The sequence below is a fragment of the Strongylocentrotus purpuratus genome, unplaced genomic scaffold (genome assembly GCF_000002235.5).
Source record: "Strongylocentrotus purpuratus isolate Spur 01 unplaced genomic scaffold, Spur_5.0 spur5_scaffold_18, whole genome shotgun sequence".
NCBI classification, from domain to species: Eukaryota; Metazoa; Echinodermata; class Echinoidea; order Camarodonta; family Strongylocentrotidae; genus Strongylocentrotus; species Strongylocentrotus purpuratus.
The window spans coordinates 12,151,923-12,296,101 of NW_022145603.1; the positions used below are offsets into that span (position 1 = coordinate 12,151,923).

General features: G+C 36.7%; 2 protein-coding genes and 1 long non-coding RNA gene across 3 annotated transcripts; all 3 read right to left on the reverse strand.

The window, feature by feature from the left end:
• Nucleotides 1-3,615: 3,615 nt before the first annotated feature.
• LOC580849 (reticulon-4-interacting protein 1, mitochondrial) lies at nucleotides 3,616-7,906 on the reverse strand. The gene is made up of 2 exons (XM_003726409.3): nucleotides 7,832-7,906; nucleotides 3,616-5,316 (listed from the first exon to the last, which is right to left on the reverse strand). The coding sequence occupies exon 2, from the start codon at nucleotides 5,243-5,245 to the stop codon at nucleotides 4,019-4,021; it is 1,227 nt and encodes a 408-aa protein (XP_003726457.2). The 5' UTR covers nucleotides 5,246-5,316; nucleotides 7,832-7,906; the 3' UTR covers nucleotides 3,616-4,018.
• Nucleotides 7,907-12,648: 4,742 nt separating this feature from the next.
• LOC754098 (coiled-coil domain-containing protein 91) lies at nucleotides 12,649-25,230 on the reverse strand. The gene is made up of 11 exons (XM_001184407.4): nucleotides 25,046-25,230; nucleotides 23,381-23,558; nucleotides 22,816-22,928; nucleotides 21,787-21,954; nucleotides 21,050-21,298; nucleotides 20,553-20,732; nucleotides 19,946-20,053; nucleotides 18,579-18,740; nucleotides 17,911-18,087; nucleotides 16,384-16,497; nucleotides 12,649-14,791 (listed from the first exon to the last, which is right to left on the reverse strand). Exons 1-11 carry the CDS (start codon nucleotides 25,091-25,093, stop codon nucleotides 14,579-14,581), a joined length of 1,710 nt encoding a protein of 569 aa, XP_001184407.2. The 5' UTR covers nucleotides 25,094-25,230; the 3' UTR covers nucleotides 12,649-14,578.
• Nucleotides 25,231-31,378: 6,148 nt separating this feature from the next.
• Nucleotides 31,379-51,873, reverse strand: LOC105443921. The gene is made up of 10 exons (XR_004064710.1): nucleotides 51,806-51,873; nucleotides 44,061-44,093; nucleotides 40,706-40,714; nucleotides 40,100-40,102; nucleotides 36,310-36,318; nucleotides 35,237-35,248; nucleotides 34,567-34,578; nucleotides 34,137-34,163; nucleotides 33,825-33,942; nucleotides 31,379-31,630 (listed from the first exon to the last, which is right to left on the reverse strand). It is a non-coding gene; the product is annotated as an uncharacterized LOC105443921 (long non-coding RNA).
• Nucleotides 51,874-144,179: the final 92,306 nt, after the last annotated feature.

Here is a 144,179-nt window from a genome sequence, read left to right on the forward strand (position 1 = left end):
CTTTTTAACAGGTGGGGGCGAGGTGACATTCAGTGAGTTCTTCCAAGCAACTTGGGTAGCTAGGGTAACTAAGGTCTGACCATGTTGACCCCTAAGTTGGGGATGACCTTTTTAGTTGCCCTCCCCATCCAGGGTACGCCCATGGATGTTCCCTCTTTTCGAAAGCACACCCCCCCCCCCCTATCTCCGATGTAAAAGTCAATGACGGGCCGGACTTTGTCGCGCGAAAAAGTACCCCTTTAACAGAGATTTGGGGAACACGCATGAGGTCCCTCCGCCGCCCTGGAGTGGGGGCTCAATTGCTTTTTTTTTTTTTACTCAACCCCCCTCCCCCCGTTGAGTAAAAGAAAAAAAGTAAAATTGTGGCTACCATCTTTTGTTTCCAGGGATGGGGGCCCATCATCTTTAAAAAAAAAAACAAATTAGAGGGTAAAAATTAATGTTAACTTTTTTTTTTTGTAGAGGTATAGACCAGTTCTGGTCATGCGATTGTATTGTGGAAGAAACGTTGTGGGATTAATCGATCAGAAAAGGTTGATCATCTAGCATAAGTATATTGGTGTTGGACATAGACAGATTCTGTATCTCGACTATTACACAATGCAATCACACACACAGCAAATTGCTGTAACAGCCCGAGTTGAATATTTGCTCTCATTTTGCAATGTTTTTAAAACATCTTTGATAATTGCATTAATTTTTTAATATATTTTTTTTAATGAAAATCATATTGGGGAGAATGGCAAACAGCAATACCAGAAAAATCTCACAATTTCACATTACATTTCATTGCGCTTAGAGACTTTGGTGGTGAGCGCTTTATAAGCACCGTTTTTATTTTTATTATTATTAAGCAGCAGCTACTACCTACTAGCTACTTGTACATGCAAACAGATGTATGAATCTATCATTTCTGATCGAGTGAGAGTTCTCTTTCAATACCCTAACAAATGTCTTTTTGCAAGACACATTATTTATTTGGTTTTAATAAAAAAAAGAAAAATGAGAGAAGCTGATTTGTGACTGTACTGAACTAGCATTGCATTCACTACTGAACTAGCATTGCATTCACAGCTGAACTAGCATTGCATTCACTATTGAACTAGCATTGCATTCACTACTGAACTAGCATTGCATTCACAGCTGCACGCGCACAACATCCTTTTTATCGAAAACACGATAACACAATGATGATCCAGATGAGTCTTACGTGTGTATTTTAATTGTATTGCATTTATTTTCAAAGTTGTCTTGAAAAACTTAAACCATTGTCAAGGTGGTCAAATACAGTCATCATCAATCTCTAGTCTGCAAGCACAGACCCTAATTTGACACTTTCTCAAAAAATAATTGTGCCTTGAGAGAAGCCTAGCCAAGCTACCTACTGGTTGTGTCAATAGCAGCTATAGTACATGGCCTATAGTAGTCTTATAGTGCAGACTTACGTTTACGACTGACCAGGGTTTGTGCTTGCAGACTAATCAATCTCCATGAAATGACATTATGTACATCTTCCACAAAAGAAACTGATAGAACACTGTGTTATAATTTAGGATCAAGAGTCCGTAAAATCATATTATTCCATACAAATATGTTTTGTTCATGCACATGCCCTTCTAGGCTTCTACACAAGTCTGTAGTGGCTGATACCCTGCATGGTTACATCATGAGATAGACTTTGTGGACAGGCTTTTTCTAGGCAGAAAATACCTGTAGTCAGAACTGGAATAATTGTACATAATGACTTTGCAGCATCCAAAAGGGCAATTTGCAAGGACCAGAACAGTTGTAATGGTTGAAATGCACGTACATGTATGCATTGACAAGCTTAAAGGGAAAGTCCACCCCCAAAATAAGTTTGTTTTAATAGGAGTAGAAAAATGAGAGAAACAAGTCAGTGAAAGTTTGAGCAAATTCCGATTAAAAATAAGGAAGTTAGGATTTTTTAAGTTGTGATCAATCAAACACAAATTGGCAACTCTATGACGTATCATGCGAGCTCAACTTCCATTTGCTCAGTACTAAAAAAATCTAAAATTTTCATTTTCCCTCAAGAAAAATTTCAACCATACATGCACCCTAAATATAATAATTGCAAATATGTTTCTATACTCCCCCTGCAAGGAACAAATATATATTCCGTCATCAATAACGAAGAAAACATGATTTTATGGAATATTATGCACAAAGCAAATGGAGGAGAGCTCGTTTAATAAGTCACGGAGTTGCCAATTTGTATTTGATTGATCACAACTTCAATAATTCATAACTTTCTTATTTTCGTTCAGAATTTGCTTAAACTTTCACTCACCTGATTTTCTTATTATTCTGCCTCTATCGAAACAAACTTATTTTGGGGGTGGACTTTCCCTTTAAAGGCACACTGTCCTACTTGTAGCTACTTGCTCCCTCTTTATGGAAAACTTCCCCAATCGGTGCCTGTTGGTCCCCATGATCCTCTTTTTCTTATGTTAATGAGAGCTGAGTTAATGAAATAGCCACCTGTCACAGTGACCTCTCTGGCCGACTGGGTGGTCTAATCCCTTCTAGCTGAAGTAGAAAGGCCTGCCTTCAAAGATAAAGACCAGTTCTGATCATGCAATTGCTTTGTGAAAGAAACGTTGTAAGTAGTGTTGTGTACTTTAAGGTTCTGGAATCATCAAAATGATAAGAAATTTGGCCCAGTCTTGGTAAAGCTACAAGCACTGTACACAGACAGATGTATATGGGACTACGCGACACGTGCATGATTCGTACGCGATATCTATCAGGTCCAAATAGAAATAATAATGTACCAATTATATCAATTAGTAGGCGGTTTCCCGGCAAAATTTGTATCATCACATATTAGTCAAAACATATTCTTTCACATGATTGGTACCGTAATAAGAGCTTCCATTTCATTTTTTGAAAGGGGGCGTTTCCAAAACTGGTCTTTACCTTTAATACATTTGTTCGCACCCCTTGTCAAAGGGGGAGGAGGGGGAGGAGGGGGGGGGGGTGAATTTGCTCTCAGCGTTTTTTTCCCTTTTTCTGAAGACCAGGCACATAGCCACTGGGGGGGGGGGGGCAAGGGTGGGGGCAGGGGGGGGGGGCACATTCCCCCCAACAATTTCCAAGATCAGTTGAACTTTTTTAGACCCTTTTTGACCTCGATCCACTACATGTATGCATGTGCCCCCCCCCCCCCCCAAACATCAAACTCTGGCTACGGGCCTGCTGAAGACCATAATGCTTAGCATTTAGGACCACATGCTTTATGCACTATCGTGGACACTTTGTGGGAACAGCTTAGCATGTACCGTCCACGGTTCATTTATTTAATTATTCATTTCTATTTAAACCAGTTTATTGATAAGAAATCATCCCCGGCCAGATAGCCGAATTGCAGATTCTTTTACAATCATAGTGGATAAAATGGATGTATAAATTAATTAATAATGATACATTAACATCAGTGAAAATGCAACATTTTTTACAAACGACATTATCCATGATAATAGAGATTTATCATGATAAATATCAGGATATCAGGCATAGCAATAGGTTGTGAAAAATTAAAGCAAATTTGTCTTGTAACAACATAAATAATTCTACAACAGCTTGCACTGGGAATGAATTTGAATACATCTTTTAGTGTCATTCTACTTTTTTTAGTTTGTTGTTGGTTTCTTTTCTAATATTTCACTCTGGAATATTTCAGATGATGTTCTCGCAGCTACAGGACGTCAGACTTAGTTTGTTTCATAGCCTGTTTCATGACCTATAAATGGGTGACACTATGTTTCAATAATTTCTGACATTCCTGATATTACATACAGCTGCATTATATCAAATATCAATTGAGAAAGTATAATTAATAAAAACAATGCAGTTCTTCAGAACATTTGAAATCCACAATGTAAAACTCTTACAAGAGAAACCTGATTCTAAAATTCATATAAGATATGAAATAATTGTATTTAATTGGAAGTTTCCATGGTATTATGGTTGATAGTGAGTGTTTAGAGCCGTTTTCTTATTGTGACATGTAGAAATCAGCAGATTTGGGCACCTTTTTCTCTAGTCCGACAACATTCACTACAGTCTTCCCTCGCGCACTCCTTTTCTCGATATTTGCAAACGCTTCAGGCAACTCCGTAAAAGGAAAGATTTCCTCCACACACGGTCGAATCAGCTCATCCTCAACAAGTTTTGCCACTTCGCTCAGAGCGTAAGTACTGGGATTCGCAAAGGACCATCGGTACTTCCCGCCATATTTGCTGGCCTGCCTGGTCTTGTTAAACAGAGTCCAGCTAGCAGAGAGACTACCCCGCACCAAACCTTGCTTATCAGTTTCTACCATTAATGGTGAGACTAGCGTCACGTACTGTGCTCCTTTACCTTTGTTCATTGCCTTCATGGCATATTGCTCCGTATTTCCTCCTACCGTGTCCAGGATGAAATCAAAAGGACCGATTCGTTTCAGCTCAGACTCCACGTCCGATCTGTTGTAATCGACTATCTGGTGAGGGTTGAGACTGGATACAAATTCTCTGGCTTCTGCACTGCAGGTTGTTGTGACGTGAGCACCCCAGGCCTTCAAGAGCTGAATGGCGAATGATCCCACGCCTCCAGACCCTCCAAGAATCAATACTCGCTTGTCTGCAGCATTCTCAGGTCGTATCTTTGCCACAGCGTATACCGCACTCCACGTTGTGATGGCCGCATAGTTTATCGAAACCGCTTCAACGTGGGTGAGGTTCTCCGGCTTTTTAGAAAGGTCATTCTTTGTCACCAGGACATACTGCGCATGTGTACCTTGATGCGCTCCATTGACGTTGGCCCACACTGCCTGGCCAACATCAAATCCCTTTACAAGTCGGCCCATGTCCACGATCACCCCTGAGCAATCGCGACCGAGAGTAAGCGGGAGCTCATCACCTTCTTTAGTGACACCTCGTATACGGTTCAATAATCTAGCCCCATAGCCACCTCGCATACGAACATCTATAGGATTGATGCTTGTTGCATGGACTTTAATCAAGATCTGGTCTGGTTTGGTGATTATGGGCACAGCTTTCTCCACAAGTTTCATACGATCTATTCCACCGTAGGCATCGATCTGCCACGCTAGCATCTTGGTTCCAGTATCGGGCAGGGTTGACAAACATAGAGCTGTGTTTCTGCATAGTGAAGATGCACTGGCTTGGAGCAAACCCCTTCTTATTGTCTCTGTCAAGGCGAGTCTTCCTAGAGCAGTCATGGTTTCCGATCTTGATGCTGGAATCCGGTGAAGATTGTCCAAGGCTTGGTCGTATCTCAGCCACCAAATTCCTTCAAACAAACGAACAAACAGACAGAAGGTTTCATTTAAAGAAAAAGGTCATCATTCATTTATCCAATCAAAAACAACCTTAAAACATTTTGCTATATATTGATTTGCTGTTGGATTAATAGTTATTCACTGATTATCAATTGAGATAGATAGGGTACATATTGTACATAATGTACTAAAATAAGTTCCTAACTAGGAATAAGATCATTAAGATGAACTCATTCTGCTTCTGAAACTTGTCAAAATATTATGTTTTTCTTCTTGATCACTCAAATTGTTTTGAACTTGAGCCCTGCTTATCTACCTATCATGTACTCAATTAGACTTTAGACAAGAGGCGTTCCCCTGGAGGAGAAAGCTTGAAGGTAATTGTACTAATACAAAGTTTGGTATGGGGTCATGGAGTCAAATGAACATGTTGGAAGCATGTGCACTTTTACAATATTCAATGATCGTTGTCGCGGTTGAAATCGAGTCTAAAGTGTTGAAATTGTAAATAATAAACTCTTAATGTTGTATACAGTGTAGCTCCCTCTCAAGACTGACATTACGTCAGCTTTAAAACAATGTTTCTTGACTACAAATGACCGATTTGGTATTCCCGTCTGAAAATTATGTATCAGAACTGCATATTCTGAGATTTTCATGGTCGCAGCTACATGTACCATGGAATGGCCTTAGGCGCTATTTGAAATATTTTGATTATTCAATTTGCTCTAAAGCAGAAATGTTTTGGGGGCTAAATTTTCTAGTGCTCATTATTCCACAAGGGCATCCAAATATTTCAACATTTTAAAGAATTACTATCCATCCAATTTTCAAAATTTCTCAAAAATTTGCATTGATTGACCTATAAAGGCAAAAGTGGACTGACAAAGTGGCCAGATGTTTTCATCCATACTCATGTTTGTATACCGGTACATGTAGATAGTGTTGGAGTGATTGAATTCAGGGGCAGGAAGAGATCCTGTCTTTTACATTTTTTTCTAATTCATCTTAAAATATCATGTGACCCAAGAAACAAGGTGATGCATGGGGAGTTAGACATACAGGAAAGCAAAGGTACATGTATGCTAAATGCTTTCTTCAATTAATTTTGATGTAAAAGATATACGGTAGACAAGAATTGCACTGCATGTTTTTCCACAACAATGACCATACTTGTGCACATCACCGGAAATAAATAAGCACTTTTGTGAATAGGAGGCGAATCATTTGAAAATTTCTTTTGAATTACCTCTTTTTTCTTTTTCATTTCTCCCCCCCCCCTCCATTTTTTCCTTTTAAGTAGGTATCTTTTATGAAGCGCTTGAGACAAGTGGAGATTGTGCACACAATGTGTGCGGGCAAGCACTGAATCCAATGACCGGGGTAATAATATATTTGTAAAGCGCTTCGAGACATTTGTGATAAGCGCTACAGTATATAAAAGCTAAAATATTATTATTATTATTATTAAGTAGGCCCTACAGTGGCCGAGTGTTTGAGGTGTTAGACCTAAGATTTTTTGTTTACAATAGTTTAATCCTGCTTCACAGTGCTTGTACTAATTTTTCCTTTTTCTTACTTTTCTGTTTTCATTTCCCCTCCCCCTCTGCCTTTCTTTATTTTCTGTAAATAATATCGTTACTCGACGATCAACAGCTTACTTGTTTGATGTGATTTATATTCAAGGGAAAACTTTTGGAGTAGGTCTATGCATTTTAAGTACCGATACAAACACTATTGTCCAATTACTATACTGGTACGTTTAGTCCTCGAAATGGGTTTATGGATGCCTGTTTCAGTGTTTGTTAAACTTTGTGGTGTTGCTTATTCAACCTATGCAGCTTTCTGGCACCTTCTAGAGTCCACTATGCATTTCATTTCATATAAATTCATGCAAAAATGTAATTCCAGCATTCAACGTCAAGGCAGCCGCAGCAAGTACATACAATTATCTTTTTCTCATTGTACAATCTATTCTCTTCATCAAATAACGGATGATGGTGATTTACCGACAGACATAAAATCATCAACACAAAATTCAGTTCGGTGAGAGCTCCGGATGCCAGTGACGAGTGATGTAGACCCTATGACATTTGCAGATTGTCGAGACAACGAGAGAAGCCAGAAAAAGAAAAAAAGTATAGGCCTAGGGGGTCTAGGTCTACAGCCACGATTGCAGGAATATTACAATTATTTTTTTTACTTTAGTTTAGGCGCTGCCGTCTGGTGTATATCTTAATAGAAAAATAAAATAAAAAATAACACAGATGTTAATATCGATCAGACAGTTTCAATGTGAATGGCAGCGGCGCGGCGCCATCGCGCTCGCCAATCATTTATTCCGGGCCTACCCTGCGATTAAGCTGGGCCGGCGGACCAGGGCAGTTTTACACTAAACACTCGCTAAAAACACAGCCCAGGCCCAGGCTGCTTTTTACTCAATAACAATTGATTGCAACCGTTTACTTATTTACACGTTCAGTATTAATGAAAAAAGAAGCTATTCTATTGTTCATATTGACTCACCACTTTTTGTTAATCTAACGGCTGGAATGCAGTTGGTTTTAGGAATTTCTCATTCAGCAGTTAGATCTAGGGGTCTAGTTAGTCGGCGAAAAACTGACAGTGATGTACACATGCTGTATGTACGCGAGAGGTCACATGATCTAAGCGAAGAGCTGAAGCAAGAGACCAAAAAATCTTGCTTTTTAGCCCAGGCATTTAAATTATTGTCTAAATATGCCAATATCTTGTTTGCATTGTCCCGAAATTGATCAGTGTATGAAAACAAAAAGTGAATGATCAAATGAATACAATAACCAAGTAACGAAAAACAGTGTAATTTGCATTTGTAGATAAATAAATGAATAAATAAATAGATTAAAAAAAAAAAAAAAAAGGCATGTTATTTTGCCAGTTATCCACTGCAGTTTTCAGTTTTTTGTTTTCTGAAAACTATAAGTACAATATTAAGTATAAATCATATCAGATTCCCTCCCCCCCCCCCCCCCGGTTTCATAATTTTAAAAATAGCTAAATCCTTAGCATACAATTATATTTACATGCACAAATGCACAAATGAACAAAAACACAAAACAAACACAAATATCAATTTCTCTCTTTCTTTTATTTCCTACCACCTTGATTAGAGACAAATAATCTTGTTTAATTAAATCATCTAAACCAAACCTATACCATCTGACTATTACAGTCACAGAAGAATTCAGATTCTTGAAATCGATGAGTTGATGAATATTCATGATCACATACCACACAAAAGTCGTACAAAATGGAAGGGAATTACACAGCTATTTTCAAATTGTATGCATAAATCTTTGTGATGACGTGCCCGATACACATTATTTCATTCACCTCAGTCTTATGCATCACGATACTTCAATATTCAGCATGTGAATTGCATATACACTTGTTGTTAAATACTAGGTAGGACAAATAGTATGGATTGCCCTACCTAGCAACAACTAATGTATGCTGTTTGCACTCAGACTATTGAAATACAATTATTACGCGTAATGGATGAATGAAATAAGTTGTAACAAGGCAATTCACAAAGACTTACCGGTATGCATTACATTGATTACAAAACGAAAATTGTCTATTCAAATAAAGTTTATGCAGAGCTGTGCCATAGATAATTCATATCTAAGAGACAACTGCAATATGGCTTCAAAACTAATTCTCCCAAATAATGAAACTAATGAATTAAGTGATCTCTTGTAAACAGCAGAAGTATCAAGGAGTCATTTTCTTTCTACAAGTACCTGTACTTCCATTAACAAGTCTGCAAAAACCGCTTGTAGGCAGTCATAATATTTAACGGGACATTCTGCTCCACTGTACCAAATAATGGAAATTTCTTTGTCAAGCAAATCTTTTGTATGCGTTATTTGCTGCAATTATTTTTCAAAGTCTTTTTTTTGTGTGTGTGCAAGAGTCATTACAACTGGTAGCTGGAATGTATGCATGAATTTACTCTCATTACGTATAGGTATACCGTAAATATATAATGAACATACAGTTGGGATGATAAATGCAGTTATATAAGACGTTTGCAATCTAACATTTGCAATTTGTTGTAGGTTTTTTGTTTCTGACAAAACAGCCATCTTAAATGATATATCCATGAACTATGTTTTTCTTCTTTTAGCTGTTCACAGAGTTCTAATTGTAACACCATTTTACTTGCACTACAGTATATTCGGCACTCGAAAAGTACTAGGTAAGATAATACGCCAACGGCGGTCTGTACTATACTGGAAGAAGAAGAACTGGACACAACAAAACAAAAATTTAAACAATTTGCCTATGTATTCATATGTGTATAAACAAGGGTCTTCGATCTTGATCAACATGTATTTCTAAATATCTTATAAAGGAAAATATAGTCTGTTTAGAACCAGAGTGATGTTTCTCATATACTTTAAACGGAGTGTAAACTGACGAATACAGGGGAACGCCATCTACGTCTCCTTATGGACAACTGCATGTAAATGGACTTGATTAACAGTAGTCAGCGACTTAATCTCTACATGGTCAGCATTTGCGAAGAAAACCAAAGTTCTCCTTACGCTTCGGTTTTGCGTATGTTGCATGCACTTGATTGCTGCGGTCGCGTCGTCCGTATTTGTATAATACCCTATTGGCCCTGAGTCAGGCCATGGGAAAGACACAGTCTCATCAGTTACATGCCCTTTAACACAAAGTTAACGCACTATTCGCTCTGAAGTATTTATCGACATCTAATCTGGCAAACATGTTATTTCAAATATACAGAAATATGATAAATAATTAGATAACAAGCCTCCTCTTCTACTGAATCCACATCTGAATATAATGAATACAAAACTAAATACAATATTTGCTTATTACAAGCTACAATAGGAGAATATGATAACGTCACTATTTGTTAATGAAAAACCCCGGGGGTGTGGAGAGCATAATCTAACATGGAAAATTGAATAATTGGTTGGCAAACAAAGAACAGACTAAGTCTGCAGAGAAATTGAACTTTGAGCAGGCAAAGTTTGACCAGCTTGAATGGTATATATAGATCTGACTACCGGTAGAAGATATCCAAATAGATAATATACATGTATGTATGCCTTTAATGTGTACCACGCACCTACACAAAAATTTGTGTACTAATAGGGTATATAAAATAAACCTAAAAGAACTTTCACCCGGCTTTCTATGGGTTAACGGAAAAGAGTATTAAGGAGAGTAAAGATTAAACATAAATGTTAGTTCCGCATATTTTTAGTTTGTTATAACAATCAACATGATTTTCCCACGTATAAAAGATATCGTTTTCAAAATACGGTCGTTAAAGTAGAAACAGGTACATGTACATACCAGAGTTAAGACCCTAAATTAGACTCATCAAAATTCATTTGGACAATTTTTCACAATACTAGCGGTACAGAGGAGGATATATTTATCATACATGTTGGAAAAGTTGGTGGCACTATTAGCGTTATCTAAAGAAAGGATTGTTTTTCAAGCAATAGGAAAAACTATACCATCACATAACTAATTGTATTCATTGCTATTGAGAGATGCAGCTTGACTTTAAATGGCTAACTTCGAATCATTGGATCATCACGTCGGGTAGGGTGGTTGTGTTACCTGACCTTTTGTGAAAACATGTCCCTTTATTCAGGAAATGTTGGGGAAATAAACCCCTCTCATCTTCAAATGGTCTAGTCTGATCTACCCGACACTTTGTGAAAAACCTACGGCAAGTCTGTAAAAAGGTATTGTCACCTTCCGCTTTCGTTTCATGAAAGGTCGAGTAACGTGACCAACCGACCGGACGCGATGACCCGATGATTAGCAGTAAGCCACTTTATATGGATATATCATATGTTTACATAAGCCTAGGGCATAACTATATTCTTTATCATCAACTTAGAAATTGTATAATTACACCTATGCACTTTCTAATAATTACAAGCAATGATGTCGTACATAAGCGATATATATCTATTGCACTTTCAATAAATGTCATCATCATCTGATCTGTCTTTAAGGGGAGTCCATCCTGATATTAAGTTAGTTGTAATTGGAAAAGAAAAATGAGAGAAACAGATCAATGTAACTTTTTATAAATGTAATGTAAATGGAGAAATTTCAATTATTTAAACATATGTGTGGCTTACACCCAGTAAATAAGGTTGATTGATAAAATAATTAAATAAGGTCAGTGTAAGTTTGGATAAAAACGATTCAAAATAAGACAGTTATGCATTATTGACATGCGATCAATCAAAAACAAATTGGCAAGTCTGTGACGTATCTTGGGAGATCCCCTCCCATCTGCTCTGAACTTAAAAACTTCAAAAAAATGATATTTTCCCCTAAGAAAATATTAAATCATACATTCACCCTAACCATAATAATTGCAAAAATGTTTTCTATGCAACCCCTGTATGGATCAAATCTATTCCATCATCAATAACTACAAAAATGAAAGTTCAGAGTAAATTGGCGAGGAGCTGGCAAGATACGTCACAATGTTGCCAATTGTGTTCCACTGATGACAACTTAAAAAACTCATACCTTTCTTATTTTTCAATCAGATATTGCTCAAACTTTCACTTATTTGTTTCTCTCATGTTTCTGCTTTTCTTAAAACCTAAATTTACTTAATATCAGGGTGGACTTCCCCTTTAACTGGCAGTGAAGGACAGTAACACAATCAATACAAAATGTCCATTAATTAGAAAGGGGGAAATAATTTTGTTGACAAATTAATCCAACAATATGTTTGTACAAAAATTAAACCAACATAATCTTTTCCCTTAGGGCTTGTTCAGATATAATGCGGTAAATCACTGGAAGAAAACAAAAATTTCTGCAGCTTTTTTTGTTTAAGATACAGGTCCCTTTTGAAGCCAACAATGAATTCTGTAGAACGTTGCAGTAATTATGAATATGTCATGTATGTCCTATCTGTGAAATTTAAACGTTAGCAGTGTCCTAATATTCAAATTATGCAAGGAAACTTGTTTATTTGCTAGACTTCACTGTCAGACACTATTGAGTGACTGACTGACTTTTTTTCATCTTTGGTAATAACATACATAAAATGAGCTGTAAAGGGTACATGAGCATTTGTCTACATCAATAACCCAATTCTTGTAAAGGCCAAAATTAAACTGATGGAATCTTTGTGCAGCATAAAACGTACGACCATTCGGTACAGTGGTCTGAAAAATCAGACTATTACTTACTGGCTCTATAGCTCCTAAGTCAATTCGACAACTAATATTCGTTATTTTCCCCCTATTTTTAGGAAAGTTCTAAATTAGTATTGTCTTTCAAATGCCGTTGGAATTTAACCTTTTCATTTTTTTTGGCCTGCAAAAGGGACATAGTACCTTTGATGTGTAAATGAATAGCAACTGCGCACTACAAAGGTCCTATGCGTATTCACTGAGCTCTGTGTTATGAGATACAGAAATATGAAGTGAATTACAATTTTATGTCTCATTAAAAAACAGAACACTGCTGTTTACAGCTACTTATCTGATAGATTCTTACCCCTCAAAAGCAGTGATAAACATAAACATTATATTGCGGAAGAAAACATGATGAATACATTATTACTTGGGTCCACACACGAATAAACAATGAATTATGAATTAATTCAATAAAGTAAATAATTGAAAAATGTACATGCACGATTAAATAAATTTGAATTGTTGACGACAATGGATGTATGCGCTATTCATGACATGGAGATGAAATGTCCTATAAATGTATCTTTTCACATGGTTTGGTCCTCCCAATGCAGGGGCTCCAATATAGAGACTCACTTTATTGTTGAATACAAGTAATGTATTTCCATTCAACTGTTTGTTTAGGAAAGTTCCAAGGCAAGTGAACAGGTGTAGCAAGTTATTTATCTAATTTAAAGCTACCAGATTTGTCATCATATTCAATAATAAGAATTATAATGGTGGCTTCTTACAGTATATAATGCACAAGTCCGTCACTCAATGACACTCCAGGGGGGGGGGTGTTTCATAAAACTGGCCATCAGTGACAAATGACAGTTTTGTTATAAGCTACTGAAATCCTTGCTTCTGATTGGTTATCAGAAAATTTGTCAGTGATTTTTGGCATTGGTCATTGAACATAGGTTTTGTGAAGCGGGTCCCTGCTGGCGCTCCAAACTTATTATGCCTGTCAAAGCTGACGCTCTGGCATATCCGGTAACCATTTACACCTGGGTGGAGAGTGGCAAAAGTGGACCAATGCCTTGTTGGAGGATGTTAGTGCCAGGCTGGGATTTGAACCTCCAACCCTCGGATTGACAGTCAAGTGAATGAACCACTCAACCACGACCCCTCCACGTTTCAGCCAAATAGTTTTTACATATCACTTGCATTGACCCGCTGGCAAATCCCTTTTCCAATATGCCACTGATATAGTGGTGCATTTCTTTGATGTGAATCAACACCAAGTGCTCATTACTTGCACGATGATGGATAAAATAGATAAAATTCTTCTATATTTAGATCATTGTGAACTCAACTGCTACTGGCAAATACCCTAATGAGGTGGGGGGAATGGTTCTCGAGCAGCTTGATGTCAGAGTTGTATATTCATAGATTCCTGTAGATTTCTAGTTCACATTTTTCATGTGCTCATTCACTTAAAGCCCCTCTGCACTAGTTTGGCCAGGAGGGATTAGACCTCCCTGCATGGTCACTGACAGGTGGTTATCTCATCAAATCAGCTCTCAATTAACATAAGAAAAAGAGAATCATGGGGGAACAAGGGTCACCGATTAGGCGTTGTTCGCGATATAGAGGGCGCAAGTAGCTATAAGTAGTGCAGTGGGGCTTTAAAGAGCGACTGTTTCAGTCATCATAAATACATGTACCTAGTTGAACAATCGTTGTGTTGATCCATAAATTATCCTTGAAAAATATCTTGGTTTACTTACATTACAATCTCATGATCACGTTATCAAATTTATCAGTAGCCTAAATAGCCTATCTAATAAATACTGTTTCTCCATTCACTGTGCTGCCAAATCCTTTGCCAACCCTTCCTAAGGCCCATCCTACAAAGAGTTACGATCAATCCAAATCAATCGCAAGTCCTCCAATTAATCGCAAGTTTGCAGTCTCCTATCTCTTAAGTACATAGTTGCGATTGATATCAACTCTTTGTAAAACAGGGCCCACTGGTGACTACATTCCGTGAGATCGTAACACAATCAAACTGCATAGTTCATAATCATCATGACGAGGAGTTTGTAGCTCCGTTGCTGTTTGAACCTTGACCTTGATGGCCGCTGCTGCTTGACTGCGACGAGGAAGAGGAGGACGATGACGGATGATTTTTGCCTAGTTCAGATGTTCCCTGTTCCCGAAGGACCTGCAGTTGTTTACGCATGCTCTCCAAGAACAAGTCCATGGTGATGAACGAGCGCTGCCTCAAAGAGTCATCAGCCTGTAGAAGAACAAAACAGGTATGTATAGGCTTAAAGGTATAGACCAGTTCAGGTCATGCGATTGCAGTGTGAAAGAAACGTTGTGGAATCGATCAGAAATGGTTCATCATCTAGCATATATTGGTGTGTAATGCAAGGTTCTGGAATCATCAAAATGATAAGAAATTTGGCCCAGTCTTGGTAAAGTTACAAACACTGTACACAGAAGGATGTATATGCAATATCTATCCATTCCGGATAGATATAATAATTTACCAAATATATCAATTAGTAGGCGGTTTCCCAGCAAAATTTGTATCATCACGTATTAGTCAAAACATATCATCATAAATTATATCTCCGTCAAAACATATCATCATAAATTATATCTCCATCATAAATTATATAAAATATATCAATTAGTAGGCGGTTTCCCAGCAAAATTTGTATCATCACGTATTAGTCAAAACATATTATTCACATGATTGGTAATAAGAGCTTCCATTTCATTTTTTGAGAGGGGGGCGTTTCAAACTGGTCTATACCTTTAATCTTATATAGGTTTATTGCCATTTGATCTACAACCCGTTCGTCTACTATCCATAATTTTGCAAAGCCATAATCAGCCTTTTCACACACAGCTAAAATTAATCGTATCTAGAGATGATTAGTATAAACGTGTTTCAAGATAAACCTGAGTTCTGGTAAAAAAAGAAAATGAATTCTCACAAAATCTAACAAAACTTGCACTGAATATTCAAGATTACAAATAAATGTCATGTGCCAAACAATTCTGGAAGAAAATGTATACTGGCTGAGTAATGAGCATATAAAGATAAGGAAATCAGGGTAGTACTAGCCCCGACACCATGTGTGTTGTCCCATATACATCTTTCTGTGTAAGTGATTGTTACTTTACCAAGACTCTGCCAAATTTATGATGATTTTGATGACTCCAGAACCTTGCATTACACACCACTACTTACATGCTATATGATCAACTTTTCCGATCCATTCCACACCTTTTCTTTCACAATGCAATCGCATTACCAGAACTCAAGTTTATCTTTAACTCAACAGTTTTAAACATGTTTATAGAAAATTTTCCGTGTGAACATCGTTATAACGATGTTGGGATAGATACGAAGTCGCGATTCATACGCCCCTAAAAGCAGGCTGCAGATACGAAGTTCGTATCTAGACAGCTTGACATTTTGTGTGTGAAAGGTTATTCGTGTTTAAACGTGTTTCAGACGAGTTTAAACAGGATGGAGCGTGCGCTTTGATTGATATGACATGACCTTCAATGCGCAATGGCACTACTGCGCATTTTACGAGCAGTAGTTAATCACGAAACGATGAACGATCGCACCGAAATTTCTGTGTGTGAATGATGTCGTATGTTCAGGTGATTAGTTTAAAGCCCTTTAAACTAATCATGTTTATAGAATTTTAGCAGTGTGTGAAAAGGCTGTATGTTGCACAAAGCTATTCCATCAATCAGTGCCTATAATCATATTGTGCAAAATTGCATGTGTGGAAGACGAGCGACTGTGCAGAGAGGCGACCAAAGCAATCAGAGGGTTAATCAAGAACATATCTGTAAACAAACCTTTTGTTGATCCCTGCAGTATTGGATGGAATCGTCTCTTGTTTGCTCTACCACTCTCTTGATGGCTTCTTGGTGATGACCTCTCTCCTCTTCTAAAGATTTCTGAAGTGCTTCCTGAGAAACAAAGACAGAAAGGAAATTCAATTGTCGGACATGACGGAGAGAACTGAGATCTTGCAGGATATAAAGAGTCTTAATGATTGGAGGTTTCATTTGCAAGCACTTCGTATACATGACTGGGGAAGGTGTATGGTACAACTTAAAAGTTCGCCAATTTATCAATCAATCAGTCATTCAGACCATTAATGTCACCAATCAATTTATTGTACTCATCCATCCTTTATTGATAAATCAACAAGTCGTGAATCCATTAATGGTTAACCATTTAATCCATCTAGCAAACCACCCAGTTAAATATCTCTATTGATGGATTGATCTGTCAGTCGACCTCTGAAATATCATCAACAAATCAATCTATCAACCATTCTATCTATCAAGCCATGAATCCCCAATCCATCCATTCATCTTTCCACCCACCAGTTATCCATCCTTCCATCCATCCCACCTCTATTCTATCATCCTTCTCTCACCCAATCCACCTATCCATTCATCCATTTGTTGATCTCTACCATCGCCAATCTGTTAATGAGCCATCCTTCAAATCAATCCTTTAATTAATCAACCCTTCCAGGACAGGATTTATTTTGCGGACTCAATTGATCACATAGTGTCCTTCAAATTGGCAATAATAAATATTTTCCATTTATTGCTACATTAGTAAAATAAAATCTTATGTCCCTGAAAACAGTCATGGGCAGGAATATTGTCAAAAAATTGAAAAATTGCCAATTTAGATTAAAAAAATTGATTTTTAATTTATCATTGTGTTGCCAATTTAAGGATTCTCAAGCTTATTTTCCTTTTTAAAATTCTTTACATCAAACACCAGATAGTCATGAAACAAAAATAGGTGCAGTTATGCAGAGATGCCAACCTTCTTCAACAAAAAAAAGTATTCATAAGAGCAAAAAACAGTATTTTTGAAAAAATCTCTCAACTTAACATATCGCCCAATCGAGCAGCTTAAAAAACCCGGCAGTACCACGTATACGTACCCAGATCGGAGCGCGACGTGCATACATTACAGGTGGGTTGTTCGCAATGTGCGCAGTTTGGGGCCCGTATCACCATCCTGCGTATATCGTTTGAAGATGTAGGTGCATAATACACTTACGACACAAAGCCCATGATCAGAAATTAAGAAAAACGTCACTAAAAAAAAAAAAAAAAAAAAAATGTAACAAAACATACAAAAAAAGTACTGCCGTATTCATAGCGAAAAAACGGAACAAATACGGCAAAAACGGAACAGTTGGCATCTCTGGTTATGTGCAGAGTTTTTTGCACTTTCTGCTCATGCATCTTGCATATTTTTTAGGGCTCTAAATCAAAAGTTATTTTACCAAAGCATGAAATGTGGATTGATTGTCGCAAAAGGGTTGACCTAGCAATCAACAAGAGACTCACCCTGCTTTTCAGCCTCTCCTCTGTCAAAGCCTTTTCTATCGTCTCTCTCTGCTTCTTCTGTTGTTCTTCATTCCTTTGCCTAACCTCCTCCAGCTTATCTTCTATCATTCCTGAGTATTTAGTTGTTTCTACTCCCAAAGCCGCTGCCATGGCTGTTTGACTCTCTGCCTGGGCTTCCTGAAAGATATGTCAAACGGAAATGTACACGTCTTTTACTTTTGTTTTTGAAAGGAAAGAAAATGTAAGATTTTTTGTTCTTCATACTCATTATCAGTTAGCCAATAGAATGCCGGATGAAGATTTTATACATTCTAGCTGTACACAAATTATTTTATTTGTATGTGATTTGTACACTTTAAAGCCTTTTCTGGGCAAGTCTAGAACAAGCTACCCTGAGATTTCTAGTCAGCACTAAGCCCTTCAAAAATTTCAAGCAAATAATTTTAACAAAATATACAATCAAACCTGTCCTTGTGGCAACCTGTCTGGAAAGGCCACCACTTTATAGTGGGTATGTATTTTGTCTCCCTTGAGAAAGAAATGTGCATTGTAGAACCTGTAAAGAAAGTCCACTTTTCTACAGTGGCAACATTTTCTGTTCCCTTGCGTGGCCTTTATAGACAGGTTTGAATGTAAATGAACTTTATTACCTTTAACCTTTACCTTACCTTTAATAATTTATTGACTTCAGCTCTACTCCTCTCCTGTTCTTCTCTTAAGCATTCAGCTATATGTGTTCTTTGAGTTTCTACTTGGGCTTCAAGTGCTTCCTCACTCCTTCTTTCTGATTTACTCCTCTCGTCCTCAAGAGCAGTCGCAAACCTCTGATGCTATAAACATATAAACGTCAAATTGAATGTTAAAGGCTGTCTGTACTAAATTGGCCAGAAGGGTTTAGACCACCCAGCGAGGTCACTGACAGGTGGCTATCTCATCAACTCGGCTCTCAATTAACATAAGAAAAAGAGGATCATGGGGGACCAACAGGCACCGATTGGGGAAGTTTTCTATATAAAGGGAGCAAGAAGCTTCAAGTCGCAAACCTCTGATGCTACAAACAAATAAAACATAAAACTGAATGTTAAAGCAATACGAGGAACTTTCTGCCCTAGCAAATCGTTTATTGCACAGCGCCATCTCATGGTCAACTTGCCAACAGTGCGTAAACCAATACCAATACCTAATTCCCATTTTGGGGATAGAGGACTTGAGGCAAGAGCCAACAGCGCAGCTAGGGGAGCAGGGAGTTACGGGCCCATACTGCTACAGCTGACCTGAGATGGCGCTAGAGAGGGCTTTGAGGCAGAGTCATCTATACACAGAGTTTGGCCAACTTGGTTTGACTGGGTCACAACATGGCGTATATTCTTTTGTTTTGTGCTTGCCCAACAAAGCAGCAGTCGCCATATTGTGTCCAACTAGAACCAGGTTGGCCACACTCTCCTTATCAATGACACTGTTTTGAGGTACTGTTTTGAGGTACTGCTTCTAGTATGGTATGGCTTTCAATTGAGTTGTTGAGAATGCCAAATGTGTGAACATTATTTCACATAAAGAACCACAAATACAGACAGGAGGCCATTTTAGTGACATTATTACCAAAAAGATCTGCTTTTCAAAAATAAATATAAAATAGAATAAATAAATAAATAAAATTAATTTATTAAATGAAGGACTGGATAATGGGCTTGTTAAAAGGCTTGTCACAAGACAAACCCAATAAATGCATGTTATTCAAAGTTAATTTTAAGGCTTGTCCAGATACCCCACAAAAAAGCTGTCACATGTTTTTTACATGTAAAATGTATGGTAACTGTGCGCAAGAATGTACTTGCGTATATTAACTACGCTCTGTGTCATAAGATGGAGAAACGTGATGCGTAATACACTATATATCATTAAAAACACTTTTTAAATGCTGTGGTTTCGCCGTTTCATATCTGAAGGAGGCTGCAATGTGACTAATAATCTTGGAACTTTGCCTATGCTGGCACACATAAGTAGATAAACGGCACCTGGTATACCGGTAACTCACCTGTTCTTGTAATAATTCTTGGCATTTCTCCATCTCTTTGCTGACGGCCATCTGAAGCTGCTTCTCACTCAATTCCTGTTGCTCAGCAACAGCACATTTACATAATTCCTGGAAACAAACAAACATTGTTTATAGCTTTACTATTTATGTAGGGTGGGTAGTTTTCTTTCTTATAAAACTAATATTACAACAACAAAATATCATTTACCCAGGGTAGCCTCATCAGTTTTAATACTATTCTCCTTGAGGGCCCTACATTATAACCCCGGCTTATGGGAAGCTACCATGAAAAGCGCTCAGGCATTCAAGGAATTTCTTCCTACCACGACATTGGACATTGGATAAATTCACGCTCAATTTGCACCATCTCTACTCCCTGGGAAGTATTCCTACTATATGTTCGCCGTAAGGGCTTATTGCAATAACTAACACAAAGGCTTTCGTAATCCTACCAGGTCCTCATTCCTCTCCTGGGTTTGGAGTGGCAAATGTAGATTAATGCCTTGCCAAAGGACATTAGTGCTGTGTTGGGGATTGAACCCACGACCTTTGCATTTCAAGTCAAGCACTTAAACCACTCGACTACGACACCTCTACTGATATTCACCTTATATTCTTCTACGATGACTGCCAAAGCCTGGTGACCTGCTTGTCTCATCTCCTCGAGCTCTCTCTCATGTCTGGCCTGTACCTCTCTATATCTGGACTGCTGCTGCTCAGATTCTAACCTTTGACCTTCGACCTCCTGCTCTAGCTCCCCTATCTTCCTCTGTAGCTCCTCTTTATCCTAGAATAATAAGAATCGTGATGTACTTGGTTAAGGTGCTATATGATGTACCGGTACCTAAGCATTTAAAAAAATATTGTTACCTTGGTCATCGGATTCAGGGAGGCATATACATGTTCAAACGTATATGAACATAATCTACATTCACACAAGGGAATCTACAATTTACAAGCTTAGCTATAAATACATATTTGTCATATAAGTCTCGACTGCTCTAAACACTAACACTAACACTAACACCCACTTGAAATCACTCATTGTCAACGATAGAAAAACTACCCATTTACAACTGCAACGGTTCTAGTGCAAGACCTTACCCTTTGCAAGCGAAGGGTCTCCCTCTCCGCCACCGACAAACTCTGCTCCATCTGGACCACCCTCTCAGTCAGCTCCACCTCCGCCCTCCTGGCTCCAGCATTGAGATCCAGGCCCTCCGGTACCTGGGCTGGTACCTGTGGTACTGGAGCTGGGGCTCCATGTGGACCGTCCAGGGCCGCCGCTGCCTCTGATTCACTGATACGACCGTTCTCGTGCGGAGCCATCATGTCGCTTGGCCTTGCAACCTCCTGTAGAGTCAAGTTTTTATTTAATTTGCGGGTCATATTAAATTTTAGAGGGTGAATGGCCCATCTAAAGGTAAAAGCATTCCCAAGATTACCTCCGGGATATGATTTTAATATTGCCCTTAGCAGCAGTAAACTGTTTATGAAATAGACAATCATCTGACGAAAATAGTATAGAGATATCGACTGCTTTGAGAGGCCTGGCTGTTTTATATGCTCAAGGGAAAGTCCGCACATCTTGCCATGACCCAGAGGCGTGTAAACCAATGGGGATCTGAGCACAATTGATTTATGTGGCCTGTTACCCTGGGCAATGGGCATCTTTAAAAAGACCATTGACCGGTAGGCGGGAATGAGGGCACTTTTCAAAAGACTATTGATTGGTAGGCAGGTATGAAGGGAATGGCTCAAATCACGACTGAAATTTCGACAAATCAGATGGTAGATTTCTAAAGAGAGGTATATAACATTTGACAGCACATAACTCTCACCTCTTCATCATCAAGACTGACGTCAATGCCTTCCAATATGTTAGCTCCTCCTCGGCCAAGAGGGCGTTCTCTGGGTTCGTTGAATGGGGCGCCCTCTACTGACACTGCTTCTGCAGCCGGTGTACCGTTCTGCAGGGCCTGTTGCTGGGCCTGAAGTGATGCCTCTGCCTGCAGTAACATTATGTGAGAAACAGTATAATAACAATTCCATAATGGCATTCGTATTAATGTATCATTTGACATTTCCGTATTATGTGCATTTTACTTTTACAATGCTTCATTAAGCTGAATCAACTCAATTCTCGTTCATCTGCTTACTTTTTTTTGTCACGAATTGAACTCTCTTTTTTCTTGTTATCCTTTCCCTCTCCCTCTCTTCCACTTTTCACTCTTTATTTCTTCTTTCTTCTCAATTCACTGACAAACTGATTATCATCATTTTATATCTTACAATCTTTTTTTTTCTTTTTCTTCATACTTTAATTATTACTAAATTTTTAATTCAACTGTTTTTAATGCATTTTTATATAATACAATGTGAGCAATGTACTTTAACTTATTACTGAATTTTTAAATCTACTGTTTTTAATGCATTTGTATATGATACATTGTAAGCCAATTATTGTTAGTCTTTGGACTTTTTATTTGGTATATTTGTAATAGAACCGAAATTGAATTGAATTGAATTGAATGGTACAAACATGTAAATGAAGAAAGAAGGAGCTTTTCCTCCTCCTCCCTATTGAGTTATTTTTGTTATAGTTCTACTTTTCTTCTTATTATTTCTCTTCTTGTTTTTCTTTTTCTTCATAATCTTCATCTTCATCTTCTTCTCGATCTTCTACAACTTCAAATACTATTAAAGTAACTATTACTATTATTAATACCACTACTACTGTAACTTCTAGTACTACTACTACTGTTACTACTACCACTACTGGTAACAATACTTCTACTTCTACTACTACTACTACTACTACTGGTAACAATAATACTTCTACTACTCCTACTACTACTCTTGCTACAAACCTGTGATGCTAGTTCCGGTGGAGGTACAGGATCAGCAAACGTAGGATCAATATCTGGTTGAGGCTGTGTTGGACGAGACTGCGCAATCACAAGATCCGGCTGGCATGCTGCACCTATAGTAATGGTAAAATTCATCATTTAAACTTCTGGTTACTGTAAACCACATCCAGATCATTCCATGGGGTTGGGGCAAAACATACAACACTGTCCATGCTTTTTACGCTAAACTCATTTTGAGCAAAAGTTGTTACAGTTGATAGGAGATGTAGTTTCTCACTTCTGGTATGTCGCAAAAATTGCCCCAACCCCATGGAATGACCTATCTGTAATATTAGACTGTGAATATGAAGCTTAAAAATCTGCCACATTATCATGATGGTATATCACACTTTTGTGACCCAACAGTTTGGACAGCCCAAATAAATTAAGTAAATTATGTAAGGGGATAACTAACTATTCCCTTTTTTATCCCTCCACTTCATTAGATTGACCATGTATCATTTTGTTCACTTTTATTTCATGTTTTGTGGAAATAAATTCAATTCAAATTTAAATAAGGTCTCACCCATTGAGAATGCAGCCCAAGGAGATGGGCTAGCCTCTACCCCAGGCCCCGGTGATTGTTGGCTAAGCTCTGGTGGAACGGGCGTGGCTCCTTCGAACCCTCCAAAGTCATCCCAGTCCTCCTCTCCACCACCTCCTCCACCTCCTCCTACCGCCCCTTGAGGTGCATCAGCATTACCCTAGAAAGATAACACAGTCATCAATATCGCATGATGTCTGGTGTTTTGGGAAATTAAACTGAGACACATTCTCGAGAGCAGCGTCATGAGCATGCATTTGAATAACATCAGGCTTCATTTTGTGTCCTAATTTATAGAAAACCCAAAGTCAACTCCTACATCAGTCCTGTGTAAGTTACTGATTTTGTGTAATGGAGTACAGTTCTGTGTAAGTTACTGACTTTGTGTAAAGGAGTACTTACATGTAGTTTGGTCATACTCGTAAATAGAAAAGACAAAGTAATTTCAGCGTGCTTCATTCCGTCATATGCAAGTTAAACCTGGCCTAAGGTTAGGTTGCCTTCAAGATCTATCATACATGTAGTCATTAGGTTAATTCCAAATCATTTTTTTTTCATGTTTATTAGAATTGGGATCTCAAAAAAGTTAAAACAAAATAGAGAAGATCGATGATCAGGATGATTAGAAAAGTGTAGACCTAGATCTCTAATTATAAAATTTAGTTTTAAAGAAGTCTAGGGTCTAGGCCTAGACTTAGCCTAGATAAAGTTGATCTAGAAAGACAATCTAGACTCGTCTCTAGTCTATTAAGTCTAGAGTTTAACTGCAATTTGTAATAATTCATAGAGTCAACATCATGATCTTTATTTTTAGCTAAACGTTAATTTTAAATGAAGATCTGGCGCTAGTTCAGAATTTTATCCAAACTTTGACCCGTCACCCCGGCATGGCCTACTAAAACATACCCAAAGTGAAGTAAATATGTAGACTATCAAATGTCCAAATAAAGGCCATGATTTAAAAGTTGATATTTTGTTACCTGTTTCGTGTCAGTTTTCTTATCTTTTTTGGAGTATTTTTCCTAAAGACAAAGAATTATAATAATGCAATTTCTCACAGGATTCTTGGCAAACTGCAGCACAATACAATTCCATACTTTAAGTTTACAACGGTACAGTGGGGTGTAGCTGCAGGCACGCGCGTGTGTTCAGTTAGCGACCGTAAACTAAGATTACAGTCGCTAACTTAACACACGCGTGCGCCCAAACACACCCGACCGCCGGGATGGTATGTAATTGTATTGCCTATTGGGCTTCAGTTTGCCGTGATTTCTAAGTCTTCGTTTTTCGGAAAAATACTCCAAAAAAGATATGAAAATTGACACGAAACAGGTAACAAACATATCGACTTTTATTCATGAGACATGAGACGAGTCATGACCTTTGTTTGGACATTTGATAAAATTTACTTCATTTAGAGTCTAGGGTATGTTTTAGTAGGGTATCTCCACGCCGGAGTAACAGGTCAAATTTTGGATAGACTTCTGAACTATAGCGACGAAGATCTTTAATACATGAACTAGCTGCACTCGCAATCAACAATAGGATTGATGCAGTGCACAGCAAATATCGCACAAATACAATCTACAGTCCCATTCGTTTCATTTGATGCTGTTACCTTATCAGATAGATTTCCAACTAACTTACCTCTGCCGGAGTATCACCAGCTGGAAAACTAGCCCAATTATCTGCCATTTAGTCGTTTTTTAAATGAATAAGGTGCCTTTTAAACTATTCCCGACGGAGAAAATGTGAAAATGATTGAGTAATCGTCAGATATTTGGCCGAGAATTTGTCCACACAAAAAGAGTAGCTGCAGACTCAATATTAGGTATCCGATATATTACTTCTATTCTACAAATTAGTATACGGAAATTGGAGATGTGGGGGGGGGGGGGGGCGGGCGGGGGCACACTGGTAGAAACTAGATGTATTCATCATTTCATTTCATTTGATTTTCTACTGTATTCATGTAAGTACACAGTTTTTCGATAACAATAATAGTTTAAAGTGCATAAGCATTTTTTCTGACAATCAATCATAAATAATCAACTATGAAAAATTGAAAATTGTTATTTTCAAAAACGAAATGATAAACTGTCATAAGTACTAAATTTCCTCAAACATTATGAAATTATTTGCAGAAGAAGGATTGTCATTGTAAGCAGATTGCTTGATAATACAACTGCCCCAATACAGTGGCGGATCCAGTATTTCTTGGACGCGACAACTAGCATCAGGCGCGTACGCGGGGGGGGGGGGGGGGGGGGGGGGGGGGGGGGGGGGGGGGGGGGGGTTGAACCCCCCTTATTTTTATTTTTATTTTTTGTAATTATTAAAAAAAAAAAAATAATTGTTGTAATAGGATGACCTCAGTGAAACGAAATATCGATCGGGCCAATTTTCGAATTTTTTTGGGGAAAAAAATGTCCTCTTACCCCCTCCCACCGCTTATTCAGCGGCTGGCTGAGACGTTGCAAAAATTTTGGGACCAAAAAATATATGTTTACATGTCCCCCCCCCCCCCCCCCCCCCCCCCCAACTTATTCAGCGGCTGGCTGAGCCGTTGTGAAATTTTCTCTTCTCTTTGTTGTGCCTTTGCATCACCAGGTACTCCCTAATTTATGTATTTTGCTTGTACATCTACTTAATTGTCAGGGCTCAAAAGGCATCAAGCTTTGCTTATCTTGGAGCCCTGGCCAGTTCTATTTGAAATTAGATCATATTTCTTTATGTATGTTGAAATGTATGTTTACTGATCTTTTTTTTTGTATGCATGCATGCATGCATGCATGGGACTTAATTGGTTTAAATAGACCTTTATCAGCCCCTCCAGATCCGCCAAACATTCTATTCACACTCAAGAGATAACATTTTCAATCGGCGAATATTAGTTCATGTTTAAATGGTTGGTTGGTCGGTTTTATTTTCCGGATTAAAATTAAAATACATACAAGAATACTATTTACAAATAATTATAATAAAAATCAAGAATTAAAAACGGCTGGAAAGCTCTATTCAGAGCCATTATCAAAATGGCTCTGTTCTTCCTAGAGGTCCAGAAATAATTAAACATAAACATAAAACACAAAATATTACGAAAATAAAACATTACAAACGCACTATCTACAACCAGCACATAGCCAGAGTTTGATGTTTTTTTTTTTTGGGGGGGGGGCACATACATGTAATCGATCGAGGTAAAAAAAAAAGGGGTCTAAAAAAGTTCAACCGATCCTGGACATTTTTTTTTGGGGGGGGGCACGTACCCCCCCCCCCCCCCCTCGTGCCCCCCTCCCCCGTGATTACGTGCCTGTCTACAACCCCCTCCCAAACCCTCTATACAACATTATGACTGTTACCATCCCTTCCCCCTCCTCGTTCACACCAAAAGTTTATACATCAAAATCTAGTATCCATTCATTTAGGCCATGCCAAAATTGAGTGTGTTCGGTCTACCTAATCGGCAATTCATTATACAATTTAGATCCGCGATAAAATGATGTTCGTTTACAATAATTAGTTTTAGGTTTGGACAAGACTAAGTTATCGACATTACTTAGGGCATAATTGGTTTCTTTGTAAAAGAGATTATTTTGAGTTAAATTGTTGAAAATCTTATACAGCATTATGAACATGTGTTTTTTACGTCTGGTTTTTAGGGATTCCCATTTTAAATACTTTAATAAAGTTGTAAATTTATGTTTCCTCGTCATAGTTTTTTTAATGAGTATTATTTCATCTCCTCTTTCCAATTTGTTGACGGTATTTTGAAGATTTTGTTTATGAAAAGCATTATCCAAAGATATTTTCTAGAGTAAGAAAAACATCAACAAACTATTGTCTTATATCTCCCATTCAGTTTTATGATGGTATCTCGAATTTTTTAATGAAAAGTATTGCAGATTGTTCCTGTCTTGCTATGTGTATTATTTAGAAATAGATCATGAAAACGATTGCTTTATAAATACAACCTTTGTCTGGCTTATACTTGTTTATACGTCTTGCTGTGGCTGCTGTGGCTGATAAGAATTATCAATGTTAATATTATCTTTGTATTGTTTTTCCCCTCTCTCTGTCTCTTTCTCTCTCTGTCTCTCACCGTGTCTATGTCTCTCTCTGTCTCTTTCTCTCCCCTCTCCTTCTCTCTTTCTCTCTACCTCTCCCCATCTCTCTTTCCGTCTCTCTTTCTCAACGCTTTTTTTTTTGTTCTCTTTTCCTTTCTCCTTGACCCACACCCCTCTCTCTCCCCCCCCCCCCCTCTCTCTCTCTGTCTCTCTACCTCTCCCATCTCCCTTTCTCATTGTTTTTTTTGTTCTCTTTTCCTTTCTCCTTGACCCACACCCTCTTTTTATCTCTCTCTTTCTCCAACACTTCCTTTTGGATTTCCTTTTCTGTCATCCCAGTTCCTCCTCTCCTCTCTCTCCGTTTCCACCTTTGTATATCTACAAGTTTACCAAAATTTGTTTTCTTATTTCGATGTCCCCCTTTCCGTTTTTTCCTTTCTCTTTGTGTAAGTTCTCTATAGATATTTGAAGGTGCATTCAAACACAAATTGACAACTCTCTGACGTATCCTGCAAGCTTCCCTTTTATTCGCTCTCGACTAAAACACCTCACAAAATTATATTTTCCTCTATTTACTATTGTGTTTCACTGACTTCACAACTTCAACAATTTCACAACTTTCATATTTGCAATGGAATATTGGTCAAACTTTCACTAATTTGTTTCTCTTATTTTTCTGCTCTTATTAAAACCAAATTAAAATCAGAATTGACTTCCCCTATGCTAGAATTGGTTTTACGGCGGAAGCGAGGAGGGGGGGGGGGGGGGGAGGGGGAGGGGGGGGGGCTCTGATTTGTATATCTTTATGTACATTGATATGTACATAATTCTGCAATTATAATGAAGTTTCTTTTTAAAGCTCAGACGAAAAGAAGACGACACAAGACAAGAATTCATAGTACTGCTGACAAGGATATATAAATAATTTATTTTTGCAGAAACATGAGAAAAAATTCTATGACGGAAAAAAGCTACCACACTATAGCAATAGGATACAGCGCGGAGTTAATGTTAATCTGTATTGTTATTTACATCATGTACAGGTTTCTTCTTTTTTATGAGAAAAACAAATAAGCGGAAAATAAATTGCACTAGCCTGAAATTAACGGGGTTAGAATATACATTTTTTATACAAAGTGTGTTAACAAAACAATCTTGGTTTGTCCTTAAAGACTACCGCATTACGAAGACACAATTGTTCAAGTTTTTTTTCTGAGTTGTTAAATTTACCCTTATTAAAACCTCATCTTAGGGCATGTGTCGAAGGAAAGAACATGCTGCATAAATAAAATTACTAAGAAACTTTGATAAGATATATGATATGATTTTACAAACTTTCTTCGGTTATCAATAAATTTGCAAGTTATATAATCTACTAGTACTATTCATCAGTAAAAAGAATTCCAGAACATAATAATTATCAGGATCGCATAATGCATTGGAAATAAAGCCAGTGGGTATTCATAAGTCAGAACTTTAGCAAGCTTTTTAGCCGTCAAGAGAAATTATTGTTCAACGGTATTCATCAAGTTTGTAAATAGGCTTGTTGCCCTTTTATTGATTTTTCGAAGGTTTTTGCGACGTACTAATATGATAACCGTGAGTAGCTAAATTATTCATGAGATAGCCACATCGCATTTTGCTTGCAACTAATGACCTTAAATTCATGGGCCTATATGATACGTTCCACCCTAGACAAATTCATTAACGTAAATATAGTTTGATTAATAATTATTCGTTTGTTAGGAGCCAGAAGGGCATCGATTAATATCATTATCATACAAAGCTAACGTTTTTCTGGCTCCAAAAGGATGATATTTTCTAAAAAGTGATCTGTTTAATATTGATGATGAATAACTTATACAAGCTAAACGTGTCTGAAACACGTGAATTGAGAAGGCATGCACAATGACAAAGCATGCATTGATTTTGTACTATATATAGATGAAAATATATTCCCGTAATCTCGTCTAAAGTTATACAAAACTTAGAGGATCTCCTTAAGATATGGCTTTGAATATTTTACACTACCCGATGCTTTACAGAAAAAGAGAACCGGAACCTTTCAACAGTTTTACGTTAACATGTTCCTTGGTCCTTATAATACATGTATTTTTGCTTTTATTTAGCCTTTTCCGGCAGCCATTGGTCACGTGAGAGTATGCAGATCAACATTTATTGGTTCAGTTTTAAATTGAAGATACTTATTCTGTTAGTTACTTCATTTTCATTTGTTTTGAAATTACACTGCCTGAAAGTGATCGAATCAATTAAAAACAAAGCCTCAACATATGTTTTGCACTGTGACATTTGCATTCTTTATTATTATGCTACATGAAATGGTATATAGAAATTAATATAACTTTCGAATACTTTGCTTTTATAAGCTTATGGATAATTTTATGTAATTTAGCGATCATGAAATTGAAGTTATTCTATATTGTTATGGCAATCCAAGCAAAATGTCAGATGGAATAAGTTTGTTTATTTAATATAATTTTTGTCTACCTCCTAAATATTAGCATCATCATTATCATCATCATCATTAGCAGCATCAACATAATCATCATCAAAATCCTCCTCCTCATTAGTATCAACGTAATTATACTCCTTCATATCATCACCATCATCATTATCATCATCATCAACATCATCATCAACATCAAAATCAGATTTGTAAAGGTTTATATTAACCAAAAATGGAACGTAATGTTAATTGTTTACATTCGATGTTGACTGTAATTGTGACCGCCATAACGCTTTCTTCACTAGACCGGAGTGGGATGGAACCAAATTTCTAAACTATTAACATGATAAGTATGCGAAGCAAGACATAATATTTGAATGAATAATTTACAAAATGAAACATTATCAATTTCATTATATACATCCTTACAACTCATTGATTCATTTTATCAATTTGTAAAGGATTTTTTTCAAACAAAATATCTATTTCATTTAAAATTTAACCAGTATCTTTTAATGTAATTACTTTACAAACCTTAGAAAATCTAAATCAATCTCTACATTTATAATCTAGTACTTTTATTGGCTTTGCATTTCCATGTCAAACCATTAAGGATTTTATGCAAGAAAAACATGAGAAGGACTACATTTTCCCCCTCATGAATAAGCGATGACGAGTCAATACGTTATTGGCCATTACAATAATTATTGATCTTAAATTCCAAGTACATTTATGCTAAGTCGTGTTTTTTTTTTGGTAATAGGCAAGCCAGAATGTCTGCATCATTTGACATGAAGGGTTAAAATTGAGCATAACGTATATCTGTGCACACTTATGTGAAATTTGAACCCCGCTTTTGATGTGTCCAATCTAACTTTCTTGATAAATAATCATCGATATAATTATGATGCTGGATGGAACATGAACATCAAATGGACGTTGTACGATGAGGGCGTCCTTCTCGAAACATACGACATGTATTGTATAATGTATACTTAGAAAGAATGCCTAGGAACGATCCGGGAATCATTGTCTGAAATTCAGTTAGAGGTGTAGCAAGCTTTTACAAAACTTCAAATAGGCTTCTAAATACTTCATGAAAACGCCGATGCTTTCACGTAAGTCAGAGCACTAAATGAATGTAGGAGGATTAACATGCCATAATGTGTCTCAACTAGCCACAAGGAATCGACTATTAAGAGGAGGGGGAAGAGGGCTAGGGAATTAGTCAAGCCTCATGACAACTTTGAGGTGAATCAAATAGGTAAATCAAGGGTTCTCTTTATTAAAAAAAAAAAGGGGGGGGGGGACAAATTCGAAAGTTCTGTGGCAAGGACAAATGTCATAAGCCAACAATTCTTTTTTTCCTTTTCTCTATTGTTACCCCCCCCTTTTTTGGGGGGGGGGGGGTTCGGATTAAGGGAAAGGGGGGGGGGGTGATGGGGTGGATGTGCCCCCTGTCCCTCCCCCCCCCCCGAAGATTCCGACACTGAACCATTAGGCTTATTTGAAAGGTCAGACAATGATTCCCGTTACGCAGTCATGTGACAACGGTCATAATCGGTGGCGCCGTGAAAAATGGTTGAAGTCACGTGACGTGTGAGTGCTGTTTCCATGGTGACAATGCAAATGCGGTCGGCTGGCTTGTAAAGAAACTTGAAGAAAGATATCAACTGCGGAGGTGTCCCAATAGTGTCCCTGTAAGGTGAACACAAAAACGAAGTTGTGTGTTAACATGTGGAATAGTAAAGGAATAGTATATTAAAGGAAGAGAGAGAGAGATAGGGACAGAGATAGTATAGGGGTTGAGACAGAAGGGGTGGGAAAGAGGGGGAGGGAAGGAGGAAGATAAGGAGAGAGAGAGAGAGAGAGAGAGAGAGAGAGAGAGAGAGAGAGAGAGAGAGACCTACAGCCAAAAATATATTAGTTATTAAGAGGGACAGAGAGCGATTAAGAGGGTGAGAGAGATAGAGAGAGAGAGAGAGAGACCTACAGCCAAACATATATTAGTTATTAAGAGGGACAAGAGAGCGATGAAGAAGATGAGAGAGAAAGAGAGTAAGAAATTAGATTCATATTTGTAACACCAAAGTTTGTGAAAAACATGCCAAACATCATGGATTCTTTTTCTTTCTTATGTCTTTTTTTATTTCATCACGAATGAATCGTTCGTTCGTTCGTTCGTACAAAGAATATCTTATTAAGCCTTATTAAGCCAACAGATTGTTTCATCATCGAGATCACGAAGTCCGGAAGCACCGTGAGGGGATTTGTAGATACGACAATCACCAATGAATCAAAAATCCTTAAAAAATACATTTGCATTATATCAAGTTTTAGCCAAAAAAATGTGTAACATATTTGAACAGCAAATTACGATGAAAGTTTAAAGGTAATACAAAGTTTTGGTATGGGGTCATGAATTCGGTTCAAATTAAAATGTTAGAAGCATATGCGTTCCTACAATATTCATTGATCGTTGTCGCGGTTGAAATCGAGTCTGAAGTTATGAAATTATAAATGATAAACTCTTTATATTGTATAGCTCCCTCTCAAGGTCAAGATGTTAATTTAGCTTTGAAACAATGTTTCTTGACTAAAATCGACCGATTAGCTATTCCCGTTTGGAAATTATATATTACAACTAAATATTCTGAGATTTTCATGGTCGCAGCTACCATTGTACGGCCATAGGCGCTATTTGAAATTTATCAAAATTTACCGGGAGCACCGGTAAATTTTTATATTCAATTTTTCTCAAAAACAGAAGTGTTTTAGGGGCTAATTTTGTTAGTGCTTATAATACATCCACAGGGGCATCCAAATATATCAAAATTGTAAAGATTCACTCTCCATCCAATTTTCAAAATTTCCCAAAACTTTGTATTACCTTTAATGTCGGATTACGCATAGTACAATTTCCTATACATTCGTGCACATATTGATACTGCTTGATTAAACGAAAAATTAATTCCTATCATTTGATTGCAGTGTTCATGTCTTGGTAGTCATTCTATAGCCAGGCAATATTGTTTCTAAAGGTCAATATTATTTTGTATTAATCTTCATTTACAACAAAAACATACGACGGTAACCTAGCAAATAATTGCTTCATTCAGAATGTGTACTGAAGTCCATATTTCAGTTAATCTTTCAAATCTTCGTCGGTCCTCATAATGATGTCGATTAATTAAGAAGGATGCTTAATGCCAGGCAACATGTCGTTTAGCCTTTTTGATAACATGACCCCTGCATCGAAGCAGTGACGTAGCTACAGGGGTTGAGGGTACGTATCCCAATCTAATGACTAAAAAATGGGCGAGGGGGTAGGGGGGGGGAGATAGTTAACGTGAAAATAAGATACAAGCCCCTCTCAATCGCCCCACCGAGTAAGAAGGGGGGGGGGGTAACCCTCCAATCCGTGTCCCATTAAAAGCTTGTCCAAATTCTACACTACTGCGTAAAAAAGGCTATCTTTAAATTTTTAGCTTCTCAAATCATCAGAAGGTCCTAATCATGCCAATGAGAAGGAAAAAACCAGTACATTCTTCAAAACCAAATCAATATAGTGTAACATATTAAATGAGAGAGAGACTCATTTACCTAATTTTTAAATTATACATTCAGTGTGCTACATTTCGGGTGTGAATAATCATGCCCTTTTAGCTAAAACATAGTTTCACAGCATTAACCATTTAAGTCATAATCTTATTTTCTTGTTAGCCGTGCAGTACATCAGAAATTAGGCGCGATCGAGTGAGGTCTCCCTCTTATTTTTAAAGTTCTGTGCTTTATATATTTCATTTCCTTGGAGGAGGTTGCTCTCCACCCCCCCCCCTCTCATCGCCCTTGATTATGCCATTGGTTTAGGGAGAAATAACGCAATACTTACCAGAAATAAATAGAAATAAAACCAAGGCAGATTCGTAGGTAAAACATCAGTCATGGTCGTTGGCTGCTGGGAGCCGAATTAAATCAGATATTCGTTTCCTTACGATGGCTTGTCGCTTCTGCAAAATAACAAAGATGAAATAAAGGTCAAAGGTTATGTTCATAGAATACAATTTCGAAGCTTAGCCATCACCATGATATTCTGAGAGGAGAATTACGTTGTTGAATATACTCATCGCAAATTCTGAAATTAAGGCACCCTATTCAAATGAAAGAATATAAGACCACGTGAAAGTTACAAAAATATACTTACTCGTCCGAACACATCATCTTGCCATTGCTGTGGAAGAAGGAGAGAGATAAAGGAGAGAGATACTAATCAGAATGTTTAGGATGTTTGTTTTGTATCTCTTGAGGACTATGTGTAAATTGAATGGTATAGGTATGACAAGGCTTAGACATGAGTTTATATTGCCAAACCTCTGCGTGTTTTCCATGCAGTATTACTTTTAAATTTATTATGATTGCCATTGCCTTTTTTCATGTCTACTGCTATTTTTTGTCAATTTCATTCTCATGTTGATCGTACCATCGTATTTAATGAACCATGCAGAAAATAATAACTAAATAAATGAATACATAAATAAGAAATAAATAATGTATTTTTGAACATTTTGAAGAACATCTTGAAAACGTTTTCCAGAGGAACATAGATAAAGTTCGACGTAATCTATTATACTCACGTTTGCGCAATTCTGTTCACAGCAAAAATTCGGGTAAAATAGAATAAAAGAAGGAGAACAAAAATACAATGAGAATAATAAAATGGAAACTGGAAGGATATACGAGGGCACGTGCCAATGTATGCAATTCTTTCATCTTTATAAATTCTTTCATCTCCATAAGCGCAAACAATCATGACAACAGAAAAAAAACAGTAAGAAAACAGTTTAAAAAAAGAGATATATTTTAGATCCTTGAAAGTTTAAAATGCTGTCTGACACAGCCGTAAATAAGTATATATTCATTTAGTGTTACTTGTAAGATGTGTCCTTCTCATCTAGAGCTATTGGAAAGAAAATTACCACCTTCTGGCGGAAGATTTGCCGTTTTCTCTGCACCAACGGCTATCTGTTACTAGTTCTCTAAATCATTTCCATACTCAAGCCATACGAGGCATCGATAAAGCATGAAAAAATACAATTTTGGACCAACAACTTTGCTTATTCTCATGATATGACATTACAAAAAGTGCTGACCAACAAATTTAACATGTCAAAGTAGTCGTTGGTGTGAATGTTTGAGCACCTTCTCTTATGGCGGCTCCCCCACAAGAGGGGGTGGGGGGGGGGGGGGTTGGTCATGTGGTCATCCGAGAGAACAAACAACAAACAACAAACATTAGATACTTACCGTTGGATGTATCTAGGATGCGAAGGGGCAGGCGGAGTCACATCCAATCAGGTGAGAGAGGGAAAAATAAATGAAAGAAAGCATCATTGGAAACAGCTGTACTTCTGGTCGCGGGCTTGTATTATTGCGAAGCATTGTTCTTTATGGTATTGGTTTGAGTTTGAAAGCCAATACCCAGTGCTTGAAAATGTCATAGTGGTCAATACATGTTTTCATTCCTGTAATGAAATATCTCCTCGCTTTCCATACCGTACTAGATTTGTCCTAAACCCTTTTCTCTACCTTATAACACAATCGTTACAAATGGTAAACAGACGCAGGTGTTCAGCGTGTCTGCACTACACAACTGGGGATCTACATACAGATTTTCGAAATAGGCTGCAGGTATATATAGCCCTTTAAAGATTAGAAGCTGAAGAATGAGACGAAAAACAAAATATAAAATAGACTTTCAGTATAAAAAAAAAAATACAAAAAACATCTTTCTCATACCTAAATATCGCCATTTCCCGAATAATCGTGACATTTTACTGAATAAATTTAATATTTTGATTGTGACTTGCATATTTTGTCAAGAAAGCTAGTAAATAGTTTTATACGATATTCCTAAAGATTTGTTGTGGGGGTCATAAACGGAAATATCATTATCTCAACAAATATATCAACAATGTTACTATAGGAACATTCTTCCACAATATTTGGTAAAATTCTGAGGAATTCTGATTTAAAAAGTGGTATATCCTTTCTGTCATTTTCAGTATTTACATGCATAACTGAGCCCTAATTTGTACGATGCAAACATTGACAAGCCTGGATACGTTATTGTCCCCATTTTACACAAATATTATTGTATATTCATTTTTGAAAATGGAAGTGCATTTTGCCCAATATCTTTGGTAATTAAAATGGGATCCATAATTGATATAATATCAGCAGCACAATAAGTTTGGCATAATTCTGTAACAATTTTTGTGCATCTTTTCACCCGTTTTCTTTTAAAATGAATAATTATTATTTACTCGCTGACTACAATGCCCCAAATAATGTAAACGGATATTAACTAAAATACATACCTGGCACATCTACACGTGATGCAGGATACGATAAGAGAAGCGGGAGGAAAATATTGAGAAAAACATAGAAAAGAAAAATAAACAAAATTAGCATCTGAAAAAAATATATTATATAAATTATCCTGTTCCTTAGAGTTAAACAAAAACATCAAGAATACGAAATTTAAAAGACTTGCAAATCCTGCTTATCATAGCAAAGTAATTGCACATATTCATCAACGTGGAATACATGATTATATCGGCTTTAATTTGCTTGAACTACAAATTAGTTCTTTTCTCCTCACTAATCCTACAATTTCAAGAAGTGTGTTTCTGTGTCAGCTGTTGAATTGTATAGTATTTATTTTCCGTCATTAAAAAAAAAAACATCAGGAAATATAAATTTACAATCATAAGGACACACTTAAAAAAAAGAAGACGGAGGGATGGCCCTACTCAGTGTTGTTAGTATAACAATGCTGTTTTACAGAGGGGTTCCTGTAGACATAGAAAACATGAAAATAGATAGTACAGAGTATAAGGAAAACTTACAGCAAAATAAGAACTTACAATAATGATAAGAGCAAATTGGAGTGAAACGAGAAACAAGAGAAATATTTACGATATATACAAGAGAGAAAGCTAGACAAGTAAATTAAGGGGGAAAAAGAAAATTGTAAGCAGATTGCTTGATAATACGACAACCCCAGACAAAACTCATGAAATAGATTAATACATTTATTGAGCAGAACGGATAGGTAATTGAAAATACACCGTTTATGGTGGTGATATTGTCTGTCGTTTCTGGATTCTGAAAAGATTCTGAATCAAATCTCTTATTTTGCATGTTGAGCCACAGTTTTCAAAGCGTTAAATATAATATTATTCACCAAAGCGGTATATGATAAGGTGAAAGTCACTGAGATTAGACTATTTTGCATATTTCTGAGACAAAATCGACTACCACGTCAACAAATCTCTTATTTGGAATGTTTAGCGATAGTTTTTTTTAATGTTCAAAGATAATATTATTCACCAAAATAGTATATTATGAGTAGAAAGCCACTGAGATTAGATTGTTTTGCATATTTCTGAGACAAATATCGACTACCACGCTAAACAAGGATAATAACCCAGACAGTTAGCTTATGTTTTTAACATGCTAAACCCCTGCGCTGATAACTGTCATAAATATCCTTACCAATAAACACATCACAAGAATCAGTGACAGAATTATAAGATCAATATACGATTTCAATATCCCGTAGAATATTTCAAATCGGTTTACATTAAAGCATCTTGCGCCATGTACAAATGGATAGTCTCGGATAGATTTGAAAAGGGGGAGGGGGTCCGAATTCGTATAATTTGCATACTTGGGGAAATTACAAAAGGTCTTATTTTATTTTCTTCGAGCACGCTATCTTTTACTTTCTATCAACACTTAGTAAGATTATTACCTTTCCTGCGCATAAATAATTGATTTTGTTTAGACACACAATATTATTCAAATATTGACTGATTTAGATCAACATAAAGTTATCCCACTTGGACAGCTTATGATCTGAGAGGTAAAAAAAGAGAAGGTTATCTCCTCTTTTTTTTCATCCATCACCGATCACGTTTTCCAACTCCAATTGATGACTTTCTCTCATCCCTGCTGATTGAAACCCTACACGTCAGGCGAGAATCCGTCTGGTATCCTTTATTCACCGCATCACCAACTAAGCCCAGATTCACCCAAATCCTCTCAGAAGCCTTTCCACTTCTCGCATTACTCTAATTCTGTCACGCAATGCAGGTAAAGCAATGCGCAGTTGGAACGTCGAGACGGGAAAACTTGTATTAAATGTAAGTCAATTCGCTTCTTAGAATCGGTAAAAATCCGTCTGATCAAAAATAGGCAAGAAGATGTCAAGATCAAGAGATGAAAACTAAATTTCTGTTTTCTTCGGTTGACAGACTTTTTGGACATCACTTTAAGATAAACTTTAATTATTTGAGACCTACCAGATCAATACACTTTATCCTCATCATATACCGTGTGAGTCAAAAAAAGGTTAACTTTAACAAAATTGCTATTTTAAAAAAAAAATCATCTATAAACAGTAACTTATTATACATCTTATGAAAGAGTGTCTTATCCCGAATCATTTGGTATCACCTTTGTGTGGTATGTGTTCACGCTTGGCTGAACAGGAGGCATTGTTTGCGATAGTGCAAAAATCGGCTTGCGCCAAAGTGATGCCTACAGTATGTATTATGTAAGGATTAACGGAGAGAGAGAGAATGAATTGAATGTACCAAATGAAATGCATTGCTTATGCTTTTTGTAGAAGCAAAGTCACACACACACACACACGTGCGCACAAAATGTTCGTTGATATTTGATTTTCGATATTTGATATGTGTGGCATGATTATTATTTGTTAGGGATGTTATTTGGATCTGCAAAGACCGAATTAATACCCAAATCCCAATTGTTTTATTCAAACATCACATAAGCAACTTTGGGGCAAGATATTGTATATAATTATTATTATATTTTTTTGTTAATGGTAATTACAACAAAATTTTCAACAGGTTAGAGGCAGTTTCAAGATGGCGGCGATTGTTGCAGCTCAGAATCAGACAGTACATGCTCGGGAAACGCAAAAATTGATCACATGACCAACGTACGTCAATTCCATGTCTAGTAATGCTAATCGCATTACGTGAAATTAGGTTAAGCTCATAATCACACGACATAGTCATTTACCGCCTTTGTAATACCTTAATCGAATCAGTATGGAAATAATGTCACTATCAGAGTTAAAAAGGGCCCAGCAAACTGAGTTCAACGCTGACGAGCGGATTTGGAAATGAAGCCCAGCTCATGAAATTAATTGGTTTTGGGATCATATCAATATAATGGTGTTATTTTTAAAAGCTTTCTCGTAAGGAAACCATCGTATAATTATAGAACGCTTAGCTACTTAATATATAACTCAAGCGATTGATCTGTATAAGGTGTTACGTCGTAAAAATAGTTTAAACAACATATTAAAGTGAGTTGACGGTACGTTTGAAATTTACTATAATTGGCAAGAGTTCAATATGTATCAAAGTTGTTCAGTGAAACCATTAATAGATTACTACGTTTCTTTTTGGGGGATATAAAAGGCCTAAATTTCACCGGCAAGCGTTTTAGATCTCTCTATTCATCCCTAACCCAACCAACAGCTCATCCTAAACATACCAAACAAACACACTATTCGATATTTGAATGACGTACAGTCGTACAAGAAATAAGGTAATAATAAATCCCATTCTTTCCGATAAGATTCCACTACAAATCGAAAATTACTTATCCAACCAGAACCTCAACAAAAGAGGTGGTATCATTGAATTTTAATAAAAACAACAAAGGTAGATTTTATGATGTCAGGTCATTCATACAAAATAAATCTCAACACAATCACATGCTTTCTAAGCATGCGTTTAAATTAGAAATCATATGACATGCGTCACATACAATAGTTGTATTTTTACAAAAACAATTGATAGAATACCGGGGTGTTGACGTCATATTCGCTCGTCGTCCAGGATACTTGCTCTTATCAACAGAGCCTGCGCATGAGGCTCACCGCATAATCACTCAAGCAGCGGGCTGAAGCAGGACAAATTCAGTGTTTGGGGCTGGTGTGATCAAAACACTATAGTTAACCAAAATATGATTGGAGCCAACAACCTTCACAACGTGACCAGTATGACGTCACACTTTGGTACTCTATCTATAGTCATTACATAATCAAAACATTAGGCTACTTACCCTCTACAAATGTTGAAGTTTCATGAATCAGCAGGAAGCAAATGGAAGAACAAAACGATTGAAATTAGTACTGGTAACTTATTTTCATCATAAAGGGGCGTACTTGATTTGTCATGCACTTCCGGTTCGTGGCAAGAAGGCCGTATAGAATGCCCCTCCCCCACCCGTCATTTTTATTTGAAACCCCCCTTAACAAAACAAAAAAATTGTTGCGAGGCACATGACTTGTAGAAAATGAAAGCAGGAAACCAAAAGCAATCTCAAAGCACCAATATCACTATCCCACCTAATGTAACCGCTCATGGTTGGAAGAAAACAAAAACTTGGTACCCTGTTCTTTATTTTAGGGTGACGAAAAATCTTATAATTATATTTAAACTGATATACTGTGCATCTTTACAAATTAAACAAATTTTCAAAAATAGTGAAACCTATTTAAGGACCGCTCGAGGGGGAAAAACCCAGTCTTTACAAGCAGGTGGTCTTTATGTACTGGTTCCTGTAATGTGTGTTTCAATATAAATAGGGAGACGGTCTTTAAATACAGGTGGTCGCTAGAGCAGGTTTGACAGTCCTTGATTTTGAGAATGTGTGAATATGACTTACCCGTCTTCCCTGCGATGGTAAGATGCCAGCGATAAAATGAAAAATAGGAAAGAGAGAATAAGAAATGAGATCATTAGATAAAGAATAATCAACAATATCAATACAATTTTGATTAGAAAGCTCTACAGTGAATAAATGCAGGTATCGTTGATTGTTTCATACATCATCTTGAATACAAACTCCATGGCAACTTTTCATATGAACACTAATCGATGCTTTAGCATGACTTAGTTTGAACATCAAAGTAAAGATTTTGAAAGATTAATGGCTTAAGGAGTGAGAATCAGTAGACAGAAATGGGGAGGGAGAGAGAGAGAGAGAGAGAGAACAGAAGGAGAGAGAGAGAGATAGAGAGAGAGAGAGAGGGGGGGGGGAGAGAGAGATAAAGGGGAGAGGGACAGAGAGAGGGACAGAGAGAGAGAGAGAGAGAGGGGGAGAGAGAGAAGGGGATCGACCAAGAAAGGCCATGTGGTAAAAAATAAACAGTATGAAACCACGAACTACATTTTGATGAGTTTAAAAAGAAGAAAATTGTGACAACGAAGCAATTGAATTAGACATGTGAAACAAAGCAGTCATACGAGGACTCGAAACACCCCTCCCTTCATATTCATAGTACAATAAATGAACCAACATGAACTGCTCAGTGAGTCATACATCAGAATCTAATATTGAGTGAAAATGAATAACTCTCGAAATAGTTTCATGAATTGTGTTTGCACGAAGCTGATCATACATGAGGAGTATTCATTCCATCCTGTTATCGCATACTCAAGGTTCCATGGCAATATGTTTCATTTTCTCTACCATGGCGTCAATTCTGTTTCGAGTGAATACTGGCAAAGGGTCAATACAATTCTACCGATGCAAATCCGAATATAAATACGCTTTGAGATATTAAACTAACAAAACTCTCCCGCTTGGAATGTGCGGTTTATACACCAATGACGTCTCTTTCTATTAGCTAAACTGTTTCACCTGGGTCTAGAACAAACGTCGTTATATACGCATGGGACTGCATGTGCTTACGATGGCCATTGAACGGTGTGCTTAATCAGACCAATACAAGGCAATGGCGGGTTTTTAGGTCCTATTCAGACAAGTGATAATTCGAGCAGAAAGAAAACGTGTCATCATAGAATAATGATGATGGCATTTGCTATTAATAACGAGCTGTTATTAACAAGTCGAGGTTAACCATAGTAAAACATATTTCAAGAAAAATATTCAGGAAAACGCATCACAGACATGGTGGATGATAGCACTCTCTGCGCTCATCGTATCAATGGCAAGATCATCCTTCGGCGCCTAAATATGCATCATAACATTATATTAATTTAAACAACATATATTTTCAAAATTCATCTTCGTTACACTTGGTCTGTCTTCTGAGAAAAAGCCACAGGCACGAATATAGATGAATAGATGATATTCAGTTGAAAACTGGTAGATTTTAGTGCAAAAATTGATTACACTTATATGTTACATTCCCATTAAAAAATCCGCCCAATTGGCGTTTTTGTTTAAAAAAAAGGATAAAGATCGTCTTCAAGAATGTTTCCTTAAGTAAAAAAAATATACCACACGCACACTATTTTGCCTCACACAGTAACTCATCCACCCTGTCACCCACACTCACACCTCCTGTGATGCAGAGGTTTACAAAAACACTCGTGCATACGCCCAAGGAACATAATATACTTAGTTTATTATTAATGATGCAGTAACCGAAAAAATAATCTAAAACAAAGAAGTACTATAATTTTTTAATGAGAAAGCCAAGTGAAGTACTTTTCAAAATGCAAAATATTTTGCACGAGCATCCGAATCTTTCTCCCGTGTAAAACTATCAAACAAAACCATTTTACAAGAAATGTCAAAGTCGTAAAATTATTCCATTCATGCAATTTTATTTTCGATTATCTTCGAATAAGAGCTCTTTCTTGGCACAAATACCAATAGTTTAAAGAGCATGTTAAAAATTCCACGAAGAGCCTCACAAAACAAATAGTATTCAATCTTGTAATACTACTCAGTCGAATTAGCCCTCTAACCTACATGCATATGATTATATTAAATGAATAACAGTGTTTTCCATGGTCAAGGAAAATATTTTTTGTTTTCGTTTTGAGGTCACCATGAATATCGAAGACGTTGTACCTTTATTCTTACATCACAATTCGAGAAAGAAAAAAGAGGAGAGAAAAAGAACTTGCGTAAAAATTGGCGTCAAGATTACATTTCGCTTGTAAGTGACAACGTATCCATTTTCGTGAATTTTTGACGTGGACCTGCAAATGACACATTAATTTCTTGTTAGAACCGAGTGATTCCTAATCGAAGGACGGACCTGAAAGCTTCAAAACAGCTCAAATTACATATCAAAGGCACTTCTCCCAGTCCCAGACGCTGTTCACATCAAGTTTGTGAAATGGCACTACGACATACAGACATTTTGTAGCACATGTTTGGTGTTATAGAGATGATATGTTGCGGAAAATCGAAGGAGAATTTAAGGTTAAGCACAACGTTTTTTCTTACAATGTTTGCTTTGGGGCGACGGTGAGAATATAAGCATTACTATTCATACAGAATATAAAAGTATGTTCGTACCAATGTGTAACCAATATCGTAAGAGTACATTACCGAAACTTCAATTTCTAAAGTTATCTGTACACATCCCTCTCGGCACACAAGCTTAGTTTCAAAATATAGCTTTCAGAATGGCGACACATGGTGGGAATGTAAACAAGCTTGCTGATTTTTCCTAGTACAGTTGGTTTTTTCCTGTTTTTAGCATCTTTAATATTGCTTTTGTTTGGACTATGCGTTTCCTTTCCATACTTTCTTATCATCTTTATCCTTTTTCGAGTATGCTGTATTGTAATGTTACTATTTTGTAATGTATCTCATTGCACTGTTTTTATTGGCATGTGGAAAGAAAACTTAAGGCTTGGAACTTAAATCCTTATGATTTTTTTTGTACTTTTCATTGTATCAACAAACATCACAAAGTGGGAACCACTCGTCTACGTCTATTTCATCCTTACTCTTAGGGTGATATTTTGAATTAGACATATTTCATCATGCACGAAATCATATTAAAGTTATGATTTACCAGAAGCACTTTTTTAAACACCGACGTAGAACATAGCCATTTCTGACAATTTTTTTTTGGAGGGGGGCAGTGTTAAGACATTATTATATTTCCCTACAGATTTATGTGTTTGGACTTTTGTACTTCCATATATAATATGAAATAAAATTCACAATAACGTTTATCATAAGGCGTTATGGTGATGGAATTTCATATTATATTAGTGACAGTGATATTTGAATCTAATATGATACTCACCAAATTTTTCTTTGCACGAATGTTTGCCGAATCCTGTGTAACGAAAGAAAAATAAAAGAAAGAATTATGAATATTTTACAGGTTTAGAGAGGCAAAGTTGGCTCAGTTGGGAAAAACGGCTGCCTGTCGAACCAAAGGTCGTGGGTTCGAATCCCACCCAGGCGGATGACTAAAGTCTACGTTATGCCCCTCTCCTCTGCCATTGACACAGTCTTTGTTTATACATGTACAGTGCAAAGCGCTTCGTCCCTCGGACAGGACGCTAAATGGAGGTCCTGTGTAGAGGAGAGTCACAACATGTGCCCGTTGAGAAACCACTGCACTATTCGTATAAGTATAGAATATAGGGGAACCCCGGTGTATTGGTCCACCTGCACATGTATCCCCAATTAGTTGTACTGGGAGGAGAGATCCAAGTGATTCGTTTCACTTTTCGCCTCCCAGGCACAGGTGACGCCAAATGCTTAATAATAATAATTACAGTGCTTATATAGCGCCTAACACTTACTTTGTCAGAAGTCTCTAAACGCTCTACAATAATGCAGCATAATTAATAATCATACAAATACTGAATAATATATGCATTCATGTATTAAAGTGAGACATTTCATTATAGGCTCTTGAACGTGGGGACCGTTGTTGAATATAATAACTTGACTTCATTTGATAAATGCCTCATTTACTGTACTATTCGTATAAGTATAGAAGTATGGGAACCCCGGTGTATTGGTCCACCTGCACATGTATCCCCAATTAGTTGTACTGGGAGCAGAGATCCAATTGATTCAGTTTACTTTTCGCCTCCCAGGCACAGGTGACGCCAAATTCTTAATAATCATACATATACTGAATAATATATGCATTCATGTATTAAAGTGAGAAGTTTCATTATAGGCTCTTGAACGTGGGGACCGTTGTTGAATATAATAACTTGCCAAATACTTAATAATCATACAAATACTGAATAATATATGCATTAATGTATTAAAGTGAGAAATTTCATTATTGGCTCTTGAACGTGGGGACCGTTGTTGAATATAATAACTTGACTTCATTTGATAAATGCCACATATATAAACTTTGTTACTACGGGACTGATGGGGACAGCATGTTGTGAAGATGACCGTAGACGTCTTGGTGGTATAAACAAATACTTTTTTGAAATACCAAGAAAAGTCAGGATGCTATGGGTGAAAAGAAGAAGAGAGGCAGAGAAAAGCGGCAATTTACACTCTCAGAATAGGTACAGCTCCTTTCACTACCACTTAAAGAGACGGATCTGCCTTGGAATGCGGTCAGGGAGACTGGGAGAGAGAGAGGTAGGAAGGTATTGATGAAGAGGAGAAAGAAGGAGGGATAGAAAAAGAGAAAGAGAGAGAGAGAGAGAGAGAGAGAGAGAGAGGAGGCCTCGACGAGGATGACGTCATCCACGAAAAGAATTCACGTCTCGTGTTTTGCCCGGGGCAGAGCATGACTTTACAATTTATCTGGGCCGCCTCACTCTCGCTACCACAATCACATCACAAAGCCAAAATGAACAATGACTCGAACGCCAGAAGGACATTAGGGACTTTTAGATTTGCACGAAGACAATGTGGATTGCTACAGTCGACGTCCCTTTAATGCACTGCCTTGAATGGACGTCACACGTATCAGTCCACGCCAATCTAAAAGTCCCTATTAAAGGGGAAGCTGACAACACTGTGACGTAACTTGGGAGCTCCTCCCCAATTGGCTCTTTGCATACAATTTCACAACTTTCATTTTCTTAGCTATTGATGATGGAAACATTATAATAAGGTGTTAGGTAATTCAGATATATGATTTGAGTGGGATATACATTACGATACTTGAATTGCCATAGGGTTGATTTCTCGAAAGTCTTTCCTATCGTGTTTCTCGTAGATTGCTTTCAACTATAACTGTACTCAATTTGACGGTAATAACCATTTTCAAATTGTAATTTAAACGTATACTTCTCTATAAAAAAATAATCCTACCCTGACAGGTTTGTTTCAGTTTGTTTCGAGATAAGATGCTAACAAATAAAATAACTTTCAAATAAGGAGGCTGCTTAAATAATAATAATAATAATTAACAACATTTGTATAGCGCTTATCACAAAATATGTCTCTAAGCGCTTAAGAAAAATAGAAATAGAAGGAATTACAGCCAAATATTAAGTTATACATAATAGATAGTGGACAATCGAGGGGGCTGCATATGCAAATGAAAAAGGCTATTTAACAAAAAAGTAGGTTACTCTAGCATATGTTTACATTCTTTGGTTGATATGAACGCTACTTATTTTGTTACGGCCAAATAAAATGAATACCTCGTCTCCTCCCCCTTCATCTTTTTCGACACGCCTCACTTTGTTTTTCAATATCTTGCTCTGAAATCGATACAATAAATATATCAATATATCAATATCTTTTCCTAAGGAGATCAAGATGGTAGCAAAAACCAATGTGATTTAACATAATCTTGTCTAGAGCCGCTGAAGTGCATGTACTCATTAACCAAATTTAATGCAATTTTGGTTGGTTACGATTGACCCATTTAAATTTTCAGGAACATGAAGACAACAAATATTAAACTATATAGAACCTATTCCTCCTCGTTTTAAAAATGCTGGATGGGACATCATGAATCAATTTTAGTTAGCCGGAAGGCCCTTTAGTTTTCAATATACGTTGGCGAGCGGGTAAATGGACTGTTAGGTAAATATTTCAATTCACAATACGTCTATTCATCGACGTATCGTGTAACACGGCGCCATTGTCCGAACTGATAATGGAGTTTACTTTGGGTTATCTTCGTCCAGTCGAAATTAGAAAATGAGATACTACACTAAATAATCATTTTAAATCGACGCTGTCAATCAAATAAAAAAAAAAGCGATATGAATTAAAGTTAATGGATGGTATTAGAAGGTAGATCCAGGATTGTCATATAAGGGGAGGGAAGGGGGCGAGGAGATCAAAAAACGCGGTAGTCCATGATCTTTTGTAGCATAGTTCAGTGGAGAGGTAATTATAGGGGACGAGCCGCCTGCGCCACCCTTTTTGATATGCAACTATCATACTTTCAGTACATAAGTCCCAAATTGCCCCCCCCCATTATTTTTGAGGAGACGCCCTTTGTGACGATGTTTTGGGCTTGTCAGCAAATTTAGGAACATTGCACCCCTCCCAATTTTAAGCGTTATTTATTTCCCCATTTTTTTCTTCTTAAAAACAACAGAATTCTGGACCCCCCCCCCCAGGTGTAGGATAGAAAACTATCTTTAAAACAAAAAATTTAAAAAAAAAAAATCGGTGGGGGCGGTTGATCTGTATATGAATACGGAATTGCATAGTAACGATGGGACATCCGCGTTGAAGAGAACAACAATAGCCGCAGTATAGGAGTAATGCTTAGGGGCGCAGAGAGATGAGATATTGATTCTGGTGGAAGAACCGTCAGAAATTGTTTTCAGGACGTTTTAGTGGTTGTTATTTTAAGTAGAATACTGCCTCGGGATAAAAGATGTCAGTTGGTCTTGAAATTGGATCCGACTCCTGCCTGTATTCCTGGGCGTTTGAAAGGAGTTATCTAACCAAACTAAAGTCTAATCACTGAGCTGTCGACAAATATTTTATCACTTTACATTCAATATAAGCCATGGGTCCCGTTCAAAGCCGTGTGAAACGTTTATATTTAATATGTTATGAATCATGGAAATCATTTTAATTACCTTTTTAGCATACTTGTATAATTATCATGATGCTCATATACACAGAACACGGATTATGTTCACATAATGATCATTATATGATAATAGCTTACTGCCTGGTTTACGTAACTCTTCAAACCGCTTCTTGACTTTAGACCAAAAATCATTAAAATCCCTGTTAACTAAAAGGGAAATCTTAAAATGATGATAAATATCATAATAATAATAATAATAATAATAATAATAATTTAAAGTTCACTCCAAATTTTATTAAGTTACACCGAAAATTGACATTCTTTTTGCCCAATTGATCGTGAGCCCGGCAGCCACTGAGCAGCGCCAGATCGACGTTGCCCTATCCCTTATTGTTGAACGCCAAACAAGGTAGCAGCAACTCCCATCTGTTAACGTCTTTTGGTATGACTCGGCCGGCGTTCGAACCCACGACCCCCCGGTTGTGCATGAGGCGGATGCTCTACTGACTGAGCCAACACACCGATATATTTGACTTCTAAATTGTTGAAGAAAATAATACTTAAACAGATATTAAAATGTTCTTTTCACTATAGGCGGTGTCAGACACAATTTTTCCCGATCCAACTTAAACTATCTAGATAATAGTTATCTAGATAATTCACTTATGTATATAACAGACAGGTGACAGACTACGAATTATCTAGATAACTATTATCTAGATAATTGGCCTCTGTCTGACACCGCCTTATGAATCGTATTCCACATTCATTTCTTTGCCTTAATGTGATTTCTAAAAGTAACGAACCGAAATTGGGATAAGTCCTATAAGTACATTATATCCTATTTTTGACTGGTCTTAAATTTAGGGTGACACTCGGGCCTTTCTCAATTGCTTCGCAAATAATAATAATAATAATATTCAGCTTATATAGCGCGAATTATGATTGAGTCTCTAAGCGCTTTCAAACGTGGAGATTTTTACCCCGGCTTTAGCTGTGCTGCCATTACGGCGCTCTAGCATTTAAAGGAATTAATTCCTGTCAGGCACCCATTAACATCACCTGGGTTGAATGTGGCAAATGTAAATCAATCAACATAGTATGTGTCATCTTTCATTAGTCCATTATCATTGTCCAGCAATTCATTATGGCTTGACATTTAAAGAGCATATACCTCCCCTCTCCTCTCCCCCTCTGTCTTCTCTCCCCTGTATCCATCTCGGCTCCTCTCTCTTCATCTCTCTCTTTTTTCCTATCTCAGTCGCGCTCTTTTTCTTCCTCCTTTCATTTTGTATTATTCCTGACGAATGTCTGGAGGCTTACTCTCACTCTCTCTCTCTCTCTCTCTTTCTCATTTTCTTCCTCCCCTCCTCTTTTTCTCTTTTCCCTTTCTTTCTCGCGGTCTCTCCTTCCTATCATTTATATTATTCCTGACGAATTTCTGGAGGCTAAGATTCTCTTTCTATCTCTCTCTCTCTCTCTCTCTCTCTTTCTCTCTCTCTCTCATTTATATTCTTCCTCACGAATTTCTGCAGGCTTACACATACTACATAGGGCCACTGTATAATAAATACTTCTATATTGTAAAATCGTAAGTGGGATGTTATTGAGCTATCTCCAGCGGATTGCTTTTACTGCCACTGGCATTGGTTTGCTTAACTCTTAACTGTGGTAATGCTTGATAATGTTGTACCATTCAGCATCTTAAGTTTGCACTGCATATAAATGTTATGCAAATACATGGGCACTCGAAGTTCGAATACGATCCACCTTCACTCTTTGAAGACTGTCACCCCTTCTTCAAGAGTTAAGATGCGGTGATAGTATCGTGAGCGAGATGAGAGGTAGGGTAACCGCCACTTCTATAAACTCACCAATAAAGTGTTCTCATCATTTGATGGCGCATGTAAGCTATCACATTTCTAAGTAATGAGTAAAGAGTAAATAGATACACATCGAAATGATTAAGTTTCCATTCCAGTCGCTTCTTACACGATGAGAGGTGTGTGTGGGCGACGGGGAGGGTGGGTGTGGAGTGCGTTCATATGTGGCTGGATGTTATTCTCCAAATTTTCTTTCAATTTAAAGATAAACTTGAGTTCTGGTAATGCGATTGCATTGTGAAAGAAAAGGTGTGGAACGGATCAGAAAAGTTGATCATAGAGCATGTAAGTAATGGTGTGTAATTCAAGGTTCTGGAGTCATCAAAATCATCATAAATTTGGCAGAGTCTTGGTAAAGTAACAATCACTTACACAGAAAGATGTATATGGGACAACACACATGGTGTCGGGGCTAGTACTACCCTGATCTCCTTATCTTTCTATGCTCATTACTCAGCCAGTATATATTTTCTTCCAAAATTGTTTGGCACATGACATTTATTTGTAATCTTGAACATTCAGTGTAAGTTTCGTTAGATTCTGTGAGAATTCATTTTCTTTTTTTTTAACCAGAACTAAAGTTTATCTTTAATATCATTAAAGAGTAAATCACATACAATGTAAGAGTTATCGTTGTAGTGTAGGGCTCTTATACTACGTTCTTCACATGAAAAATGTGAGAGGAGCTATTACATGCTAATATGAAACCTTTATTTTATTTTTCTCTTTTCATGCTATTGATTTGTAAAGGAATTAATAGTTTGGGTTAGTTTATCCAAGAAGTTACTAGCAACTTCTAGGTTTATCAGATACTTCCTGTAGGTGCGGAACATTTGCTACAGGTTACAAATCAAATTCAAGAAGTATGCCACATATTAATGGTAGCATATGGAAGATATGGAGATGCCGTGGTCTAGATTCTAGAGGATACGTCACTGGACTGTGGATCAGGTGGTTCGAGGTTCGAGTCCCGCCGCGGCACTAATGTCTTTTGGTAAGTCATTAGTCTACATTTGCGACAGTCGACCTAGGTGAGGTAAATGGGGACCTAGGTGAGGTAAATGGGTACCTCACAGGACTTGATCCCTTGAAATGCTAGATCGCCATAATGGCAGCCATGCTAAAGCTGGGATAATACATGTGGAGCGCTAGAATAGTCGAGTTTGACAGATACGGCGCCAAATTACAAGCCATTAATGTTATCATAAATATTGTTTTTATTGATATTGTTATTATTATCATTATAATTATTGTTATAAAATGGCTCTAGTATGTTACTATTATTATCATTTTAAAAATTAATATATCATTATCATTACTATTATTATAAAAGTAATTATTATGATAATAGTTATAAAAATAATGATAATAAAACAATAATAATATTATTGTAATCATTGTTATTTTTATTATTGAATAAAGTCTTATTAATAACGATATGGGAATGACGCTGTACAAGGTTTTTAATTTTTTTATGGAAAACAGTCTGGAGATATTACTCTCAATCGTCACATAATGTCATCATTCCTTGCATTATTTAATGAATTTAATATTGTCTAGACATGTAATCGCTTAAAACCCACTAAATCTACCAGTAGCTCGTTAATTATCTCATCAATAATGCATAATTTTATTCTGATCACGCTGCTCATAAAATCGCTTTGAAATCAGAAAACCTTGCAACATTAAATCTTGAATACATCAAGTGGTATCACATTGGACTTAATTTGATACCGTCATGATTGGATCAAAATTCAGAGATTAGAATTTAAACTTGAGTGGGTTTAAACATCGGATTATCCGAACTCCTCGTCACTAACTAGAATTAATCAGCCCTCTATGCTATAACTATTCTTGCCTCTCTGAATAACCATGGATACTAAGAAAGAGATAAAACTGAGACGTATATGTTTACCAAATTGTTTTATTATTATGATTATATTATGCCACATAAAATGATGCTTAGTGTACTGAGATCTCAAGTGATTATGAATATGTTATTATTTCTTGTTTTATGAGTTTATTTAAACATAATAAGAGATAGAGAGGAAGATATAGCATACGTTTGTTTGCGCCAAATTAACCCGCATTGCTCTACGAATATGCAACAATAAAAATTACTGATATGCTTTGCCGTAAAAAAAAAAAAAAATATATCGATATACTTACAAAAAAATTTGTCCTGGAGTTTCCATTATTACGTTGAAGCCATGGGTAAACGGGTTGTGCTCCTCCTGCAGAAAACAGACAAAATTGAAAATAATACTAATAACAACACGGATGATTAAGATGATGATGATGATGATGGAACTGCTGCTGCTGCTGCTACATTTACTACTTCTACTACTACTCCTACTAAGTATAACAAACAATAGTGGGTCATATTTTCCCCACTTGACACTTCTGTTACTCCACTAGATTTTCAACCTCTGCTAGGCAGGCAAGGGCCTACCCATTTAACTTCACCTGGGTCGAGTGTGGCACAAGCAGATGAATGACTTTCCAATGGCATTAGTGCCGTGGTAGACTCTTACTCCGTACCCTGTGATCCGTATTCCGGGGACATATCATCTAGAACATAAATTCCTACTACTTAAATTACTTAAATTATATATAAGTATATTATTATAGCAATCCACAATATTCTACGTGTGTTGCTGGTAATGTTTGTGAAGATTTATTTTGTTTCAGTCGTAACAGTTTTATCATGATTAAAATGTAGCAACATGATGAAACATTTTTGTATTGCTGCTTTGACTGATTTCAAGTGTTGCTATGACAACCATAACATCGAGTTTGCCAACATTTCACGCAGGCAGGTGCTAATAAATAAATGTGTTGCTTATGATTGGGTGAGTCACTTCCTCCATCCAAAGTTCATCTGATCATGGGCGGAAACAAATAATGTTTCTAGAAAATTGATTATACTTTATAGATTCAAGTCATCACACATTCATGGCGCGAGTACTTTAGTTACGCAGGATCTTTAAAATGCTATTATTAGAGAGTGAGAACCTTTTTCTTAGAAATTTCAGAAAAAGAAATGACGTCACCGCTAGGAATAACTCCGAACCTTTAAATGTATTTTTTTTAATTTCAAAATTTCTTAAAAACATATTCGTAGGAGGGACTTTACGTGAAAAAATACGCCATTATTTTTCATTCTAATACACGTTTAATACGGCATTTGCAAATATTCTGATTACCATATCATTTTGAACGGAAACCATGACGCCTCAAATCGGAGCCTTAACTAAATTGTCCCTTTAAAATTAACAAAATACTAAGAGTGGCACAGCATTGAATCGGCCATTGAGGGGTCACCGGCATCGGATGGGAGGGGGAGGGGGGAAGGGGGCGTCTCATCATTTTCTTTTTACATTCCTTGACCCCTCCCATGCATTTCCCATGATCTTTTCCTCATTTCTCTTTTTTTTACTATCCCCAAGCACGTAGACGAATTAAATTTTCAGCATGGTCGCAGAAAGATAAATACAGCCCAAGGTCATGTGACTAAACGCCCTCATCGATCGTTCACCCGTGAAATTAATCAACGCGCGTAAAGTAACGATTGCTATCGTCATAGTCTAATCGTGACTAATGAGGAGGAGCTATGGGCATCGTTTCACGTAACCGTCACAAGTACAAGTTCGGAGACATCCCATTGAAACGTGTATATTGCAATTAATATGCGTTCCAATGTGACGTCAGCGAAGTTGTACTTACGACAGTTTCGTGAAAAGATGCCCTGACACTTATGTCTGAAAGCATGGGATTTAAGACCAGCACTTCAACCTACTGTTAGAGAGGAAACGCCCTTTATATTTATTGACAGAGTTTGTTAAAGCCCATCTGTACTAGTTTGGCTAGGAGGTCACTGGCAGGTGGTTTATTCTCATCAACTCAGCTCTCAATTAACATAAGAAAAAGAGGATCATGGGGGACCAATGGTCACCGATTAGGCATTGTTTTCTATATAGAGGGAGCAAGTACCTACAAGTAGTAGCAAGAGTGGGCCTTTGAATCCATCTGCTTGGAACCAGCACTGCACTCACGCTGTTAAAAAATTAGTTAACGCCCTTTTTTTATTTAAACACTGTCACTAAATGTATTTCATATAGTCCTAGATGAGAATTCTAAGTGGAGTACTTTTCCTTTTTAGGGTTTTTTTTTACCTCATATATTACATTTAATTATGTTCGTCTACAAATGATGCTCATTTCATATCTACCTGCGATACTGGTATATGCTAAACTTCCTGTTCTATTGCATAGGCTTACAGCGAAGAATTACTTTTTTTGTAATAAATCGAACACTCTCGTGTTTTAACCGTTAAGCTCCCCAAAAGCTTATAGACTCGCACTGACAGCTAAGATATGGATTATTAATTGATTTATCACGTCGTTCAGAGTATGTCGATGCATGAATGATTGTATTGATCTATAGTCTAGTCGTTAATCCTTTAATCTAGTCCTTAATACCCTCTCTTCCAAAGATTTACCTCTGAACGAATACCCATGTCATCCACCTCATAATTACATAACGAATGCGATGGCCAGATAATGATCCCATCAAACTACAGATTATCGTAAGAATAGTTTCACCTTAAATTTGAAATAGTATATCAATTAGTAAGTGGGTGTGACAATGCTTGATTATTTGATAATCACTCGAGACATGCTATTCAGGGAACATGTCTTATTTGATGTTCTTCCACACTTGCATAATAAGAATGATGAACGCTCACAAATTATTTTTCACCTCTTCCCAGAACTCAACCTTCTCTTTAACCTGTTTAACCCGTACCAATATATTGCCAGCCATTTCTTTCTTTTTTCTTTATTTGTATATTGAGTTCATTTATTAATTTACGCTATATCTATTTTGATCAATGTGTTTATTCATTCATTTATTTATTTATTTATTCATAATCTATCTATGTTGGCTAAACGTTCATCATTCTTGCGGTAGTTTGTATAATTCTTTTAGTCCCCTGCCCTAAATCTTTAAAATTCATCGCAGCTCTAATGCAAAATAATCAATATGCAATCGGTTTAAATGAGAAGTCCTTGTAATTGAGCAATTAAAGAGCTCATTCGTCACTCGGTCATCAAATCGTTCAAAGTTAATTTTCTCCTCCTGAAAATTATTAAAAATGAAATAAAACTATTGCAGGGTACAGCAGCTACGTTGACGTTTCACAAGGTGTCCGGAAAATTGCAACGCTGCGTGGCATCAATTTTCAAAAGTAGGTTAATGTTTTGTGAAGATTGAGAGATTTCTATCATCACGTGCACGCTTGATATGTTGGCTAAATGACAGGAAATGCTCTGATAAACACAACGTAAGAATTTAAAGTGCAATGTGCAATGACCCTCACGTTGCCAATTGGTAGCACTTGTGTGCTACGGATCGAGTTAAAGAGGAAGCTGAGTTCCGGTAAAGATGAAGAACCAGGTGCGAGTTTTCTCATTCTTTGAATGCCAGTTTCATTTCATTTTAATTCATTCCAATCAACAACAAAAAGATCTTCACCAATAATAAAACGAACAAATCATGAAATATATATTTACAATGTTATTGAGGCGAGATTCCAAAAAGGCACGAGGCATGTTGTGGGGTCGCCATTACAAAACAGTCATATGATATACACAAACTACATAATAATCTAATAATGAAATAATGAAAGTTTCAGAAATATCGGATTCAGGATGAAAACTATATGAATGTTATTATCATGATATATGACGTCATACGAGTTACACAAAATCACAAATGTATTTTTGATATAATTATTTTACTGACAAAACAGAGAGTGCTTCTAGCCTTTACATGAAAGGATTGAAGAATGTATTTCTATAGAAACATCTTCGGAAAAAATTAAGATTAATCGCAAACGGTTAATATAGCACATATGTCATTATTTAAATTCTGCACGTCTACCCATAACTTACTACAAACGTACTCCAAACTGACCAATATTTATGCCGTTTGGGATAATGCAATATTTTTTCGGTTTGTAGTCGGTTTAGTGTCGGTTGTTGTGACTAAGTTAATACAAAAATCCAACCCTACATACTTTTAACCCTAAATCCTAAGCCTCGTTCAGATGTGACGCGGTAAACCGCCACAAAAAAAAAGCAACCGCGATTGTTTGCGTGTAAATGAACGGCGGGTGCGCGCAACAAAGAACTTGCGCGTATTCACTGAACTCTGTGTGATAGGATACAGGAATGTGAAGCGTATTACACCTTCGTCATCATTAAAAAACGCCGCGGTTGTGCCGCGACATATCTGAACAAGCCGCCACTCTAACACCTGATCCTTTGTTATGACAAGTTGAGCGTCGTTTTGCACGGGCGATAGTGGGCCAACATGAGCTGTTGAGGGTGACTGGGCTACATTACCATAACGTGTGTTAAAGCCCCACTGGACTACGTATAGCTACTTGCGCCCTCTATATAGTGAACAACGCCTAATCGGTGACTGTTGGTTCCCCATGATTCCCTTTTTCTTATGTTAATTGGAGCTGACTTGATGAGATAACCACCTGTCGGTGACTTTTCAGGGAGGTCTAATCCCCCTGGCCAAACTAGTGCATACGAGCTTTAAATTATATAGGTTAACGCCCCTCTGGCTCTCACCAGACGATGATACCTTCACCGCCCATAATGCCCTTGGACATTAGGGGAAGGCCAGATTAGATACAGCTGCTAACAACACATCTTATCAGATAAAAGAAATCTTAAATTCATCTTAAAAAATACAAGATTATTTACATGCACTCTATATATTAGAAACGAGGCATTTGTAATCCTGTACACTCTCCAGATATCTTTAACCTACATGCCATGCCCTTCTAGTCTCAGGAAAAGAACACAGAGCCTTTAGCTGATGTAGAATTATATTTTGCATATTTATGGTTTTGTTCATGCTTTGGGCAAAGAATCAAAGCTCCCCGACACTATATGAACTCGTTTTAGCAAAGATATGTATATCAATTCCCAGTTGCCACCTCAGTCTGTGAGTGTGGGTGCCAGATCTTAGTAGATATAGGTTTTGACCCACTTCGTTTGAAGCTAGAATTCAATTTGCATGACCTGCTGCGCTATAATGGATGAGATTGGTGGAAGTACAACCGGCCAGTATTAAGTACAATTGTCGCGAAGATGAGCGGTAGGTGCTGAGGACAGGCATATAGGATTTCCCCTATAGATGCATAGTGACTTTAGGACCTCAGGCACACCGACGAGACCGACACCGAAACCGAGATCGAATACAAATAAATATTGCAGAACTCTGACTTAAGAAGATATTGATAGTTTTCCATCAGGTCGGCGATGTGACGGTCTATATCTCTTTTGAACGTTACGTTCATAATATTCCAGTTTTACCAAACTGAATTTGTTAACATCCAACGAACACATTTATTTAATATTTTGGCAATGTACAAAATGTATGTTCTGAATTAAAGTTAAAAAACAAAAGACTGAAAAGGTAAAGTCTCAATTTAAGCACTAACTAGTTCAATAGGAACACAATACTAAGCTCATCTTATTTACAACATTATCTAGTTAAAATTATAGCTTGCAATTGTAGTAGCAAAAAAATAAATAAATATCATAATGACATAGGAATAAATAATGTGAAGCGAGTATATGGTATCCGTTTTTCATCCTAAACCGTTGCTCGTAATGTATTGAATATACTGCATAAGGTGAAAATACGTATCAAATGTGTCTTCTTTTCTTCTATGGAAACCAACAAAACACGTCTGTCGCATTTCTCTAATCAGGTGATGGTATTTCATAAATTATTGCAAGACGATGACTATGGCAGGTTTGGTAACAAGCACCTGTTAGCGTCTTTGGTTTTCTGAAAGATGTCTCTATTTACGAAATGAAAAGGATCACGCTTAATTTACGAATCGAATCCCCCTGCGCAATTATTGAATGTGAAAGTTGAGGTGTGGTTCGCACGCTCTTTTAAAACATATCTTTTTCACCTTTCCATGTTATTACAGCCTCCAAATGGTTGTCAGTTCTCATCATTTCATAGTAATGGATAGTAATATCCAAGAGAACCATGACCGTATCAATCCCATCTCTCATAAATTCCTATTACATCTTTGTATGACACACACATAAATAATCTTACTGTGTCGCATAGTATTTAACATGGGATAGATTTACAAAATGCTTCAAGATTATTTAATTATGTCGAGTGCAAGATAAATCTATACTGATGTAAAAAGCGGTTGTCGTGTACACCTAATCACGATATGTGCAATTTGGCAAATCCACCGTATTGCAGAAAGCAATCCTTTCATCTAACGATGCTCATTGTTTGGTGTGAAAAATGTACGTGTGGCAAACTGGCGATCGTCTAAAAGGGCGAAGAAAGCAACTGAAGAGTTCAAAATTAGATGTACCTTGCTTTCTATCACTTTGCTAAAAGTCAAGGCCAAATTATGACTCAAGAAGATTCACTGCTTAGGTATTCATATCAAAGAAATGGCTCGCTCTCGATCAAGATTTTTTTCTATTTCAATTTCAATAATGGTCTTTATTAAGTGTGCGATTAAATACCGAATTGAGCATGTTAACATTGTCCTGAATATATAATTCACATGATATCATACAACACGTGAATTACTTTACAATTTATATTTATATTGCATTTAAATAATTCTGTATTTCAAGTACATGTACCATTGGCATTTAAAATCTACCTACACGTAAAGTGAAATCATTGAAAATTGTACAACTCAACCGTGTCTAAAAATACTCAATATAAAAAATACAACACGTGGATTATAATTATTGAGGTCAGTTTGGAGCTATGCGTGAAATGGAGACTTATAGAGTACTGTATTGCGATTGAAGTATCAAATTTCAGTGGTGGCAAAGATACATACTTAATCATTTGACGAGGGATGATCATGATACGAATTGTAAATAATTCATCGCGATCATGAAATCACTCAAAAAAGTAAAAATCTATGAGTGACCGGTTTTACCATACTCATTTTCCCCAATAGACTGTAGTGCTATACAAACCGTTAGAAAAACGAAAAAATGAATTTTCGTTTTCCAATCATAGATATCTTGATAATCAAACAGGCGATCGGATTGTAAAAGTCATGGTATAATTCCTGACTGGTCTGAAGGTCTATAATTATGATTGCAGCATGAGCTAAATCTATGTTTTTTTTCTCAGAATCTGAGGCAATGTTTAATACAGAGTCACTTTCATATTTCGCACTCTTAAGAAAAATCGATAGAGGCAACTCAATTTCATACATACAGGGTGTACTTGAAGAAATGTCAAAATTGTCATGTTAATGGCATGAATAATTAACTAGTTAACCATAAGTGGCGGTAATACCGGTTCAGTAAATGTGAAAGGTGGGAGGGGGGTTGTGTAAAAAATATCAAAGAGCAAAACCAAACCCCATTCGGCATGATTTTCTAATATAAAAATAAGGGATTTCCACCCAAAATTCGCTTTCAGTTGCAAAAATGTAGGGGGGGAGGGAGGATAAGCAATTAAACTTTTTGAGAAGCTTTTGTGAGTTGTGAAGATGAACCAAATATTTATCATAAGTGTTTGCACCAGTCTTTCAAACAGAAACGTCGAAAACAGAAATTAATCTTATCCCTTTCAGAAGGGGATGGGAGGTGGTGGTGGTTGAGGGGGGATGGAGGGGAGGGGTAGGGAAGGAGATGGGAAGGGTAGGTGACAGTGATTAGGTTTTCATTGATTGTTTATCCTGTATCAAATTATTGTTTTGGAATTGCATGAACCGAAAATTAATTCACTACTGAGTCATACGGGAGATATTAGATTGGAGACACGCAACCACATCAGTTGCCATGGTAACAGAAAGAAGAACAGGTGATGGGGAATAAAAGATGATCATTCAGCGAAAATTATCTTTATGAACAGCTCCACCTGGGTTTCCGAAGTTGCTCTCATGATTGGGCAATTGGGCAATCATCATGTCTATAATTCATTGATAAAAATCGATTTACAGACCAACGAACGCATTTTAAGACGTCATCTTCGTCAATTATAACTGTTTCAATGCATCATTATACATTACTTTCTAAAGCACGTGGAGATGACAACATATTTTGCAACGGTACTTTCTTTACAAATGTACTTTTTATTAAGCGGATTCCAAGAAAAGTGAATATGGATTATATGGATTTTTAATTATTTTTTAAATTTTATTATGACTTTATGTTCAATATTGTCATTTCCAAATAGGGCCTCATGTAAGACTACTATTATTGGTAAAATGTACCAGCCTGTATACATATCAGACGGAAATTAAATAAATAAAGGACTTTATATAAAGTTTGGATAAATAGATAGATGAATGAATGAATAAACCAATGAAGAAATGAAGAAACAAAGTCAATAAATGAACAAACGTATATATAAATAAATAAATAAATACAACCAATGACTAAATTACTAAATCACTAAATTACTAAATGAATAAATGAAAAAGTGAATAAACAAATGAATAAATGAATAATCGATGAATAAGAAATATACATAACAAGCTATTCAACATTTGTGTCTTTGTTACCATTACTCATGTTCCGAGTCCCACGTGAAAGACGAGCATTTTCATACATGGCGATACTCCTACCACGGCGACTTCCATTTTTGGCAGACGCCGAAAAGAGACTTTACTTGTCTCTTATTGAATGAAATAACATGAAATTGCTCGGATTATAATTAGATCATGCAATGTATAGAGCCCTTTCACCCCTCTAAGGGAATGTATTCCTATAGCTCTAGTCACTAATGGAGTTGAGTTTCATCCTAATAACGTCATGAATTCTGAGTTGAGCTTCCATGCACTTAGAGGAGAACGTATGAATTTCCACATAGGTGAAAGCATTAGTATTAGTAATCCAAGATGTTATATATCTAAAGAGAGATGTCGTGGTCTAGCGGATACGTCACCAGACTGTGGATCACATGGTTCGCGGTTTGAGTACCGAGGTCTTTTGGTAAGACATTAATCTACATTTGCCACTCTCTACCAAGAAGTAGCGAATGGGCACCTGGTAGGAATGTATTACTTCAATGCTTTTAAAGGTAATACAAAGTTTTGGGAAATGTTGAAAGTTTGGTGGATAGTGATTCTTTACAATTTTGATATATTTGGATGCCCCTGTGGATATATTATAAGCACTAGAAAATGTAGCCCCTATAACACTTCTGAAAATTGAATATAAAAATTTACCGGTGCTCTCGGTAAATTTTGATAAATTTCAAATAACGCCTACGGCCGTACAATAGTAGTTGCGACCTTGAAAATCTCAGAATATGTAGTTTTGGTGTATAATTTCCAAATGGAAATAGCTAATCGGCCGATTTTAGTCAAAAACATTATTGTAAAGCTTGATTAATATCTTGACCTTGAGAGGGAGCTATACAACGTAAGAGTTTATTATTTACAATTTTATAACTTTAGACTCGATTTCAACCGCGACAACGATCACTGAATATTGTAGGATCGCATTATGATTCCAATATGTTCATTTGAACCAAGTTTATGACCCCATACCAAAACTTGTATTACCTTCAACGATTTAGGGCAGTAGGGCTCGAGCCAAGGTAATAATAGTACTTTAAAGTAGGTACATTGAGCACCCTAGGTTCCATGGGGAGGGTGGGTATAAATGTAGTAAAATTATTATCTTCTTTCCGGAAGTTTTTCGGATTCATGGATTTTCGAAATAACGACCACTTTTTCACTTTCAGAGTCATATACCCCCTGGTATGGGAAATTGTGCTTCGGAATAACGAACCTTCGGGAAAACGAGTGTCTCCCGGTTGATATCCGTCTCAAGGAAACTATAAACACGACATCATGAGAGCCTGACGCACAGCTAAGGTCAAGCTTTCTCAAAATGAAACGGCAAAGAAAGCTCCGAAGCGTACAGAAATGCATACACGCTTCCATATATCACGCAATGGAAGATGAGAGTATAATGTAAGCATATCGCCCTATACAATACATTTAATTCTGAAGAAGGGTTGGGGTTGGGTGGCCCTTCCTCAGAGAATACCGACCAAGCAAAATAAATACAGCCACTTTTAATATACCAGAAGGTAGTAGGTTTCTGTTACATTATATCATAATCTAATGATAGCCGAGTGACCAAGTGGCCTTGAATTTAAACTAATATCTTATTCAAATTCAATTGTTATCACACTCTAAAGGCTCGTTGAGACGCGGCAGACCCGCCGTTTTTTTATAATGACGTTAAGTGCAAAACGCATCGTATTTCTATATTTATAACACAGAGCTCTGTAAATATAAGACAGTCCTTTAATGCGCCCAGTTGTTTATCATATACACTGGAACAATTATTCCAGGCTTAAGAAGTGATTGAAATGTACAAGTTTAGAATGGAATCCAGGATTCGGGGGAGTCATAATTAGGGATCACTTCTAACGTAGTGTAATCAAAAAGAGTTTTTCAGCCACTACTTTTGGAGTGGATTTGATGTGGATTTACCTCTGAAGGTAACAATCCCCTTAGTCCCTAGAAAAGGTGTATTTTAACTACTCTGCATTAAAAGCGTAGATTTCGAGTATATTAAGAGTGGATGTAGAGGCATCTTGGACTAGTGGTTAGGTTGTTTGAGGATCACAAGAATCGTGGTTCGAGTCTCGCCGCGGCACTAATGTCCAACCGGTACGAAGGGATTATTAATTGCATGAGCACCGGAATGGTTAGCCTAGTAGAGCCAGGGTAGTATTAAAGCGCAATGGGAACCTTGCCTGGTGCATAAGTGCGCTGGAAAACTATGCAATATTATCATCATTATTAATGCCATTAGTATTATCGTAATTATTAATATTATTTTTTATAAGATAATGATTTTGGTTAAAAACCTTCACGTGACCAGGCATTTATTTACCTAACGCGTAATTTGGATAATGACCGGTCATTATCCAATTCTAATAACCAGTCATTAGTAAAATCATGTTTTAAAACATCATGTTATAAAACAAATAAAACATAATCTTATAAAACAAATAATACACATCATTTTGTTCGGGCATTAGTAAAATTACCCACACTCGGTACCTCCAAAGCAGTCCAAAAGTACCTTGTGTGGGTAATTTCTACCAATGCCCTCACTACTGTGTATTATTTGTATAGGCCTATTAGTATTACTATTTATTATTATTATCATTATTCATCATTATCATTATTACTATTGTTGCTGTTGTTATTACCATAATTATCATTATTTAAACTCCTTTGCAAAAGGTGAGTGAACCCTGGGTGTTTAGATGAACTCTCCCTTTAAAGTAGAGGGTTACGGAGTTGTACCTTGCACTTCACTCAATTGCATCGCAGATGAGCCGGAAAAACCCTCTTTACAAAACCAGTCTTGCGTGACGTTTAAACCATGAGCGATCGCGTTATACCAGAAAATGAACGCATAGATAATCATGGAATGAAAAACGTTACTGTTCATAAGTAGAGATGTATAATATGAGATATTAAAGGCCCACTGTACTACTTGTGGGTACTTGCTCCCTCTATATAGAAAACTATGCCTAATAGGTGACCATTAATAGTCCCCCATAATCCTCTTTTTCTTATGTTAATTGAGACCTGAGTTGATGAGATAGCCACCTGTCAGCGACCTCGCTGGGTGGTCTAATCTCTCCTGTCCACACTAGTACAGACGGCCTTTAAAGGGCCTGATGATTGTTATTTGGTATTGGTATTGCAAATGAACATTTTGAATGTGAAATAGTCAATATCCTGCTTTATCAGACCCTTGAGGGCTTTACTGATGCAGTAAATCAAATGTGCGTCGGTGTATAATTCAAATTATGTGCATGACAACGTACATGGGTGCAGTGGTGTATATTGATGATAACAAAAGCAGCGACAAACGCATTCTGTCGCTTTTGAAATATTGAGATGATGACATTAATGATGATAACGATGATGATTACGAAAACGATTATGATGATAACAATAGTATATTTGTAAAGCGCTTAGAGACATTGTATTAAACGCTATATAAAAGCTGAATATTATTATTATTATTATGATAATGATAATTATATTAATAATGACAACAATAATAATATCAATTATAAGAATGATATTGATGTTAATGATGATAATAATAACAATAACTATTTAATAAATAATAAAAATAAAAATAGTAACACATCATACCACTAACATGATAGAAGACATTTTCGTATGCAGAACGGTCATTGACTATAACCTGAAGACGAATAATCACAATATTTTTAAAGATATTTAAGCGTTTCGAACTAAACAATATTTTGCATTTGGGTTGAGTTTTCGCCTTTAAGTATAAAAAGGCGAGAGAAGGGAGGGGACCCTTCTTCAAAGTGACTCAATCGAGAAACCAACAATTCACTTTACAATTCAATACAGGGGACTCGCGTATTGGTCTTTTCAATAATTTATATTTTCCATTACCCTAACAAGATATTTATTTGAACCGAAAACAGAATTTTCCACCCTGATTGAGTTTGATCCGTCATATTCTCATCTTAAAGGCACACATGCCTTTAAGATTGGGGAAGAGAGGAAGACGTGGAGGCCACAGTATAAAAACTACTACACCAGGGTCATGTAAGAAACAAAAAAGGTCGACTTATAATAAATGTACGAACATTTCAAAGACGTAACGCAAACATGACTTTTAGAGGATATGGCAATCCAATTGGTAATTGAAATAACCCTTGAATTGAATTCTTGACAGTCTGTCGCATCGTGTCCATGTGACATCATCGTAATTGTCCACTATGATGCCTTTAAATGTTAGGGATACCAATTGCCATTGGGCTATTGTACATATGCGTTTAAAATACATGATATTCAGTAATGACCTCCTTCACATTTCTTTGCTGTATAACGTCAAGTTTAGCGAATATTATCCCCTGAGGATAAATCCTTTATTATTGGTTTCCATCTTTCGAATATATTCCAAAATACCGGTTGGGAAAGTCCAACAATGAATAATAAATCGATAAACATGGAGTAGGTGGGTAAGGGGTAAGCGAAGGGAGAAACTATGTAATAGGAGACGGATAGGCAGAAAAGCAGGTGGATTGAGACATACTTGAAGAGTCTGGTTAATAATAAATAATAATAAAAAAAAACGTTACTTGGTTCTAAAACATTCTACGTTCATTTAACAAGCTAATGAGGTGTTGCGGTCTAGTAGATACGTAGACGGACTATGCAGCCAACTTTATGGGGGTTCGAATCCTTGCCATGACTTACATGTTTATTGGTAAGACATACATATACCACTCTCTATCAAGGTGATTCAAGTAAATGGACACCCAGTAGGTAACAAAATGTTTGCAGAAACCACGAGTAAGCATGGCGACAGAGTATTAATATTCATGAGGCTACTGCAAGCAAATACAAACATTTTACTATTGTAAGCAAATATATATCCATCATTACTTATATCACTATTATTATCTTTGTTGTCATACCGCAAAATCGGACCTAGTTATTATTTCTGCTGTTATTTTTTATTATTGTTAAAGTTATTCCTCTTCTTCTCATCATTATCATTATTATAGTTAGCATAACTTGTATGATTATTATCATTATTATTATTGTTAATATTATTATAAACAATCACCATCACCGTTATCATCAACATCATCTTCATCATCGTCGATAACAATGTCATCTTTGCTATTGTTGTCGCCAAAACAATTACTATACTATGAGTATTATCACAATCATTATCGTTATTACACCATTTTCATATTTAAACCATTTCCTTACAAAGGCGTCCACCTTTTTCTCAAAGATCGACTTTTCCCTTAAGGGTCAATACCAGTCAGCCTATCAATAGTACAGTTACACATGCAGAGGTTGTCCGAAGTAAAACAATCCTTTGCCCCAAACCTCTTCGCTTTTGGCTCCAGCTCTATGTTTGTCGCATACCCAATCACATATGACCTTCAAAATTCAATGAATATGTCCAAAGCGTCCTTCCGTCTGGTATTAAAATGATCTATTTATACAATGAAGGCGAGCACTTTGCTTAACCATGACTATATTTCTGGCCACATTTCCGCCCTTTTCAGCTAACTTCCCGCCCCACGTCGGCTTTCAGCAAGAAGGCCGTTGCCGTTGTTGACAATGCATACTTGTTACGGCTTTCTTGTTCAAAGCCTATACCATCTTCGCTTTATAGCTAACTTTACTCTCATTTTAGACAATATACAATTCACCCTTCTATTTACATTCCACATCGCGTCGGTTGCCTGCAAGAAGACCGTTTACAACCATGGACAATAGAAAGTCCTTACGGCTTTCTTGCGTGCAGATGATATTCCCTTAACCAATTTTACCCTCTTTTATGCAATACACCACGCCGCGCTTTCTACACAATTGTAACGCACCTTAAACTAGCTCTACCCTAGATATGAAATGGTATGTTTGAGAGTTAATGAATTTAATGGGGAAAGGCTGGGGGAAAGCGAAATAGAGCAATTGATCAATCATTGTAGTACTATCCTCCCAAGGCCATGAAGTGAAAGGGCTTCTTGATGGGCTTTGGAGTTTATACGACAATGTGTCTGAAATGTAGGGTAATATTCATACTATGGAGGGAAAAATGATTGGATAGCTGCAATGTCCTTCAAATCGAGGATGTATTTTAGAGTATAATGTAATAGGGAAGCACATGCATGGAAGCCTTTTCAAGTTTGCCCTTGCAGCGATGTGCATACAAGCCTTGCCTATCATACTGACATGTGATATTTATAAAGTCACATTTATAAATTAGATTTAACAAAATAAATTCGGGCCAACCATGACCGGAATACCGATACGATTACTTCAATATCAAAATTGAATATACCAAGGAGGTATGTCTAAGCCCCTTTGGTATGCACACTTTCAAGAACAACAGGCTCGGTAACATTAATATCGACCTAGAGTCAATAGTCAAATTCGATTGAATATCAAATCTTGCTGCAATAAATTGATTGTCTGCCTTCTTTGCGTTATTCTCTACCTGTTACATGAACTCACAGTAATAAAGTTAACTAAAGATGTAACGATAGATTGACGAAATAATATTGAGGAGTTACAATAAATCGTCAATATTCATGTTACATGGGCCTCGGCCCCGTTTTTATAAAGAGTTGCGATTATTCCAAAACAATCACACATCTGCGGTCTCCTATCTCCTACGCAAATAAGTTGCAATTAATCGCAACTGTGTATAAGACGGGGCCCGAGTCTTTTCAATAATGCGCATAATATAACTCTGACACCCATATTGATATAAAAAAGGCAATGGACAATATTTTAATCAATTTTTGAATACATTTTCTTACTATGCAGAAATATCCTCGACCTTTTCACTTATACTTTGCCGAATTTTGAGATGCATGAGCTGCATTGGGGTTGTTACTTTTATCAAAAATATGATAGAGCTATTTGGTATTACAAGCGATTCTGCAGATGAGGTCTGTGATCTATTCGATTTTAACAAAATTTTAACAAGATTTTAACAAAATCTTTATTTGTCGCTTCTTTGCAAATGTTACATCTCAAAAAAATTCCACCATCAGATAAACTTAACTGCATGTTATTATATAAACTCAAAATACAAACGAATATTTGAACTTTGGTATTCAATTCTTAGCGCTTTTCCTCCCCTTTAACCGTGATAATTAAAACGCAGCTGCTGCGTATATTCCATAAATACCCATGACCGAAGAATATGTAATTCAGTGTGTCAGCTATAATTGATATTACTAACACTCAATTAAGTTACAGGATTAGAGAGGTTAACGTCGGGCGAATCCAGGGGGCATTTTTTTTTACACAGGTGCTCCTTCTCTCCTGATGAATTACAAACCCGGCTATAATAGTAGCAATTATTTGTTTTTTTTAGAAGCGATCAGCCTATAAAAGGTCATCTCCTCAATAAATACAAATCCTTTTCTTTTAAAAATACAATTGCTAAATACTTGCTCGCAATACGCCCCCACAACGTATGAAAATTAATTCTTAAACAAAAAAAAACACAGATATTACTCAAACCAGTTAGACTAGTCACAAGTTTGTCGATTGCGAGGTAATCTAGTCCTCCTCCTAACAGTATATAATTCACCTTTTCAAGGTTACAAAAGTGCGCATGCGCTGACATTGAATTACGAGTAAACAAGGTTGTTAAATCGTAATTTAAAATGGCGCCCGTGTCAATATCATGTGAGCGCTCAGCGCAGACAGTGACGCAACAACGCATGCGCATCTAAAAACATTGAGGACGCAATGTTTACTCGCAAATTAAAATGGCGGTCTTAACCGGGGAAGGGTGTATTATGGGAGCACTGTGAAGGTGATCCCTTTTAACACTCATACGAAAGGTTCTGGGTTCGATCCTTTTTAGTGCTTACTTCCGTAGATAAGGTAGATTTACCCCTCTCCATACTCATGTGTTATATAATAAGGGGTATCTATGAATGCGGGGGTAATAATAGTGTGTAGTGGTGGTTATTTTTCCTGACTGCTAAGAAAGCAACAATGCTTGTAAGTAAGCAACCAGAGGACCGACGGCTTTAGGTCCTCTTCCAGAGCCCTGGTATTGAGGATTAATGCCTTACCAAAGGGCACTAGCGCATCGCCTTGGTTTCGAACCGCCGGGTCGCCGGATTATAAGACCGCTGCTCTACCGACTGAGCTACGCGCCTCCTACTTTCAGTGCCCGAAGAAGGAGCAGTTTTAAAGGGGGGAAGTCCACCCTGATAACAAATTGGATTTAATAGAAGCAAAAAATGAGAGAAACAGGTCGGTAAAAATTTTAGCAGAATCCGCTTAAGGATAAGAGCTATGAATTGTTGAAGGTGCGATCAATCACACACAAATGGGCAACACGTCGTTTTACGAGGTCCCGTCACTTTTTGCTCTGTACTACAAAGTAAAAAAATACTCAATCAATCTATTTCCCTTTATAAAAAAAATGTGTAAAATTAACATACATTCACCCTAAAAGTAATCATTGTTTTTATACATGCAACCACTGTATGACACAAATCTATTCAGTCATCAATAACTAAGATAATATATCTACAGAGCAAATTGAAAAGGAACTCACAAGATCTGTAAAGAGTTGCCAATTTGTTTTCCACTGATGACAACTTAAAACGATTCTTAACTTTCCTTTTTTTAATCGGATATTGCTCAAACTGTCACTCATATGTTTCTTTTATCAGCTTTTATTCAAAGCAATTCTTATATCCCCTTTAATAGTGATGGGGCAACCCAGAGTTAATGAGATCCGATCATTATTAATCATTATTCTTTGAAGTGCTAGTATTAACAAACGAAGGTGAACCATACAATGAAACTAATAAGCACATAATTATTACTGGTTGCACGTATGCAGCTACTCGGGTAAATGTTATCTATAAAAAAAAAGGTCACAGCAACCATGAGAGCTCTAGATGCATGAGAAAAAGAATTATATGGCGCTAACGCCTTTGTAAATAATTTATGATATGATAATGTAATGAAACAAAGTGGCGTCGATCGCTATTACGGGAGATAGGTTAATTATTTTTTTGAAAGAGATACATTTTGATGTCTTCCGAATCCTTTTTTTTTTTTTTTTTTTACTTGACTTCTTAGGAAAATTAATTATTTTCCGAAATTTCCCCCGATTCAGAGATTCGATGTGTAATTCAAAGTGCACAAAACGGAGTTATTTATGATAGGTAGTGACGTGTGTGTGTGTTTTTTTTTGTGTGTGTGTGTGTGATATCTATCGAGGGGAACATTTTTTGAATTTTGGTGCTGGTTGCATATTTGAAGAAAATAAATCGCCTTTTCTCATCTATTATGATCATGAAAGTGTGGTAGAATTCTGTGGTATCCCCCATTTTACACATTGATTTAAATGCCGGCATATTGAGGGAGAGATGGAAGAGTGAGAAGAGAGGGAGAGAGAGATAGAGAGAGAGAGAAAGAGAGAGAGGGGGAGGACAGAGAGGGGAGGGAAATGGGAAAAGAAAAAAAGAAAGAGAGAGAGGCAGAGAGAGGAGATGTAGAGAAGACAAGGGGTAACAGAAATAGGAGAGAAAGGATGAGATAGAGGGGTAAAGAGAAGAGAAAGAAAGCGGAAAGAGAAGGGAAGAGAAGAAGGCAGGGAGATAAAGAGAAGGGGAAGCGAGAAGAGAAAATAAAATAAAAGAGAGATTTGCAGAGAAGAAAAGAAAAGGGAAAGATAAACGGATAAGAAGAAAAAAGGGAAGAAGAAGAAGAATGAGATGAAGAAGAAGAAGGAGAAGGAGAAAAGAACGAAGAATAAGATCAATTTAAACGAAAACAAAAAGAAGAAGAAGGAAAAATATATTAGATAAGAAAACAAGAAGCGAAAAAGAAAAGGAAAGAAAAGGAAGAAGAAGAGAGTTGAAGATGATTGCGGTGGGAGGAAAAATGTAAGAGGGGAAAGAGAATCACACAACTATCCATTAATACCATGACTATAATCGAAACGAAAGACAATACAACCCAAATACTAGACTTATTATTAAAACAAGATTTCGAGACTGGATTTTTAAATCCACAATGTTCGTTAATCTTTATCCAGATCTGTAACATCGGTAAGAAATTAATATTGTTTACTTCTTTTCATGCAACTGTTGTCAGCCGGTACCTGGTAGGATTTATATCTTGAAATTCACTTCGCACTGATTATAGTATTTGGAAATAAAGCCGGTGTAATGATTTTTCAAATCTCTTTTGAAATGCGTACAGAAGATATGACATAAATTGATATGTATTACATTACATTGATAAGTATATCAATAATCTCATTTACATTCATATTGTATACATTTAAGAACATTATATCCACCCTACATCTGCTTCATCTACAAAATTTAATTACAAGGTAAAATCCTAAAACGTGCTTATATTCTAGATTGAAAAGATGTACCATTGTCTCCAAAGCAGTATTCAATCATTTTAGCATATGAGGCAAAATGGGGGGGGGGGGGGGGGGGGGGGTGGTGGCTGCAGGTCCCAAATCATTTTAAAAAGCTACCAGCCGTCACCTTGTATCAGAAGGGGAAGCGAGAAGAGAAAATAAAATAAAAGAGAGATTTGCAGAGAAGAAAAGAAAAGGGAAAGATAAACAGATAAGAAGAAAAAAGGGAAGAAGAAGAAGAATGAGATGAAGAAGAAGAAGGAGAAGGAGAAAAGAACGAAGAAGAAGATCAATTTAAACGAAAACAAAAAGAAGAAGAAGGAAAAATATATTAGATAAGAAAACAAGAAGCGAAAAAGAAAAGGAAAGAAAAGGAAGAAGAAGAGAGTTGAAGATGATTGCGGTGGGAGGAAAAATGTAAGAGGGGAAAGAGAATCACACAACTATCCATTAATACCATGACTATAATCGAAACGAAAGACAATACAACCCAAATACTAGACTTATTATTAAAACAAGATTTCGAGACTGGATTTTTAAATCCACAATGTTCGTTAATCTTTATCCAGATCTGTAACATCGGTAAGAAATTAATATTGTTTGCTTCTTTTCATGCAACTGTTGTCAGCCGGTACCTGGTAGGATTTATATCTTGAAATTCACTTCGCACTGATTATAGTATTTGGAAATAAAGCCGGTGTAATGATTTTTCAAATCTCTTTTGAAATGCGTACAGAAGATATGACATAAATTGATATGTATTACATTACATTGATAAGTATATCAATAATCTCATTTACATTCATATTGTATACATTTAAGAACATTATACTCTCTTAATTTCTAGGACTTAAATTTTAAATCCATTTTGAGACTTAAAATATTTCAAGTCTTTAAGACTTAATAAATTGGGAATTCGACTAAAAGATTTATCGAAACCAGCTTCTAGATATAAATCTTGGAAAGACTTAAACTTCTCGCCAATAAGATGTGCATATTTCCAGTTGCACCTGTTGATGACTGACTGTTGGCATATTTCCAGTTGAACCAGCTGACACCAATTAATTTGCATATTGAATATGGGGTGCGTGCAGATCTATGTTTTTTTAACAATTTTTCTGAATTTACAGCATATTTCTTAATTACTGATGATTTAGGTATATGCAATTCATTTCGAAAATACTACAAATACAAATTACAAGTTATTAGAACATTTCGCTACTTCGTATGAATTCCATTTAATTAAACATGAATAAGGGAAACATTAACTATGAACTAAAATAATTTCAATAAAATACAAGTATATGAAAAAAAATTCGATTAATTAAATTATGTATAAGTCTACTTATTACCGATGCCTTTACATTGATAATACAGACGTACCAGTATTGAAGTGTTGTTGCCGTTCAATTGGTTGGAAGTTTTACCAAATGGTTCTAATGGCTTAGCTAGACCAGTAAATCTAAAAGACTTGAAATATAAATACAATTGACTTAAACTTTAAATCTTTCAGGGACTTAAAATTTTAAGTCTTAGCTTAGATTTATTTTTGAAATGAATCCAAGAAAGGTTTAAAATAAATATTAAAAGACTTGAAATATAAATCCAATTGACTTAAATTTTAAACCTTTTCAGGGACTTAAAATTTCAAGTCTTAGCTTAGACTTATTTTAAATCCCAAAGGGTTCGTCACTAATATCAGTCTCTGTTAGATTTAAAAGTAAGACTTTAAGATTTAAAAATAAGACTTTCAAATTTAGAGAGTATCCACCCTACATCTGCTTCATCTACAAAATTTAATTACAAGGTAAAATCCTAAAACGTGCTTATATTCTAGATTGAAAAGATGTACCATTGTCTCCAAAGCAGTATTCAATCATTTTAGCATATGAGGCAAAATGGGGGGGGGGGGGGGGGGGCGAGTGGTGGTGGCTGCAGGTCCCAAATCATTTTAAAAAGCTACCAGCCGTCACCTTGTATCTGAGCATCCCCACCCTCTCCCCAATCCGTATTCGGCATCGAGGTGGTTTATCTGTCTTTGGAGACGAAATTCCACTTCACTATCAGAAAGATCCAATACTTGTGTCCCCTTTTGAAATACAATTATACAGTAAAGTTGATAATCGGAAAAGAGAAGTCGCCCAACACCTCTCTAGGCAAAATTGTGCCCATACACATTACGATGCTTCTTCAATCTACCCAACCCAAAGACCCGAGTCAAGTTTCTTTGTTTTAGTTTCTACACTACACCACCGAATATTCTGCTCTCCTCCCCGCTTGGAAAGCAAAGAACATCAAATATATCGATGGTCCTGGCATTGCTGTGCGATAAAGAATACAATTTAGATCCGCAACACCTTCGTAATTGTTTCTTTAAAAAAAAATCCATTACCATAGATGTAAAGGATAGATTTTTGTGAAATTCTACAAAATAGACATACGTCATGAACGAACGTGAATGCCTAAAGCACTCTGCAGACTATAAGATCTGTCTACGATGCGATTTTTTTAACAATTCGTTATAGCACTCAATAGAATCATTCAAACATGTAAAATACTAATAATCTAGGTCTCTTAATGGTTATATAAATACTAAAATTCCAATTTCTTGTGATTGCAAGCTTTGTTGTCAGAGGAAAGGCTAAATCGGCTACGAATCGTAGAGTGGCGTCAAACCAGTCGTGCGATTGTTAACGATTTGAAGCCGATTGGGCCGTTTATTTGTCTAAAATACTTTCAATGCACTGAATTTTGGTTGTTTGTGTTAATAGCATCGTTGAGGAAGATTTTCTTTCTTCATGTCTACAATTGGCTTTCTGTTGGAATTAGATCGCAGTCGGATCGTACAGTTTGCCAAGAGGCTTAACATTTGTGTAATCTCTTATTAGAACTGACAGGTCTTCTCTTAAACATCGTTGACCTGTGATTGACAAACAGAGATATAATAAGTAAGATTTAATATTGATTCAAAATCTCTTACAAGAGAAAAATATGAATGCGCATATTTGTTGTGATTAGATTTGTGTTTCCCCTCACAAATTAGATGTATCTTATGATTATTAATCCAAATTTCATGAACCAAATCCCAGAGTATGGAATTTTGTCCTTAATTGGTTGATGAACGGTCGATGACGTTTGTAAACAATTATGTCTGATTATAGGCTAATCCTCTGGGTAGACTAATTTTCTTAGTCTCTTTCTCCAAGGAAAACTTGGTGACGAATTGGCGAAATGGTTTCGCCTACGTGTAATATGATATGACAACAACAAAGACGGTTTTCTGAAGGGTCTCCGTAGATGTGGAAAGTAATGGCAGGAAAGCATTTAACATCAGACATATAATTTCCTTCGGGAGAGCAGATCAAGTTGTGATGATTTTAGCTTACAGCTTACATTGTTAACATATGCATGAATGAAAAATAGGCCGGTATATTGTGGGGGTTGTCTGTCATTGACGCTATTGATGAATACATGTGACATGACAACCTTCTTAAAGGGACTGGGTAACATTGTTCGGATGAGCGAAGGTAGTGACTTCAATGTTATATATAGATGTACAATAAAAGATAATCTGAGCGTTTGAGTGAAAACGGACCATTATTAATGATTACAATTGAGAAAAACTGATCTAAACGATTCAGTAATTCTCCCAACTATAGTACGGGGTGCATTACAATTTGATTACATTTTAGGTGAATGTGAATCGTCACAAAGCAATGAAACGGCTCTATATACCATGCCAGAAACTTAAGTGTTAATAGATTTAAAAAAAAACCTGTCTTTTGTCTTATTTTCATGGAAAAACAGTTGGGAAAATCCAAAAATGGTTGGGATAATTTACTGTTAGACTTCAAAGAAAATCCTGAATATTTGTGTGGTTTGAGAATCTTTTCATGATTTCTTTCCATGTTATAGGGTTAGTACAGTAGAAGGAATATAATAAGAAGCATTTCATACAAAAATTAGGCAATTTTTTCATCGACCTATTTGAATCCAGTTCAAATATGAATTTTGAAAGCAGATGAAGTTGGGCTAATCTCAGCTTACAGCTTATATTGTCAAAATGTTTACGCATAACCCATGGTGTATCGAAAGCCTTCCACATGCATGTCGGGGGGGGGGGGGGGACCAGAACGGCGCTGCGTGACAATGATTAAACCTTCTCCTTTGTTTCTTTCTCTTCAGACGGAGGGGAGGGGAGGGGAGGGGAGGGAAGGGGAGGGGGTATCACGCATTGCTAATTGTATACGACCACACCAGTTAGGGTGTTCGCAACAATCTTGACAACGTATCATTTCACTAATGCTTCATCTATAGCTTGCCAGCTTGTATCAACCATTGCGCCAGTGAAATTGCTTAATAGTGCCTTGTTTTCCTAAAGGATGCCCAAGCAATTTCCGGAAACCGAAAGGCCAATTTTGAAGAAGAAAAAATCAGAACATGTGGGTTAGTGATTGATTTCAACTGTTTTATGTTTGAAGCGTTTCATAATGACCGCTCGATTGCGGGAAAGAACGATGGGTTCGATTTGGGCTGGAATGGGAGAAATCATTGCAAGATTATTGGACCATAAATCACGGCGAGACTGAGAGTAATTCATTACAGCCCGAGACACGAGGCAATGATGGATACTACAAACTGCCCGAGTCAAGAGCCATCGATCGGACGATCTGGTACTCCAAAACGAAAGTCTCCTACAACTTGAAATGCCTTTTAAGATTCAACTGACATTCTCCATAATAATGAATAAAACTTCCGTTCCATTCGGTGTTTTATAAGCTTCAACGAAAAAAAAATGTCGTATCATAATGTACCTTAACAATGTTTCGACATTGACAAATTTTTCTTCAGGCTTCATTCATAACATTCCCTTTTTGAATGTCATCTTGATTCTTAATGCCATTGAATCAAACAGAGACATTTATGAACCCGTCTTCAAATTTATGAGGATATAAAACGAGCCCTTCTGGAGTTGAACATAATGGTATGCAATAATGAAGTGCTGCTCTGCGTTGAAATGTTATCAAATATTTATGGTTATTTATCTCCATCGTCTCATTTGTTTTGGTAACCATGGTAACTAGGTAACCAAAAGTAACCCCAAAGAGAAGATGAGGAATGGTTTATAATGAATGAAATAAAAGTGAGTAGGATGCTAATGTTTTTTTAATTTTGTTATCCCTGAGCAGAGGGTGTTGCGTTTGAATTTGTACCTGATTTATTCGTGCAAAAATAATGTATTATTCATTTATTTTATTTATACTGCGCTTTTCCCAGGGCGGCCCAAAGCGGTTACAACAAAAGAAATTCTACACAAAATGAAAATGAAAACTTACAGCAACTTTAACATCTGGATTTAAAAAAAAAGAAATGTTTAAAAAAAAAAGAATAATACAAAAAGAATGATCACGAATGTCTGAACATACATGAACTTGTAAAACTGTACCATTGCTAAGAGCGAAAAGTGTATGTAAGCGCCCTTTTTAGGGTTGACACTTTTCGGAGTTGACACTCTTCAGAGGAATGGCATTATTCCTATTGTACCTGATTCGTTTCATGCAAAAGGAATAATCATGAATGTCTGAGCATGCATGAACTTGAAAACTGGACCACTGCTTAGAGCGGAAAGTGTATGTAAGCGCCCTTTTTCAGGCTTGACACTTTTCAGAGGAATGGCGTTATTCAGGATGACAAGTTTGGTAACGGAAAGGGAATTAGGTGAACATGATCTGGCGCTCTGCTGCAGCATGTCTTGGTATTTCGAAAATTGAGAGAGATCACTTTCAAGACAGCTTTCATTCCGGAACGCGTCTTTGCTTTCCACTCCTACACTGTTATTCAACTTCACTCCCCCTGCGGTAAAATAAGACCATGTCCTTAGGACTTTTGTGAGACGTTCCCATTGAGCGAAAGATACAGGCCCACCTCCCTCCTTTAACGTACCCTTAAAGCAGGAAATTTTCTTAAAGAACACATTTATATCTCATTAACTCCCTCCAGAGCCGCCACTGGTTTTAACATAAAATTTATTTCTGTTTATCTGGAAGCAATTGGAAAAGATATATTATGTAGCACATAATTGGTGTAAACCGTAAGGTTTTGGGACGATCGAATGGATACAACATTGGTCCAGTTTCGCGGAAAGTTGCATGCAGTGAGATAAATAGTATCAATTTGTTGTTCTTCCGAAGGTTGAATGAACTGTACAAGAAAATGTGTATTTTGCATTACACATACATCTAGCAAGGAAGCTTAGTCCAAAACTCATCCTTCTCTTAAAGGCAAAAGGATGCACAGGTTGGTAATGTGGTAGGGAATGGCCGAACGGCGACTCGGGGAGTAAACGCACGAGTAAGACGGGAGTGGGAACGTGCCCGTTATCCGTGGAAAAGCAATGCCAGCTCGAATATCACGGGTGTGTGCCCTACTCAATGCCGGGGATGGATTGAAACGCCATGCACTCCGCAGCTCATGTTTGACCAGTGAGTGAAACTAGTTGTGTTCACAAGGAACCGTCGTAGCTTTAAAGCCACACTGTACTACTTGTAGCTACTTGCTCCCTCTATATAGCAAACAATGCCTAATCGGTGACCATTGCTCCCATGATCCTCTTTCTCTGATGATAATTGAGAGCTGAGTTGATGAAATAGCCACCTATCAGTGGCCTCGCTGGGTGGTCTAATCCCTCCTTGCCAAACTAGTACAGACGGTCTTTAAACTTTATGTTAGCAACACCTCTAAGCAACAGTTCTAAGTAAAGATTCATGAAATGAAAGATTCAACGACGACCAGGATCACACGCGATACAAAAAGGTGTATTTAATAGAGATAAATCATGTATTGAAATATTTAACTCAAACCGTTCATCTTAACTACAAACTGGCGTCACCTCGGCGTTAATTGCCCCCGCATGTAATGGCATGAACGTCAAGTGAGGACCCCCACTGATCGAAGTTATCGCGCTAACCTCAACATCACTCGTGGTTTATAACTTCAATTTAAATTATCGTTTTGTAACCACGAGTGGTCCCTAACTACAGGATAACTTCGAAGTTAAAACTACGACCTAAATTTAAATTTAACGGGCTATCGTGTGAACTTAACTACTGTCTGCCGTGGCCTAAGCCGTTGAGTAAATCAAAACACGTTGCGTTGGGGTGAGTGGAAACTCCCCATGGCGTGTCCACCGGCTACACACGATCTGTTCCCGTATTATGTGGCTCCCGATCAGACCAGCGGTTTGAATGTCAAGCCAATGTGAAAGTCTGCTTGTTTCAGATTAAGAACACAGTTCTACATCAGGGCTTGAGAAAACTTAGCAGCATACCTACATGAAATGCACGATTCTTCAGGCAACCATCTTGCAATAACGATTTCTTTTTCAGGAATAAGGTTCTTTAAAAAAACAAATAAACATCTCTAGCTTATTAATACACAATGTGTAATGAAACAATATTTCAATATTAATGAGCTTTTAATTGAACAAATAATCTACTTGAATATGAATGTTCTTTAATAACCATTGTCTAATTCAAAAAAGAAATGACGATTTTCCCCTTTCGAATACAACTTTCTTTCTTTCGCTTCATCTGGCGTAGTATGTATTGCTGCAATGAGATTCGGCATGTCAAAAGAAACCATTATGTCTTTATTGTTCCCATAACATCCCCAGGGGACAGAATTAATTGCACCGCATTGAAAAAAACACGTCTTCATGTGCTTGGCCTCATCCGTTGTACAACCTTATACGAGACCGTCATAGAACTCCTCTGTTGCTGACCATTAGATTGGTAAATGACCATTGAATAGGCGCCATGTCACGTGTCGTGTCAATTGTGACGCCATACGGGCCAAACGGATTATCAGCCGTAGATATGAACCCAGTCATTGGTCGATATTATGACGTCACAATGCATCAAACAGAAGAAAATGCGTAATTCGGTATAGACACAGGGGGTAGCTTAATTAGGCTTAATCATTGCATAATCATCGGTCTACGCCGGCAGTCAGTTGACAGAGTGAGACCTTGTTAGTATCATTTCCTAATTACATGGTATAAATAGAAATGGAGAGACAGAAAGTGAGTGGGTAGGGAGAGACTATTAAGAGAGGGTGGGAGATGGATTGAGAGTGTGTGAGTGACAGAGGATGAAATCGAGAGATAAGTGACAGAGAGAGAAACCGAGAGGGGAGTGGTGTGAGAGGTCACGTCAGTGGAGAGGAGGGCGAGCGATAGGGATATAGTGAGTGATAGACTAGGAAAGAGAGAGAGAGAGAGAGAGAGAGAGAGAGAGAGAGAGAGACAGAGAGAGAGGGGAGAGAGAGAGAGAGAGACAGAGAGAGAGAGAGTGTGTAAAGGAGAGATAAAGCGAAAGATACTGAGAGAGAGTGAAGGAGAGATTAACAGAAAGTGACTGAGAGGGAGAGAGAGAGAGAAAGAGAGAGAGAAAAAAAGAGAGAGAGGGAGATATTGTGTGTAAAGGAGAGATAAAGCACTAGATACTGAGAGAGAGAGAGAGAGAGAGAGAGAGAGGTGACTGAAAGAGTGGGAGAATGCAAAAGCAAATTAATGGGCAATTAGGCTCTGGCAAGCATCCATAATGGATCTTAAGTTAGTGGAAGTTGAACATAATTACCACCATTTTAGTTATTAAATAACGATTATAGACAAATTTTCGATGAGTCGAGGGGGGGGGGGGGTGATATTACTGTAGGAAAAGATGCTGAATGGATACTATTAATAATAGCACGGGAAATGGGTGGAATTAGAGCAAAATAATTCATTTCTCATTGGAAGAAAGAAAACCCAAAACATCCGTTCCACTTATTAGAAGTATTCCTGAAATATGCTGCACTTTGTTGTCTTGCATTTAACGCGGTTTAATTTCCTCTCCACCGCGGTTGTCTTTTCGAGAATTGTGGACAAATCAGTCGGAACATTTCCACTTATTTTTAATTAAGAACATATTCTGGTTTGTCTAATTCCATCAATCTATCAAATTATATGCAGGGGCACAGTCTTCCAGCAGGAAAAGACAAGCACGATGGTTTTGTCAATGTTTGATCAGCAAAGTAATGAGGCCAGTCGGTATGTGTACTATCATACTGACAAGGGTATTAACCCCTAGCATAAGACCTTCGATTCAAATAAAAAATAATCATGACAACGGCAAAGTTAGAAGAAAAAGAAAAGAAAAACCTAAATGATTTCAGTTTGTAAAAAGTAGAGATATTTCAAGAGTTTAAACTCGAAGTGTACGCGCACGAAAATATTAAAACTATGTAGAATCTTCCAGAACTTTATAAATGTTCTGTAGGTGAAGTGGAGTTGTCCCCGGATTGTCAAGAAAAAGGTACAACGTTCGAATCCCTGCTGCTGCAGTAATGCTCTTTGACAAGACATTGTTGTATATTGGTTGGGCCACACCCGACTGAGGTGTAGTAAATGGGTACCTGAGTGATAAGGTTTATTTCTTGAATACACTGAGCACTGTAGCCATAGTAATAATGATATACAAAGTCTTTTTTAAACCCTAAAGAGACGTTAAATCACGTGATAAACGCTATGCTAGAAAGGAATTATTACTATTATTTACGATTATCATTCTTACTAAAGTAGACAGCAGGTGTATTCTTGAAAGTACTTTATTAAACTTCTTGAAAAGATTTTTTTTTTGTATTATGATAAAAGCACACACACCTGTCAATCAGTTTTATTTTATCAACAACATTACTAAAAACATAGGAAGCATCGATACCCCCTAAGGCGAAAAGCATAAGCTCATGACACGAGCTTTCAACCAAATTGATCACTTGTATTGATGGTAGTTTTACCGTTCGTTTCTTGAAACATATTATTCGCGCAAAATCTGTAACTCTTCCTTATTCATTGCTTCTTAACTTTGGAATTGCCCGAATGGAGAACTGCCAATCATCCACCGGAATCATTCCAGTGATTACTTGAGAAGAATGGAGCCCGACCACCCCGGGTGGCGTTAGGGTGTGAGGACGTGACACGTGAAGAGAATGGACGTGTTAGATGCCGGATTCAAACAGAGAATCAAAGGTGACGAGATGCTGCATAGACAGACGTGTTGCTGAGGAAACGTTTGGCATCAAATCTGCCAGCTTACTCTAGACCTTCGTTATACAACACTCACACAAAATATTCAAAATGGATTTTATTCCCTTGTGGCTAAATCCATATTGAAATACTTAAAGGAGGAGTCCACCCTGACATTTAGTTGTTTTTAATAAAACATTTACTCCACACACAAAATCTTCTTCGTTATAAATGATGGAAAAGATTATTTTCCATAGCAAATGAAAGGGAAAAGATCGGTGAAAGTTTGAGCAAATTCCGATTGAAAAAAAAAAGAAAGCTATACATTTGTGAAGTTTTGATCAATCAAACACAAATAGGCAACTCTGTGATGCATCTTGCGAGTTTCACTCTCATTTACTCCATACACAAAATCTTCTTCGTTATAAAAGATGGAAGAGATTATTTTCCATACAGGGGTTGTGTTACAGCGGAATATATCCATTCACCCATCTTTCTCCCCCACCCCCTCGCTCTCTATCTATACACCTCTTTCTCTTTCTTTATCTCTCTCTTTCTCTCTTTCTTATTCCCTCCTCTCTTTCTTTTTTCTCTACGAAATGAGTTACTGCGGTCTAACAATTTTTTGTAAATGTATAGACGAGCAGTTTGAGCGCATATACATTTTCAAATTATGTTCCTGTATGTATATGAACTATCTGAACTAAACTTTCATGAATGATTTCGGACATTTTGAACTGTGATGCATAAAGCTTTATCTTAATTTGCTTATTTTGCTCGTTATAAATTATTATTGATTTCATGTATGTTCGTTTCAATACTGCATCTGTAACGTTTGATGACAGTTTTCATTTGAACTCGGATGTCCACTCCTTTAATACAAGAAAAAAGAATGACTTCCATCTACCAAAATTCACTAACTCATTTCTGCAAAATAAATCAATTAGCTATCAAGGTCCTCGCAAATGGAACTCCATGTCAAGTCATTTAAAGGGTGTTAAGAACCACAACGCATTTAAACTTAAATTGAAAAGAACAATACTTGCCACTTATTGATTTATTGAAATACATAATTGATTCATATATTTTGATAGTATGTAATATTATTATTATTGTATTGTATTGTATTGTATCGTATTTCATCGTATTGTATTGTATAGTATCTGTATGTTTTTATGTTTGGGGTTGCTTGTTTACAACTTTTTAACTTATTTTAGCAATCCTGGTATTTATAATGATTTCATTTGTAATGATTTCATTTTGATGAATTTGAATTTGAATATGTTTATCAATAGTCGTCAGAATATATTACACCACTAAAGAAACACTATTCTTATAATTATTTTGAAATCGTAGTCATTTTCATTCTAACTTCCAGTCTTACCGTATCCTCCTTATCCCTTTTATAATCATTTCATCATCAGCGCTGTTAAAGTGTAACCATAGTGGCTTAGATTTTACTTAAAGAGAAAGTTGAGTTCTGGGAAGAGGTAAAAAATAATTAGTGAGCGTTATCAATGTTATTATGTAAGTGTAGAACAACATCAGATAAAACATTTCCCCTGAAAAAACATGACTCTTCAAATGCCTTCATATTCTAAATGGCATGTAACAGCATAAAAATCGGGACGGATTTTGATGCCACATGTTCGTTTAGTCCCATATACAGTGCCTGTAACTTTACCCAGACTGGGCCAAACAGGGCTCAAATTATTTTTTTGTCCACGGGGGCTCTTCCCCCGAAAAAAGAGCTCCCGTGAGCCTTCTCACGGGGGCCCTTTTATTACTGACGGGGGCTCTTTTTTATACCAATATCCATTGAATTGGTACCTATGATACTCCTCAATTATTTGCTATTTCATCATTATCATTTCAATCAGCATTTTCCCTCTTACAAATTTACAAGCTACATAGCTGTTACTGGCCTGTGTATATAATATATACGCATACAACACTGATCTTTATGATGTCTTTAACATGACATATCTTTTCTCCCCTTGCAAACGAAAAAGAAAACATGGTCATTAAAAGGGATTAAGCGACAAATAACGATTGTGATTCAAATTGATGCGAATATTTGTTTGAATAAGCACTGCTATTCACCCGAATCTTCTTTGTAAAAACAACTTTTACAAATCTCAGCCATGCTTACTGAGTTGAGACGTTCCATTAAATTTAAAATACCCATTACATAATACACTTCTCCTAATCTCAAAGTGATCTTACAGCACAGTGGCAGAATTGCATGGCTGAGATTTGTAAAAGTCGTTTTTACAAAGAAGATTCTGGTGAAAAGCATTGCTTATTCAAAAAAAAATCCTTGCATCAATTTGAATCACAATGATTATTTGTCGCATGGTCCTTTTATTAAATAACCTTGTTTTCTGTTTTGTTTGCAGAGGGAGAAGAAGCTATGTCACGTTAAGAAATCATAAAGATCAGTTGTATTATGCGTATATACATTATGATACCAGAACAAATGTTGATTATCAGAATGTCTTTTTGGAATACATCTATACAAATACCACATTGTCTTTAGTCCGTATCAGTTTTAGTATGATCCAATATAAAGCTATTTTTCTTTATTTAATTCAGTATAATGCTTTTCCTCAAAAATAGTTTTGCTATTTTTTTAGGGTCGAGACGCTAAGAAATGGTTTTAAATGTACATTACACGAACCCTGAACCATTGCAAAATGATGGTAGTTCTCTCTCTCTCTCTCTCTCTCTTTATTTTAATCATGCATTATCAACTACATATAAAGCAGCAACCAAAAACTTAGGGTTATCTGAGATAGGTGAAAGTAAGAGTTAAAAAGAAAGTCATGCTAAAACGGCGCTTCACTTCCCACATAATTTCTAAAATGTGAGGAACGACGGTTTCTAGATTTAATCTCCAATTTTTGATATTTTTAAAAGTCAATTCAACCTTTGTTATAAGTATGATATGTATGTGAAAGCAAAAATGAAAAAAAAAAAAAAAAACAGGGAGGGGGGGGGGGGGGGAACAACAGATTTTTAGAAATTGATCAGACGAATTCCCCAAAAACGGGACATCGATTTATTTTATTCAGGCATAGAATTTATCTTACTAAGGAGTGGTCCGTGGTTCGTTTGATAACCCGGACAAAACATTACATTTTTGAACTAACGAAAGAAGTTCTGCAGATAAAAAAAGAGAAATTAAGTGTACCTTGATTAAAAAGGTTTGATTGACGCCATGCATACAATTTTAAAGCTGGGCATTTGATTCTTCGGGGATCACATAAATATTAATCATAGTTCATTGCACTAACCTGTTAAATTGCTTTGCCCGGGTCTACATTGTAGTTTAATGTAAGTCACTATCAGGATTTGGATATTGTACTTAGTACTTTGAATATTGTAATTCCAAACACCGCAAATAATGGTATTGGGAGTCTCTCATATCCATACAAATATTGGATAGTCTGTATTTAGCTAATGTAACAATGTGACGGTATCATATTCGTAAAAGTGTCAAGTCTAAGTCTACAATATGTTAATGGAACCGTATCTTTTAAAAATAAAAGCTTCTTCCCATCAGTTAGACTTGTTACAAGAAAGATAGCATTCATCTACCTACTCATCCCCTTTGTAACTCATGCTTTACATTCGGTACAAAATGGATACCCTGAATAACACACGTGTCATATTGTTTTGATTTGTTGTATTACAAAAAAATACATCTTGCCTTTTGTAAATATCACCTAGGCCACTAAAATTCATGGAAACAAACATAAGATCACCCTGCATCATACATTAGTCTGTTTAGGAGGGGGAAGAAACAAAATTCATTTCAAACAAAGTCGAACCATTGATATTGTATCATTACAAATAGCTGTTATTTTTAATGTCATTTTATGTTACTAAAAAGCATTTTTCACGTTTTACCGAGTAATAGAAATATAATTACTGGAAATGAATTGAATTGAAGAGGAAATTCACGATGTTTAGTTTTCGAAAGTAGTTGTTATCATTTTTTTTAAATCTTGGTTTTACTTCCTTATCTGGTTGAAAAGGCTTGAATTTATTCTCATATCTCCTTTAAAGGGCCATTGCCATCCAAATGCAAGTTTATTCCTGCTGGTGTGTATAGTCCTGCATACAAATCATATTATATGTAAAGTTCTTAATCCGTTTCATAGATTTTAAAACATTTTTTTCTTCGAACTTGCTAAGCTCCACCCTAAAAATCCTCCAGATCTCATTCCCCTTGTGATATCATTTGTCAGTCATCAAGGAGCTTACTTGAGAAATTGGAATGTAACTTTGTCAAAGTTGACCGCCTGTTACAATACGTAATACAATAGCAACATAAAAGTGGCCATGATGATGTATTGTGAATGTATGAAAGGATGCAATTCTATTATCAGCGTGTGCTGAGCTGGAGAAATTTACATCCCATTGTCTATTGTAGAATATTTGTTTTAGCCGACTGTTAAGTCTGACACAGCAACTTATATGTTGTAACTTTGACAAAGTTACATTCCACTTTCTCAAGTTAGCTCATTGATGACTGACAGATGATGTCGCAAGAGGAATGAGATCTGGAAGATTTTTAGGGTGAAGCTTAGCAAGTTTGAAAACAAATATTTCAACAAATATTTTAACATTTATGAAATACATTCAGAAGTTTAAATATTGAAATATGAGTTGAATGCAGGACGGCACACCAAGAGGAATAACGTGTACTTGGATGGCAGGGGCGCTTAACCTCGAGCGCTGTAATGACAGCCATGCTAAATCAGGGGTATTAATCGTGGACGAGTGGATATGTGAACGGACTGTGGATCACAAGGTCCGCGGTTCAAGTCCCACGGCGGCACTAATGTCCTTTGACAAGACATTGATCTACATTTGCCACTCTCCACCCAGGTGTTAAATGGGTACCCGGTAGGATGCGAAAGTTAATGTGCTTAGATTAGCAAGTGTGCGCTTGTAAAAATGACGCCTGGCTGGAATGCTCCCCAGGGAGTGGAGAATGTGCATGCATTGTGTGCGGGTAAGCCTGAATCCGAAGACCGGGGTAATAATATATACACTGTCACTCATATAGTTGGAATATTTATGTTTTACTCCAATTTATGGAATTATTTAAAAAATAATTTAAAAATAATTGATCTAGATGATAGTATACTTTCTCAGATATTATTGAATAATAATTTGCCAATGTCTGTTTTGCGTGACTGCTAAAGCATGTGTATGCTACTATGCTTATCAACTAGGGGACCCACGCCCTTAAGTCATTAATGACAGTAATGAGGATTAAAGCCCCACAAAAGGGCACTAATATAGCACATCGACACGGTTTTGATCCAGGGGCTCCACAGTTACGAGGCCATTGCTTCGTCACTGAACCATGACTGTACGCAGCGGGGGCTAGGGTAGGGGGCAGTTTCCATAAATTAAAAAAAAAACAGAAAATGCAATAAATTTTCAATAATTTATTGCATGTTACCCCGGTCCCCATAATAAAAACAATCCTCTGGACCCCATGCATTATGGCTCAAGGCATGGACACACAGAGGATTTTTCTATGTTGGGAACCGGGGTAAAATGCAATAAATTATTGAAAATTTATTGCATTTTCTTTGTTTTTTATAGGGAGAACAGTGTCGACTGATGAGGCTACCCTGGGTAAACAACACATGTTATTATTATTATCATTATTATTATTGATTTATTCTTATTATAATCAAAGTGATTATTTTTTAATATTGTTATTATTAGGCCTACATAATACGGCATGTTCTTAAAGCGCCTGATTTGTCATTTTGTATTAATTGTGCATTTGAACTGCTCATTTCAATTGTAATGTCCTCTTGACTTGACAATAAATGATCCATAAATGTGAAAAATCTTTCCATAATTTGATTTTATCTAAGGCGTACGGATGAAAACAGTAGGCAGAGGGCTGACGGCTCTTCCACGAATGTTGATCTATTGCTTTTTAAGTTATTATATACTAATACCTTAGACACGTTGACATAGTGAAATGTAATTTTGTCGATAATATAGGAAATATTGGATTAAAACAAATTAATTCCTTCCCGTGAATATTGTTATACTTATAGTGACTCGGTAACATTGCCTCAGATTCTGAAACAAAATCCTGGATTAAGCTCATGCTGCAATCAAAAATATTTTTCAAAATGATGGACATAGTACCTTCTTGACAATTATCCTTCGTGTAATAATTTTGTTTAAGTAAAGAATACATATTGGCCAATTTATTATTTATTATGCAGCTTGCGTATTAAAATAATAATTACATTGGATATCGCAATAGAAGGAATATTATTGGTTATTTAATTTACGAGGAATCTATATTGATTTAGACAAGTTATGTCGTCATGGTAGTTAGTAATTTCTAGGAAACCTTTATATCAATCGAATATGTGTGGAAACGCATTGTCCTTAAACTTAAGGTGCGGTCACTATTTCCATCACGCACTTTGAAACATACATTAACAACATATCTCATCCACACCCTCATTGGTCCCCCACACATTAATTCATCTTCTTGTGTGGCTTAAACCACATCTGATTTTCGACAGGTTTATTAGACGTCCGGGATATTCAGTATGGGTCTAAGAACCTTGTTGCTAAAACCAAACTTAAATACATAAATTAAAGAGTCTGGATATAAGATTAAATCAGCGATCATAGACATCAGTCACTTCGCAAAACATACACACCACACCGAATTTATACCGACTGATTCTTTCACATTCGGGGTAATGCAAAAGACCATTTTCATAATGTAATCAAATTTAACGCATGAATCCTTAACAAGTGCTATGTTCAAAATTATTTCATTCACCTTTTATGAATGATTGTATTGCAATAGTCGGAACACGAAATGCATACACTCTTTGTTGCTAAGTGGGACACATATTATGGATTGTCTAGCTTCGTTACAACACGTGATGTAATACCAATCGCATCATGACTATTGCAATACAATACACCAGTTTACGGTTATGGGCGCCATTTTAATTTACGAGTAAACAAAATTATGATGACATCACTGCCTGCGCGCTGCGTTGTGCGCTCACATCATAATTTGCATGGGCATAATCTTAATTTACGCATAAACCACTGACCTCTAGAGGTCATTTGGTTTGTTTACTCGTAAATTAAAATGGCGTCCATGTCTGCGCATGCGTACTGTTGTAACCATAATCTGGTGTATTATCCGTAACAGGTGAATAAAGTTATTTGTTATGAGGCACTTAAATGCATTGCATTTGATTATATTACGAAAATGGAGTGTTCATTGTTTGGTCTTTTGTTGGTCTCTGCTCAACCTCAATGGTGTGACTTAAAACGCAATTATTGATTAAGTTAAGCCTTGAGTAAAAATCGTGACATGTTTTATGTCCGTTAAACACGACCTCTGCCGTCTAAATCATCACCATTGGCCCAGGGAAACTAATCCAATCGATTAGCTTTATGGCATCGACCGACCTTATTATGAGTCACGTTCACAAATTAATGAAAATAGAACGCTTTCAAACCGAAGGTAAAGAAACTGGAGTTAGGCGTCAGTGATAAAATAAGCACCGACTGCGCAGCACATCCTTATGATTGCGGTCTCCTGCCCTTTTCCAATAGAATAGTTCGGATAATACTTTAAATTTATGATCATATGTTATGGAAATAATAAGTTTCGTTATTATATGTACATATATTATGTAAAAAAACATTTTGACATGAAGAGATTATTGTTTGTTTATGTTGTATTATACCTTACATGTATATTATGTTCTTTGTTATTCAGTAGAGCGTCGCCTCACAACCGGGAGGTCGTGGGTTCGAACCCCGGCCGCGTCATACCAAAAGACGTTAAAAGATGGGAGTTGTTGCTACCTTCTTTGGCGTTCAAAAATAAGGGATAGAGCAACGTCGATCTGGCGCTGCTCAGTGGCTGCCGGGCTCACGATCAATTGAGCAAAAAGAATTTCCGTTTCGGTTTAATAAAATTTGGAGTGGACAATTAAGTTATTATTATTATTTATTATTATTATTATTATTAAATACAAAAAAATCAAATCAAATAAACATGGTATAGCCATGGAGCTATCTCTCTTATATTATAGCTCCATGGTATAGCCTAGACCCGTTTCAGCTACAAGCGTGAACTGTGTTCCATTTAAAGCCCGTCTGCACTAGTTTGGCCAGGAGGGATTCGACCTCCCTGCATGGTCACTGTCAAGTGGTTATCTCATCAACTCAGCTCTCAATTAACATAAGAAAATGAGAATCATGGGGGACCAACGGGCACCGCTTAGGATTTTTTTGTTGCTATACATGCAGAGGGCGCAAGTAGCTATAAGTAGTGCAGTGGGGCTTTAAAATGAAATTTTAAACAGTTCAGGAAAAAAAGTCAAGTTGTCTACAAAAGAACTCGTATAGACTTTGAAACGTAAATGATTAAGAACTAGAAGATGAGAAAAGAGGTATGTCGAGGAAGAGAGATCGTGGGAGAGACAGAGAGAGAGAGAGAGAGAGATAAAAACAAGAGAGAGAGAGAGTGAGAGTAGACAGAAAGAGAGAGAGAGAGGAAGAGAGAGGGAGGGAGTGGATAGAGAGAGAGAAAGAGAGAGTGAGAGAGAGGGGGAGACGGGGAGCGGAGAGAGGGGGAGGAGGGAGAGAGAGAGAGAGAGAGCGAGAGAGACAGGAAAGAAGAAGGGATGGAGAGAGAGAGAGAGAGAGAGAATGCAAAAGGCAGTGAAAGGGGGAGGGGGTCGTTATAATGCTCTTTCCACAGATTCCTTACGTCCCAACTCTGCACCGTGGATGACAATTAATTATCAATGTGAAGTTATCTTGATCCGACTTCCATGTGTATATTTTATTGGGAAATTTCAAGAACAATAATTATTGACATCAAGAGCACATAAAATCCCTAAATAGTGCCATGTAACATCTATAATCAATGTCTAGTAGCTAGCATATCTTAGACGAATACAATGTTATGACTCATAATAAATGATTCACACTAAAAAAACGAAGATTAATTTAAGATAAACATGCCACTAAGACAATCGTAGCTAGTTTTGACAAAAATCGAATGAAGGTAATTCAATGGTTGTGTACTTCCCATTTTGAAATGTGCGAGTAATATAACCATAAAAGCAAGCATTGGGTTCTCACAAATCCATATCTTGCGATACATTTCACCACTAATTGCGGCATTTCTCACTGAAAGCGATTAAAGATTCTAGAAAAAAATAGCTCAAGGAAATGCCTTCGCCATTAGCATTTTCAGCGATTAATATTTTCCCACTAGGCCCACCCGTGTAATGAAGTGTCGGTGTGGAATATTGGCTTTCCATGCGTTTTGGTCATATTTTATTCAATTTCCTTGAGGGTATGATAATACTATCTCACAAGCTACTGATTCATGTAATTATAGGGCTCTCAGAGAAATAGCGAAGTTCAGACTCATCGGGAACACAATCAGTTTGCAAACTCAGTTACAAACTCAGTTTCCCGGGGCAGGACTAATTCAAGAGGGAGAACCACATTACTGAGTTGATAGAAAAGGTTTCGTGAATAAGTGAGTAAGTGCAACAAGCTAACCCAACTTATAATAAGGAGATAAAATGTTTGAAACGCTCATTTCATGTGCATGGGGTATGAGCTGTCGCGGTGTAGTGGCTCATTCACTTGATCCCCAACCCAAGGGTTGTAGGTTCGAATCCTGGCCCGGCACTAATGTCCTTTGGCAAGACTCTAATCCACATTTCCTTCTTTCTTCCCAAGTGTTAGATGAGTACCCGGTAGGATCCAAAAGTCATTATAGTTTGCTCAACATTGTGGTTCACAGTCCGGCGAAGTATCCACTTGACCACGAAACCTATAAAATAAATCCTGTAAGGTATCCATTTCGAAACAACCGAACTCTTAGAAGTAATACGGAAACTAAGAAACAAGCAAAATTATAATTATTTGAAAAAGGGCTATCAACATTTTAGTGGGGACTATTTATTGTGACAATTTGGACATGTGAAAAACATTGAACTTATTTGAAATATAATTTATGTGAACATCCTAAGACAATCCGTGTCTTTCCTTGCAGAATATAAAAACAAAATAATATAGATGCATATCTGTGGATATCTTTCCTCTCGTTCGTAAAGAACCGCCCCAATGCGTTTACGCAATTGGTATTAATAGTTTTAGTGACAAACGCTAACTGAATTTTTTTTAAAAACTCGATGTGATTGACAAGTACAGGCCTTGCTTATTAGATTAGGATACTTTACCAAACTTGATATACTTCTTTAAAAACAAAAAATAATATAAAATAAAAAAAAGGAGTCTACAAGGAGGTTTAAACGGAAAGACCTTAATCGCAACGACATTTACTGTTTTGTTTGTTATTATTCGTATTTAAATTGACACCGGTGATTGTATAAGCTCGGGTAAGATCAGTGAAGTGGGAGGAGAAACGGTTTAAGATAAGACGTTAGGGATATTTGACTTTAAACGAATAATTAGGGGTGTTCGCGCAAATGTGGGTGTGTGTGTGTGGGTGGATGGTTGGGTGGTGGTTGTTTATTAAAAACACGCTTTTTATGTTTTCTTTACAGTGTCATATCATAGAAGTAAAAAGAAGGGGAGAGAGAGAGATAAGGAGGACTTGGTATCACTAGTTTTAGTGCCAACAACAATAATTGAAATTGTTTAAACTCGAAGTGAATGACAAGTATAGGCCTTGCTTGTTGGATTAGTATACTTTGCCAAACTTGATCTTCTTCTTTAAAATAAAAAAATGGTATAAGATGAGAAGAGGGAAAGGGTGTGTGCGTGAGAGAGAGAGAGAGAGAGAGAGGGAAAATGTCTAGTGTGTTTGGTTGGATGGGGTTATTTGTTTTATGTTACAACTGATTTCATTTTTGTTTTCATCAATTGTACAATCTATGTAATGAAAATGTTTTGAATTCATGTCAAGAAAAACATCTGTATTTTATTTCTAAGATTGATTTGTATTGTTTGGAATCAATAAAAAAAAAACTATTGAAGAAAAAAATGAGAGAGAAAGAGAGAGTAATAGGGAGAAAGGGGAGAAAGGGGAGGGGTAATTTCATATCAAAATTGTATAACGAATAATGCAATTTAATAACAACAATAATAATAATAATAGCCTAATAGTCCACTCCAAATTTATTAAACCGAAACGGAAATTCTTTTTGCCCAATTGATCGTGAGCCCGGCAGCCACTGAGCAGCGCCAGATCGACGTTGCTCTATCCCTTATTGTTGAACACCAAACAAGGTAGCAACAACTCCCATCTTTTAACGTCTTTTGGTATGACGCGGCCGGGGTTCGAACGCACGACCTCCCGGTTGTGAGGCGGATGCTCTACTGAATGAGCCAACACTCCGGTGCTTAAGGCTTTAAGCATACTTTATATTGGCACGCTTGATTTATGCAAGTTCGTGAAATATTTATCAAGGGCGACATCAGTTAAAAATGATGGATATTTTACTGAGTCCAGCACTGAACGCAGTCTTTATAGAACTTTGTAAATCCAAATATATTTCCACAATCATAGCTGCATCGATCCTTCTACTCAAACTGGGAAAGATACTAAATGAACAAATTATGAGACATCAACATTTCTGCGGTCAGCCGTTCGAAACGAACTTCACTTCATGGAACATGTAAAACTAGAATTTATTGAGTGCCATTAAATGTAGCTAAATGGTTAGCTCTGGTTTCTCTGTAAACGGATATCACTGACCGATCGAAAGTTGTTTCCATCTTGAGTTTGCCTTTTCCTCCCATCTCAGAGGAAACACTTCGAAGTGTAATCGAACCGGTATGAAAGACAATATCAATTGGTAGAGTGAGTCCTGCACTACTTAGAACAAGTATCGTAACCCACAATCCGAAAAAAAGAAAAAAGAAAAGCTTGACGGAAGGTTGTGACACGCGTGAAAGAAAGAAATGTGAGCATTGCCCCTACATTTATCACATCATTTGAATATTAATTTTACGAACAGAAGACTGAAATGGTAACTGCAGAAATATTTAAAAGAGAGACCCTTTTTTTTATCTGGAACGTAGTGACCCACAAAGTGAAAGAGGTCAATCATTTTATCATCATGTTGGAGTTTAAACGATATAAAATTGATTGAGTAGATAAAGGGGATTTCCCTTTTTTGCTAAGCTTTCGTCAGTCTTCTAAAGTAATTATACATTTGCAAAATAATATTCATAGTTTGCACTTTTGGACGATTGCATTTATTAGTTTGTTAGGTATCTCTTGAAAATATTCATTCAGTTAACATACCACAACAAAAGCAAATCCCTTTGTCTTTAGTTAATTATTCCTTTAATCTGGTGAAAATGGCCGATGGATTAATAACCATGTTAATTATTCATTGCTCGATTGATTATACCACGCTAGCACTAGAAAAAGGAAGACAAACAAACAATAGGAAAACTTTAGATAAATCTAAGCTTCCCTGAAGCAAATTTGACCGAGGAAGGGAACCTAATTTCCATTTTTAGGAGATAATGAAAGGTTGCCCCAGTTTTGTCTGCATCGAAGGCCTAAAAACATACAAAATTGGTTAGCTCCATCCGTATTTGATAATGCTTATTGAATAAGAAAGAAGGATACGAATCTGTTTTCCCGACTCAACACCCCAAGATGCTTGTTTGGAAGGGTTACATCTGACCTTTCCTATGGCTACTCACTTGTTATACTTCTCAATGTTACCATACCGTATGCATGTGAATGGAATGGCGTCCCCTAAGAGAAAACACAAAAAACGCAAACGAATCTTCGGAAGTGAAGATGCGTTCTTTAACCGTTGCATTGTTCTCATGACGTCCTGCGACCGTCTCGAGAATGTCGTGTGGTGTAAAGCGAAACAAACGTATTAAGCACTAAAAAATGTGACTATTATTATTTCTTATCATATTAGTGTATTAATTATTTGATACTTTTTATTTTCCATTTAGTATATTGTAACTACTAAGCGGTAATTTTTTTAAAGCATTGTTGTGCTTCTTATGACCTCGCCTCTTGTATAAGAAAAACAAATTGTCATTGATTTGATTTGTTTTGTTTCCTAGTGGAAACTAAACAATTTAATTTGATTTCGAATAGCATAACAAAAAGAGGAAAATAAGTTGGGTATAAACGAAGATGCATTGAAACTTTAAAAATGATGGACAAAGAGGAGGAGAATACAGATTAAGAAGCACAGCAAATACACTACGACTTAAAGGTACTATGTCCCATTTGCAGGCCAAAAAAATGAAAAAGTTAAATTCCAACTGCATTTGAAAGATAATACTAATTTAGAACTTCTCTAAAAAAAAGTGGGGCTTGAAAACGTCTTCAAGTGGGAAAATAACAACTATTAGTTATCAAATCGACTTTAGGGCTATAGAGCCCAAAAGTAATAGTCTTGATTTTCAGACAATTGTACCGAATGGTCATACGTTTTATGCTGCGCAAAGATTCAATCAGTTTAATCTTGGCCAACACAAGAAGTGGGTTGAAGAAGTAGACAAATGCTCATGTACCCTTTACAACTCTTTTCATGTATGTTATTACCAAAGAAGAAAAAAAGCCAGTTAGTCACTCAATAGTGTCTGACAGTGAATTCTAGCAAGTAAACGGGTTTCCTTGCATAATTTGAATATGAGGACATTGCTAACGTTTAAATTTCACAGAGAGGACATACATGACATATTCATATTTCCTGCAAAGTTCTACAGAATTTTAGGTTGGCTGCAAAAGGGACATAGTACCTTTAAGATAAACTGATATATTCTATCCATGGCCATTGTTAAATATTAATTTCCATCCGAAATACTATTTATTCAGATTGGCCAATTGTTTGTTATATACTTGAATCAGTAATGATAATTCCGATGACACTAATTTCGAAATTATGTATTTTTTTTAATTACAAGGTGTACTATAGGTGTACTCCTTTTACCTCTCAGCCTTTGTCATCATCTCCTGGCACCATTCTCTCATATATCAATCACTTTAAAAAAAAGTTATGTTTTTTGGAGCCCGTTGAATAAAGTATGATAGTATAGTGGAAGCACGAAAATTGCTCATACACTTACCGAATTCGTATTGTTAACCCTATATGGAAACGACACTAAACCTAAACCTTACCCTAGTCGTATCCCTAACCCTAACCCCAACCCTATATATTGGATGAAATAAAACCACGACCATTTGTCACTGGGACATAATTATGGCGAATCGCCGGTGCATGCACTAGCAGAAAATATGATAAGGATAATAGCGGTTACGTTAAAAGTGGGAGGAGTTCATCTAAGTCTTTAAACATGATTATCCAGACGGATCTGTGTATTTGCAAAACATTTCACGTAGCGACAATGATGAAGTGTTTATTTATTGGTAAGTCAAGCTTGGATAAACGCGCTTGAGATCTAATAACTTAGACGCAGATGATTGATAGTGGTTCCCCACATCCTTGGGTCTTTCTCCGTTTCATTGTCTTTTAATTAAACTCGTCAAAGACTCGGAAACTCGAACAGTACTATTAACATTTCAAAGAATAAGGGGAGTGGGGCGGGGGTAATCAATACAATTACAAGGGATGGGGGGAGGGGGGGGGGGGGGTGGTAATCAACATTTTACAATAGGCAAGTTTAAGATGGGCGAGTTATATGTGGACGTCTTTCATTGTCGGATCTCCTGGTCTCTTTGGCGTCGGGGGCGCCGGACAAATGGGTAAGAGGGGGAGGGGGTTGGTCTTATTCTCAAAATAAGATGCGAATTTACAAGAATATTGATTAGAAGGAGGGTGCGGGGGGTAGTCCAGGCATCCTATTTTCGCTTCATTTCCCCCTTCCCTCTTCCACACTCTTTTCTCTCTTTTTTTCACCACTAGATGTGGGAGGGGCACGTTATTAGACAGGTTACAACGTCCACTCCACATCGTCAAATCATGAACTAGATTCTGCGTACAGCCACCGCACCCGTCTGTGCCTTACTTGACGCCTCTCTAGACACTCCACAATGAGCCGGTTGTTTTTCAATGTGTACCGCAGCTGGGGGTATCAATGACTCACGAATTGCTCTTCAGATGTGTCTCTGTTATTAGATGTTTAAAAATGAAACACAATAGCGAAATGAAAGCAGAATCATATGTTACTTTCAGTTTTTTTTAAAAATTTAACGGAGAGCGAAGGCTTGTTCAGATATGATGCGGCAAAATCGCGGTGTTTTTGTTACGATGACTTTAAGTGTCATGCGCTTTAAATTTCTTTATTGGGGAAAACGAGTATGGTGAAACCGGTAACTCAAAGAATTTTATTTTTTGGGGGGCACTTCTTGATCATTTTGAAGCGCATTTTTTAAGGCTTCAATATTACACCATATCACACTTACTGATAACACGTAGGGCCGCGCATCTCAGATTTAATATTGATGCATTTAAGGTATATTTTAATACTCGTTATATTTTAATGCTCGTTGCACACGAGGCTTCATTTCGCATTTTTGCACTGCCTTATCCCTGCTAATATCTATCTTGAAAGCGATAAGTTCATACGCCGGTATTCAACGTTATTTCCGCGATGTTCGCATTGCATGCACTGTTTTACAATTCTCAATATCTCATGGCGAGTCATAACCTGTATTCTTTTTAATGAAAATAATGCATTTCGACATAATGAAGATTTTTGTAGGTAAAACTTGTTAGGTTATCCTACTTTTTCAACTCGCTCGCCATTATGAAATACATTTTTGATAACAGAAATTTCAGTTATCGGGTTATGAATCGGCATATTGCTCCGATTGTCTCATTTTCGCTCGCTGGATCACTGCAGTACCAACATAGCTCGTTCGACGTCACTACCAAACTAGCCAATCAGCTGTCAATGACGTCATATTGAATGCGGCGGGAAGTATATTTTGTGAAATTATCAAGAAATGGACTATTTCTAATTGCAAACTAGTTTTATTTTTGGATGGAAACGCAGCCAATGTTATCTTGAAATTCATTAAAGTCATCAGAATAGGATAAGTTACGTCTCAGATGATTCAAGAGGTCTATTTTGTAGATAAATTTTCAATTTCTCAGAATGTTCCACTGTGTTGCAGGGTACCGGGTGTATGCCATTGGGTGTGATGTGTTTGCGCGCAATGGCGCGAATTATACATTCTTCTTCTTCGTCGCTATAAGTACAGGCCACCGCGCCGTCGGGTGTGAACATTCCTTTCCTTCTCAATACAATAACTTTCACCTGCCTAAGTTATTCAAACCATACGGAATCGTGGCGTCTCGCCACTTCCATTACGCAATCATTAAAAGGATCCGCATATACAACATTTTCCTGCTATACGTTGTACCGCAGGAAAATACAAATCTCCCTTGTATACCTACAGTCCAAACGATAATTATTATGTGCCTTAAACGAAGCAGGCGACAATCGGAGTAGCAGATGACACTTGATAGTAATTTTGTATGTGAGATTACTTTGCTAAATATAAATTACTTTGTTAATAAATATCAACTAAAATTTCTTTTACATATCTTTAAACCATCATTGATATTTAATAATTCATGAGTGAGTAAAAGAAACATACCAAACTATATAATGATATGAAATACTTGGTGGCAATTAGGGGAGTTTGACGTGATGACCGATTGCACCCCTCTGTTAATAACCGAATAGTCCATGGCGTGTCATGAATATTCATGTTTTTGCTTACCTCGGCTAAATGTTTGCTTTTACTAAATGGAAAAAATACGGTGGGGTTGGATGAAATGGACATAATGAACATAGCAGAAGTGATAATTGATAATTCATGCTTCTTATCCTTCGTGTGCTTGACCTATAATCTTACAATCGCTTGGCAGACTGAGTCCAAAGTTCGACTTGTTGCACATGTGTATTATAGGCAATGGCGAGCTTGCAACCTATTTTGAAAAATTACGGGGGTTGAACTTTCGAAATTCAATGAGACATGAGGGCTCTAATGAAAGAGCTAGTGATAACGTACGTCGGGGTGGATGTGCTTTTCGTTTAAACAAAGAATGAATTTTTAACGATTTAAAAAAAATGGCCATAGGCTAACATGTTAGGCTGCTGACTCTGACGATAGGGGGCGTTGTGAAATGAGACTAAACGGAGCAATATGGTAATATCGGTACATCGCCACACACACACACACATATAATTATATCCGTTTTGTTGTGTGTGTAACTCAACAATGAAAGGTGGACTGGTTGCATTAAAACCTTTTGTTGAACACTTTTATATGTATGCATCAATATGTCACATTCTCAAGAAACATAAATCGGGACAAATACAACAATTACAAATAATTGTAAGGACTAAGGATATCAAAAAACGTGATATAACATTTTTGGACGCATGCGTGGTTTTATGATTAATTGTTAATAATTGTATATATATATATATATATATATATACACACATTGTGAGGAGCCTAAAGAGAAGCGCCTGTAAAGGATTGGGATTCACTCCGAGAGGAGACATTATGTAAGAGATTTCCTATATAACGATATAAAAGGGGAGTATATATATATATATATATACACGTTCCGAATCACACTATGTGCGTCGCGACCGTCTTTAATACGCATTTATTACACGATGCATACATGTAATAGAAGAATAAAGCTACAAACTTCCTCTCTTTGAGAAAGCAATATACTGCCCGAAGCTGGTGATGGGTAAGTTAGCCTTGTAGAATTGTAAAGATAAGAATAATTGTCGACCAATATTCCATTTCCTTCTCAAGCCCTAAATCACCCGTATTGTGTTGGTAGATGGCATAGACCAATTTAGCCAGGCAGATAATTTGCGACTTCCAATTTTAGAACTTCATCAAACGCATAGCAATGAGATGGGGGTAATTTATTGCGTGCAGCTTTACATTCATTGCGTTATTGCAACACAATTCACTCTGTGGATCATAAAGAACATGGAACTCTGCCCTGAATTTCAATTACAAATATTCTTTATGAGGTTGTTATCTCAATGATAATATACTGACGGCATCGCAAAAAACGTGATATAACATTTTTGGACGCATGCGTGGTTTTATGAGTTTTTGCGGGGGGGGGGGGGGGGGGTTATAGATGGCTTTGAGGGGGCTGGGAATTACATTTATTTTCTACACGTGAACCAATGACAAACATATATAGTCAGGACAAATCTTTAGGGGCTTCAATATTTATTTATATGTATACTTACATTTTTTTTTTTTTGGGGGGGGGGGTTCAGCTTCAAGCCACCCCACCCCCTAAAATGGCTGGTTTTATAAACAAATAAAATGTCATTCATACCGTGTTAACGGTGGATGTATGTTGTATAAAATCGTAACAAATCTACATCAGGTTGATCGATGTTTGAAATGTCTAACACGTAGAGAAAAGGTCTGGTAAACAGTTCTGCTCGCAACAATATATTCATCAAGCTTTCTTGTTGTATATTGCTATTCCGTCCCCGAGCTAAGGAATAACTACAGCGATTGAATATACGAATCTAAAGATCAGGGAGACCCTGTACAATGTCAGAATTGAAGAGCCGAAGTCGAAATCGTTTTTTCTTTAATGTAGCTTTTTACATCGACTTTTTGAAGATGACATTGTCTACAGGCACACGAATAAGTTAGTTTGGTAATCAGTCAGAGACTATAATAATGCTAGAGCCAGCACACTACTTTTCTATATACACTGAAGCTAAAGACCACCCAAGGGAGGCACGAAAAGTTGTCTTTATAGGCAGGTGGTCTGTATGTAAAAGTTCCTTTGGTACATGTTTCAATGAGAAACCATTTTCAAAGGAAAACAAATGTGGTTTTTGTATAAACAGGTGGTAACTAAAGCAGGTTTTACTGTATATATCTATATATATATATATATATATACATATATATCATGTATATATGTATAGGCCTATTTTTACCTTCCTGCTAAAATTCTCTTTGTAGTACTTATACGAAATTACCAAAGAACATAGGCCTACTCCCTTAAGAACATAAACACCAAAACAACAACAACAGCAATAATACACGATGATACTTGATTGAAGGTAATCTTAAATTGTGATAATCGCGAAGGTTTAGCAAATTTCTTCCTCTTGCATTCAAGCACTTTCTAATCTACTACATAAGGGGACTGTCTTGAAAAGACCGCCCTTGGACCTTTATTGTACCCTTGATCCCATGTAAAAATCATTTGCATCTGCCCTGTTTATAAGATTGTGAATGGACGTCTTTTACGTATATGCTATGAAATTTAATAAATTGAACTTGGACTTGAACTCAATAAAGAGGAACAAGGTAATGGTCTACACCCACGTTCCTAACAGACGGCTTATAGTACAAAATATTAAGGTCATGTCTTTTATGATTTAGAATGTTAGCACTTTTTTGTCTGAATTTGTGTTTATCAAGAATCCTATGTATCTACTACTGCAGAATGCACGCTGTAGTATTATAACGATTATCGTGAGCCCGACTCTCTCTCTCTCTCTCCAAATTTAAGGGAAAAGAAATCCATCACCAGACTACAAGAGTAATGTCAAGTAAATTTCCCCATGAGTTGTTCATTCAGTGCATATATGAAAACTCATTAATTCATTCTCGATTTCGTTTTACCCTGAAGAGATGGATACTTGTGAAGTTTGCCGAAAGCGCATTAAGTATTCACGCAATGCGCTAAATGTATATGTAAATGTTCTCATCGCAGGAGTTGATCATTAACCGATAAAAATAGAAAGCACATTTTCAACTAGGAAAAGGAATAGTTCAGAACGGTTAACCTGGAAATGAGAGGCCCAAGCAAAATCTTTAGAGATTTATAGCCTATAAATTTCCGATTCTGTGCAAATATCAAATAAGATCTTACGTTTGTACTTTTAGGATCTAATTATCAACTAGCAATAAAGAAAACACATTTCATTCCAGCCTTGGGGGAAAGCAAGCGGGAAAGTTTAGAACGAAAAAAAAAAGTTAAATGGACACCATTACATCCATTAGTGGTAATATCATGTTTCATTGTCTGCCCCCCTCCCAATTCACAATTGGTATTAGTCTTAACAAGTATGACCTTTCATTGGCAGAATGGTAATTACATTTACTGATTCCTTCCCATAATTCGCAAATTACTTAGTATGGAATCGATGAATGCAGCTTAACATGCTCCCTGACATATATATGTAATATATATAGAGTACATGTTTACACCATTGGATATGAGTGGTACTTATAGATTAAAATAGATTGATTGACATTTAGCTATTATATAGACAGGCGAAAACAAAATACTTACGAGATAACAGATGTGAAAAGGATTGAGAGAGATGTATACATATAAACTTACTCTTTTTTTGTCATCCATTTTCGTATATTTTTCTTTGAGTTATTACACTTATACTATATAAGTGCATATTGTATTTTGTCATAATCAATTGATGAAGACGTTAGGTAACGTCGACAATTTATCACCTAATACACAAAACTTTTGGATTTAAAGCATGACAATTCTCCTCTTCATTTATATTTTTGCATCATCATCTTATTGTTCCAACATATGGACTTGATATCTGATCAGGCATATTATACAAATATTGACTACTTTCAGGGGCTGGTTTGAACTATTGCCTAAGGTGATTTCGAAACTGTATTGTGCCCCGAGACGAAGTCGAGGGGCAAAGTGCAGTTTCGAGAACACAGAGGAGCTATAGTTTTATTCATTACCCGAAGAATAAGCAGTCAATATTTGTTTTAAATACCACATCATATATCAAGTCGATATGTTGGATCTCAAAGTGTAGATTAACATAATGTAAACCTTGTTTTGCAAAAATGTGAGAAAATTGAAGAGGATGTAGATTGAAATATAGACAGATAAAGTGAGAGAAAACAATTACTGTAGAAAAGTAAATATAGAGGCAGAGGGAGAGAAATAGATTGTGGTACAATAATTTCATTATGGTGTTTGAGAAGGAAATACTATGATATGAAAGGACAGAAAGAGAGAAAAAGCGAGAGAGAGGGAGAGAGAGAGAGAGAGAGTAGGTTCTAGCTTCCCTGCTGTATTTTATTGAAAGAGATAGACCTAGGGAAAGTTAGAAAGGGGAGGAAGAAAGAGAGAAAGAGAGGGAGAAAGAGAAGGGGGAGAAAGAAAGAGAGAGATGTGAGAGTACGTCATAATGTTCTCTAATTCACGATGGTGTTCGAGTTTACCTCGTCGACCTTTTCCCTACAGCCGATCGATTAAGTATCTCATTACGTTAATGTAGTTATGAAATCAATTTTGAGTATTAAATAAAGATTTCCCCTGCCTTTGCGGCGGTGTTCGGGGATGCAGTAGAAGAAACCGAGCACGCTTCGTTCGTTCGGAAGTTCACCCGATCTAATCAATAAGCGTTGCGAATAGAGGGTTGGAAGCATGGTCTTTACAGACGGATTAAAAAGGCGTACCCTTTTCGACATTTTGATCTATTTAAAAATAACGTTACAAATTCGAATACCTCCCGTTTATATAAGGTAATTATTGCTAGTATCATCATCATTGAAAACATATTCACTGTCAGTATTTTAAAACTATTTCAAACGCTACAAAGTTGAGTGTTAGTTAGTTTGTTAGTCTCTGTATTAATTTGAAAAATTCAAAGTTTAATTTTAAACTTCTAAACCTGGTCCATTCAGAGCTTTCTTCAAACAATACACAACAGCAAATGTGTTACCCGTGTTTTTAAACTTAAGCCTTGGAGAATAAGGATATTTTTGGCATAGAATTAATTAATTTACATCATTAACATAAATCATTGTTGACATATGCAGCTCTAACCGCCGCCTTTTTATGATGACGTAAACTACGTTTCACATTTCCTTAGCCTTTTCTTATGATGTAGAGCAAAGTTAATACACTTTGTCGGGTGAAGTTACCATTCATTTACAAATTAAACAAATTATGAAAATTAATAAATAAATATATAAATGAACAACAGCGGTGGTTTATTTTTGCAGCGGTTTACTGAGTCATATCTTAGCGGGCCTTTAGAAGGGATATCTGATTTGTTCGAGCTGTAAGATGCCAGGTTTAACTATACTGGTTTAACGAGCAAGGATTACATCTAAAGTATCCTCTTTTGGAAAGTAACATTAAAGGTCGCTTACCATTTCAATATATCTGATGGGTCTGCGTCTGTAAAACGTTATTACACACACACACCTTCTATAGTACCCCACTGTTCCAAGTCCAAGGACATTTCATAAATTTCAAACAAATGGGTATCATGTCCTTCGTCTCGAGTAAGTGAAATGGTATCGTTATCTCTTTTGAGTCATAGGACTGCGATTTTTCGGCGATTTTGCAATTTCCACCAGCGGAATTATTACCCACGGTTTTTAAAATTTACAACTAAAATGGTTAAAGAGTATTAACTACAAATACATATCAAGTATTGTAGATATTGACTTAAAACATAACTGATATCATGTTCCTTTTTTGAGGAAGAGAAGTAGGTTGCTTTTAATACTGTGGTGTAATTGCTCGAATAATCGATGTTGAAATTTTGCAACGTAAATAGTCAGATAATGCATGAGATATGAGCTAGTCTAGGAGCCTTCTCAAAATGACCAAAATTGCTTATAATTATAAACGTAATACGAAATCTCAATTGTAAGATTATTAAATCCCATTCTGTTCATTGTTTTTTTCTTCTTCAAATGGAGAAGGCGCATAATAAACATTTGACTACGATGAAGATGATGAAGAAGAAGGAGGAGAAGAAAGAAAAAAGAGGAGACTTTAATAGAAGAAAAACAGGAAGAAGAAGACATGACGCGAAGTTGCAGAAACAACAGAAGAAGAAGTAGCAAGAGAAGAAGAAGGAAAAAAATGGAGACGTCGAAGAAGAACAAGAAATAGAAGGGAAAAAAAACGAAGTTGCAGAAAAAAAGATGAGGAAGAAGTAGAAATAGAAAGAAGCATACAACGAAGAAAAAGAAGAAGAAGAAGAAGAAGAAGAAGAAGAAGAAGAAGAACAACAAAAAAAACAAAAAAACCCTCCACAATAACTTTGTAATCCTTTTTTTGGAACCTATCAACAATTTACTTGACATGCTCCACTAAAGTCTAAATATAGATTGATGGCTTCTGAGAAACGCCGACTTTATTTCGGGAAAGAGGAGATGATTTTTTTAGAAAGGTAATTAAGTCGCTCCGTCGCTGAGCGACATCCGAAGGAAAGACAGCCATTGAATTTGGCTCCCAAGCAATAAAAGATTAAAAATGTACTTGACCATGTTGACAACTTCATCCCCCTCTCTCCTCTCGCGTTGCAGTGGGACCCAGGATTTAATCACATTACATGATGGCTTGGGATTTAAGAAGTGTAACATCAGACATGTATCACAAACATTGCCAACATCGCGATTCCTTCATGACAACTTTTCACAGATCGAGATCAATTAAAGCACGCGTCAGGTTGACTCTCTCGGGCAGGAGTAGTATTTAAAAAGAAAATGTATTTTATGAAAGGAGAGCATATATATCTATATTTGTTTTTCGTTTAACGAAGAAATAATTAGAAAATACCATGATTTTAGATGAATTATAAGAAATTCCTGTTTTTCTGTGGGGGAGGGGCAGGGGGGGGGGGGAGTGTTGGTGTCGATTGGTTAAAAATGAACCATACTCAGTTTCCTTATCCGTTTCTCAAAATTAAATAGCATTCAAGCTCAAGAACCTATTGCACTATTTTGATAATGTTTTATGTATATCATGTAGCAGTGCACATATCAACGAATGTTTGGCTGCTTCTTTAAAAGACAAGATTACATTCGTCTCCTTATAGACCATGGTAATACCTTCAGATCCCATTGCACTCTCCATACAATACGCAACACGGTATAAGATCTCGATTCACGTGGTCCTTAGAAAGTCTTCAACGAATCGCGATTAAAGATTCAGCTCTTGAGACACAGCTTCGGTCAAGGAATCTTTGATGGTATGATCCATTGACCTGTACACTTTAATCCCACTTTGATTGCAAGTCTTGACAAATCTTTTGACAAGCTGAGTAGGCGGACAAATAAATGCTCGATTCCAGTCCAAATACGTAGATGCTTTCAGGCTACAGGATCAGTTTCAAAATCCAGTATCTATGTCCTCTCACATATTTTCCCTCTTCCTGTATTCCGTTTATTTATGAAGGGAAGCCTCTCAGATCTTCTTGACGAAAGAATCCTTCAAATCGTCTCGATGTTTACCTGTACTTAATGCAATATTAAGTTTGTTTTGATTCCATTTCCTGTACTGTCCCTTCAATCATGCTATATGGATATCATGTTTCACCTAGGTAATGTCCGACGCATGCGAAGCGTCATTTGCCTGGCGTAGGACTCCGTCAGGGAATGGGACCGTTTTTTAGGTGACATTTAAGGTTAATATAACGCAGAAAGTGATTTAAATGCGAACATTGCGTTAATAGCTGACTTATGGTGTGCTACCTTGTACTTTGTGCAATAGTACTTCTATTTTGTTTCCGTTTTCTCTACTGTGTATTCCCTTGAAATCATGTTCTTTGGATATCATGTTTCCCATTAAAGGGATCCGGTAACTTTGTCTCAGATTCTGAAACAAAATCCTGGATTTAGCTCATGCTGCAATAATAACTATAAACCTTTAGGTCAGTTAGGAACTCCATTACTTTTACAAGCCGATCGCCTGTCTGATTATCAAGATATTTATGATTGGAATTACAAATTTTGAAAAACGTTTGCCAAACGGTTTTCATAACACTACAGTCTACTGGGGAAAACGAGTATGGTTAAACCGATCACTCAAAGATTTTTTTACTTTTTTGAGGCACTTCTTGACCATTTTGAAGCGCTATTTTTTTAGGGCTTCAATATTACACCATATCACAGACACTGATACCACGTAGGGCCGTGTATCTCAGATTTAACATTGTTAAACGATGCCTTTAATCATGTTTGTAATGTCTGATGCGCGTGGTGCGTCATCTGCCTGGCGTGAGACTGCGTCACTGGATGGGACGGTTTTTTGAGGCGACACATGAAAGCGAGTTCATACGGAAAGTGATGGCAGTGCAAACATTGGCTTAATTCGCTAGCTAATATGGTGTGTTCACTTCAAAGGCTCCATTTAGTTCAGGTGACCTAATACGAATTAACCATCATGTGCAACAGCCATTACGCGCCATTGCAATAGCGGCTTTCCCCAATCTTAGCTGTTTCATGTAGAGGCGTCGTTGTCTCGTGGATATGTCACCGGACTGTGGATCACATTGTTCGCGGTTCGAGTCGTGTGGACGTTGGTGTGGTTGAAATGGCACCTGGACGAAATACTCCATAGGGAGCGGAGCGTGTGCACTATCAAGTGTGGATTAGCAATTGAATCCAATGACTGACGTAATAATATTTACAATGTAAAGCGCTTATAAATGTATTATTAGGCGCTATACAAATGTGATTATTATCATTATCACACATTTACGCACCTTTTGTGAATTTTGAAAACTCGTGGTGCCTATTTGTGTTTCAGATTCAAAGGAGACCAATTGACATAATAATCAATTGGGGTATAATCTTACCAATCAACTATATTCGATATAAAAGCATATGATACTACCATGATATGACAAAGATGCAGTAGGACATACCAGGTATTGCATTAATGTGTAAACGCTATGTGATAAAAACGACGTTGGCAAATCATGTCACGAAAAAGCATTTTAATACATACATACATACATACAATTGTCTTTTATATAGCGCAACATCCAACGAATTGCTCGAAGCGCTTTACAGAAACGTTGAAATTGAAAATGGGAACGCAACCGATGCAAGGAGACACAAAATAGGGAACGGGAATTAGAACGTCTTGTAATTGTTTTTACCCCAAGGCTGAGTGAATTCACAACAGCAATTTGACATCCATAAATTGATCTGAAAGTTAAACAAAAAACTCTCCTTAGAAAAGCACTTATCTTCCCCATCAAGATCCCTGGAACAACAAAAATAGGCGGAATCAAATCAGAACTTCTATTAAAAAACGCCATCTTTTTTATGTTTTACCATTGACAGCATTATTACAGTGATGTCTAATAGTTCGTGTGTATATCTTAAAAGGCCTATATATTATGGTCGCTCATGGTACAATTAATAACCTGCTATTCATCAAGAGAAATTTGCTGGATTGAATGGTTGTAAATCTTATTCACACATAACGAAGAAAAAGAAAGACAGAGGAAGATGGTGCTCAATGAGCAGAGAAATAGTGGCATATTCAAAACTCATATCCAATGTCATTAGTTGTGCGCCTATGTGCCTCTCTGAGGCGGATTTCTGCACCATATAAGTACACAATCATTGTTATTATTATCATCATTACTATACCACGTATTATTCAAATTCATGAAATAAGTTTATTATTTCTCCTTTAGTTTAATATTGTTTCCTCACATTGATTCCTCAATTTTCTGTTTCTGGGAAAATAGAGATGTTCAATTGTTGAATGTTATGTTTATATAACCCGAGGAAATACAAATTTTGTGGAAGACAAAATATACGATGTATCAAAGACAACATCCCCCATATAGTGAGAGAGTTGTGTAGAGGTATTCACACTATGTAATAAAGAAGAAATATAAAATGGAGGTCTGCGTGAATAAACGAAGCTTCGTGTGAATCGGGCATTAAAGGCCCACTGCACTACTTGTAGCTACTTGCGCCCTCTATATAACAAACAATGCCTAATCGGTGACCATTGGTCCTCCATGATCCTCTTTTTCTTATGTTAACTGAGAGCTGAGTTGATGAGATAACCATCTGTCCAGTGACCTTGCAGGGCAGTCTAATCCCTCCTGTAAACTACGGCAGATAAGCTTTAAAGCCATTATTCCGTCAATGCTGTTTCTTTAATTCACAAGATATGGAGATAGGCCAAGGCACCCTTGCGTCATAAAGTTGTGTTTATAGTAAAATACTGTATCTGGGCTTCTCATGTGAACCTCTATATACATGATATATGCCTTAATGTCCTCGATTGGAACAATAGAATCAACGCATCATGTACAACCGCCAATAGTTGCGCTAATTCCAACTTTTGTCAAACTCGTGTTGTTGTTATAAATCTAAAAAAAAATTGCGTTTAGTTTACCAGCAAAATTCAACCATCCTTTAAAGGTTGTACCATGTGAACAGAACGAATCCATTCTCATTTAGCCTGGTATCAATTATAATTGTAATTTCAACGAGCATGTCAAAATTAGCCTAAATATGCCGTTGTCTTATCAGGAGCATTAAAGGCATATATATATATATATATAGCTTATATATTGAAAACAAAGTGACGCAAATTAGTAAAACCGCTTCGACCAGCAAGACAGGAGACATAAGAGAAACAGAGTAATAAATATTTATCTAAGAAATTGCAACAGGTACAAACCCTGGCATGTTTATATTGTATACCCTTTGAGGCAAAATATAAACGGACAAACGTAAACAGGTATTAGGTATACGGTATTATAATTTTGTTATCGTTTTATCCTACTAAAAGATAACAATTTCGGTTACAGATTTCCTTCACGTTTCGTCACGGAAACTGTGACAAATTAAGCGAGAACTGCAACCGCAGGAGAAGGGCTGTAAGAAATTCGTAATAGTAGCTTTAATTTAACTACCTAAGTGGCTAGCCGCTGTCCTATATAAATGGATTAATTGGGGTTATTGATTGAATTAAGGTGTAAGTGATAAAGATAAATGGTGGAGTGTATCCCCTTCTCTCTCTCCCTCTTCCTCTCATCCTTTTCGCTCCCCCTATCACAATTTCTTTATTTTTTAAAATCTATCTCAACCCCCGTCTTAACGTCTCTCTCCCTTAATCTCTCATTCTCTCTCTCGTCTTCCCCTCTCCACCCCCCCCCCTCTCTCTCTCTCACACACACCATCACCTCCGTCTCTCCCTCTCTCCCGCTGCCGTTTTCTCTAGCGAGCTAGCAAGTTAATACCCCGGTAACCTGCAGCTTAAATTCCCATGCCATGCTGATGATTTTCTTATCTTATTCGCTTCTTGAAGCACGGTAACCAAAACACAATTCAGTTATTTAAACAGCTAAAAATACAGTTGACTTTCGCCCACTCTTTTATTTTATCTGATATTATGCTGGTTTCTTTTTTCTTTTAAGGAAAAATACAAAATTTATTCATTTTGCACATATATGTGTCAGCTTCTTCAAAGATTGCTACCGGCTCGAAAACTAAAGAATCTACTCGATGCAAGAAAATCGTGACAATGGGGGTAAAAATTAATATTTTACATAAAACAATTTTTACATTTAAATCCAATCTAAGAATTGAGCTCTCAGCTGTCAAGGAGGAAGAGAAGGACAAACACTGTCAAAAGGCAGACAAAATATCGTAAAACGAATTTAAAGTACACGACAGACATTTAATCATTGGCAGCAAATAGGGATATTTCCCCCGTAATCAGTCTCTACAAGGTAAATTGTCTGTCGAGAACGCAATGCAAACTACAAATTATTTTTCAATGACGTCACAATTACATCACCATCATTTACCTCACATAATACCACTACCATTGCAACAATTCAGTATATTTAATATATATTTATACGTTTGCCAAACTCTTCCCTAAAACCTCGGTTTATTTCAAGGGCTGAACATTAAACACAAACTAATATTACCTATCCTCTGAAAAGTTAGATGAAATCAATAAATAGTATATTATGGATAATCAGCCAAATCTGTTATGAAACTTTGTCTATATTTCATATTTTCTAACACTTGTGCCCACGCACCTATCCATTCATCTTCAAGTGTGATGTAAAATATTGGTGCACATATAGTTTCAAGCACGCCCTCCAGAGTCACTAATAAAACCATGAAGAAAAAAGTATCATAATATTTGCGAGCTTCAGACAGGCAATTAAGGAAGACGAAACGGCGAATTGCATGATATCATTATTGCCATAGCCATCTATTAAATTAAAGGTCATTTTACAAGCAACACTTAAACGTATTTCTTTGTAAAATATTGGTTTAAACTCACCGGTAGGAGAAAGAGAGCATGATTAATTAGTGATCTTGTTCTTAAGGGAAGAAATATGTACTTAAAAAGCACAGAAATAGAAAGAGAAAAGCCTTGCAACGGCGTAACAGAGAGATTCTTTTTTTCTCCTTCGAATCAATGAGTTGGCGTTGAGACAATTGCGAGGCTTCAATTAAGAACTATCTGGCGTCGTGTATGTTTTGCACTTGAATTTGGTACATGAATTTTCAATCATTGCCTGGAAAGGGGAAAGTATTATGTCGTCACAATGTCTCTTCCTCAAGCAGGTTTTAATAAATGAAGTTGTACCCGGATTATTGCGCTACGAGTAGAAGACAAATATTGATAGGAAAATTAATGGAGTTAAGAATTCTAAGACAAATTTTGAAGGCCTACGGGTTGAATTAGAAGACATATTGTAAAGATGCTCTATTACCTTTGACTGAAATAATATCAGTCTAGCGAGATCTTTCCTAGCAACCATTTGGCGCTTCTGCTAATTAAATTCAATGTATCACTTCTTTCTTAATGCATATAATGCTGTGCGACATTTGAATCATCTAAACACCGTGCGAATGCCACACAGCAAATCTTTTTTAATAAAGTTCTGCCGGAATGTAATATTCAATTGCTATAAGACATGCCCTTATAAGCCATATCAGAAGAAAAAAACTTTGGCGCCATATGAATCATTTTCTAAAAAATGCTCCGTCCCACGAAGGGAAAAAACCGCTCAAAGAGTAGGTGATGATAATGATATCACTGAAATAATGTTTACACAAATACATGACTGTGTTTAATTGGCAGTAAAATGATCAAAGAACAAATACACTAAACACGTTCAAGGTATTTTTGTATATTATGCATGCCTTAATCTACATATAATAATATACAGGTATATCAATATTTTTAAGTTGAGATGTGCAAGAGAAAACAGGTAGCTTATTGTCGTAGCTATTACAAAAAATAATCATTGAATTAGCTTTTTTTCATATTTTGTATTGACACCATCCACCAAAATTGAATAAATATAATGAATACAAAGTAAATATATAAATAAACAACACTGTTTACATAGCACTTATACGACACATCTCTAGACTTGAACCTAGACTACGGTACTGCTAAATTAGCTCTCTCCGATGGTCAATCAGGGGCTAATTACAGCTGCTATGAAGAACGGCGAAAACGTAATTTAATTTACCACCGGTTCACACCTGGGAAAACAATAAATGTCTGCATTATTGGAATTCCAACATATCATTTGCCGCGAAACTAGGTCATTAGTATTGTTATTACTCCATGCATGGGGTGAAGTACAAGTCGACAAAGCATGTAGTTGGCAGTGTGAGTTGTTTATTGAGTATTGCACTCGCTATCACACAATAGGCGGTGTCACACAGAAAAATCCCTTAACAAATCCCTTGAAATATACTTTCAAGGGAGAATTTTCTTGTTTCGTTAGAGGATTTGTAATGGGATAATTAATGACAGACAGCAATTAAGAGGATAACTAAAATCCGATTAACTAAAATCTGGATTTTGGGCCTCTGTGTGACACCGCCTAAGTAGTAAGTTTCTATTTTGCAATTAAAATTTACGGTTGGGATACGTGCACTTCGTTAGAATCACTATCAAAATGTTAATTACGCAAAACTTAATTTACACATGAATATGAAAACACGCGGCTTCTCATGAATATACAAAGAAAGACTTATTTTATAGCAACAGGCCTTGGTGTTGCAAAATGAACATCCCTTCTTAGTTCGAGAAATAAACTGTTTAAAAGTCTTCTTCTTCCTCCTCTTCTTCTTCTCTTCTTCTTCTTCTACTTCTCCCATGCTTCCTCTGCTTATTCTCCCTTTTCTACTTACTCTTATTCTGGTTGTTGTTCTATTCTACCACTTCTTCTGGATTTTGTTGCTGTTCTTCTTCTTCCGTTCTTTTTCTTCTTCTTGTTTTTCTTCTTTTCTTTTCTCGTTCTTCTTTCATCTTCTTCCTCTTCCATGCTGAATATCTTTCTTTCTGTTCTTGTTTACAGATAAAGTCCCTAACTATACAATTGGTGTGACAAATTATACTCCTCTTCATGTATTTTAAATTAATTGTGACTGGCCACATTTTGCCTGAATATTTTGCTCTGAAGGTCTACAAGATAAACTACAAGAATGTGAACGCAATCCAATGTATTCTTAAAAAGAATTTTTTGCCTTTGAAAACTCCAAATTCCGATGGCAAACCCCTTATGTTGACGAGAGAGAGAGAGGAAACATTAAATCAAATCCAACATGTCTACCAAACACAGAAACCTTAAACGATTGATGGGAAGCAAACTAAAATCCCCGCTTGTCATTAGTTTCCTCAAAGGTCAATTAGCTATTTCATCATCATTTCAATTAAAAAGGCAACCCACGTACAAGTACAATCTCTCCGAATTAAAGGAAAAAAAGGAAAAAAAAAAAAAAAAAGAAAAGAGAAAAAGGCGGGCAAGTAATACTGCCACGTCAATCAAGAACCGGAGGGAAACTGTTCGGTAATTGCCTGGCGAAAATTATAGATCTATCCTACCCATATACGTCTGACCTACTTTGCTCGTTCCCTCTTGTTATTAAAAAATCCCTTTCAATGAGTCGAATGAAAGTAAATATCAAGTATCAGTATGTCAAAGGATTAGTTTGGAACAGGAATACAAAAACTGGCTCGTGACCGTACGGCTATTGACCTCGGAATTTCCATTTTTTCCAGGGACACGATGGAAAGGAGGATAAAGAAACGTGGATATCTGGTTTGCCATTGTCCAACCTTCCCCTTGCTCTGTCAAACCCAGGTACTTGACTTCCTTAAAGAGAGAGCGAGAGAGATATAGAGGTATATAGATACAATTTAAAGAGAAAGAGAGAGAGAGAGAGAGAGAGAGAGAGAGAGAGAGAAATAAAGGTAGACAGATAGATAGATGGAGAGATGGAGGAAGAAACAAGCCATTGCAATTCATTAAAGTTTGAGAATTTCGTTAAAATAACATTTAGTACTTGAAAGTAGTAATACAATTTTTTCAGTTACCGTCTATGTGAACTTTCACATTTAGCAGCCTTCACGCGATCTGGCCATTTGTCTCCCATAAAAAAATATAGTATATTAGCACGTAACTTGCCATTCTTTTGAAGCCAATTGAATTCTGGAATTAAGAATCGATTTCAAGGGTGTAGCTGCATAGGGCTACATAGCATGTAACCTACATGATAGAAAAGATGGGTAGTGAAAACAGCGAATGTTTGAATCTTATCTCTGCAGTAAGATAGCATATACAGTAGACAACTAAATTATTAACACCCCTTGTGAATTTTACTTTACTTTCTCTTTGTTTTCCTAACTCAGAGAATGAAAGGCGGACTGGTAGATTTGGGGCTTTTGCTGAATACTTTCAGACGTAAGCTTTGATATGTCATTTTCTCAAGACACTTAATTTTGAGACTGATAACCCTTTTTTTCACATACTCACACAACAAATAAATAACTTGGTAAAGGTATGAATAATTTAGTTGTTAACTGTCAGGATATATATGCGAGATGGGAGAGTGAGAGATTTTGGAGGCCAATCTCTCCAAATTAAAAACCTTGCAGACATCTTAATATGCAGGCATCAGAACGAAAAGACACTAGGCCTGTTTTCATCAGCTCGAGATTGCCAAATATCCTGCTATTTGTTGAACTATCCCGATTGCAAATTATCCAGTTATTTGCGTTTTCATCAGCCCGAAGTTGCAATTATCGTGATATTTGGTCGAGATAATCATCCCAAGATATCTTGGGCTAGTTTGCAAAATATCTCGCTATTTGTACGGTGTGTTTTCACCAGCTCTTCACCAGCCCCAAGACTCGCACTTTGCAAGAGCGCTGAGCAAAATATCTCGAGCAAATTCTCGAGCTCGAGTTTCAAGTTTCTTGGTCGAGCTGATGAGGACGCGATTTGTAACTTCGGTATTATTTCCTAAATCAGAAATAGCGGGCTATTTGGTAATCTCAAGCTGATGAAAACAGGCCTATTCAGAATAGAAAATCCGATCAAGAGGGATGAATATCACCATCATCGCCTTGACGACTTAAGAGTTTTCCCAGGGGGGAATTTTCTCATACAACTGGGTCTTACCCCCTCAAGGGCGTTTGCGACAATTGCATTGAACACGTGACGTTTGCTTGCTTTCTTTTTTCCGTGTTTGCAAATCAAGAAGCATGTTTGAGTTTGAAATATTGTGGCAAAACTAAAAAGGACTTTGTTGACCATGTCGATCTTTGTTCTAGATGGTTTGCTTACTTTCCATCATTTCTTGTTTTCGGTGCAATGCAGCGTTCTATGATTGGCTCGTCTACAAACAAATTGTGACGGGTTTTCCAACTTTTTTTTTTGTAATGGCGGTTGAGTGGTGATTCGCCGTAAATAATTATAGCGTATCGCTTACCGAATGGTTATCAAATAAAACGAAATGTGCCAAGTTGGAAAGTTTGTATGCGCGAACATTATCCAAACACGATAATTCGTCATTTTAGCTTCGAAATCAGTATTCTGATCACGTGATAGTAGTAATGAAATATGGGAATGAGAGTTGAATAGAACTGCTATTGACGGCAAACAAATTCAATGCAGGAGATGAACGTTATATCATGTTATATTTGTTTTCACTCTCTTATCAGCCGTTAAAACCGATTCAAAGGATGAAAATGGTTCCTCTGTGAATACCGAACGAGTTACATATTTAGACGATGTCATTTTTAATTCCATCAATATTTTCAAAAGCCAACACGCACCGCGGTATTGAAAAGAATGGTGACAAACGGAAAGGGAGACTTAGATATTGCGCAAGAGAAAAACGAAGAGGGAGAGGAAAGAAGTGACAGATAGAGAGAGAAACGGAGGTAAAAGTTGAACGAGTACATTAATAACAAATAAAACAATGTTGTTATCTTAGAAAGAGAACGTAACAGCTTTCCCACTTTAATTCTAAGTTAAATTGGAAATAGAGATACAAACTATATCATATGAACCTCGTATGTGCTCATATGCCTTGTGGTGTGGTATAGGCAGAGAATTGCAGAGAACTTTAACAAACGGAAGAAAACAAAATATAAAGGGCAAGAGAAAGCAAACAAAAAAGGAAGAGAGCGGGAGAGAAAGAAAGAAAAAATATAATGAGGGGGAGATGGAGGGAGATAAAGACAGAATCAGAGAGAGAGAGAGAGAGAGACAGGCAGACAGAGAGAGAAGTAAGAAATTATGCACATTTAGAAAAGGAGCCATTTACAGACAACTTGAAATTGAGTATTTTTTCAAAACTGAAATAATGTATTCAATAAGGTTGTGATTGTGTGCGTGTGTGCGTGTGTGTGTGTGTGTGTGTGTGTGTGTGTGTGTGTGTGTGTGTGGGGGGGGGGGTAAGGGGTGTGCGGTGTGTATGTGTTGTGTTCTTCAGCTGCAACATATCCTTACAAACTCGCTTACTCGTGTTAAAGAGAGAGACGAAAATAGCATGAGGGGAGTTAAGGAGAGGGAAGGAGAAAGAAATAAATGATTGCTACACGAACCCCATTCACAATAGCCTCAAGCAGAATGTCAAAATCATAAATGGTGGAAACGTTTCTAGCACGTGTCTGCGAGTAATTACGGGGAATCGTGCATGAAAAAAAAATGAAATCGTTTAATCTCGACACTTGATATTTAACCACGAATGTGCCGACGTGTTTCAGGGTTCAAATTCAGCGTTATTAATGTTTCAACTATGAGTACTAATTGCTTTGGAAGTAAAGGAAAAAAGGTGCCCTTTCAAGGAGTATTTTGTGCGTGATACAAGTACACTTCTTCACATCTATGACAGAAAAGTAGGTAATGAATCTAAGGAGTCTGCACTCACTGACTGTTACCAAACATAGACTCGTTTTCTTTTCTTGAAAACCCTAATTTTTCTGTAGCATTATCAAGATTAGTAGGTTTCTTATTTGATAAAGGTAATTTATTGCTATAACAAAATAGCTGATGTAAAGCGTTTTCATACTTTTGTCATATAAGTCAAACGGAATTGATTTGTTGTACATGGCTTTAAGAAACATGCAATAATTGCCATATATCAAAAATTGTTAGCTGAAAGAGAGTAACATAAAGAGAGAGAGAGAGAGAGAAAAGGAGAAAGAAAAAGAAAGATAAGTGAGAAAGAGAAATGAAAAAAGAGGGGGAGAGAGAGAAGAAGAGATAAAGAAAGTAAAATAGAAAGAGAGTTCGTGAGAGAGAAAGAGAGAGAGAGAGAGAGAGAATTAGGATTGGGCGATTGAAGTCAATTACGAATCAAAATATAATACATTTCTTACATTTGTCCAGTTTATGTCATTGAATGTATATTGCACAGCATTTAAGAATGCGCAACAAAACGTCACCCAAGTGGCTGTGATACGCCGCTTTAATACAGCCATGGTAAACAATAAATTGTAAAAATCAATAACTTTGTGTGTGCATCCTATGTCAGATATTCCTATCCATAGAACACGTGTCAAATAAACGCACTGTAAAATTATTATTGTATAGTCAAGCATTTAGTATTCATTCGAGACAAGGAAGAAACAACTTCCTAACTATCTCCTTCTATGTTTTACCTCCTAACTAAATCCGTCAGAATGGTGAAAATATAAAAGAGACAGATACTGCAATAATTTTACGTCATCATTATACTAATAAATATATACACAAACATATAATACGAACACACATACATGTGCATGAACATGCGAATACATATAATGAATGCTGATAAACTTCCGGGTAATTACAGATGATTGTCAATTCATCCATTTATATTTCTATAACTCTCTTGTAATCTGACATTACAAATATATGGTTTTATAATTTTGTTACGTTTAGTTATCTCCTACATGCAGTTGTATGGTAAGGCTCCGGCCTTTAAAGATAAACTTGAGTTCTGGTAAAAAAAAAAAAAAAAAGACAATCAATTCTCACAGAATCAAACGAAACTTATGTTCAAGATTACAAATAAATGTCATTTGCCAAACAATTTTTGTAGGAAATGTATAGTGGCTGAGTAATGAGCATAGATAGATAAGAAAATCAAGGTGTCGGGCCCCGACACCATTTCTGTAGTCACATCTTTCTGTGTACAGTGCTTGTTACTTTACTGAGGCCGGGCCAAATCTATTATGATTTTGATGACTCCAGAACCTTGCAGAAAACACCAATATTTACATGCTACATGATCAACTTTTTTCTGATCCATTCCACACCTTTCTTTTACAATGCAATCGCATGACCAGAACTCAACTTTATCTTTAAATAGAAACGTGCTCAATGGATATGTATATATTTGTAAATTGGATAGTTTCAGGCGGCTAGGCCGACATTAAACATTTAAACAGCCTCTCGCTAGGTGACCGATTTACTGAGGCATGGGTCAATACGGGAGTGCGGTAGTATTTGAGTAAGTCATATATGTTTGATGTATCTCAAATGCCCGCTAACTACGTGGACTGTGATCGGACTTACGTATAGCTGATCGGACTTACACAGTTATTGAGAAATGGCACTCAGGAGGCTTATAGAGGGATGCAAACAGGCCTTTAAAGATATACATATATATGTATTTGTATGTGTATGTGAGTATACATATATGGGCATATATATATATATATATATATACAAGAATAAAATTAGTCTTTGTTTCGTCATCTTTTCTAGGAGACTTATTATTTCTTTTTTTCTAAAATGTTGCCCCCCATTTTGAACTTTTTGAAGAACGCTATTTGAAAAAGAAAATTCATGATGTATATATATATATATATATATATATGTATATTTATATATACCACAGACGTGAACGAGCCAAATCCTATGTTTTATTCTTTGCACACTTTAAACAAAAATATACGTTTTCTTGAAAGCCAGTATGGGTTAATCAATATCAAAGTCAGCTATCAATCGAAGCACCGTCAATAAATGACTATTTCACGATTTTTTTATTTATTTCTGGGGCAGTTTGACAAATTTGAGTAAGCTTCATGTGACACAACACATGCAAGTAAATGCAACAGCGCCAGTAAATAATTTCCCATCAATTTATTGTAATATAACATGTCATGGCGTATGATATCCCTACAATTCTGCTCGTCAGTGCCACGCTCAAAAAAAGAAATATCAATTAAAATTTATTTCCATTAGCCTGCAAATGAACACACTAAGCTTCTTTGACTTTTTGATCTGAACTTATTTTTTCAAATGATGCAAAACGATTTGCTCTTTGATATAAAAAAAGGATCAAAGATGACACAAAACTGGGACAAAATGATTACCCAAAATTATAACAACAATAACACTTTAAATGTAATCTTGCCGATGAGATCTCTCAACGATTGATTTTTCAATTACAAGGATCCCTTGGGATATTGACCTATTTCTTGATGGAATAATCTCAAGAATTGACGATTGCGAGGATCAAAATGCGAATATAAACGAGACATCAATAACGAATCCTGAGAGCTAGAGCAGGTGAGTTCATAAACATGACAAAACGGAGTCGCGATGAAACTGACATCGCACTCTGATCTGTTCGTGTTATAATTAGAGCAAATTGATTTTGATCGGCTCTGTTTTGAATGGCAGTTGTCTAGATTGCGCTGAGGTTAAACTCCGAGACGAGATGAGGATGCAACAGAAATTGTATTCTTTATTAAGAGGAGCAAACAATGGTATTAACGGTGAAATATGAAATGAAAAGGTAAGCTAATGTAATCAGTAATGTACTATCATCTTCTCAAAGGCAAACTATCATCTGGTCAATAACGTACTATCATCTAGTCAATAACGTACTATCATCTAGTCAAAAACGTACTATCATCTAGTCAATAACGTACTATTATCTGGTCAATAACGTACTATCATCCGGTCAATAACGTACTATCATCTAGTCAATAACGTACTATCATCTAGTCAAAAACGTACTATCATCTAGTCAATAACGTACTCTGGTCAATAACGTACTATCATCTGGTCAAAGGCGTACTATCATCTAGTCAATAACGTACTATCATCTGGTCAATAACGTACTATCATCTAGTCAATAACGTACTATTATCCGGTCAATAACGTACTATCATCTGGTCAAAGGCGTACTATCATCTAGTCAATAACGTACTATCATCTGGTCAATAACGTACTATCATCTAGTCAATAACGTACTGTCCTCAGAGTCAAAAACGTACTATCATCTAGTCAATAACGTACTATCATCTGGTCAATAACGTACTATCATCTAGTCAATAACGTACTGTCCTCAGAGTCAAAAACGTACTATCATCTAGTCAATAACGTACTATCATCTGGTCAATAACGTACTATCATCTAGTCAATAACGTACTATCATCTAGTCAATAACGTACTGTCCTCAGAGTCAAAAACGTACTATCATCTGGTCAAAAACGTACTATCAACTGGTCAAAGGTGTACTATCAACTGGTCAAAGGCGTACTATCATCTTAGTCAAAGGTGTACTATTCATCATCTCAATAATGTACCATCATCTGGCTAATAATGTACTCTTATTTGGCAAATGACGTACTATTTCTGATAATAATGTACATATTGCGGGAATTTATAGCAGGTATCCTGAATACTGTTTGAAGCTGAGATTAAATAACAACCAAGGTCTCCTCGTCTTCCTTTATTCTACATTGTTCTGTTATGATTATACTCTATTATATTTTGTCACATGTGTTTTCTGGAAGACAAATAAACTTGATACTTGATACTTGATAAAAAATAACTAATACATCGTTTAAAGGGTAAATGCTTGCAAAAAATAGATGTCCTGAACAAATCCAACCAAACCAACGATCATTGTGTATTATCTACTATATAATAACACTATCTAGTGTCAATTTGTTTTCTTCATGCAGGTTATTGAAGTATTATTATTACTATTAATGTTATTTTCATCATCAACCTCATAATTATTATCATTTGTATTATTTTGAATATCATTATCATGGGTGAAAAATGCAAAGCATTACATAAGGCCTGTATGTCATAAATATGAAGGCTAATCCCGGTTATTGACAACACCTGTTTTGGGGTAAACACCGGAATGGTGTCAAATTTCCCATGAGAGCCCACTATCATGCGTCTTTAAGGGGAACAACAATCGCCAGAGGAATGGAAATCATTAGAGTACCAAAAAGTCGTAAAAGATAAGCATAAATAGTAAATATGATATTGTCAAAGAGCTGTTGAGTTTTTCTTCAGTTCGTCTAGCTTTCTAAAATATGTTATGTGTAAAAATCGACAAAACATGAATTTTAAAAGTTTCATCTCTTCACTACACCATTGCATTCACATAATCTGTATCATCCAACAAATAGTTCAATATAAGAGGTAAAAACGTACGCATTCAGTCATGCCATGGATCATTCTGCATGACACCATACAAGACACAACATTTTGTACGTTTACCCAGTTTCCATGCCACTCCCTCTTCTTGCAGTAATCGAATCCCGTGGTTACTTAAACACAGATTTACGCACAAATGGATACAAATTGGTTTATCACGCATGCCTATGCCTCCCCCCCCCCCCTAAAAAAAGGGAAAAGGTAGACGAAATCCTGACATGTTACAAAACCGGTGTGCTTGTCCTTTTCCCCAGCCGGGTCGCTCTTTGCTGTTGACGGGAGCAGTGACCCCTTTATAAATCGATAATTTAGCGTAAAAAGCTCTAATTAATGATTTTCCGCGACTAAGTGGTCCCGAATGTACGTTAAATATAGCAGCCATTCACAGCATGCGGCTGAGACAACATACAATACACGTCATTGATTTCAAACCATGTACAGCGAAGAATATGCATTGCGAACTCTTGAAGAATTTTTTTTTTACCCCAAAAGAAAATCACGATACAACTATTCGTAATTGTGTGACGTAATGAATCCACGTGCAAGCATGTTGCTATTTTGACATATCTTTTGTGAAGGAAGCCCTCATTTATTGTCATGCTCTGTTGCCACTTTGAAAGCCACGGAGAGAGAAATAGAGAGACAGGGGGAGAGAGAGATAAATAGAGATATAGATATAGTTTGCGTGGTGGGGGGGGGGAGGGAGGGGTCACCGTTTTCATTTCGTCTGTAATATTCCATCAACCTTCACGAGAAATCGTATACCATTAAGGCAATCTGTTTGATTTTGGGCATCGCTTTTTCCATTATCCATGGTGCCTTTTAAGCACAAAGACAAATTGACCTACCATTACGATATAAGGAGTTTTAATAGACAGTCTAATGCAATGACTGTTTACCATAATGTGTACATTATGTATTATCTTCTTTACTATTGAGTGGGCTATTGCGGAGTTGAGAGGGAGATGGTTTCTACGTGCAGAAGGTCATAATTTGCTGACACCAGACTTGATGGAATTGATGTAAAAGCTTCGAAAACAGCGAATCCGTGGTCCCTTCAAGAAATTGTCTCTCAGAGATTCTTCGGGTGAGGGGAATGTAAGATAATTTCGTTACCATATGGAGGCGGGGGGGGGGGGGGGGGATGGGTGAAAAATGCAAAGTATGACATAAGGCCTGTCGGTCATAAACACAAAGGCTAATCTCGGTAACTGACAACACCTGTTTCGAGGTAAACACCGGAATGGTGTCAAATTCCCCATGAGAGCCCACTGTTATGCATGTTTAAGGGGATCAACAATCACCAGAGGAATGGAAATCAGAAGAAGATATGAAACCATCGCAACTTTAGGATTCAATTGAGTATGGACAGAAGAACGTATGGGGGGGGGGGGGTCTGGCATTTGTCATAATCAATTGAGAGCTGACTGACGTACACGTTGCACTTGTCTCCTCAAATGTCACTTTGTCCTCATAAAAACAAGTTTCTTTCCGAAAATACATTTGTAATATCCCGTATATCTCTTTACATAATTGAAGCTAATATTACAATATAGGGAAGGAAAGACCAAGCCGGAAAGATACAAAAAAAAACAATCAAGGAATGAATGAATATGTGAATGAATACTATATAAACAACCATCAATTGGATAAATTCAAAATGGAGAATACTCCTTTAAAACTTGTTAAAAGGTAATAGTTTAATCAGAACTCCCGAAATGCAAGTTTGCCCTTGAGAACAGTCATTCATTAGGAAATTGGTTGAAACGCAACACAAAACGACTTGCACTAACGATAATGATACCAATTTTGTGTGTGCTAATAGCGCACATATCCATTCACCAGTTAACATATAAGATACGAACGACGTTCACGGCGCTCCAATATTACCCCGGTTGCAACTAGGCTATTCCGATTTCTTTGCTCACAATCATAATCTGTACATTGATATCTCAAAGGAGAGAGCCAAATGCCCATTAATGTCTTGCCACAAGACACAAGTGCCGCGCCTCGACTCGAACCCACGACCTCCGCACTACTTGCAAGCGATAAACCACTCGACTACAACACCTTTTACCCCCCTACTTCAGTAATCAGTATCGACTTACAAACTACTACGCATTATAAGTGTGGTATGATAAAGATATTAAAGGGGAATAAGGGTTATTGAACTGTTGCGTATAAAATAGTACGTTGAATAATGAGTATAATTAATGAATATATTGACGTATTACGCAATGCTTTGTTCGTTTTACTTGATAATTATTAATTAAAGTCATATGAAAGACCGTTATGTATGGTAATATAACGGAAGTGAACTCGATATTGATATACTCGTTAATGAAACTGTTTGAGACAGTGCGGCCCAAAAATAACGGAACAGATGAGAGCTGTAATTTCAATAACATTATTAACAAACTGTCATTTTTCATTTCTTTAATTGAGCAGAAAATTCCTTGCAGAATAAAATGAACCCAATATCATCAATTTTGAGGTCAGGCGTTCAGATTCTAGATCTATTTTTGTGATTCTATGCATGTCGTTTTTAAAAATGTTCCTATACTTTTGCAACCGTCACGACCGTAATAATTATGCTTGAGGCGACGAGAAATATGAACATTACGGCTTACCATATTTTCATACAAAGCTGAGTTGACAAAAGACATGACTGCCTTCGCTTTGCTCATCAAGTTAACATGAAGGAAACTTAGGAATTTCTCACGATACCATGTGGTTCTAGCCCGATGATAACAAAAATTAGATGATTGTGGTGTCATTCTATGTGGTAGAGAATTAACTACTAAATACAAAAAATGCACTTTTTCTACGGTGCGGATTAAACAACAGATGATAGCTGTTTCATTTCTTTTGGGTCACCCTATACATTTGTGACACAGATACGATAACCGGAGGAGGGAGGAATGTATAAGGCGTGATGCTCAATTAAGTAAGCTTATGAAAGCACAGATCATCGTATTATCAAAATAGAGTTATGATAAAATATAGCATTGTCAGAAAGTAGAAAATGTGAGTCTGATGAGAGATAGAGAATAAATGAAAGAGATAGGAGAGAAAAATGAGACACGAGGAGGGAATGATAGGGGGTAAAGAAACAGAAGGGGTTGAAAGACTGTTAAAAAAATGAGAGAAAGAAAAATGAGACAGGGAATGAATAAATGAGATGGGAGAAATATAGATTTGTGGGGGAAGGAAGGGAGAGAGAGAGAGAGAGAGAGAGAGGGGGAGGGTAGGAGATGAGGGGTGAATGAAAATTAAGAAGAGGGAGAGTGTGACGAAGAGAGGGGCAGGGAACCCAATATAAATAAAGTAAGAGAGACGAAGAGTTGAATGGAGAAAAGAATGAGAGATAAGGCAGGATACAAAAGGACAGAGAGGGAGAGATAAAGGGAGAGAGAGAGAGAGAGAGAGAGAGAAGGACGCATGATGTGAGGTCAGTGGAGAATACGATAGATACCGTCAATACGTAGATCCACAGGTATACCTTACTTGAGGTATCTTTCAAAATACGCAAAACCTGCCCTAAAAAAAAAAGGGGGGGGGGAAAGAAGAAAATAATCAGAGCAGCAGAAAAAACACTGGTAGACCACAAACCTCATTGAACTAGAACTAAGAAACCATGGCCTATTTTTATACCTTGTGTCCGAGAAAAAAAAGATTAAGAAGAAAATAATCCTCTTACTGGTCCATTTGGAAAGCGGTCAGACGATCAGAAAGCCCTTCAGAAAGTAGGAAACTAATGATGATTCTACGTAAGGCTATGCGGGTCAGTGATTTCCGAGGATGACTGACATAGATGACACAGATCGCGGGGATGGCATCTTCATAGTGGCATTTCTTATCACACAGGTGTCCGCAAAGAGAGTAGGCTATTTTCGTATTGTAATCAAATTTAATGCATAAGTCTTTGTTAAATGTCCATTACAAATTATTTCATTCACCTGTTACGAATAAATGTACTTCAATTTTCAGAACGCAAATTTCATACATAATTTTGTTCTAGGTAGGACAAAGAGTCTTCAGGTGATGACGTAGGTTAAGGATTTTGCCATTTGGGGGAATTAAAGAAAAACAAAGGACACATCTTGATTTTCTTTTTATAAAGGACCGAATTTTATTTCAAATTCAAAATTGCTGAATTTTAAGATTTTTCTCCTTCTGAGAACTTGGTCTATCTAATGGATACAGCACGTTTAGAAACCAAGGTAGTAATGTATGAAAAATAATGTTAGACATGAATTTTCGGTTAGCTCTTTATAATTTTTTTCAAATTAGGAAGAAAATGTTATCACACAAACCTTTTTAGAAAATGTGTAACTAAACAAAAAGAGGAAGAAATATACCGTTTACACAGTCAATTAGAAATAAAAATGATAAACGAACCGTTTATGAATAGTGCCTATTTCACCTAGAAACAACATTCTGAAATTAAATAAAATAATGTTGAAGTTTGAATCAATTATATTAACACGAAGAGTGCGCGACAAGTGTCGTAATCATAATAATGCGTGTATTCAGCTTGCGCTACGTTTGGAAATAGTCTCAAAAGCTTATGATGGCTTTCTAGCTGATGCCTCGATGTTTTGTCCTCTTTTCTTCTTTCTTTTCAGTTATAACAACACCATGGGGTTATCGGATTACACTGTTAAGAAACTCTCCTTATTCCTTGCCAACCATGATATGAGTATATCTGTACCAAGTAACTAGATACAGCACTTACATCATGTACATAACACTCTAAGGGCGCGTTCATGCTTGATTTTGAAGGCAGAATGAGCGATTTGTAACGCTCATCGTAATCGCAGTTCCACGGTGCACTGTTCATGCTCACTTCTCCAGGTAATTCTCCTTGGGTGGCCTTCAGCTGGATTCGCAAACCTGTGTGCGCATGCTACGTAGACCCACTAGAGGTCAGTGCGTTGACCCCATTTAAACGCGTTTACAAATTGTAAACGCATCTTTTTGTGAGTTTACGATCGGCGATCGGGATCGCCGTTTTTTCGATGATTCTACAAAAGTGAGCATGAACGCAATCGTGTTTTAAACTAAACGCGTAACAGATGCCTGATTCTGGCCGTCAAAATCAAGCATGAACGCGCCCTAAGAATTAATCAGAGAGAGAGAGAGTGAAAAGAGAAGAAAGGTGAGAGATAGACGAAGGACATATACATGTCATGCGTGTAAAAAGGTCGGGAAAAACCCCGCTATATATAGTATACAGACCTTCAAGTTTCATTCTTCGCAGGTTTCTTTTGAAATATGCAACACTTTATAACACTTTATATGAAACAGTTCATATCAGAATAGCACAGAAAACATCACTCCTCCACATCACGTAGTCGATAATTGTGAAACGTCTGAAGTTTCCTTGATTATACATGTAATGTGAGGTTGCATACAGGAAAATATATTATTTTCAATCAGACATCAAAGATATCATAACTAGGCCTCGTCTTATAAAGAATTTCGATTAATCCCGGACAATAACAAGTCCTCTATCAATCGCAAGATTGCGGTTTCATATCTCTTATGTACACATAATTGCTTTTGATATCAATTGCAAATAGGTTGCGATTAATTGCAACTATTTATAAGACAGGGCCCAGGAGAACTAACAAGGGAGATATTTTGGTTTTCCTCATCATTGACACGGCTACGTGATTATCTGAGAGACTCCCTTGTGGGTCTCTGATCATTGACAATTAGTTTGACAAAAGGAAAACAATCTGAGAAACACATTTACTGATATTGTGACGAATTGGAAAAATAATGATGCTGTTATGAATGAGCGAGAGTTGTGACACTGGAATAATCTGAAATAGGTAAATTGGTCTTGTGAGTGTCATACTATGTAGAGCAACGCCACATTAGTTTCTTAAAATAAGTTCAATATATTTTGGTGTCTCCTGACTAAATTTCCCCATGGAATTGCCCAAAATTTGTTCCTAAACATGACTTGTATTTTGTATTGCATTTTTAATTATCAAACATCACTGACTTACATCAACATTCTTTAAATAAACTACACGAATGATCTCATCAATCATGCGCTTTCAGCTAACAAACAATGTGGTGATATTAAGGATGAAATAAATGCAATGCCTGCTAGATACGATATCAGAAAGTGTTATTGCTTGTCAGCAATTAAGATCCTGCTTCATTTCTTAAGAAGTTAAGCAAAATCATAAAAACAGACCAAAAACGAAGAAACAACCAAACAGTCTGTCAGACCGTCATTATTTTACGTTTTGAATTTAGAGATAACATTCAATATTAGGCTCTAAACGAAAAGAGGGAGAAGAGAGAGGGAGAGAGAGAGAGAGAGAGAGAAAGAGAGAACAGTCTGCATAATGGGATCACTTTTCAATTTATCTCAAAGCCTACCAGAATATATAGCATTTACTCCCTCAAGAATAACATTGAATTATTGATATAGAAGACACACATTAAAGCGGCATTTTAATATAACCAACATGATTCGAAGTCGATGGGTAGCAAACAGCGAGTGAATAATTGAGCATGGCTTTCAAGGAGGAGTGGATATGGTAACAACTAATATATCAACAGCAATTTAAATAAAATAGCTTAATATAAATGAAATGACAACATTTTTATCTTCCAATTTGTCTCTTTGCATCGACGACGACTTTTCATTTAATTATAAATTTCCCGTACACTCTTTAAGGAGAAGGTGGACTTTAAACACATTGGTAGAAGGGTGGGGGTGAGGAGGGGTTAGCCTGTTATCATCACCTACAAATCATTTTTGTAATGCATGCTTTAGGTAAAGAAATGAAAGGGGGGCATAATTGTGGCATTCTGCCGTCTTTTAAATTGTTTATCAAAAGGCATGTTAAAGAAAAAACAGTTATATCTTTTTCTTTATTTCTTAATTTGTTGGCCCGTCAGAGGATTATTTTCTTAAATTACCACTTCAGGCTTGTTCAGGTATGGCGCGGTAATCTGTTGCGTTATTTTGTTTTGTTCTTCTTCTTTTTACACGTAAATAAATGCGCTAATAATGCATATGACAAAGGGCCCGTGCGTTTTCACTGAAGTCAGTGTTGTAAGATACAAAGAGTGACGCGCACTACACTGTACGTCATCATAAATGTAATTCCTTGTAAGGTGGTAGATTCCCCTCGGTAAATGTATATCCCCTATATCCAATATGGTATTGTCTTTTAATGCAATAAATGCTGCAGTAGAAGTATTTTGTTCTGACACGTAATATCTAATTTCATATTTTCAGGTACGACGTGGGAACTCGAAGTCCAAGAGACTTATAATCGTTCTTTAAATAGATGACTTGAAACTATGAACCATATATGTTCATTGTTTTTCCTTTCTTTACTCACTTTCTTTACATTATTTCTTTATTCATCGCTACCGGAGGCTTAGACTTAACCATTGCTTTTACTTGATTATGGCCATTTCCTGGATCATTCTATAAGAACATTTTGTTCATTTCGCTGAATTCTTGTCATTTCATCGTAGCGTATAGAGAACATTTACACAAAGGTCGCTGCCATGCTGATGGTGCACGGTTCCAACCTTTCTACTCTCAGTACATATTCGATTTTTTTTTCTCCCTTTCTTTGTCTTCTCGTCTCTTTTCGTCTAATATTGATGTTGAATTGTTATGTACATGCGTACGCTGAAGCTATTCTATGCTCGGATTTACGTCTTCTTTCTTGTAGAACCTTGCTTTTCAAAATTAGCTGTCATTTCGTATGAAATGCCTTTATTCAATTATCTATAAATGAATGGATGAATATTGAGTGGAATTCAAAATTTCTTCGTGTGTCATATTTTGGATATCCCTTTATTGACAATAGTGATAGACATTCAAAACAAGGAATTGTTTCCATACTGGACTATTTCTTCGTTAATGAACTGTAACAAAATACAGAAATTAATCCATGTAATTCTTTTTATTGAGTGTTTTTTAAATCTTAAAGTCACAAATTTATAGGCGGTGTCACACAGAGAAAATCCCTTGAAAAATCCTTTCAAGGGAGAATTTTCTTGTTTCGTTGGAGGATTTTTAATGGGATAATATTGATGACAGACAGCAATTAAGAGAATAACTAGAATCTGGATTTTGGGCGTCTGTGTGACACCGCCTAATGTTATTAGTTAGTAGAAACACAGGGAAAATAATAGACATTAAATTCAGATGCAATATGTTACATACGTAGATTTTGCTTCCATCTAACTTACATCAATACGACATTAATTCGCGCCCTTCCTATCTCGATTGTACAGCTGATGAAATATTGTTCTTAAGTGGTAACAGTTGCAAGCCGTTTGGAAAACAAGGCTAATGTGTTGATCGTTGGCTGTCAGATAGATTCATGAAATGCAGGCATCCTATTAAAGGCATCAGGTACTTTAACCAATATTACAGTTAAACTAAAAGCATAAACATAGCCATATTGGCGGGGATGGTGTTGATGATGATGATGATGATGATGATAATGACGACAACGGTGATATTGATAAAAAATGATAATCCGAAATACAAAAATTAAATAATGATAATGATTATGATAATAATTATATTTATTATAATGGTAAAAGCACTTATCAAAATAGTAACAACAATAAATATGATATTAATAGACACAATAACAATCATAAAAATATATATGTTTGTTATTAGTAGCAGTAGTAGTAGTAGAAGTAGATGTAGTATTAGTAAAATTGGTAGTAGTTATAATAATGATAGTGCTCATAATTATCATAATCGAAATTATAATGATAACAATTTTTTCTCCCCATGGCGGCGTCATCAGTTTTAATACTACCCTTCCTGATATCCCTACACTTTATTTATTACCCTCAACATAACCAGGTTTATTCACCTGGGTTCATCCTAGAAGTGCATGCTCTGAGATCGTGTGGCTTTGAATGTATTTAACAAAGACGCAATACCTAGAAAAAAAATCCCGAAATAGGCAAGGATGTGTTATTTATAGACATTACAGCCATCATCACATCAATATCACTTAGCCAATTGTTATATAACATGCATGCATATTTTTCTTCACGATTGACAAAAATAATCTCATGAATGATATACCAATGCAAAAGAGGCAACGATTTTCAGAATTACTAAGAATTTCGCAAGTTGCCTTTAATCTAATCGCTTGCCAAACCCATCAGATCGCATCTCTCATCAGTACTGAGGCTTCTTTAGGCACAGGGGAAAAAAATCCACGTGAGGTACTAGTGGCGGCAAATCTGGTTAGAAAATATAACTGGATAAGGGCGAATGTAAGGGGAAAATATGAAATTTTCATAATGGATCCCTCGTCAATTTTTGTATTTCCTGAATGCATTGCGTCTAGAGACATCGCAATGTCACTCCAGTTTAGAGCATGCATTTCTTGAAAGAATTCATGATATAAAAATGTCATTACGAATATAGATAACATTCTGCCACAGCGTCTAATCTAGAGGGTGAGGTTGAGGGAGAGAAAGAGAGAGAGAGAGAGAGAGAGAGAGAAGAAAGAAAAAAATGAGGGGGATGGAGGAGAATGAGTATAAATATGGGCAAAAGGAAAAGAGTAAAAGAGGGAAAAATGTAAAAGAGAGAATGGATAGACAGGAGAGAATGGAGAGAGAGAGAGAGAGAGAGAGAGAGACAGAGAGGGAATGGAAGAGAGCATATAGATGACCTTGGGTGAGAGTACTTATGAAATGAAAGAGAAGCGGTCTTAGTATGGACCCCTGTGGCACACCCATCAAGCCCTTTCCAATCCTTTCAATTGTATACAGTTGATTTCAATGTCAACGGCCATGGTCTTCTTCTTTCTTTGAAACATTTTGTACTGATTTCATTTAAACTCCAATACAAAGTCCATACTTCAGCCCTTCTGCAATCCTGGTAATAGTTTGTTAATAGATATTCAATAGAATAGTGCTATTGAACAACATTATCTGACTAAGTGACACATACAATTTGAATTTCCCGTGTGTGGGTCGATGGAATGAAAAGGTACGCTGTTATGAATGTCTTGGTCTCCACTTAACATTTCTTTGAAAATAAATGAATTCCACGATCATACCGACTAAAATGAGAAGAATCGTACACGAGGGATGCAATTTCCGTTTCATGCACTTAATCGCAGAAGCAAAAATCTAAGTTCCAATGGTCTAAATGTTGAATTGTAGCTCATTCCGCATTGCGTCCTTGTTTATCGGAAACTAAACTGCTGAAATAATATAGCTACAATGTAACGGAAAGAAAAACACGTATTGTGATGCATTTCCTCTTGAAAGTAAGTGTACTGAGTGGGTGCGACCTTAACGCCCAGCTCAGAGTCTCTGAATTTAAAGTCTCCGTGTATAAATAATAAATAGTTTAAGGAGCATCGCACGGGTTGTGTGAAGCATTCGTCAAATACTAGCTCCCCAGCTCTAATGTCAATGCAAATAGAGATCTTTAAAAATGGCTGAAATAGAAAAGTGCGTTTCGGGACGTATCTTTGTTCAAGCGTCTCCTATCGTCTGTTTCCATCTCTCATGTTTTACCGTGATACCTATACTAGAGGAGTAAGGGTGATGTCGTTGGGATTTTATTGCAGTCACATAGCTCCTTCTTCTCTTTCCCTACATTTCTCTTGAGTCAAGTCTTGAAGTTTAAGTGCACTTTTGAACCCATTTTACTACCCATCCCCTCCTATCTGTTTCTCCCTCTCTCCCTCTCTCGCTCTCTCCCCCTCCTCCAGACCTCTCCCCATCCAATCTCTCTCAACACAGTCTACAACCCTTTCTAACCTTTCATTTCATTCATTTCATTTCTAACAAAATACAATACATAATAACGAATACAATGTAAAATGTATACAAAACATAGTTACATTTGTAATAAACAAATCTTAATAATAATGTATACATTTTAGGAAGACAAAAAAATGAATTAAAAAATTTAACTGCATTTATATTTTTAGGAAATGGAGAGGTCCACTGAAAAGCAGAGCTTGTAAATTGTGGACCCCTCATTTTTCATTCACCACAACTATCTTTCCCTCCCCTTCAGTACATTTCTCTCTCTTTCATCAGCCCCTCTCTTTCTTTTCAAATCTCTCTCTATCTCTGAATCTCTTTCTTTTTTCCTTTCCTTCTCTTCTTCTCTCTCACCCACTCCCCTTCCCCTCTTCTCTCTCCCTTTCCGCTCTATACCATATATTAGCAGAATTGATATTAAATTCATTGCTAAGCCTTAATATTTTCGCCAATTAGTCTTGATAATACATGTATTATTATTGGGCGTATAAGATTAGTATCTTTACACAAGTATATATGTTTTCGTAGCTATACGCTTTATCCCACGCCCATGCATCGCCACTTCCGTTATTCTGCAAGCATTCATGGGTCTTGCAAATCCATCGTAAATACCTGAAATTATGTGGACTTATATTGAATCCCTCCTCAAGTAATCTTTTTATTCGTAATCTATCTAATGCAAGTTATTATATTTCATTACTACTATTGAATACATCATCATTTCCGTGTTGTTCTGCTCCTCTCCTTTCTTTGCTATATCGTCTAAGCAATATACTAATTAATTTACACCTTGTTTCCACCCACTCTTAAACCGTTATAATGTTCGTTCATGACTTACACCCATCCACATAAAAAACAACTTTATATGATCCTTTAATAAAGAAACCTAATCGTAAAAAAATACATTCTGGTATGCTAATCAACTGAAATTAGTCAAGCATTCCATACTCGTAATAATAATAATATTAATATTAATAATAATACTCAACTTTTATATAGCGCGAATTACAATAACTCTCTAACCGCTTCCAAACTTGGACTTACACCCATCCACATAAAAAACAACTTTATATGATCCTTTAATAAAGAAACCTAATCCTTAAAAAAATACATTCTGGTATGCTAATAAACTGAAATTAGTCAAGCATTCCATACTCGTAATAATAATAATATTAATATTAATAATAATACTCAACTTTTATATAGCGCGAATTACAATAAGTCTCTAAGCGCTTCCAAATTTGGATACAATTACCCCGGCTTTAGCTGTGCTGCCATTACGGCGCTTTAGCATTTCAAGGAATTAATTCCTGCCAGGAACCTATTTACCATTCATTTAAGAGTGACAGTTATATGGTCTGGAAAATGTATAATGTAATAAGTAAGGATTAAGGTGTGGGAGATTAATGTGTGTAGAAAAATGTGGGAAAATGCTAACGGTTATTTGATTTCAGAGAAATTAAAGAGCTATATAGAAGGCTCCGAGATAAAAATGAAAATAAAAGAAAGAAAAAGAAGTTGTGTAGGTGGAAGCTTTAGGATGGAATCTGGTCATATTCATGTCCTTCCTGTGTGACAGCTGTACGTTCAAAATAGCTATCATTAATTCAGCTGAGATTATCTGCCAGTAGATCACAATGAAAATAATACAAAATAATAAAACAAATTGAAGGCGCCGAGATAAAATGATTATAAAACATTGACAATTGAAGGCCGTTGGTGGGATCTACAGGTAAAACAAAAAATGGAAGAATATCCCCCAACCCCCTCTTGCATTCGATCACTTACTGGACAAAATCACTTTGGTCTTGTTAATGTTAACATATATAATTATGTGCATCTGCTCTTTATTTCTGGTCATCAGATTGTAAAGGAATGACTTGTATGTGTACATGATTTTGTTGAAATAGTATAAATTGAACTTGGTGCAAATAACTTTGGGATGTAATGTGACCATCTTTCAGGTATTCAGTAATGCGCTTACACCTAGCTATGACAACTTTTTCATTCGAGACAATCTGTCAGTAGACCCCCCTCGAAAAAACACAAACACAAATTGAAGTAAAACAAAATGAACCAAAAAGAAACAATGGTGAAAACTCCCTTTCGCAAAAGACCCACCCCCCCCCCCCCCAACAAAAAAAAATGAATCGAATTATATCAATGATTCTAACACTATTACGTTCCGACATTTTGAAATCAGAACTCACTTTTTCGTGACAGAAATTTAAAAGAACGAGCCACCAGAGCTACCTATGGCTTGAATATTTCATCACGATTGTGTTGGTCTGGAAACCGATGAAACGATTTTCCATTGGTTTTTGGAGGAACAATAATTACAACCAAACACTTGACAGTACAACATGTTTGACGTATTTTGCATATAACGGGCGCGCCGCGCGCTACATCCGTTCACCTTGCGATACGTCACAACCCTGACGTTTTGAAGGGAAATTTCGACAAAATGGCAGCTTCTGGGGGAGCAGACGACGTCGTAAATATGGTGAAGTAGAGTCTCTTTATTGTACTTCCAAGATGATATTATTTGGCCAGTTGGCCTACAGCAATGCTTTTTATAACAAATGAAACATTATTTCAATTCTCTATGTCATGGTGATGCTTCATATTCGAGAGGTAAATTCCCCTCTAAGGCTTGTTTAACGGTAAACGGTAAACCCCCGCGTTTTTGTAACGTGTACAATGAGTGGTAATTGCGTGCAACAACGTGTTATAAGATTCGAAAATGTTAAGCGTATTACACCTAAAAATAATCATTTTATTTAAAAGAAACGCCGCTGTTTGGCTGCGTCATACCTGAACGAACCTTTAGTTATAGAAATGAGAGCAATCGGTCTCCCTTTGAGCTCCAGTGGTTTATTAGCTTAATTAAATTCCTGCCATTTTTTACGACTATGTTGACCTTCATAAGACAGAGAACCGTCCACATCTGATTGCTGATCATGGAGGCTGTTCACACCGCCAGAGATAGCGCGCGCTAGACCGCGCTATCTCTGCGGTGTGGGAGGTACAACGTCGTTTTGGTCCGCCCAACAGCGAGCCACGGCGAGCCAAAACGGCGTGCCACTGGAGCGCCCATTGTCGTGATAAATGGTTGATAAATACAGTGTAATCGCACGTATCTACTGATTCCTTTTCTCTCTTCATGGTCTTTTTTCTAAAATTACAAACTAATTATTTTTGAATAATAATAATAATAATAGTCCACTCCAAATTTTATTAAACCGAAACGGAAATTCTTTTTGCCCAATTCATCGTGAGCCCAGCAGCCACTGAGCAGCGCCAGATCGACGTTGCTCTATCCCTTATTGTTGAACGCCAAACAAGGTAGCAACAACTCCCATCTTTTAACGTCTTTTGGTATGACGCGGCCGGGGTTCGAACCCACGACCTCCCAGTTGTGAGGCGGACGCTCTACTGACTGAGCCAACACTCCGGTCCTTACTTAATCATGATGATAAACAAAACATCATCAAAGCAAAATACTTACATTTGGTTTACCAGAGCACTTGCGATTCATAAGCTTGCCGGAGGCGATCTTTAAACTACCAGTGAGCAGTGCAGTAACATCACGTGCTGTTTAAACTTTCTTGTGGTAGGATCATGCATGCTTTTGCATGTTTTAGATCTAGTTGCATTTTTGGCATGGAATTTCACCCCTCTCAGATATAAGTGTTAATGTCCTCATTCTCATAGTGTGTGCTCCACATATCTCTCATGTTATATATGTGTAAGAAATGTTTTGTTACGTTATTAGTGTTTGAATAGATTAGTGAAATATAACATCATTTAAGCTACAGCGAACCAGTCCATTTGGGACCCTCCTTACAGGGACTTCAGGCATGGCCAGCAGTCAACAATTATCTGTTGATACCCGAAGTGGGTATTGTTCGCATTTGCACAATTTATTATTGTGTAATTTGACTGCATCTCCTGACGACGGATAGTCAACCTGTTCGAAACGTCGAGCCACTCCCGCCACTCATCCTCTCCAAGCGATATAGTTCTCCTCAGAACTATAAGCTAAGAAAAATAACCAACAGTCTTTTTCAAGACTACACAACCAGTCCTTTTCAGGACTACACAAACCCTCAAGAAAGATTGCCGAGAGTTCTTTTTCAGGACTCCTCAATCCTCTCTTTCTCTCACATGGTACACCCGCAAGCCTACTGTATATTGACTGCATCTGATAATGAGTTACATACATCCGGGTCGGTATGTGATATATCTGTGTGCTTAAATATGTCTGAGATCATTTAAGGGGTAATTATTAGTAGATACGGCTTTTAGACATGAACATTAATCTTCAATTGCCACTCTCGCCCATGTGGAGTAAATGTGTACCAGGTAGGAAGATCTCGTGTGCCTGATCGGTGCAGCCAAAAGCCAGGGTAACAGTATATTAGCAAGCCCTCAGGGAGAACAGAACAATATCAATACCGATGAGGCTATATACCCTGGGCTTATATGGCCATATTATTATAATTGTCATCACGATTAATAAGCTAATTACATGAAATCTACTCTGCCTATAATGGACAGCTATATAGAAGAGATGGGATAACGAATTCGAGGCCAGGTGTTTAAGATGATATCTCACTCCTGTCTCTAAATTACTAACGTCGATTTCAAAAGTGACACCTTTTATCAGGTTATCTTGCTAAATATCAAGCTTATACCTAATACATTTAATTAATCAATTGGGAGGGTTATATTAATCTTGTTGATCTGGTATTATTTTTAATCCTACCATCAAAGGGATGATCATGTTTTTTTGCCATGGTGAAAGCAGTGAAGTGTGCGGATGGTATTTAGGCAAGAGCGTTAAGCAAAGGTAGGTAATCAACTAAATTGAGTTATATTGTACTTGTGGAACGCCGTGGAACAGTTTTTGTAGCAAAATGCTGATGTAATTGGTCTGTAATTCGGCTTTTCAGAAAAGGAGCATTTGGGAACAGACACGAAATAGAGAGGGGGTAGAGAATGAGGGTATACAATGTATAAATACATATATACAGTGCGTCCCAGAAAAAAACGAAACCGAGAAGTATCGATGTTCTATCATAACTTAATCACAACCATAATTAATGAATGATACATATTTGGAAAGCTTAGAGTCTCCTCTTTCATGTGATGCTACGCAGATGATGCATATTTCACGCATGAGTGATTAAAAGCAATTTGAAGCAGTAAACCAAAAAGACAATCAGCCGTAGACGAGAGTCTTCATGCATGGCTGATTGTCAACGAAACGGAGTTAAGTCTTTTGTCAAATCTGCTTTTTGCTACGGCAGGCACCCAGTGAAAACGAATTCGTTTGTTAAAATTATGAAACTGTAAGGGCTAAATTAAACAAACAGAACTTCGTATTCCTCGCTCATTTTTCCTAATTGAGGTATCATATGAAAGGGCAGAAACTCAACTTTCTAGAAATGTGAATTTTTCTTCGAAATTCAGATACCGCCCGCAAAATGTCTTTTTGGTTTCCTTCCTTCAAATTGCTTTTAATCACTCATGCGTGAAATAAGCATTATCTGAAAGAGGAGACTCTAAGCTTTCCAAATATGTATCATTCATTAACTATGGTGGTGATTAAGTTATGATAAAACATCGATACTTCTCGGTTTCGTTTTTCTGGGACGCACTGTATATGTATAGAGAGGGAGAGAGAGAGAGAGAGAGAGAGAGAGAGACATATAGACAGAGAGAGAGAGAGAGAGAGAGAGAGAGTAGGGAAAGATAAAGAGGGAGATCAAACAGAAGGATGCAAAGAAGAAGTAAGAAATGCATCGATTTGTAATCAGGGAATAACTTGTGAACCATATTTGGAACAAAAATACAGTTTCCTGTTCTGTAAGCATTGATTTCCTTTTGTGTCCAAACAAGTTTGGTAATAATGAAGCACTATCCTTCTCAGTAGGAGCTAGATCTTTCAAATATTTGAATAAGAAGTGTCACCATTTTGATAGTGTAAACAAAAATCTGTTATACTGATTTTAATCTGTTTCCTTGGTTGCATTGGCAACTGCCAAAAATTAAGCATATATTCCCTAGGGTACATAATTATACTTCCTTTATTCCAGCAGCGTTTTTGCAATAAATCAAAGCAACAACGATGATGAATAATTATTTTGAAAGAAATTGAGAATGAAAATACGGTTAGAAAGGAGGAAGAGGCGTGTTATAACATCACAAAAGGCCGTAGTATGATAAGGCGTATATCAAGCTTGCAAAACTGCCAAAAGTTGATGATTCTGAAAAAAAACGTAAAAGAAGAAAACAAAATCTCTTCAGATATTGTTCCTTACAATACAAATAAAAAACAACAGTCTTTGTAATTCTAATTTTCAGAAATTCTCTTAAACGAATTTCAATGGGGCAACACTACCCCAATGGATTTCTTATACATAAATCAAAATACAATGTCTCGAGTCCACCAATCAAACAGCGTGAATAAATGCGTCTTGAAGAACACGATGTGTCAGTAAGCGTACACATTTAGATTCATCTCTAAATGGACTTCGGAAGAAATGTGAAGGACGTCTTAAAGTTGCACTTGTCCATATTCGTAACCTCGCTGACCGACGCCACTATGGAAAGGTGCTATTGGTGAATCTTTACATACTGTAGCAGTATTGTTGCTATACTAACTAGTCGGTGTGTGTGTGCCTGGGGAAGGGGGGGGGGGGTGGTAAGATGATCTATTCCTTATTCTCTTCAATCTCTAACGGTGGAAGATACCGGGTTATCACCTCGCATCATTTAGAGTATTTGGCGAAAAAAAATGATCAAAAGTAAATTGTAACCAGCTAAAAGACACCTTTAAAAAAATATTTACGAATTGGCGCTCGCACAGAATCCTCAGGGAAAAAAATTGAAGAAAAATAACCCGAATGGACAAATGTCATAATTGTTATCTGAAAATCTAGAACGTTACCATTTTTTTCTACATGGGAAACACAAGAAACAAACGAGCTCACAGAAAAAAGGAGCAAATATAAGGTGGAAGAGAGAGAGAGAGAGAGAGAAAGAGAGACGGGGGCAGAGGTAGAGAGAGCCACTTCATCTGGTCATAGGTTTTGTTAAGATAACGAATATCGGGCTTTGGGTTCCTACTGAGGGTGTGGGTGAGGGTGGGTTCGTGTGTGATAGCACAGGTATTGTTTACCGGTGACCATAGAGATTGTATTCTCTCCCAGTCAGGTCAAAGTCATCACGCCTTGCAATATCCGTTTCTTGTAGTTAAATTATCTAAAGTAGATATAAAGTAATAATTGTTCTTTATTCTCTCACATTTTCCATAGAAAGGCAATGTTTTTATTGCACATTTTTTAAAATGATTTTGACGTTATGATATGAAAGACGATAACTATAGCAGTGAAAATAGCAATTTACTCTAATATTCTAAATGCCAGAATCAATATAAACTAATTCACCGCAATGGCGATTCCACTACAAGAGCTTAAGCTTCACTTTAAAGCGAAACTATAGGCCCAGTCACATCGCCAAATCGACTCAGCACCGATTCCAAACTGACCGTTGCTCTTCCATCTGGTCTTTTGTCGATCTCGTGTCGATCACGTTGGTGTGACCGGTATACATCATGATGTTCGCACAGGGGATAAATGAGAAACCTTACGTGCTCCGAAGGCGATGCGGCCAGATGATTAACGAGGTACACTTAATTGAAAGCCATGCTATTGTCCTCGATACACCAGACAAAAACACAAGTCAGGCATCCTTAATATGAAACGATTAACGGCATCTCAAAGATAGCTGGCCGATCGATATACAGGGTGACCCAAAACAAAATAAGAACAGGTTCAGCATACTTCACGCGATGCATGTATGGTTTAACGCTGAAACTCAATTACACCAACGAAACGGACAGCAGATCGACTTCAGAAAAATGATACAAAATTGGTTTAGTGTTTTTACTTTTTAGACGCAATTTTGTAAAATAATTTTGGAGTCATCCACTGGTGGTGCTCCTTGCATATTATAGCGTATCATTGTGAAGTTTTAGGAGTGGTGTTATGCCTAAGCTTTGGGAAAGCTGTAATAAACATCGCATTGAACTCAAAAACAACATTGTATGAAATTCTTCTTTTATTTTTTCAGGCATTTTGGGTACGAAAATACAAGTTTCGTTCAATACACATTTTTACTGATACCAAAACAAATTTGAACTCCTACCATGCGTCCCTCTACCAACTGTTGGCATATTAGGTATGATTTTTCACGAGAACAGATTTACCAGCTACTGGTACAGGGGACAGTCGCCTAACATATTTTGAAGTAAGCTAGTCCGTTTTTTCCCACCCTGAATATGGAGCGACCATTGATATTCTTCACAACAAAAAGACAAGGCATCCTTTCTGGTCTCGACCTTCGAGTAAACGTAGAAGATGAGTTCTCAATTATAGGTCACATGCGTGATGCGTTAAAGTCACCGTCGTCATAGAGAATACACTTCGTAAACATCCCCTTTAGCCTGTACGCTGGACTGAAGATGTAATATGAAACTTATTGTAGCGTGGCTAGAATACATATACTTCTTTGCATTTGCTGAAGTACAATGAAATATCCGGGTGGCTCGTTAAAAATCAATTAAAAGCAGACACAGGGAGGAGTGGACGTTTAATTATGTTGCAATTACCACGCTGTTATTAAATTCAACTCAACAATAGCCAAGTGGATACTCATACGAAACACGTGCCGTCTTTGATACAGTCGTTGCAGAAAATTATACACGTGACGAAACCTTAACGAGTACACAGTTCAAATGTGGTCCCTTTTACAGGTATCTGAAGATTCAGATCTATTTTTTCGAATTTGTTCGTATATTTTTTTTTTACCGATGGCAAAGCCTCAATGAAAGTGTCAATATATAAATATTATACAGATATTTTGGAATTTGCTTACCATTTTACACGGCCTTCATAACAAATTCTGTATCCAGGGTGTGGTGCACGCTCATGGGTTGGCTCATACACCACGAGTGTTTATATACTTGACTATATATTTGGCAATGGTCGGCAAGATACTTTGATATACATGAAATTACAGGTATAGACCAGGGGGGTGTTTCACAAAGACCTTAAACTTATCTCTAAGTTGGACTTGAAAATTATGGAAAGCCATTAGCATCTTTGAAAATATTTTGTAAAAGTTATTTTGAAAGGCATAACATGTTGATTCAAATCATTCATATTTTCTATCATCATGGAGACTTCATGTTCTGGATGTGGAATTCATAAAAAGTCTAAAATACTTGAATTTCTGCTTTTGAATATATTTAATTTTAAGGCTCCAATGGCTGTCCATAATTTTTAGGTCCAACTTAGTGTTAAGTTCTACTTAGGATCTTTGTGAAACACCCCCCCCCCGGTACTGGTCATGCGATCGCATTGTTAAAGAAACGTAGAATCGATCAGAAAAGGTTGATCATCTAGGATTTACGTATTGGTGTGTACTGCAAGGTTCTGGAATCATTAAAATGATAACAAAATAGGCCCAGTCTTGGTAAAGTTACAAGCAGTGTACACAGAAAGATGTATATGGGACTACGCGATATCTATCCAGGGCGGATCGATATGATAATTTACCAAATATATCAATCAGTAGGCAGTTTCCCTTCAAAATATGTATAATCATGGATTAGTCAAAACATTTTCTTTCACATGATTGGTAATAAGAGCTTCCATTTCATTTGTTGAGAGGGGGGCGTTTCCGAAACTGGTCTATACCTTTACGTGAGCACTTCGGTGTTTGTGGTTGCTGTAGTTTCATTGAGTGTTAAAAGTGAACGGGGTCTAGTTCGAGAGTCATTCCTCTCTTGACACCAGATCACCCTCCCTCTTGAAGGATGAGTGTCAACCGCTTCTCCTTCTCACATGAGACGTGTCCTGAATTATTCAACACATGCGGAAGACGGCATCGGAAAGTGAAAGATTCCTTGCCCCTTTTAATATTCATGTTATGGCCACTAGGTGATATCGCAAAGATATCTCAACTAAATGGAAGTGCAGAGTAAAATAGTGCGCTATATGAAAGCGAAAACTTAGGTATCAACTACCATGTCTCCCAACATAAAATACAATTGAATATGAAACAACCATTAGTATTCAAATCAGAAAACTATTCATGAGTTTATCAATAACAAGTTAGTCTATAATTTGTCCGTACACTGTGTTTTTGTCCTGGTTGGTTCAGTAGTTGAAAGACATAGCGATTTCTCAACATTCGGATACATCATCGTCCCCGTTTCCAGCTTTCTGGGCAGGCTACTAAACCGAAAGTCCATGTGAACTTAAACAATTGTAAGAAGACCCATTAGGCCGATTCGATTGTCTCGATCGTGGGCTGTCAATATCATTTGCAGGTGGTCTCGTGGGTTGTCGGTCTCGCAGGCTTTCAAAGAACTTGTCAGAATCGTCGACATTGTCCGTCTCATTGGACGTACGTCTAGAAGGGTATCTGTCTCGTGGGCTGTAGCTTTGTCGCTTCAACGCATCAATTTTACTTGACGAAATATTGAATGCAATCATAATGGCACAACAGACACTTGATAGAGTTACACCATGTGCCCTTGAACGCAAGTAGTAGATCATTGTCGTAGCATGGAAATTATACGACAATCTGATCTGAAAAAAATTAACACAAACCGTGACAATGGGCGAAACGTGGTGTTTGCCGTTCCGGTGCGGACTTTCTAAGGACATTGCTCTACCATCATGATGTATCCAAAAATAATAACTGGAAAAAAACTCATGTAACGTGTTACTCGTTCGACCAATAACAGGACGCAAAGACTCAGTGGTAGAGAAGTGGTCTCGTATTCGGGATGTCGCAGGATCGAATCCAAGTCAGTGCACTTTTTCTCTTTGGCAAGACATTTAAACTCATTACCTAGATCCTCGGAGAGGACTTAAAGACGTCGATCCCCTAGTTGATTACTTACATGCTTTCTCAGCAGTCGGGAAAAGTGGAAAACAACCATCAAACATCATCATAATACTCTAGTCACACCAACGAGACCAATACTAGAATGACTACATACCAAAAAAAAAAACTTGTATTACCTCCAATGGCCAATTATTGGTTGGTTTGGAGTAAAAAAAACAGTCGGTTTTAGCGGTGTGACAAATGTATTACACTACGTACTACCGGTGTAATATCTATTGCTCATTTTAGTGAGAGAAAAAAGCCAAAACAGCAGATGCGGTTTTCCTCATTATTTCCCCATTTATTCCGGTGATAATCCCATTCCTCTTACTCTTAATCCGAACTTCTTTTCGTCATCCAAGATGGACATGGTTGGTTAGAAACCATGGAAACAGATGGAGAAAAGGCTGCCATTGCACTGGAAGGTCAACGACAGAAGCTTAGAGAGGATTCGAGATGTAAATTGTTTTGACGCAATTTGAAGAAAAATTGTTGCTAACGGCACACGTAAGATAATTTGTAGTTATTTATTTTGGTTTATTATTCAAAGAAAAAAACGTGACTTGCAGTTTAAGGCTGATATTGTCTGTTTTTCATAGAAATCAGATATTAATATAATATTACAAACTTAAAATACAAAAGCAATAAAGCAAAATAACAACGGTAACACCACACAGTAATATTATATAAGATTTGAAGAGTTATCATAGATGTGGATAGATGTGGATAAGTAGTTATCAAAATAAATTAGGCAATGTCCCTAAGTATTCAACAATAAATGCAAGTGAGCATGTTCAGGAATATTAAGGTGTATTGCACACAAATACCACTTATGACACACTATTCTTTATTGGTGTGTTTGACTTATTGTTGTGGTCATTGTGAATCACCATTCCTCGTTATTTACAGACAATAAGCATGATAAGAAGAAAAAATCAGTCATGTACCTGGGAGAATCATTCCGGTGAAGATATTGGCCGATTACGATAAAACTAGCAATGTATTGTTTGTAATGGCATCTGTTTGCATCTTATACAACTTTCAGAGAAAAAGGGCTGTACAATTTTATTTTTTTTTAAATATAATAAATATAATAAAATATATTTTTGCTTACAGATTGGAATTGGAATTCATTGGAATGATCACTTATTGGCTAAATTTAGGATATTACAGAACTTTGGCTAAGCCATATCAAATTATCGGACTGCCGAAACTATATATACAAATTTAATTTTGAAACTTTTGATCACTGGAACCCCTTACCTCTAAAAAGAAATACACCATAACCAGCTTCCGTAAGCCAAGGAAATAAAATAATCTCAAATGTAATGACATATCTTGTCAATCTAGGGGGGGGGGGCAATCGTTTAAGTGAAATCTAGGAGGGGTTGAACTGCCTAGTTATTTTTTAAACAATATCCTTGGACAAAGGAAACATTATCCCTGTTCCGAGAATTCAAAACGGGTCCATGAATTGTGAAGTTTGACATCATGGTACACGGTAACTTCTTTGAATCAAGAGGAACGGTAAAATGATAACATTTGAAAAATGAACGTGATTTGGGATTTCTTGTTCGCGATGCACGTTTATTCATTTTGAAGTAGAGTAGGGGTTGATACACCTTGATTTCGATGCGGCAAAGTAACCCTTGTAATTTAATTAGTGGTCCAAGTATACGTTTACAGTCAACATGTGGTGAATTACAAACCCACATATACCTCATGTGTTCAACATAAGGGTAAGCATAAATAGATTTAGTTATGGTAACCTTGCACTGAAAGTACACTAAATATCAAATTTGGGGACAGAGAGAAAGCGCTTACAGCATGAACGTTATATGTAATGTTCCCCAAGGGTCAACAGATTGATAATACATTACCGCGGTAGGGCGCTTGTTAGTTATTAATCATGACAATCATATTAATGTTACTACTAGCTAGTCTCAATTAATTGAGCTCGGTTCAAGCCAGCCTTGGAAATTAATGAGCTAGCTAGGCGGAAGCATTTTTGTTTCATTATTCGGAGCTTAATCATGTATGGTTTTCACTTACTACGAGAAAGAACGTATGCGAACTCTTGAAGCCACAGCGTACAGATGCCGTGACAACAAATTCAATTTCCTCTACTTGGAATGGAGTGTGT

Coding starts and splice junctions, on each gene's coding strand:
- LOC580849 (XM_003726409.3), bottom strand. CDS start 5,245: ATGACTGCTCTAGGAAGACTCGCCTTGACAGAGACAATAAGAAGGGGT.
- LOC754098 (XM_001184407.4), bottom strand. CDS start 25,093: ATGGCAGATAATTGGGCTAGTTTTCCAGCTGGTGATACTCCGGCAGAG. Junction 18,088..18,578: donor AAGTCAATAAATTATTAAAG/GTAAGGTAAAGG, acceptor CATATCTTTCAG/GAAGCCCAGGCAGAGAGTCA. Junction 16,498..17,910: donor AGGAGAGGCTGAAAAGCAGG/GTGAGTCTCTTG, acceptor TTTGTTTCTCAG/GAAGCACTTCAGAAATCTTT.